Source organism: Schistocerca americana, chromosome 8 (genome assembly GCF_021461395.2).
Source record: "Schistocerca americana isolate TAMUIC-IGC-003095 chromosome 8, iqSchAmer2.1, whole genome shotgun sequence".
Taxonomy (NCBI): domain Eukaryota; kingdom Metazoa; phylum Arthropoda; class Insecta; order Orthoptera; family Acrididae; genus Schistocerca; species Schistocerca americana.
The window spans coordinates 420,630,292-420,774,470 of record NC_060126.1 but is presented as its reverse complement, the minus strand read 5'-3'; the positions used below and the strand labels follow the sequence as shown (position 1 = coordinate 420,774,470).

Below are 144,179 nucleotides of genomic sequence, written 5' to 3'. Positions count from 1 at the left end.
ACTGGTTCACAGTTCAGGGGCATTGTGTATCATGACCCTTGCAGCATTGACATTGTATAATGGCCAACAGTAAATGTAAGAAGGTAGGAAAAGCCAGTAAAATACGAGCGCTGCAGATCAACTATTGGGCTGTTTCAATGGCCCGTTCCTATCACTCCCAGTAGGATAATAAGTCACAAAACATTCCAACATTTATATAATATTTCACTAAGGTACAGACCCAAATATTTAGTGCAGGGACTACTTTCTGAAGGATCCTGTGCAGGCTATAGAAGCAATGATGAGTCAAATATGCCTTAGCAGCTGATATGATATTTGCAGGTCATTTATTGACTTAATTTCTGGGGGAAGCTTATTATTAATAATTTTCCCAGTGAATACTTCCAGTTTGTGTATTCAGCTTCCATCAAAATGTTAAACTGATGTCATGCATTTTTCAATAAGATTACAAATTTTTAGTGGGTTTTAGTTGGGATGTAGATCTTCAGGTAATCATTGAATTTAAGCAGTGGATTCAAAACGATTATGCAGCAGCTGCCACATGAAGATTTTGTTGACAAATTGCCAGAATGAACTGTAGATCTTTCATTTCCCTGTTTGGTGTCAAAGCACCAAACTCAGTGTATAAAACATTCTTGATTCACCTTGTCAAATCAAAAATTGGTATAATTTCTAGCTTTCAATGGAATCTCCTGTCTTTCTCAGGAACAACTGACTGTAATAGATTCTGCAGGGGTGACTATTTATAGCCCACAAAGAGCTAGTCATTTATTAGTGTTCATAATGCCGTGTCTGCACTAGTTGTGCCAGTACTCTTGTAGGAATATAAACAGTTCAGCGCATTTCACTCTCTCTCTTGAATGTTGAGAGCTTGATTCCATGCACAACTAAGATTGTAGCACTGTTCTAATTGATACTGTTCTTACACATTCTAGTTTACACAGTTTCTTTAATAAGAGAATCCCAGTATTTACATACTGGGACAAGATTGTATGATATCACAGATTATTCTCTGTTTATTAGTCAGACTGTGTTCAGCAGTTGCTGATTTCTCAGCTTCTAAATTTTTTATGTGCCTTTTGTGCTCTGCACAACAGTCTCATATCGCTTAACTCAGTACCTAAAAATGATGAAAGAAAACCTGAAACCCAGTGAATTGATGGCATTGATGAATTTTGCTGAAAACTATTAATTTGTCATTCAGGATGCAGTTTGGGGTTCTCACTGGGCAAATAAACAGGCAACTTTTCCTCCTGTAGTGATGCAGTTTGTTGAAAAGAATCATTGGGTTACAAAAGCTTATGATTTCTTTTTAGAGCTAGGTATGGCACATCCATTTGTGTACAAATTTTGTAATGATGATTTGAGGAATATCATATTTCTGTGTGTTGAAAAATTAGATGGTTCAGATGGCTCTAAGCACTATGGGACTTAACATCTAAGGTCAATAGTCCCCTAGACTTAGAACTACTTGAACCTAACTAATCTAAGGACTTCACACACATCCATGCCCAAGGCAGGATTTGAACCTGCAACCGTAGCAGCAGCACGGTTCCGGACTGAAGCGCCTAGAACCAGAAAAATTAGAAAATGAATGTGCTGAACCTGCTAAAGAAGAATGGTTTGCACTCATTTCCACTATTCCAGGAACAAAAGAAAAACCATAAGTCCATTTCTGTTGATTTGCATAGGATTCAACTTAGCAGAGTTTCAGGTGACTCATTCCTAGTGCCGCTTTCTGATACCAGTGTTAAGCTTGCACAGAATTAATCTGTGAATCTACAGCCAGACAGGATGTTGCTTGCATGTACACTGACAAATGGAAAAGTGGATGAATTTTATGCATCCTTGTGGACCACAAGTTCTTTCCACTGGACACTGGGTGAAGATCAATGCTGGATTCCTGAGCAACATATTTTGACAACTCTGCCTGCACATGCTATTGTCTCACCAGGATGCCAGTACTGTTTTTAAGATGATAAGATGCTGTTGTTCAAAATGTTGGGAGTTTAATCTGTTATAATAATTAGTTCTTGTTGTGTAGTAGTCAGACAGGTTAGAGGAGCCACTGAGGTACCCACCAGAGGTATCTGATACTCAGTTCAACACATCCTACTGTATGTTTGGGAACATGAGCAAAATGTCCCAGTCAGGACTGGATTTTCTACAAGTTGGGCTTGGCCCCTTGGCAGTTGGGATGCTAAGTTTCAAAACCTGATTGAAGCCACCCAGGACCAGCACAGAATTATGTTCCACCCCCACACTGAGCTAAATTTTGATTGTTGAAAAGCGTTTCGGTAGGCATTACTCTGGGTTATTCTTTGAAAAATATTCCCAAGGGATTCCCATTAACCATAATACATATCCCTGCATAACAATGAGCTCTTTCAATTGTCAGGTAAAAACAAAAAAAGTGAAGATGCCTCTTTTAAGGTACAAGACCTCAAAAATGCATACATTTAGTGCAGAATTTTTGGAACTCTCTATACCTTAAAATATGTATGAAACTGAGTAATGGTAATGTGTAAGATACGGTAACTTTACTAACCATAAGTACTCTACATCTTACAAAAGCAGGCCTTTCTACAGCTTTTTGTTCAGGGGAAGAGTGTAACCAAATTTTGAATAATATTTGACCTGATGAATGTGTTTTCATCTTTGTGTGCCATAGTAATAGACTATTCAGCCTTAAATGTTGCAGTTTGTATTTTGTTATTACATGGGATGTTAAAAAAAAGTCTCTCCACAATGCCATATGGTTGTTAGCCACGTGTGTCATACGCCGCAGTGAATATACCGAAATGAAACTCAGTGAAATACAAGTTATTAATTTATTGATTATTCATTTTCACTTACAAATTTTTTCATTAAATGTTGAAGGTGCCCCCCCCCACCCCCCTCTGGTCATTGAATACACAATCCAATTTGTCTAATCATGTTTCAAAACACAAGCTGTAACATTTCTTCTGTAACAGAAACAGTGAAAGTGGATATTGCAGTTTTCAATTCATCGATGAATTTTGGACGGTTTGTATAGACAGTTGCTTTCGCTGCACCCCAGAAGAAAAAGTCAGATGGTGTTAGGTCAGGCAATAGTGGAGGCCAAAGTTCCTGTGAAATTATGTGATCACCAAAAACATCAGCAAGCAGTGACATTTAAAAGTGAGCTGTATGTGCAGTTGCACCATCTTGTTGAAAATAACCGTTCAGTATTTCACTTAACACAGGTTCTCCTATGAATGGGTACAGAATATCATTGCAGTATCATTGTGCATTTATTGTTTCATTGAAAAATATGGGACTCATGATCCGACTTCTAGAAATTACAATCCAAACTGCTATTTTCACAGAATGAAGTGGTTCCTCATAAATACACAATGGATTTTCAGAACTCCACATACAAGAATTTTGTGAGTTCATGTACCCAGATAAATGAAACCATGCCTCATCAGCAAAAAACGTTTCATTAAGAATATCCCTTCCATTTTGTTGAATGAAGTTTTTGAATCATTGACAATAATGCAGTCTCTTGCCAGGATCAGTATTTTTCAGTTCTTGCATGACTGTCACTTGGTATGGGAAAAGTTCTAATTTTTTCCTTACAGGTGTGAGGGCCATTCTGACACTAACATTGATTTCCTGGGCGAGTTTTCTTACTAACTTGTTCAGACTCATGGACATTTTATCAGAAATACTGAGTTGCTTATCCTCAGACAACACGCTAGGATGACCACTTCTTGGTGCATCTGTCACTGAATAAAAATGAAACAAACAAACAAAGGAACTAAACTTAAATGTTCACATCAACATGTAACGGCACACACTAATGATACTACTGATGCTGGCTGAGATAAACAAAACAGTGGAATGTTGGGAGAGTCCACTTTGAAGGGAAGTAGCCCGGGTGAACATTCATACAGCATGCGCGGCTTACAATCATACAGCACTCCTAACAATCATACAGCACTGCAGAGAGACTTTTTGAACACTCCTAAAATTATTGTTAACCACAGCGTTATCTTTTGTTTGGCCTAACAATGTGCTCAGTAAGCAGGCACATGGTGACATTGATGCCTGTGTGGGCCAGGTCCTGAGTGGTGTTAAAGACTGTGCATCGTAGGGCAGAATGAGCTACGGTATGTGGGACGCCAGTAGAAGTGTCACATGACACCAGAGTAGACAATCCATGGAGGAGTCAGGATTCCCCTATAAGGGACATAGATGAGTCTTGTAACAAGTTTTGTACATTTTGATCTTGTTGCTGCTAGTGAGCCAGCTTATCCAGGTCAAGGGGCAGAGTAATGGAGTTCACTCTTGACATGTTGCCTGTGACAATATTGTCAGCACCTCTTGTGTAATGGGCATGTGTAGTATATTAAGATGAGGACCATATGTCAAAAACAATGAAGGGGGAGGTCAGCAGCAGGGTTATGTAATGCATCTGTGAGGGAGCAGTGGTCTGTAAAGATGTTAACCTCGCAACCTTCAGTGTCTTCTCAAAAGTATTTCACTGCCTCGTAAATAGCATATAACTCTCTGTTGAAAGCAGACCATTTGAGATGGGAGGAGGACAGTTTCTTGGAGAAAAAGCAAAGAGGCTGTGAGACGTCACATATGGGAGTGGTCTGTAAAGATGGTAACCTCGCAACCTTCAGTGTCTTCTCAAAAATATTTCACTTCCTCGTAAATAGTGTATAACTCTCTGTTGAAAGCAGACCATTTGAGATGGGAGGAGGACAGTTCCTTGGAGAAAAAGCAAAGAGGCTGTGAGATGTCTCCTATGTATTGCTAAAGAGTCACTAGCATTTGTGGAAATAGAGATCTGCACAGTGACTATGGGGTGTGCGAGTGTGATCGCATTGGAGAACATGACCTTGAGATTTTTGAAAGCTTGTAACACAACATCAGATCAGTTCACTCTATGCAATCTGGGTTCTTCCTTGCTAAAGCCTCCATGAGAGGGCTCAAGTCAGTTGCCTGGAAAAGTTTACCATACCTTGAAACCTGTGAAGATCACAGTAGGTTTCAGGTACCAGTAGGTCGGAGATGAAGATGACACAATTGGAAGTCAGGCGAATGCCCTCAGTGGTAACTTCATGACCAAGAAAGGTGGTGCTAGGGTGGCAAAGTTGAGTTTTATCATGAATAATTTTGACACCATTGGAGCATGTTGTTTGCGTGAAGAGTATTGACGTCATGATGTTGGAGTAAGAGCTCGATGAGGGAGTTATTGAACTGAGTACTGTCAGAAGCAAACACTCGAATAATGGATGGACAAGCATGTCATAGTGAGATGTGGGGCAGAGAAGCAAAGGAACCGAGTATGCATGTGCCAGAAGTATGATACAACAGCGCAGCACACTAGGCGTCTGGTGAGAGGTCAAAGTGCTTGAGTAAGACAATTCCAAGGGCAAGTTCTTTTATGTCCACCATGTGGAAAGTCCATGGGAACTGAAAATCAGGGGTGAGCTGAATCTATAGCATGGCTGTGCTGTGGAGTTTGATGTCTGAACTACTAGCTGCATGAAGTGTACCAGATAGGGGTAGGATGCTCAATAAAGTGAGAGCTGGCGGGATTATGCTTGCATCTCCACCGTTGTCAATCAGGTAGTGTGTTGGTTAAACTATTGAGCATGTGAGGTGTCCAGATGCAAAGTGTTTGTTGGATGATGACATGATTTTTATGGTGGTGCTCTGGAGGAGCAGCACTGTGGCCTGCACGGAAAGTTTTTCATCACACACAGGAGGCAGCCGTTTTGATTGGTGTCCCCAAAGTTCACATGGAATCAACAAAACAGTTAGGTGGGGTAGGGAGCAGGACATGAAGTTCCGACATCCACCACCATGCTGCAGTGGGAGCCATCAAGAGTAAAACATTCTGAAGAGTGGGATGGGGTGGGGGGGGGGGGGGGAGGGGGAGTGGGGGGGGGCTGGTAATGCAGCCAGCTGCTAGGCGGTTGCACTGCTCCAATGTGTGATGCACCAGATCTCGTGTGACCTTCTCCACATGGGTGATAAGGAGGGGGTAACTGTATGTGAAGCACGACTGCCTGTGTAGGAAGCCAAACCCAATCTTACAGGATAGATGTGCTGGTGGTGGCCAGTGGTTCTGTAGACAAAGGTAAGCACTGTAGCTGGATGTTGTATGGAAGCTTGATGATCCAAAAGGCAATGCCTGACAGGATGTTAGGATCAACAAGGGTATGTAGGTATTTAAGAATTGTGAGGGTGTCCCATCGCTGATTTGTTCCACATGAGTTACACGATGAAACACCTCCTCTGATGAATGAGAAAGATGCTCAACAATGATCTCCCTCTCATTAACGTATCTGGGGAAAGAGGCAGGGTCAGGATGATATTGCTGATAAGTTCCACCAACAATATTGCTGATAAATTCCAGGTGGCATGTAAATGTCCAGTGAGGCATACAAAGGATGCATCATCACTGATGATACTAGTAACATCCAGAATAGAGTCCACCAGGGCAAACAAAGTTAGGGGGCTATCTTTGGTTGAGAAGAGGCAGCATAGAGAAGCAGCTAGGAGGGGTGGCCTGAGCCAGCTCCAGAACACAAAACCATATATTAGACAAGGACAGTATGCCAGATGGAATGATGGCAGCATGTGACAATGGTATAGAGCCCAACATCTAGTCTGTAGTGGGGGGGGGGGGGGCGGGGGGTCACACCAGGACTTCACACATCACATCAGATGCAGTAGGTGTAGATGACATGAATGGGAAAGTGAATGACATGCCTGGCAAAGTAGGAATGGCCATGGACATTATGTCATGGGAAAGTCTGGAACACTCAAACCAAGTGGGGGGGGGGGGGGGGGGGGCAGCAGTTCCAAGAGGCTGAAAATATGGGAGAGGTACATGCTTGTGTGCTGCAGTTTGATGCAGGGACAAGATGCCTGTCTCCTATGTGATTGCCACTTGCTCAAGCTGGGCATTCATTGTGCTATATTTTGAAGTGTCCAAGATGATTGCCAATGATGTGGGAATTGCCAGCAGAACCCAACAAGGGGACATGAAGGATATACAGAAAGTGGTGTTTGACATACTTGCAGAGGACTCTGTGCTGCACTCCAGTGTAGAGGTTGGTGTCTGATGTACAATGTGTGATACAATGAGAAGGCACTCTTCATGGGAAATACTGTTCACAACAAATGGCAATAATCATTGAGGAACGTCAACATGATGCAGAAATGCACAATAATTGGCTCACCACAGTGGGTATTCCAATACTACGTTGTGGTAGGAAGTACTAGACACAAACTTCTGAATATATACACTTTATTAATGATGTCTTTACACAAAGCTCACAACAAGAATGACATAAAAAACAGGGCTGACAAGCACAGTCAATGAAAAACAAGTCAAAGAAGTTTATCCTCCTAGAGGCAGTGATCGACTCAAACTGAATTGACTGCCTCCACATGTTGCAGCATTGTGCACCCCTTTTTGAGGTAAAGGCAACCTTAATGTGGAGTAATGAATAACATTTTTCCTTCTGATATTGTAATTATGTAAATCATTGCTCCTTTTGAATTGTAGTGGAGTACTTACAACAAACTTCTTGAAGGAATAAATATACTATGAAGCAGTAGTCAGAAAGTCCAACTCCTTAAACAGACGACTTCAAGGTGATCATGGTTGAGGTTGACATATTATTTTTACAGTATGCTTTTGAGCGATGAAGACTTTCTTTTTAAAAATGAGTTACCCTAGAACATTATTCCATATGACATTATTGAATGCAACAAGAAACTCCTGCAGGATACCACCCAGACATTATCACTTCTCAGGTTTCGGAAGGCAGAATCATTACTTAATTATTGAAAAGGCTGCTCTGCAAAACCCTATTAAGTCCATTTTCTCATACTAATTTGCAACTATCATACAAATGCTTGCAGTATTAGTAAACTGCCAAATTTACTATTTTCTTTGGTATGTACTTCAAATATGTCAAAACATAAATCTCTGTAAACATAAAAAAATTTAATGTAATTAATTATAAAGTCTGGAGATTATGATATTAACATTACATTGTTAGACAAGCAAGATTTTAAATGTACCAGACTTTTACTGATCAAACAGTGGAAACTCCAGGTAGGAATATCAATAATGTAGGAAAAGATAGATTGCTATTTACCATAAAGAAGACATGCCAAGTTGCAGACAGGTATGATTAAAAGATGCTCACATATGGCTTTTGGCCACAGACTTCATCAGTAAAGACACACACACACACACACACACACACACACACACACACACACACACACACACACACACACACAAAAGAAAAAAAAGAAAAGAAATGAAAAGAAAAAGCAAGCACACCTCGTGCGCACATGACTGCCAACTCCAGCATCTCCGGCCCAAGATACTGCAGTTGTCAGTCGAGTGTGCATGAGGTGTGCTTGTGTGTGTGTGTGTGTGTGTGTGTGTGTGTGTGTGTGTGTGTGTGTTTGCTGACGTCAACTGTGGCCAAAAGCTATATGTGAGTGGCTTTCAGACTTGTACTTATCGCTTTCAGATATTACTTTGCTACTCTAAGTTTTTTAGTCTGTCTGTACACTAACATATGAGGGCACTGTCTTTTTTCTTTCTCTTCTTTTTTTCATTTACAACCACATACGCGTATCTGTCTATTATATATATGGCAGTTTCAGATTCACTTGAGAATGGTTAAACCATTCTCAACTGTTGGTGGATGCAATAAAGTTCCACAGAGCAATTGGGCCTGCCTTTTAATTAATTAAACAGTTGCAGAGCACATGGAGAAACTAGCAATAGAACACTCACTGTCACAGGTGCTAAGAAACTATCAGAACTTCAGCACTTGTAAATGGATCAGGATACATGTGCATCCATGATGTCACTGTCACCATCACCTGCACCTCTTAACCCTCCTGCAGCTTAACTCCAGTGCTGATCAACAACCTGATATGGATGAACAGACAATCACATTGACTGACCTCACATAATTCATCTCTACTGACCAGCAGCAATCATGCTTTACCCCATCCAATCAAAACACCAAGAAATGGTCCAGTTATGCCCTGCTTTGGCAGCCAGCCACAACATGGCTGGTCATGCACATCTCTGTGAATAGGTGGTCAACAACAGCATCATCTGTCATTACATTACATTTATCCTTCTTCCATTAATCATGAATATGACCCCTGCCGCCGTTGGATAAGCAGCTGCAGCAGCAAGTCGTATACTCCTAGCTCACTCATTTGTTACATAGTTTAATTCTTAATTTCTTTGCGTGTTTTTGGTACTTGCATTGTTTAATTCATAAATTTCGGGCGTGTTATAGTATTTGAGAGTTGTAGCATCGCGTTTTAGTACCTGAATAGTGTAAATTCGCATAGTCGTTTGTCTTCTGTTTTTGTTTTGAACGGCCAGTGTCGGTTGGTCACAGTCAGTGTGCTCCCTGCCGCCGTTGGATAAGCATCTGCAGCAGCAAGTCGTATACTCCTAGCTCACTCTTTTGTTACATAGTTTAATTCTTAATTTCTTTGCGTGTTTTTGGTACTTGCATTGTTTAATTCATAAATTTTGGGCGTATCATAGTATTTGAGAGTGTAGCGTCGCGATTTAGTACCTGAATAGTGTAAATTCGCGTAGTCTCCTTCCGCCGCCGAGCAGTGTCAGCAATGCACAAGTAGCAGCATTACTGCATTTACTAGGCAATCTTGTATTTCAATAACCGTTTAAATTTTGTCGATTTGTTTGCGCTCTCTGTAGATTAGTTCAGACGTTCTTTGCTAAACAGTTTTTACCATGGATAGGGACTGCAACTGCTGTGTTCGGATGCAGGCTGAGTTGGCATCCCTTCGCTCCCAGCTTCAGGCAGTGTTGGCTTCGGTCACACAGCTTGAGGCTGTTGCCAATGGGCATCACTGTGGGGGTCCGGATGGGGGTTTGTCGGGGACGGCCAGCTCGTCCCACGCATCCCCTGATCGGACTACGACTGTGGTTGCCCGGGATACTGCCCGCATTGAGGCTGATCCCTCACCTGTGGTAGAGTGGGAGGTCGTCTCAAGGTGTGGCAGGGGGCGAAAGACATTCCGGAGGGCTGAACGGAAAGCCTCTCCAGTTTGTCTGACGAACCGGTTTCAGGCTGATACTGATCTTCGGCCTGACATGGCTGCTTGTCCTGTTCCAGAGGTTGCCCCTCAGTCTGCAAGATCCGGGCAGGCGCAGAGGGTGGGCTTACTGGTAGTTGGGAGCTCCAACATCAGGCACGTAATGGGGCCCCTTAGGGAAATGGCAGCAAGAGAGGGGAAGAAAACCAATGTGCACTCCGTGTGCATACCGGGGGGAGTCATTCCAGATGTGGAAAGGGTCCTTCTGGATGCCATGAAGGGTACAGGGTGCACCCATCTGCAGGTGGTCGCTCATGTCGGCACCAATGATGTGTGTCGCTATGGATCGGAGGAAATCCTCTCTGGCTTCCGGCGGCTATCTGATTTGGTGAAGACTGCCAGTCTCGCTAGCAGGATGAAAGCAGAGCTCACCACCTGCAGCATCGTCGACAGGACTGACTGCGGACCTTTGGTACAGAGCCGAGTGGAGGGTCTGAATCAGAGGCTGAGACGGTTCTGCGACCGTGTGGGCTGCAGATTCCTCGACTTGCGCCATAGGGTGGTGGGGATTCGGGTTCTGCTGGATAGGTCAGGAGTCCACTACACGCAACAAGTGGCTACACGGGTAGCAGGGGTTGTGTGGCGTGGGCTGGGCAGTTTTTTAGGTTAGGTGGCCTTGGGCAAGTACAGAAAGGGCAACAGCCTCAACGGGTGTGGGGCAAAGTCAGGACATGCGGGGACCAAGGAGCAATCGGTATTGTAATTGTCAACTGTCGAAGCTGCGTTGGTAAAGTACCAGAACTTCAAGCGCTGATAGAATGCACCGAAGCTGAAATCGTTATAGGTACAGAAAGCTGGCTTAAGCCAGAGATAAATTCTGCCGAAATTTTTACAAAGGTACAGACGGTGTTTAGAAAGGATAGATTGCATGCAACCGGTGGTGGCGTGTTCGTCGCTGTTAGTAGTAGTTTATCCTGTAGTGAAGTAGAAGTGGATAGTTCCTGTGAATTATTATGAGTGGAGGTTACACTCAACAACCGAACTAGGTTAATAATTGGCTCCTTTTACCGACCTCCCGACTCAGCAGCATTAGTGGCAGAACAACTGAGAGAAAATTTGGAATACATTTCACATAAATTTTCTCAGCAGGTTATAGTCTTAGGTGGAGATTTCAATTTACCAGATATAGACTGGGACACTCAGATGTTTAGCGGGTGGTAGGGACAGAGCATCGAGTGACATTATACTGAGTGCACTATCCGAAAATTACCTCGAGCAATTAAACAGAGAACCGACTCGTGGAGATAACATCTTGGACCTACTGATAACAAACAGACCCAAACTTTTCGACTCTGTATGTACAGAACAGGGAATCAGTGATCATAAGGTCGTTGCAGCATCCCTGAATATGGAAGTTAATAGGAATATAAAAAAAGGGAGGAAGCTTTATCTGTTTAGCAAGAGTAATAGAAGGCAGATTTCAGACTACCTAACAGATCAAAACGAAAATTTCTGCTCCGACACTGACAATGTTGAGTGTTTATGGAAAAAGTTCAAGGCAATCGTAAAATGTGTTTTAGACAGGTACGTGCCGAGTAAAACTGTGAGGGACGGGAAAAACCCACCGTGGTACAACAACAAAGTTAGGAAACTACTGCGAAAGCAAAGAGAGCTCCACTCCAAGTTTAAACACAGCCAAAACCTCTCAGACAAACAGAAGCTAAACGTTGTCAAAGTTAGCGTAAGGAGGGCTTTGCGTGAAGCGTTCAGTGAATTCGAAAGTAAAATTCTATGTACCAACTTGACAGAAAATCCTAGGAAGTTCTGGTCTTACGTTAAATCAGTAAGTGGCTCGAAACAGCATATCCAGACACTCCGGGATGATGATGGCATTGAAACAGAGGATGACACGCGTAAAGCTGAAATACTAAACACCTTTTTCCAAAGCTGTTTCACAGAGGAAGACCGCACTGCAGTTCCTTCTCTAAATCCTCGCACAAACGAAAAAATGGCTGACATCGAAATAAGTGTCCAAGGAATAGAAAAGCAACTGGAATCACTCAATTGAGGAAAGTCCACTGGACCTGACGGGATACCAGTTCGATTCTACACAGAGTACGCGAAAGAACTTGCCCCCCTTCTAACAGCCGTGTACCGCAAGTCTCTAGAGGAACGGAGGGTTCCAAATGATTGGAAAAGAGCACAGATAGTCCCAGTCTTCAAGAAGGGTCATCGAGCAGATGCGCAAAACTATAGACCTATATCTCTGACGTCGATCTGTTGTAGAATTTTAGAACATGTTTTTTGCTCGAGTATCATGTCGTTTTTGGAAACCCAGAATCTACTATGTAGGAATCAACATGGATTCCGGAAACAGCGATCGTGTGAGACCCAACTCGCTTTATTTGTTCATGAGACCCAGAAAATATTACATACAGGCTCCCAGGTAGATGCTATTTTTCTTGACTTCCGGAAGGCATTCAATACAGTTCCGCACTGTCGCCTGATAAACAAAGTAAGAGCCTATGGAATATCAGACCAGCTGTGTGGCTGGATTGAAGAGTTCTTAGCAAACAGAACACAGCATGTTGTTATCAATGGAGAAACGTCTACAGACGTTAAAGTAACCTCTGGCGTGCCACAGAGGAGTGTTATGGGACCATTGCTTTTCACAATATATATAAATGACCTAGTAGATAGTGTCGGAAGTTCCATGCGGCTTTTCGCGGATGATGCTGTAGTATACAGAGAAGTTGCAGCATTAGAAAATTGTAGCGAAATGCAGGAAGATCTGCAGCGGATAGGCACTTGGTGCAGGGAATGGCAACTGACCCTTAACATAGACAAATGTAATGTATTGCGAATACATAGAAAGAAGGATCCTTTATTGTATGATTATATGATAGCGGAACAAACACTGGTACCAGTTACTTCTGTAAAATATCTGGGAGTATGCGTGCGGAACGATTTGAAGTGGAATGATCACATAAAATTAATTGTTGGTAAGGCGGGTACCAGGTTGAGATTCATTGGGAGAGTGCTTAGAAAATGTAGTCCATCAACAAAGGAGGTGGCTTACAAAACACTCGTTCGACCTATACTTGAGTATTGCTCATCAGTGTGGGATCCGTACCAGATCGGTTTGACGGAGGAGATAGAGAAGATCCAAAGAAGAGCGGCGCGTTTCGTCACAGGGTTATTTGGTAACCGTGATAGCGTTACGGAGATGTTTAATAAACTCAAGTGGCAGACTCTGCAAGAGAGGCGCTCTGCATCGCGGTGTAGCTTGCTCGCCAGGTTTCGAGAGGGTGCGTTTCTGGATGAGGTATCGAATATATTGCTTCCCCCTACTTATACCTCCTGAGGAGATCACGAATGTAAAATTAGAGAGATTAGAGCGCGCACGGAGGCTTTCAGACAGTCGTTCTTCCCGCGAACCATACGCGACTGGAACAGGAAAGGGAGGTAATGACAGTGGCACGGAAAGTGCCCTCCGCCATACACCGTTGGGTGGCTTGCGGAGTATAAATGTAGATGTAGATGTAGATATGACATTTCGTAATGACGTGGAACATGTCACTTTAACATAAGTTTTCTATATAAAAACAAAGATGAGGTGACTTACCGAACGAAAGCGCTGGCAGGTCGATAGACACACTTTCCTGATGAGGCAACAGTTTGTTGCAAAAGCTTGAATTTTGTGTGTATGTTGTGTTTGTTTGTGTGTCTATCAACCTGCCAGCGCTTTCGTTCGGTAAGTCACCTCATCTTTGTTTTTATATATAATTTTTCCCACGTGGAATGTTTCCTTCTATTATATTGATAACATAAGTTTTCTTTACACAAATTAGTTAATTAATTGATTTATTTTTGTTTTTTATTTTTTTACAGTTACTACTTCATATCTAAGAATTCATCTATTGAGTAAAAGGAGTTGTCATTCAGAAATTCTTTTAATTCTATTTGGCAAATGACCAAAGATTTTTGTGGCAGCATAATTCACCCCTTTATGTGCCAAAGTGAGATTTAATCCAGAATAGTGAACTCCCCAACCACAGTGATCTGCATTTCTGGGGGGGGGGGGGGGGGGGGGAGGGGGGAGGTAAGTGCTCTGTGGTGTGACACATCATCACCAATTAGTTCAACTAATATAGAAAAATTCTTTAGTCAGCAGCATGGCTGCCTACTGCAGGACTATCTTTGCCTCCAGTCTGGTCAGAGCTTTTGTTGTATCTGCCCACATCTTTTCGTTTATTGCTACCACACAAAGTGTATATACTTCACATTTACTGCCTCAGTCATTTGGTCATGGGTGTCCTCATCTGGATGCTCTCCACAACGTTGTAACAGATAAAAAACATTTATATGAGATACAATGATAGAATTTCAGAAGAAATTCAGCAAATGTTCAAGTTGAATGTAAAATTTACATTCAGAATATTTGAAAACACTAAAATGGGACTAATTGACCATCATAACTGCTAAGAAGAAATTTTCTACGTTGCTGTTGTTCTTGTGGTCTTCAGCCTGAAGACTGGTTTGATGCAGCTCTCCATACTACTCTATCCTGTGCAAGCCTCTTCATCTCCGAGTTACCTCTGTAATATTTTATGCAAGAGGATACCATCATCATTTAACCATACAGTAAAGTTGCATGCCCTCAGGAAAAATTACGGCTGTAGGTTCCCCTTGCTTTCAGCTGTTTGCAGTATCACTGCAACAAGGCCGTTTTGGTTAATGTTACAAGGCTAGATCAGTCAATCATCCAGACTGGTACCACTGCAACTACCAAAAAGGATGCTGCCTCTCAACAGATACTCCATTGAGGTTGCACCTACGATATGGCTGTCTCTATCGCTGAGGCACGCAAGCCTCCCCACCATTGGCAGGGTCCATGGTTCATGGGGGGTTTCCTACCTTAGGTCTTTATAAAGTGCATTTGGAGATTATGATAAACCATTGATATGATGGCCATTAGCATAAATTTGGACTCTAAAAACACAAAATGATGAGTATTGATGAAAATAAGGGAGTTTATTTGCACGTTTTGAGACCACTCAAAATACATGCTACAAATAGGGAAGGATGTGATAGGCTTCTTGGTGAACAGAATGAATTTTATAAGCAATCTCATACAGAAAGTCACTTTGAAGTACATTAACCAACCATTCAGTTCAGTAATCGAAATCTTATCTAGCTAACAGTATACTATGCCTTCCACATTGCTGGCAATGGGTTCTACACAATGCTGGTGACTACTTTGAAGGACAGCAACAGGTGCAAACATGTAACTCTTTTTTATCGGTTGTGAATAAATAGTTGCCATTATCTAAGTTCCAACCCTCATAGAAACCTTTACCTCATTATTCCCTTCCTTCAATTTTATTGCGGTAAATTTACAGGAATTTTTTACTGTGATACACATGGTGAGTAAAACATAAAGAAATGCAACCAATAGTTTTCACATCATAATAGGCTTTGACATCACATAAATTACAATTATCAAGTGTAATAATTAGCATATGAATTATTAATGTTTTTTGTGAAATTTTTATTTTTGCATATTCATACAACATGGCCAAGAAATATATGTCCATTGTTGACAGCGATAGCAAAAATGCAATCATTCAAGATGGCATAGAATTGCACTATCGAACAATTGGCATTCGGGCACCATGTATGCCAACTGCAGAAAGTTTAAGTAGATCAGAGATGAGTTTCGCAGTTGTGACAAATGATAGTGATGATCTACAGCTGAATAATCTTGACAACATAATGTTTACAATTGATGAGACAATGTCACACATCTCCCAGAGCAACATATCGCTCATGAATGAAACATTGAAGAGCGATTCTAATGTGAGACTTGACAACATATTACAAACACCAGTTGGTCACAACACAAACATTAACTTGGAAAGTACAGCAGACAGCAATCACAGTAGTACAAGTGATGCAATGGTATGGCAGTTATTATCTAACATAAACACGAAATTAGGTAGTCTCAACACAAATTTCACTGATATGAAACAAGGTATGAATACCAAAATTGATAATTTGACACAAGATATGAACATGGTAAAACAGCAACAAGACACTGTTACATAAGATCTAAATACAATGAAACAAGAAGAAAAACGAGTATTCAAGGATTTGCAAGACATGGTCTCACAGAGGTTCAATGAGTTAAACAAAAATTTTTGCACTAAAATCAACGAAAAATTGAATGATATGAAAAAACAAGTAAATCATGAAGTACTTTCTGAAGTTAACTGTAACATTACGGATTTAAAACAGAAGGTAGATTCTTTCAGTGACCATCATGATGAAGTAGAGCAACAGATAAAGAAAATCACAGACGTGAACACAAACACTGAAGCCACACAGAACCAGTTGTGTTCGACACTAAAAAAGGCAACCACTGTCATTAACAAACTAAATAAAGACTATGAAGGTGTACCCCTAACTATAGAAGAGCTTACTTTAAGGGTAGCAACATTAGAAGTTGACTCAGCATATACTAAGAAGGGGAGAGAGAAGATCAATGAAAATCTGAGTGATATCATCAGTCAAGCTGAAACAGGGACATTAGGTAAGGGTAATACCATTGCAGAGAAGATAAGGGTAATACCATTGCAGAGAAGTTAGTAACAGATTGTAAGCTATACACAGATGTAGTAAAAAAGGCTATTCAGAAAAAAGAAAATGAAGTAGTGAACAAGGTAAACATTAAATTACAAGCGGCAGAAAATAGGATCCTCGATCTTTTAGAAGAAAGTATTACCGGATCTCAAAATATGCATGTAAATAATACACAGGCTACAGTGAACAAACTACAACCTGTCGGTATTGATCCGCAAATTGTCACGAGTCCCACAGCAGTACCAGTGATAGTTGTAGAGTGCAAAATGTAAGCATACCCACAACTCCAATACCTGAGCAATTACCAACCAGAATTACAGGTAACTACAATAACTACATAAATATGACTGAAAATGCCACATGTCTATCAACTATTTTTGCAGAGGAAGATTTTTGGAGACATCGACAGGTTCCTACATTCACTACCGAAGGTAAAAGAATAAATCCAGTAGTATTTATGAGTGCTTTTCATCATTTATTTCCATGCAACTGGATGGAAGCACAGAAAAGCAGATTTGTTAGGGGGTATATGCATAGTGACATTCTTTTATGGGCAACTAAAGTGGTTGAACATTGCACACTTATATCCAATTTCAACGAGCTTTCCTCAACAAATACTGGTCTGAGGCAGTGCAAGAAAGACTCAGATGCGAGGTTTTCAACCCTGCATCATTCAATGGCAAATACAATAGTCTACATGGATACTGTGAAAAATATCTGAAAAGGCATACTACTGGATGAACCCAACATCACAGGTAGACGTTTTAAAAATCTGGAAAAGTCATTTACCATCGCACTTTAGAGAAAAATTAGTCACAATGCCAGAGCACAAGACTGAATATTTTCTGTCAGTGCTTGATTGTATCAACTTTTGAGGAAAGACGTGCACCCAATAGAGCAACAGAAAATCAGGCACAACAACAACATAGTTATGTAAATCAGTCAGTAGAACTTGATCTGAACACACAGCAAGGATGGTAAACACAACAGCAAAATTACATACCCAGAGGTAACAAGTATGGTAACAGAAACAGAAAGAACAAATGATTTAAAAGAAATTTTCAAAACAACAGAAGTAATTTCAATGCATGAGCGAATTACAATCTGACATCACAAGGCCCTATGCCAAACATAAACAGAAACAGTCAGCCGCAGCAGTGACTGGTGCATGGTAACAATGCCATGCCTTACGCTGTACTGCAGCTAATGTTTGGGCAGCAAAATAATGGCACAGCAGCCAATGGCACAAATTGGCGAAGTACCCACACAGTGCAACTAATTGGAATTACTCCAGGTAATGAATTAAGCCACACTACGCCGTTGGAAAACACCAACTGGTTGTAGTTAAGCCCCAGGCTATTGATCTCTCTGGGAGTGGGGGCAAAGCAAAACTACAAACATGTTTCATAAGGTTTGACAAACAAAGTAACATCAAAGATGATCTGCATCAGTGTTAGTTAGATACAACAAATAATATCTAAGAAGGACAAGTACAAGCAATCATTAAGGTGAAAATATTTAATATTGACATAGTTAATTTTAGATACATGTTCAGCTACGAACCTAATATCAAATACATTTTTGTGTGAATTGAAGAAGAGAGGCAAATTCCCAACATTTCCTGCCCAAAACTTCAAGGTGCAAACTGCTACAGGCAATAAGATGAAATTCGTTAAAAATCAGGCACTTATTCCATTACAGACTGGACATTTTTATAGTGAAGTGCAATTTTCTTATAATTGACAAACTTATAGTTAATTGTCCTACTGGCATGGACATGTTTAGAACATACAAAACACAGATTGACATAAGTAATGGTAAATGCCACTTTTATGTAAAGGATCAGATTTTTTTCTATTTATTTCACAAACAAATTTGATACTGAACAAGAAGCAAACACTGAGGTTAGTTACGATTTGGTAGAGCAGAAACTAATTGAATCACAGATACTAAATGATATGCAATGACAAGAACTTTCTAACTTGTTATTTAAGTATGCAAATGTTTTCAGTAAGGAGTCAGGAGTAATCAAAGACTATGAATATAAATTTGAAGTCTGTCCACATGAAACATTTTGTGTAATGTCATATCCTATTCCATGGCAAAACAAGAGGCAGTAAGGGAAGAGATTAATCATATGATTAAATGGGGAATTATACGAGCTTCATTTTCACCCATACCAGTGCATATAAGACCAGACATCTTGGATGAACAGCTTCTAAAGCTTTACAGTACAAGATATTTCAGTATTCTATAATATCAAGGAATCCTACTGGCAAATAAAGCTCCATGAAGAAAGTCAAAAATATATAGCATTTGTTTGTGGTTGCAGAAGTTATGAATTCAGTGTTCTACCTTTTGGACTCAACGTTAGTGCAGGCGTGTTTATATCAGGACTGGACAAGGTTGTAGGACCAGAATTGCTTAGCAAAGCCACTGTTTATGTAGACGACATGCTAATACCCACACCCACTTGGTGAGAACATATCAGGCTGATTGAACAGGCACTTCAACGATTTGCAGATTATGGAGTAACAGCTAATTTTTTAAAAAAAGTCTAGTTTTGGTAGGGAGCAAGTCAAATTCTTAGGACATGTTGTGTCAGAACAAGGTATATTACCTGATCTGAAAAAACTTAATGCCATACACAATTGTCCAGTTCCAAGGAATAAAAAACAACTAAAATCCATTTTAGGACTAACATCCTATTTTACTAAATTCGTACCACAACAACTGATGAATAGTGATGCATTACTCAACTTGTTATGAAAACATAGGCCTTGGTTATGAGGTATAAGTGTCAGGAGGACATTAATAACAATAAGTAGGCATTAGTCAATGCAAACATTCTTAATCACACTGACATGTTCAAGGATTTTTGTCTATTCATAGATGCCTCATCTCAGGGGTTGGTGGCATGCTTGTTTAAGGTGCAAGAAGAAGAAGGTAAAGAAGTACCCAAGGTCATCAGTTTTGCTGGTTACACATTATCAGAACCATAAAGATCTTATTTTGGATGAGAATTGTAAAGTTTAGCTGTAATATGGGCATTTAAAAAGTTTAAATATTTTTTTATGGGATAAGAAAACCAAAGTTTACTGTGACCATCAGTCACTGTCATTTCTTCTAACATGTAAACTATTGCACTGTAAAAACTTCCTGGCAGATTAAAACTGTGTGCCGGACCAAGACTCGAACTCGGGACCTTTGCCTTTCGCGGGCAAGTACTCTACCAACTGAGCTACCCAAGCACGACTCATGCCCCATCCTCACAGCTTCACTTCTGCCAGTACCTCGTCTCCTACCTTTCAAACTTTACAGAAGCTCTCCTGCAAACCTTGCAGAACTAGCACTCCTGAAAGAAAGGATATTTTGGAGACATGGCTTAGCCACAGCCTGGGGGATGTTTCCAGAATGAGATTTTCACTGTAGTTTAGCCAGGTGGTGTCTATATTTACAAGAATTCAATTTTGAGGTCATTTATATTAAAGGAAGTCAGAAAATTATTGAAGACGCCTTGTCTAGGTTACCACAAGGTTTAGAGGAATTTAGTGAATTAACAGAGCAAGATGCGGAAATCAAAACGTTATTAATGCAAGGTACAACACAACAATGTGATTACCATAAGTTTTGTAAGCAAATGAAAATTATACAGCAGCGAGATCACAGATGGAGTAAAATCATTCAAAACCTTAAGCAAGATGAAGGTGGAAAGGTAAGTAAATGGTATCAGGAGTACAAGGGCGTTTTGTTTCATAGAAAACATGAAAAATCTGATCAGTGGTATATGTATTCCTGAAGATTATGTCAGCAAATTATCCTGCCGCCATGCGCTGTTGCCATTTTTCGGGGTGCACTCAGACTTGTAATGCCAATTGAGGAGCTACTCGACTGAATAGTAGCAGCTTCGGTCAAGAATACCATCATAACAACTGGGAGAGCGGTGTGCTGACCCCACACCCCTCCTATCCGCATCCTCCTCTGAGGATGACACGGCGGTCGGATGGTCCCGGTGGGCCACTCGCGGCCTGAAGACGGAGTGCTTAGTGCTTATGTCAACAAATTTGTAAGACATACACATGAAGTATAAGGACATTATGGAGTAGGCAAATACACTGAGAAAATTGCAACACTTCTTTATTTTCCAAATTTGAGAAGGCGAGTCCTAAAGGTATTAAGAAAGTGTGCAATGTGTCAAAAATCAAAACAGTCCAGTGTGTCAAAATGTACTGAGTGACATCCAGTACTCACCAAAAGTCCTGTACATATAGTATCCCTGGACATAGCTGGTCCGTATCCAAGAAGTAAAGGAGGAATAAGATACGCAGTAGCACTATACGATATTTTCTCCAAACATATCAAAATGTATTCCATTAAAAATGCATGCTATGTGAATGATTAGTCAATATACATTATTTCTGTGAAGTAAGAATTCCTTAGCAACTAGTCCATGAATGTACAAGTAACATTTCCTTATAAATCCTTAAACCAGTAGATCAGTATTTCCTTTCTCCTCTTCCAAACAAAGGAGGCAGCATCAAGTGTAGTTAGGCCAGCAATGCGTAATGTTTAGTCCTATTTCAAATGTTTTTCTACCTCCTCTACCTAAGGAAGAAATGAGCACCCATAAGTGATAAAAGCCTATCTATAAAATGAAGCATAAATGTATCATATGCTTCTAATGTACCATAACAGTGTGTTATGTAATTAATTTGTATGTGTGATGTGAACAAAGATAAGTTAAAACTAACAAACTGCAGTAACAGAACCCAGTTAATGAAAAATTTATGACGTTTTAAAACATCAGAAATTTATATTCGTAGTATAAGCAATGGATAAAATGTCAGCCATAGGTACAAGCTATCATTTTATGTATATTGTTGTAACTCAATATTTATTTGAATTTTCATTGGAAACTAAACTGTATGTGAGGGAATGAACTTTAAAGACAAGCAATTTATACAATGTATATGATGGCTATATGTGTCTTTCAACAAAGTTGACAGTGAAGTGTGGTGACATTAACATACGTATGCAATGAAATAATTTCTGAGTATTGTGGCTCACAATGCTTGATACATTAATAAGTGAACTATAGTTGTTTGAGCCAGTTCTTACCTTGTTGACAGATGCTGTTGGCCAGGGTTCTCTCCACTGAAAATGCAAATATGACGGGTAATAATGACGCCTTGGCCATAAAAATGGAAATATTCTACCACAGCATTGAATTTTGAACAATAAACACCCACCCACTGCACCCAGAGTGAAGACAAACACCACGGCAATTCAATATGTGGTACTCAGTTGAAAGTGTAACACTCAATGTGAAATCAGTACTAAGAAAACGAGTGCACACACGTGCAACAGTAGCAGCTAACGTGTTGACCATCAGCAACTAGGGTTTAGCCACCAAATTTGTGAGTGCACAAGCACGAATCCTGGCAACGAGGCTGAAGCAAACTGAACATTATTGTCAGCACACTAAATTCAGATATGTAATGGATGATCATATTAGATATATTATCTTTCAATTTCTTGTAGAACTTTAACATACACAGAATAATCTGGCATATCCATTCCATTAAATATTTATTTATTTATTGCATGTGATCTGATGGTACACAGTGTGTTACAGATGTTGGAAAATATCAGTTAACATTGTTAACATATATTAATATATAGAGTCCTAATGTATTATATTGTAAAGATTGGTTAAGTTTACTTCACTCCATTGCTCAGTTTTTTCAATTTAATGTAAATAGCAAGATTACTGTTCTAGGTATTCATTTATAGAGTAAAAACAGTGACACAACAAGTATGACTTCACTGTTTTGCTAAATTTTATGTTGTCTTCGATGGACTTAATACTAGTGGGAAGATTGTTGAACAGTTGGCGGCCCATGTGGAAAGCTCCCTTTTTACACAGTTGAGTGTTTGTATGTAAAACATGCAGATTTGAGTTTTTTCTGGTGTCGTGTTTATGTACTTCATTATTTTTTATGACTCTGGAGTCAGTTGGCATTATGTGGTTTATGAAAAATTTTAGAGTCTAGAGAATGTATGGGCAAGGCAGTGTAAGGATTTCCAACTTTCTGAAGATGGGTTTGCAGGAGTCTCTGGGTTTGCTCCCAGTAATAATCCTCATTGCTCTCTTCTGGATTTTGAATGTGCTCAGGGCAGTTGTAGAATTTCCCCAAAATATCACACCATATTTTAGGTGGGCTTGTATGTAAGCATAGTAAACACTGGTTAATGTTTTCAGGCTAGCACATGATTTCAGTACACTCAAAGCATAACAACCAGTACTAATTCTGGCATTTACCTTTCCTGTATGTGTATTCCATTTCATGTTATCTTGAACCCACAGACCCAGGAATTTAAAAACAGTGTCAGTATCTATTAGCTGGTTATTTGCAGTGACAAGTAGCTGAGAGGAATTTGCATTTTGTGTTGTGTGAAAGTTCATGGAAGCTGTCTTTTTGGTGTTGATAGTTAATCTGTTGATTTTAGCCCAGTTGCTGAATTGTTTGGTGACCAAGTTCACAGATTTTTGCACAGCCTCTGTATTCTCCCCTTTGAGGAGTACAGTTGTGTCATCAGCAAACATTACTGTTTTGTGTGCATCTACATTCAGGCCCAAGTCATTAATATACAGGAGGAAAATTAGAGATCCCAATACTGAGCCTTGTGGTACACCTTCCTTGACAGTTTTATTACTTGATAGGATTTTGGTTATTGAGTTGCTTTGTCTATTAGTGTATTTCATGCTGCCTCTCTGCATCTCATTGGTTAGGAATGAAGCAATCTAATTGTTTGCAATTCCTCTGATACCATAAAGTTGTATTTTTTCCAGCAATATTTGTGGTCAACAGCGTCAAAAGCCTTTGACAGATCCAGAAGTATGTCTGTTATGGGTTGTTTTTTATCTGACAGATCTAATAGCATATTTATGCAATCATATACTGCAGTTTCAGTAGATTTGTTGCTTCTGAACCCATGTTGAGCTAAACTTAGTAAATCTTTTTTTTTTTTTCAATTGAGTCCATCAGTTTTTTGCAAATTATTTTTTTCAAATACTTTAGAGAAGCAGGATGAGATTGAGATAGGCTTGTAGTTAGTCATATCTTTATTATCACCTTTTTTGAAGACAGGAATTACTTTAGAAAGCTTCAGAGCTGCAAGGAAAGTACCTGCCTGGAAAGGACAGTCACAGAGGTGAGTTAATGGTTCAGCAAATAAAAGAGAAGCTGGCAAATAAAGGGCATCGACCCCTGTTGGCGAATGTAAAAAACACTGTTCGTCTCCATACCATGTCAACAAACAGTGTGGGGGCAATTGTGTAGGTGCATGGTGAAAGACCTCCAGGATATCGTAAAGTTAAAATTTATTAAAAACAAAAAAATTAAATACCGATCAACCATAACCATTGGTAAAGAAATTAATTATGAATGCATGGTAAGGTGCAGACAAATGAAATGAAAAAAAAAATGAAAAAAAAAACATTCACTTTTTTTCTCTGTACATGATTTTGTTTTTCACACCCTCTCGTATGTAGGAGATGAAGATGTATGGCTTTAAGTGTGAAACATTATGAGTGTTATGTATCATATGTGTGCCTGAATAATAGTATATTTAATAACAGTATTAAGTATTTTTTATTGAAGTGAAATGGAACCTAGCAAGGAGGATTTTATTCACTTATTTGACATGCACTGGTGTCCCTGAAGTCAGCTGCCTGTATCTACATTTGAAATGCAAGAGAGGCAGTCCAAATAACCTAAATTCATACAGGCAGAATATTTCTAATAATGCATTGTACTACACTTTAAATTTTTTTCCATTCATCTGTATTTTTTCTACTATTATTATAGCACCACCTGTACTGATTATTCTCTGGTGTTTCATCGTGTGTACTGCTTGAGTTTTTTAATGCGACACTCTGCATTGTTGTAATTAGAAAAGATAAAAACCATTTACCAACAATATCTCTGAAATGATGGTATTTGAGCTTCTCTAGCAGAGACTGGATGGGAAGATATGGGGGAATATTGGCCACATTTTCTGTACCGCAAGACACAACTAGCTGAGATAGTGTCAGTTCTCCGTCTCTCGCAGCATATAGTGGCCATGTGGGCAAGAGGTGTGCTTGTTTGAGTGAATGTCCTTGTGTGTTTCTTCCTTTTCTGAAGAAGGCTGGCTGCAATTCAGTGTGTCATCTTTAATCAAAATCAAAAAATTAACAGTAATTTGCACCACAGTATGAGAAAATAACAGAAGAAGAAATCAAAAAGTTGACAGTTAATTTGCCTTCAGTGGAAAGAACAAATGGCAGGGAAGCAGCACAGAAGACAATATCACCATGTAAAAAGACTGAGGAGGAAACTGTACCAGAGTGGACAGAAGTTAAAAACAACAGATCATGATGAAACACCAGGCAGAAGTTAGCATCTAAACAACACATGAATGATTTTTTATGGCTCAGTCCACTGCAGAAGAAAACAACCAAGAAAAAAAAATTCCAGGACTCTCAGGAGGTGAAAATCAAGATAGAAATGAAAAGAAGACTAGAGTCTACTCTTCAAAGAATTAACCAGGCAAGAAATATACCTCTCATAGAACTGAACAGTTCTTTAACTCTCCTATATCATAATGTACAGGGCTTAACCAGTAAGCTATGTGAGCTAGAGGTCGTTTTGAATGGTACACTGAAGGAGATTTCCATCTTGTGTGCAACTGAACACTGGCTGCAAGAAATACAAAAATGTGCAGCTGCGATTTCAGACTTCCAGGTGATCAGCAGCTTTTGCAGGGAAACACACAGAGGGGGTGGAACATGTATATATGTAAGAACTGGTACTAATTAAAAGGAAATTAGGTTTAAAAATGTCTGCCGTATTGAAAAAGATTTTGGGTATTGTTTATGTAACTAATAGATAGTAAAATTATAATTTCATGAATATATAGGTCCCCATCTGGCAATTCTGAATTGTTCTCTGAAAGTTTGGAAAATCGTCTGAACTATTTAAATAGTCAGTCAAAATACATCATTGTGCTTGGGGATTTCAATGTTAATTTTTAGGACAACTGTAAAAAAAAGTGCAGAAACTGGTTAATCTGATAAAAATATACAATATGGACATGTGTGTGGAAGGTACCACCAGATACAGGAGCAAAAGTGAAAGTACTATAGACCAAATATTCATGTGACTTTAAATCTTTGATACTGGATACAGGTTTCTCTATCATCAAGCAATTAAATTGACTTCAGAGAAATCTCACGAGAAAAGTGACAATAGGAGATATATTGAGAGAAGATTAATTAATGATGATAGCATTAGAGTCTTTAACCTCACGTTAGAAAATGTAAACTGGAATATGGAAACCAATAGTTCTGTAGACGTAAAATTCAACAAGTTCTTGTCAAATTATAAATACTGCTACGATATTTCATTCCCTCTGAAGAGAATGAAAATAAACAAAAAATCAAATACATGGATAACAAGTGAAATCAAATAGTCATCAGAAAGTCTTATAATGCTATATAAGTGTGCAAAGCAAAATACTACCTTGAAACCATACGTAAAGTGTTATAGGAAAGAGAACATGGAAGCTATAGTTGCTGCAATAAGGAAGCACAATGATTCATATATCAGAAATGGTAATCACAAAGTGAAATTTAGGTGGAATGTTGTTAATAATCATACAGGCAAGCATGAAAATGCAAGTAATAAAATCACCATACAACACAGAAATGAAATTGTTGATGATCCACTTCTAATAGCTAATATATTTAATGACCGTTACATTAATGTAGCCCAAAACCTGATCACCACTAAATATAATCCAAAGAAAAAGGTAATTACTCCATTAAATGAAAGGACAATGTACCTACATCCTGCAACACCCTAAGAAGTATAAACGGCTATCAGCAAACTAAAAAGTAAAATGACCTGTGGATTTGATGGTATCCCTGACAAAATTATTAAATATAGTACCGACAATGTTGTCTCTCAACTTGTGGACATAATCAGTGACTTCTTTGAAACTTGCGTGTTACCAAGTAAACTTAAGCAATCAACAGTAATACCAGTTTATAAAAGTGGTGACAAGTTTAACATTAAAACGGTCAGACCACTATTATTGTTATCCATATTTTCGAAAATAATTGAAAGAATAATTTATGACATATTGCTAGACTTCCTAAACAAAAATAAAATTCTAGCAAATGCACAGAATGGTTTCAGAAAAGGAAAAGCTACACAAACAGCTATTCAATTTCCTAAAACTTGTTTACAAAGCTATTGATGACAAAGAACTGATCTTTGGGTTGTTTTTGGACCTTTCCAAAGCGTTTGATCTTATAAATCATAATCTACTGCTGTTCATCATCACCATCATCATCATCATCATCAACAGCAGCAGCAGCCAATTCAACCATTAAATGATGTGGCCTCTTCGAGTCGTGGATTCAGGTAGGCTCTCAGCAGTCCTCTCCAAGTGGAACGGTCTTGGGCAGTTCTCTACCAGGTGCTACCAGCGATCTTCTTGATATCCTTGTCCCATCTGTCCAGTGGTCTTCCTCTAGGCCTCCGATGGTCTCTCAGACTCCTCTCCAGTACTAGCTTCATCCATCTTCCACCTTTTCTTCTCATGATGTGTCCAGCCCACTGCCATTTCCAGGAAGCTACTGTCTCTAAGATATCCTTAACCTTCGTCACAGACTGGATGTCATCTGCCCTTTTCCTATCCTTTCTTGTATAGCCCAGCACTGATATTTTCATGGCTCTCTGTGTTGTCCTAAGTTTCCCTTTTGTAAATGAGTTCAGTGTCCATTTCTCACAACCATACATCAGCACTGGAAGAATGCATTGATCAAATACTGATTTCTTTGGATTTACTGGCATTTTTTATCTGAATACTGTTGAATTCCTCCCAAACGCTTGCCAGCCAAGCTTGATGAACCGATAGATTTCTTCATATTTATAATCGCGCCAAGGTAAATATATTCAGTGTCCTCTTCTAATGGACTGTCCTTGACTTTCACATCTCCAGCTGGGATCCATTTGTTGGACATTACTTTTGTTTTGGAAAGGTTCATGTTCAAACCAACCAGCTGACATTCCAATGCAAGATCTGTAACTAAATTTTGGAACTTAGCAAAGTCGTTGATCAGTAAGGCAATATCATCAACAAATCTGAAGTTGGTAAGCCTCCTTCCATTAATTCTAATTCCTTTATCTTCCCAGCTATGCTGTTACATAGCCATTTCCAGTACAGCTGAGAACAATTTTGGAGAGATGGGGTCGCCCTGCTTGATGCAGAATTCTTGAGTTGATTCGCTGATGTTAACGTAAGCTGAAGAAGTTTCGTAGATATTGCTGAGCACTTCAGTGTACGCTGCTCCCACTCCTTTCTCACTGAAAGCTATGAGGACAGCTATATGGCTAATGGAGTCAAATGCCCTTTCAAAATCAACAAAGGCAATGCAGAGAGGCAATTGGTATTCATATTCTCTGCTAATCACTTCGCTAATGGTCAGAATGTGGTCAATAGCGCTAAAATTGCTTAAGAATCCTGCTTGTTCTATAGGTTTGGCTGAGTCTAGGGTGGAACTATTTCGATTTAACAGGATCTTTGTGAAAATTTTGTACAAAATTGAGAGCAAGCTGATAGGATGATAGTTTTTGATATTGTGAATACTTCCTTTCTTGTGTATCAATATAATCTTTGCCTTGTTCCATGATAGTGGGACTGAAGCATAGTGCAGGCAGGAAGTAAATACTTTTGCCAAGTGATTTACTGTTACCTCTCCTGCCAGTTTCAGAATGTCGACACTGAGCTCATCATTACCTGGCACTATCGAGAGCACACTTGACTTCCAATGGGAGTATATCTGGAACACTAGGTACATCATTCAATTTAGATACACTCAATTTTTCCCTTGGTTTGCTATACAAATTGCTATAAAAGTCTCTGATGATCTTCAAAACCTCCTGTATTAACACGATTCACGTTGTCCATCGCACTTCACATAATGTAGACCAGGAACTGTCTGCTAGGCATGCCCGATGTAAAACTGACTGGGCACGGCCTGTGCTGCCTGAGTTGTTGTTCTGCCGGCAGAGGGCGCGGCTGAATTCTCGCGTGCCCTCTGGTGGGCAGGACTTTACTTGCAGCAACTACTGTCCGTGACACGCCGTGCCAATGTGCACCTGCCACGATCTTTCTGGTGGCTACTGCACTCCTCCTCCTTTGGGGGGGGGGGGGTGACGCCACTGTGGTCCACTGTGTCGGAAGGTGAAGCGTCATGCAGTAGCGATGACCTCCACATCCATTGGAATGATGGAGTCGGGGGGATCTGCCAACCCTCGAGCCGGAACCTTCAAATACAGTTGGAAGTGACCCACACAAAGAGGCCCCCGTTGTCCCACCTCCGGAACCCAGGATAGAATGGGCAACAAGCTGTTGAACTCCGGATTCCGCTCCACCTCGGGAGGGGCAAGACCCAGTGGCAGGGACAATGGAGAAGGCACGACCACAGGTGAACCAGCCTCCTGAGAAACCGGTCCTGTGAGGGGGGCCGGCTCTCGCTGGGGCATCTCTAATGATGGCGACGCCAATGCTGGAGCTACTGGAGGCCGCCAAGGCTGAGAACCATTGCAGTGTGGCAGAGTCACAGGGGGGAGGGGCGGTAGCGTCCCCTGAGAAAACAACATGGGTGCCAGCAATGCGGAAGCTGGCGCCTGAGGGGTCAGAGGATGGGTTCCCAAACATGGACGTAACTGATTTTGGTGATGACACACCACCTGGTCCCCTGCCTGCAAGGTACAGAGCCAGCGGCCATTGCGGCACAGGACCACCTGTGGTATCCAGCGTGGATTGCAACCAAGCCCACGTGCCCAGACCGACATACCTGGTGGAAAGCCGGGTACCCCATTTTGCGAAGACTGATGGGGACCAGGCTGGAGGAGGTGCAGCAGAGTCCTAGGTTGGCGCCCGTGGAGGAGCTCTGTGGGGCTGCGTTCCCCCATCGGCGTGGGCCGGTATGCCATCAGGAAAAACGTCAACACCTCCTCCGCAGGAAATTCATGCACATACTTTTTCATCTGCGTCTTAAATGTGCGCACTATGCACTCGGCTTCCCCATTCAATTGTGGATGAAAGGGGGGAGAGCAAATGTGCCGAATACTGAAGCACCTACAAAAATCCTGGAAGGTCTGTGAAATAAACTGAGGTCCATTGTCCGATCCCAGGGTGACTGGCAGACCTTCCACAGAAAAGATTTTTGCAAGTGCCTGGATTGCAACTTCTGAAGTGGTTGAGGAGCAGCAAACCACATATGGGAATGAGGAATAAGCATCAATGACAATGAGCCAAAAGCCATTGAGAAATGGGCCCGCAAAATCTATGTGAACACGTTCCCATGCCTGGGTTGCAGGTGCCCAGGAAGAGAACGCTGACCTGGGAGACTCCTGTTGGCTCGCACACTGGGAACAGGCGGCCACCAAGTGCTCATTTTCCCTGTCAATACCGGGCCAGTACACATGTCTGCAAGCCAAGGTTTTAGTACGGGAAACACCCCAGTGCCCCTCATGTAATAATGTGAGGACCATCCTTCGCAAACTTGCAGGAACAACCACGTGAGGAGCTGTATCATCGGTAGCCAGAAGGAGAACTCCTTCCAAGATTTAGAGGCGGTCTCATAGAACAAAATAATTACGAAGAGAGTTCGAGGCCCGGCCTGGAGGTCGGGACGACCACCCCTGCTGAACGAGGTGAACTACTTGCCAGAGAACCAGGTCAGCTGCCGTTTCCCTGGCAACTCTAGAACTAGTGATCGGGAAGCCATCAACCACTTGGCGGGACGCCACATCCAAAAGAAAACACATGATCTCCTTCCGATCAAACTTAGGATCTGGGCCCACCGGAAGACGGGAAAGAGCGTTGGCGTTGGCATGCTGTCCAGTAGGGAGAAAATGAATGTCATAATGGTACTTAGAGAGGAACAAGGCCCAGCACTGCAGTCTGTGGGCCGCCCTATCCAGAATCTGAGAGGCAGGGCCATATAACAATATTAAGGGCTTATGGTCAGTGCCATACAAGAAAGGGTGAAACTTGGTAACAGCATAGACAACGGCCAAAGCCTTTTTTTCCACCTGGGAGTAATGGGCCTGCGCAGGACTAAGAGTTTTAGACACAAACGCCAGTGGCTGCTCAGAGCCTTCCACGTTGCGATGGGCCAGGACCACCCCCACTCCATACTGCGAAGCATCTGTAGCCAGGACCAGCGGCTTATTGGGGTCAAAAGTAGCCAAACAAGGTGCTGACAAGAGGAGGCCCTTCAATGAGGTGAATGCTCACTCGCATGCAGGCAACCAGTCAAAAGGAACACCCTTGGGCAGAAGGCAGTACAGAGGGTGGCATATGGTAGAAGCCCTGGGAATGGACTGGTGGTAATAGGCAATCTTGCCTAAAAAAGCTTGTAACTCCTTCAGCGAAGCAGGCCGCAGAAGGTCGACAATACCTTGGACCAAGCTTCCTAGCGGCTGGACGCCATGCCAAGAGATGGTGTAGCCCACATACTCAATGGACGGTTGGAAGAAGTTCGACTTACGCAGGTTGCAACGCAGGCCCACGGACCTGAATTTGAGAAAGAGGGTTCGAAGGCTGTGCAAGTGTTTCTTCGTGCTGTGGCCTGTGACAATTATGTCGTCCTGGTAATTAATACAATTAGGGGTTGTCGACGTAACGTGCTCAAGGTAACCCTGAAATATCGCCGGGGCACTGGATATTCCGAAGGCCAATCGCTGGTATTGGTAAAGACCAAATGGGGTGTTGATGACCGCCAGCTGTTTGGAGTCCTCATCAAGTGGTATCTGATGATAAGCCTCCAAAAGAGCGATTTTCAAATAATATTGGCCTCCCACCATGTCGGAGAACAATTTATCAGAACAAGCCAAAGGATAGGTGTCCACCACCAATTGGGAGTTAATGGTGGCCTTGAAATCACCACAAAGACGTAATTTTCCCGAGGGTTTCCTGACAATAACGAGGGGCGAAGCCCACTCACTAGAAGAAATGGGAAGAACGACCCCAAGGGCTGTCAGCCGGTCTAGCTCTGCTTTTACCTGAGAGCGGAGAGCCAAGGGGATCAGCCTCGCGTGTAGAAAACGCGGGTGAGCTGATGCCTTCAATGTTAAGTGAGCTTCAAAGTCTGAAACACGCCCTCCTCAAAGATATCCTTAAAGTCAGAGGTCAAAGATTCCAATGATTGATAGGGAACGTTTTTGGAGACCAACTGTATGGTGTCTGCGATAGAAAAACCGAAACCCTGAAAGGCATCCAATCCAAAAAGGTTAGCGGAGCTCGCATCACTGACAACAATAAAAGTAAGAGGCCGAGTGATGGATTTGTAAGTAACTTCGGCAGTAAATTGACACAGTAAGGGAATGAACTGTTTACCATAACTGCGGAGATGCCAGTAAACTGGTGCCATCTGGGGCAACCCAAGGTCGGAGTAAGTTTGTGCATTCAACAAGGAAACTGCTGCACCCATATCTACTTGCAGTTGTAGTCAGCGCAACCGAACCGACACCTCGATAAAGAGTTTGGGTGCCAATGTGTCGGGAGCCTGGCACAATGAAATTTCCTTAATGTCAACGTCCATGTCCTCTGTACCTGCTTCCTTCGATTCTTTTGAAGCTGAGTGGCAAACTGTAGCAATGTGTCCTTTCTTATTACATTTGCGACAAACGGCCCAATGCTTGGGGCACTCTGACCAATCATGATGTATATAGCATGACACACAGGACAATAACAGGGGCCGGCGGCCGGAAGACTGTTTACGTGCCATGCGGGAGCAGCCGTAAAGGCCAGATTGTACCACTCGTACGTCGTCCACTCTCGACGCAATGGTCACGGCCACGCCGCCCTGAACCGCCACGACGTCACAGCACACTTCCAACTGTTGACCTGCGGTGTGACAGACTTCATACGATTGAGAAATGGACAGGACTTCCTCAAGGGAAGGGTCTTCCAACTGTAGGGCCCGTTGCCGGACCTCCCTATCAGAGGCCAAATGAACAATGACGTCTTGCACCATAATGTGGGCATACGACTCTCGCGACTGCTCCGTAACAAAATGACACTTGCGACTAAGACTGTGCAGCGTAGCGGCCCATGCTCTGTAAGAGTGATGGGACTGTTTCTTGCATTGATAGAACTCGACCCTAGCTGCCACAACATGCATGCGGCGGTGATAATATGAAGACAGCAATGAACACAGTGCATCAAAAGACAAGGACGAGGATTCCTGCAATGGCGCTAGCTGCCGCAAAACTTGATACAGCGAAGGAGATATCCAAGACAAGAAAAGAGCATGACATCCCTCCGCAGTGGTAACATGAAATGCCTAGAAATGCTGCCGAAGGCGATGTTCATAAGCGTCCCAATCCTCCACCATCTCATCATACGGGGGAAAGGGAGGAGGGAACGGCGCTGGAGCAGACTGCATGGAGAGCAACGCTGGAAGTGCTTGTGTCGTGGTTGCCATGAGCTCCTTCTGCTGCTCAACCAAAACCCGCCCTAAATCCTCCATGCCGTGGATAAGCTGCGAAACTGGAACAACAACGCAACACGTGAAAGATCGACCCTACTTGTAACCAATTGCGTATTAACACGAATCACGTTGTGCAACGCACTTCACATAATGTATACCGGGAACTGTCTGCTAGGCATGCCTGATGTAAAACTGACTGGGCACGGCCCGTGCTGTCTGAGTTGTTGTTGTTCTGCCGGCAGAGGGCACTACCAAATTCTTGCGTGCCCTCTGGTGGATGGGACTTTACTTGCGGCAACTACTGTCCATGATGCACTGTGCCGATGTGCGCCTCCCGCGATCTTTCAGTGACTTGACTGTCATTTCCATCAAGTGTGATAATCTGCTTTTTACCGATTGGGAGTTTGCATTTGGCTGACTTTAAACTCTGTAATTATGGTTTCCGCACCATTTCCCATGAGTAGTTCAAGTCGTATTTAACTGATAGGAAACAAAGAGTACAAACTTCTCAGGATGGAAATTTGTACCATTCTGTATATAAAAGAGTTAGTTGTGGGATGCCCTAGTGCCTGGTATTGTTATTCTTGATTTTTATTAATGACTTGCCACAACAGTTTTCAGCAGCTGATACTATATTATTTGCTGAAGGCACCAGCTTCATTATAAAAGCGAAGAATGATTATGAGATGCAGCAAAAAATTGACATAGCAGTAGACATGGCAGAAAAATGCTTTAAAGATAATTGTCTAGTTGTCAATGACAAGAAAACTGTATGGACGAACTTCAACCATATAAGGAACAGAAATACACCCAGTGTAAAATTCACATTATTCAATAGCTAAATTCAGCAAAAGCTCACATAAAACTTTTAGGATTATGGTCAGATGACCATCTAAGATGGGAAAAACTTGTAGAAATGCTTAACAAAAAATTAAGCAATTACTGTTATGTTTTAAGAATGCTTAAAGATTGCTTCAATACCAATACAGTGTTAAGTACTTATTACGCATACATGCATAGTCTACTGAAGTGTGGTATGGTGTTCTGGAGAAATACCTCATTTGCAAACCAGTCTTTCAAGCTCAAAAAGAAAGCTGTGAGATTAATAAGCGATGTTGCTTACAGAGCATCATGTAGAGGTACCTTTAAGGAATTAAACATCATGACCTTACCATCTATATTCATATTTGAAAGTATCTGCGTCATTAAAAACCATCAAGTTTCAGCTTTGAGTAGTGATATCCACAATTATCACACAATGAACAGGGATGACTATAATAGGATGTGCACAGAAAATCAATATATTGGGACGGTGCTGTTTACAAACCAAAAATTCTTTACAGTGCATAGCCAGATAGTATAAAAAATACCAAACATTAATATATTAAAAAAAGAACCAAAAATTCTGCTAATAAACAACAGCTCCTACAGCATTAAGAAATACCTGGAATTTTGCTCAAATCTGTAGGTCTGCTTCATAACTCTCTAACCAAAAATTCATAATTATCAAACCACTCCTAGATAAAACCAAACTTTGTTTATCCATGTATGTATCTAATTCTGCATCTAACTTTTTTGCCATATATTATTATGCATAGTTAACTAAAGTACCGGTATTTAATAGATTTAGAAAAATCAATCAAGGTGTTTAGCTAGCTTTTATTTTATCTGTATGTACTTATATAATTTTATAATCTAATTATGCAGAATATTGAACATGATGTAAATACAAGGTGTACATAAAGCCCGAGAACACTTTCAATTATTTATTGCACAAGAACCAAACATTGTACAGATATCATACATATGTCATTTTAAAGAGAAACCATGAAAGCTTTTTTTCATGTATACCACCACAGCGTAGTTTGGTAATTTGCTGATAGTCACCACTAGTTGCAAACATGGCACATTCAGGTGCGGAGCGAACTTTCTGTGTGTTGGAGCTCGACAAAAACAGGAGTGCTACAGCTATTCAACAGATGTTTAGAACGAAGTATGGTAAGAAACCACCAACAAGGAAGGCCATTTACCACAGGCACAACAAATTCATTATGAGTGGTTGCTTGCGCCTGGCAAAGAGAATCGCACATCCCAGTGTGAATGAAGTTAGTCCAAAGAAATTGGTGCATCATGCATTCCATGAACTTGAAACGGTTCTAATGACAGTGTGCAACATCCTGCGACAGAAACTGTCTACGAACACGGAGCTGCCACATCGATGGCTCGGCCGTGCTTCAGAAGGAGACAGCTGTTTCAAGAAATGGCCTCCTCAATCAACAGATCTCACTCCATGTGACTTTTTTCTGTGGCAACACATTAAAGATCTGGTGAATGTACTGCCTCTATCATATTATGTAGCAGAGCTTCAGAAGAGAATACGGGAAACGACTGCCTCAGTCAATGCCATGCTAGGACGGGTATGGCAAGGATTCGATTACCATATTGACATCTGCCATGTCACTCATGGTTCGTGTATCGAATGTTTGTAAAAAAAACTTTCAGAGTTTCTCTTCAAAATGCAATATGTATGACATCTGCACAGTGTTTAGATCTTGTGCAATAAATAATTGAAAGTGTCCTGGACCTTATGTACACCATGTATGTAATATTTTATACTGTTCTGTACTTTGACAAGTCCAATATCATGAATGTGATAATGTGGGCACTAAATAAATAAATATGGCGAGTACCAATCTATCCTTTCCATAATTGTTGATATTCCAACCTGGACTTTCTATTGTTTGATTTTGTGCTTCCATAACATATACTTATGTTCCTTTATAGCTTTCACTTCTCTAGCAGACAGCTTAGCAGTATGTACTGTTAGGATTGTGGATTTTAGAGTTATTCTTCTTCCCTGCCAGTTGAAAAAGTTCTGATGCCTCATTAGTAAAAAAATAGAGAAAAGTTAACATGGTGGTTTTAATGCTTCTTGTGCTCTGCATAGTCTCCCCACACTAAAGAACAATGCACAAATTATTCATACAAGCACGTAAAACTGTCAGAAAAGTGCTTCTTTGGGGTGTTCAACTTATGTGTCACATTGGCTAGAATGTCAGTTATATCATCAAAGTATTGATACTACATGCAAATTTCTGCACTCTGTTGTTTTACTGTAGGTTTGTACTGATAATACAAAGTCTCATCACCAGTGATGATTTTCTCCAGAAAAGAATTTTCCACACTTCAGTCAAGTCACAGCAGGTGACCACGCATTGTCATTTTTGTTAGAGCAGGACTAACTATGCACACACTTTTCTTTTCTTCAAAACATTCGAGAGAATATCTTGAGCAATTGATTTAGAGGTATTGCTTCACTCTGATTTGTGACATGAAAAAACTGACACACTATGGCCACACATCCACTATTTGAAACACTACCTGCTCACGACTGACTGGTCGAATACACGTATGTTGTTTATAGTTGTTAGTTCAGCCTGTCTACGCAGTTACTGTGCTGACTTCACTTATATATCCATAAATAACATCAGTCTCAGTACTTTTTGGATAATGGTGTACTCCACAACTGATGGATAATATTCTTAGAGTATTTTTGATATCCATTATGGAAACAGGAAAATTTTTCTGTATTATTCGAGGGTTGGAACTTAAATAGTGGCAGCTATTTATTCACAACCAATACAAAAGAGTTACATGTTTGCACCTGTCATTGTCCTTCAGAGTGGTCAGCAGCATTGTGTAAAACCCATTGCCAGTGACGTGGAAGGCGTAGCACACTGTTACAGAACCCGTTCTGTTGATATGCGAATGGAGTAGTCTACTGCCTGTTGAATCTCTGGAACAGTTCTGAAGCGAATGTCACAAAGTGGTTCCTCCATCTTTGGAATCAAATCAAAGTCACAAAGGCTTAAGTTCAGAGATAAGGTGTATGGTACAGTACTTCCCAGTCCCATTGACCAAACAGAGCAGCCACAGCTTCCGCTGTATGCGTCTGCACATTGTTGCGCAAAATGATGGGTGGGTTGTGCAGAATGTGTTGCCGCTTCTTTCACAAAGCTGGTCACTGATGATGCTCCAAAAATAAACAGTAATACTATGAATTGACAGTCTGCTATAGAGGAATGTAATGCATTAGGATAACACCATCACAGTCATACACAAGAATTACCATAACTTTCACCATACTGGGGCTCTGATGCACTTTCGACTTTGAAGTCATTCATTGGATTGGCATTTCAGTTTTGGCTCATACGATGCAGCCCATGTCTCATCCAGTGCTATGATACAGCATAAGAAAGCCTCTCCTTCACACTCATAGCACTCCAAGTGTGTCTGAGCAGCTTCTTAATGCATCCATTTCTGCATTTCTGTCAAGTCATGTGGAACCCATCATGATGCAATTTTTTGCATGCCCAGGCGTTCCTTCAGGATGTGAAGCACAGTTGTATGCACTAATCCGGTTTTGTGGACATGCTTATGAATTGTATGGCATTGATCACTGTCCACTAATGTGGTAACAGCGTGCACTACTTCTTCAGAGACGCTAAGATGACCAGCCCGCTGCATGGTTACTACAGTTTGCCGACCTTCATTGATGGCTTTTACCCAATGTGCCACTGTTCGGTATGCAATGCCAATTCCCCGCATGTCTCTTGAAGATGTTGATGACACTGTTGTGCTGTATGGCCTCTGGCACACTCAATCTTAATCCAACTCCGCTGTTCCTGTTTCGAAAACATAGTGACACTGTTACATTAGACCGCTCACTCACAAGTGACTGTTGTTTTCATCAAACGCCACTGACATGGGATGGGCGAGTCCATTTTCTCGGATGTAAGGTAAATATGTAAACAACTTGTGCTATCAGCGACAGTATTAGATTCCATTGCATAAAGTCTGCCACTATTTAAGTTCCAACCTGTGTACTTTTCAGTAATTTAAATCTGTATGTTATGGGACAATAAAAATTTTGACTCTGATTCTGAGGCTCTTACTAGCAGATGCTTTGTCTGCATTCCAGTGTTTGTAACTGTACCTGTGACAAGCCATTTTAGCATGATAATGCTTGGCATCACTTCCTTAGATAATGAAGATCTGTGTATTGAAGTAAGCTACCCAACAGTGTGTACTTTTTATATGTATTGCCAGGTTAGTATTAGACACATGACCATCACAGTGGCATAAAATATATACTGGTTCCTTAGTACATGACAGAGACATTTTCTGGTAACATTCACATAATTATTTAACAATGTGTTTGTCAGAACATAAATTTAGATAATGTGTAATAGCCAATGATGATTTGCTTCCCATCCAAAGATTATCTTAACAACTTATTCTTCACTATGTACAGCAAAACTGTCTATCATTCTCTCAAAAGTTTCTTTGTTAGTTGTCCTCAGATAGAGGACACCTATCTCAATTTAACTTATGTTCGATGTCTCTTTCTGTTTCAAAATTTTCAAGTGTTACCCATTTGTTTTGATTTCTCATGTGGAAGCTCCACCTCTGCTTTACAATTTCGTATGTTATCTCACGGTCTCTTTTCTCTTGCGTAAGGAACATCTGCTATATTTTTGAGGCTATTTGTTATGTCATTCAGTTCTTCTGCCTTGTTCTGTTAGTAAATATGACCTCATGCTCCGGTTTTCTACACCCCCATTATAATATTTGACATTGTTTCCGACTATTCACATTGTATTTTATCTGTTCCCATTTCTCATTCTTTATTCCAGCACAATTCTAGCACAATGGATCACCAATCACAGCTGTCAATTATAAATTTTCACCAATCACCAGAAATTTGATCTCCACCAAGTTGTATCTCAGTCCTAGGTAATTGCATTGATGAATTAAAGTCACCCAACCTAGTTGACATAATCTGCCTCTCTGAACACCATGTGACCACTAGTATAGGAACTTGGCCTAAGCACAATGAGAAACTCAGACAGGAGAGTACCGGTACTGCAAATGTTAGAGTAAGGAAAGGTTCTCACAAAAGTACAATTAAAAATAATATAAGTATATCTCATAAAAATATTGGGAGTTTAAAGAATAAAATAGATGAGCTTCTGGTTTGTTTAGAAGATTTAGAAAACAAGGATGAAATAGATATACTATGCCTGTCTGAGCATCACATTGTTACTGATATGGATAAGGTAAATATAAGTGGATATAAGCTCTCTGCATATGTAATTAGAGAAAATATGGAAAAAGGAGGAGTTGCCATATATGTCAAAAGTTATCATTGTGCAAAAAGTATAGAAACAAAAAAGTTTTGTGTAGAGAAACATATAGAAGCATGTGCCTGTGAGCTTAAATTAAATAAAGGCACATTCCCCATCGGGAAATTTTCATCTATTTCGGAAAAATTTGGACTCCTTGTTGTGCTATCTGTCAGACAGGGGGAAGCAAATTATTATTTGTGGGGACTTCAATGTATATTCTCTGAAAGAGGGTAATAGGAAAAATGACCTTCAAGTATTACTCGGTTCTTTCAATTTGACACCCGTTATTGATTTTCCTACTTGGGTGGTAAAGGGTAGCAGCTTACTGATAGATAACTTCTTTATAAACCAAGATAAGTTTAACCAGATAAATGCTCAATGTGTTGAGAATGGTCTTTCTGATCATGGTGCACAGCTAGTTACAATATATGACATAGCTCCATTCAGCAGTACTAAACAGTCCTCCAAAGTAGTACGTTCAGTCAACGATTTAACAATTGCAAATTTCTGGGAAAGCCTACAGCAGTTAGACTGGGATGAGGTGTACGGTGAACCTGATGCCAATTTAAAATATAATTTATTTCATGACACTTTTGTAAATGCATTTGAAAACTGCTTCCCCAAGAAAATAGTTAAATATACTCGTAAGAAACCATGTAACAAACCATGGCTTACTAAGGGTTTAAAAATATCTTGTAACTGGAAAAGGGAAATGTATCTAACAGCAAGAAAGAGTAGTGGCCCAGAAACTATCAAACATTATAAAAACTACTGTGCTATATTAAGAAAAGTTATTAAAAAAATCCAGAAATATGTGTATCATGTCTGAAATCAGCAACTCTGATGGTAAAATTAAAACAATTTGGAATATTATTAAAAGAGAAACAGGTCAACCAAGAGCACAGGAAGACAGTGAGGGGTGAGGGAATATGGTATAGTTGTAGGTAAACAACTAGAATTCTCTCATATACAGATTTATTCACACTTAGCGTCTACACAGATACAAGTCCGGAGGCTAACTGCCATTAGCATCCAACATGCTCTCCAAAGCCCTCTCCTCAAAGATAGCACACTTACGCACAGAACAAATATCAATTTTTATGGCGCTCTACGCCACATAGCCCCCCCCCCCCCCCCCCCCCCGCGCAGTATGGAGTACGTCCCTGTGGATGGGGGGGGGGGGGGTGAGAAGTTAGGAAGGTAACGCACAGTTCTTCTGCATCAGGAGGAAGCGGTCGACTGGTAGGAGACCGGGTGGTGAAACCTGGTACATTGACGGTGAAGTCAGCAAGCGACGCCGGCGGCTGAAGATGACATCCCGTCCTGGAGTGGAGGTGTAGCACTTCGTCAGCCGGCAGACGGAGAATCACCTTGCCAGAATGCGCACTTCTGGTCAATTTAAAGCGGCGCACCACATGAGATTCTGCACTTCCTCCCCCAGTATTGTCACACGTGAGTACCACACACACCGTATCGCCATCTACGACAACAGATAATTTATGTATATCATCAGGGTGCACATGTGTTGTGAATTCTTGGATGGCACCTGTACGAGCAATGGTAGGGAGGCAGGGAGGTGTGGGAAAGCCATGGCAGGGGGAAGCATCTGCTAGGAGGGGGGTGGCAGGTGCACTGGACTGCGCAGGAGACAACCTCGGGCGATCACCTGACAGATGAGGGAGCGTGACCGAAGGCAACGAGGAGCCAGTGTGGATTGAACGGCGTGACAGAGAGCTGTCACACGAAGATGGTAACACAATGGTAGAATCCGAGTGGTTGGCAGTTCGACTGCGAGGGCTGTGAGGAGTGAAGCCCCGAAAAGATTGGCCACTCGAATTAGATGAACACGGAGAAGGAGCAGTGCTCAGCAGAGAAGCACGCTGTGGAGAATCAATACCCAAATGCATGGTGTGGGAAGATGGATGGTCGCTCGAAGCAGGAGTGGGAGAAATAGGGGCAGAATCAGGGAGGTTCACCTGAGGCTCAATGAAAGCTGGTTTCACTCGGTTGAGTGAGACCGTGGTTACAGAGTCTTTTATGAGGAGATCCATGTTATTCTCAGAGCGTTTGACGACCTTGTAAGGACCTGTGTAAGGCGACTGAAGCCGGGCTTTGACTGAGTCGTCTCTGAGAAACACGTACTCACAAGAGTCTAGCGTGCGCGGTACGTACGCGCGCGGAGGTGTATGAGCAGCCGGAGGTGGCGGCTGAATTTTGCTGCAGTGCAAGCGCACCCACTCAAGAAGTGAAGGGAGTTCAGAGGGCCGTGGAAGTGGGGGCGGAGTGACTAATTCTCCAGGCAAAACCAGAGGTTGGCCATACACAAACTCGGCTACGGAACCCTTGAGGTCTTCCTTGAAAGTCGCACGAAGGCCAAGAAGCACGAAGGGCAGTGCCTCTGTCCATAGTGAGTCATGGCAACGCAGGGCAGACTTTAAGGTGCAATGCCATCGCTCGACAAGCCCATTGCTTTGGGGGTGGTATGCAGAAGTATGAATTTTGACACTACCACACATTTTACATAAGTCAGAGAAAACTGAAGACTCGAATTGTCACCCCTGGTCAGCGGTGAGGTAAACAGGTGAGCCAAATCTAGAGATCCATGAATCTAAGAATGCTCGACTTACTGTCTCGGAGGTAATGTTCGGAATAGGCACAGCCTCAGCCCACCGAGTCATCCTGTCAATAGCTGTAAACAAGTAACGGAAAGCCTCGGAGGGGGGCAAAGGGCCTACGAGGTCGACATGAACATGGTGAAAGCGGCCTGGTGGTTGGGCAAAACAGCCAAGGGGTGGAGAAATGTGCCTGGAAACTTTGTTCTGTTGACACACCATGCATGCCCTTGCCCAAGACTGACAATCACGGCGCATGTCTCTCCAGACAAACCGTTCAGTTACCAGACGGGTGGAAGCTTTGAATGTAGTTTGTCAAATACCTGGCATTGAAGGGGCTTAGGAATGAATGGCCGCAACGTACCAGTCAATTCATCACACCACACTAAGTCAGATATGCCAGGGAAAGTGGAGCGTATCGGTTGGAGAGAGGAGCTGTGGTCTGAAATTAACTGCATGGTATCGGGGTCTGCCGATTGCAACCGAGGTAGGTCCGTTAAGTCAATTAGGGTTGTGACAGCACCAACACGCGAGAGAAAATCAGCGACCACATTGTCCGCTCCTCGGATGTAGCGAATGTCATTAGTAAATTGCAAGATGTAATCGATGTGACGAAAGCGTCGTGGGGGCGGATCAGCCGCAGGATTTTTTATGGCAGGAACCAACGGCTTGTGGTCAGTGAGCACATAGAAATCTCGTCCCTCAACATCAGTTCTGAAGTGTCTTATGGCCTCGTAAACTGAAAGTAATTCTCTGTCGAATGCTGAGTATTTCTTCTGCGCATTGTTTAGCTTTTTTGAGAAAAACTGCAGGGGGTCGTAACATCGTTGTATGTCTGACTCAGTACTGCGCCGATAGCATTGTCACTAGCGTCAGTAGTGATAAACATTGTGGCGTCCGCCCGTGGGTGAGCAATAGTGACAGCGGAGGCCAACAGCTGTTTGAGTTTATTAAATGCTTTGTCCATGTCTGGTGTCCATGGTACCTGGCAGGTGCCAGAAGTTTGTGGGCCAGTGAGAGCATCTGTGCGAGGAGCCTGCACCGCAGAAGAGGCTGGCAAATGTTTCTGGTAATAATTAACTGTTCCGATGAACCTGCGTAATTCCCTATAGGTCTGAGGGCGTAGCATCTCGAGAACAGGCTTGATCTTGTCCTGTGGTGGTGTCAGACTGTCCGATGACACAACATAACTTAGGAATGTGACGGATGACTGGTGCAATTGAGTCTTTTTATTGTTCAGTTCAATACCAGTGGCTGCTAAAATATCTGTCACGACTTGAACACGCTCCTCACTCTGTTCTAAAGTAGAAGCAAAAACCAATATGTCGTCCATGTATACGAAACAAAAGTCTAGATGGGATAAAGTTTGATTGATGTAACGCTGCCACGTTTGGGGGGCATTTTTCAACCCAAACGGCATAAATTTGTATTGGAACAGCCCAAAGGGAGTGGCTATGGCAGTCTTTTCAATGTCCTCCGGAGCCATAGGAATCTGATGAAATGCGTGCTTACAGTCCAAAACAGAGAAGTACTTTGCACCTGCAAGCGCATGATTGCAGTCTGCGATGTGTGGGACCGGATATTTATCAATAATGGTGCGGGCATTTAAACACCTGTAGTCTCCGACCATACGCCAAGTACCGTCTTTCTTTTGGTCAAACAGGATAGGACTAGCCCAGCAACCGGAAGAAGGTTCAATTATTTCCTTTTGTAACAGATCGTCCAATTGTTCTTTTGCAATTTTCATAAATTCCGGCTTGAGGCGGCATGGACGTTGTGATGTGGGCGGCCCATCGGTTAGACGTAACCGATGAACTGTGCCGTTAGTGACTACTGCAATACGTGGCACGGCACGATAGTCAGATGTCCGTGAAGTGGAGCAGGCAGTGGCGGACGGGCCAAGCTGTGGCGCTGAGGGCACGGAAGTACAGGTGTGCCACCCGCTCGTAGGCTGTGTAAAGGCCGCACACGTGTTAACATGGGCGAGGTTGGTACACTGGTTCTTGGTAGCGGGCCATGCCGCTACGAGCGCTGTAGGCACGAGTGGGCGTGGCCGGACAGCAGTTGGCCGTAGTTCATTGCTATGAGCTTGGCAAGTTAATTGTCCATTCGGAACGCAAGGAGCATGAGCACTCGGGCATATCCTATCATTACAAAAGCGGGTGCTGACACAGTTTACAGAGTTCACAACATTGTCGTTAATGTGCGCGGGCACGGGAACACCAGATTGGCACGGACTGACCTTGTCTGTAGCCGACGAGTCGTCTGCTTGTAGCGCCGCGAGGCGATGTTGTGTGGAGGCCAACTCGTGGTGTATGTCGCGGAGATGCAGCAGCATTTCCATACATTCCATCCGCAACTTAGAAGACTTGGCGCACTCCACTAGCCACTTGTTTGTCCAAGATTGCAGCTCCAAGGATAGGTTTACACACTTCTTAGCACAGCACACATGTTTGGTGTTAGCCGAACTGTCACTCGGCGAAGCGAAAGGAATATGTTCATTAAGGGAGGGGTAAAACACAGTATTTTGCACAAAATCTAGTGACAACTGATAGTGCTTGAGGAAATCAATTCCGAGAATAGGTTCTTCAATTGTTGACACTAGAAACGTCCACTCCAGCTTGCACTCGGGCGAAAGTTTCACTGTATACAAAGTGGAACCCGAACACTGTAGGGTAGACAAGTTCACTGCACGAAGTACTGTTTTATGTGGTTGCACTTTATTGGTTGCTAGGCGAACCGGCAGCAAAGAGTCGTCTGCGCCAGTGTCTACCAGAAAACATACACCTGATCGTAAATCGCGAACATAGACTCGACCACACTTACTGTTATTGTCCGAAACGGAGTGCAACGTGGGATGGTGCCCGTTGTTTACATCGCAGGAGGTGGCACCGTAGCCTACCTGTGGTTGGAGTTTGGGTAAGGACACGGTGACTGGCATTTGCGAGCTTGCTCCCCGAATCTCGCGTGGAAGAAACAGTAAGGTTGGGCGGGCCTGTGCTCCTGTGGGTAGTTGCTAGGTGACGGAGTATGTGCCACCGAGGCCGATGCACTGTCGTTGCGAGGAGTTGAAGGTGCAGGCAGGGTGACTAGTTTAAAAAACTTGTTATCAGCAGCACCAGACAAGGGCGTGGTGTCAGAAAGCGTCTTAGTGCGGTCACGTCCAGAATGCAGGGCACGGAGCTCACGTTGCCTGGCGGAGTATGCTCTGTCGGCGGCACGTAAACGTTCATTTACTGGCCTATCTTCATACGCAGAGATTGCAGTCTGGACAGGCAAAGGCAGCTTTTCAGTCCAGATTTCTGCGAGCGTGTCATCAGGCGTAACTTGCTCATCGACTAGAAGACGGATGCACTGCTACAGCTGGGACAGAGACCTGTTGTTGACCAGATCATAAATTAAATCGACGCGGTCGTGAAGATGGTTCATGAGGCAGGCGAAGCTTGCGTCGTCGTCCGAAGCACAGACATTGAATGTTTGCTCAACCAGGTTAAACCAGAACTCGGGGTGAGCGGGTTTGAAGTCTGGTAATTTCGGCAGATTCGGCACTGCAGTCACTGCAGAGGTGCGCCTATTACTTCGGACAGAAGTAGAGCATGCAGAAGATTGCGAATCCGGATTATTGGCGTCCCGTAATGCGGGAATTGCAAAATTCACTTGACGCCGGGGGGCGGCTGAGAAGCGACGGACACTCAAACGGTGTGAGGATCGTAGTCAAAATGTGCATTCTCATTGACGTGGTAGCTCAGAGAGAAGCCACAAGTGCTTAAGTACGCCGGTGAATGTCCGTTATGCACACAGTATTCACTCGACCGTGAGTGGTGGGGCTGGTTGTAGATGTCGGAGTAATTACTGTCCAGCACAGAATTGTTGACCTGATTAGAAGCAACACAAGGATCCCACATACGTCCACTAGGATGCACACTCGGTGTGATATTTGCTGTTTGGCGAGCATTGAACACCTGTTGACTAGCCGGCGCGGAAGGACACACACGTGGCGGGAACTGATTCGAGTTTCAATTTACTACTGGATTTTCCAAAGTAGCAAAACCTCGCTCGATGCCATGAACTGTATTGAATTGTGTGTTCGACACAGGAGTAGAAATGTTCCGACCAACACTCTGTGGAGAACACGTGGGAAGGTCCCAGCTAACAAAGCCAGAGTCCACGACCGTTTGCGGTTGGAAGAAACTGGCGGCACTCGCTGAATTCCACTGCATGTTCTGGCTGAAGGATTCCGAAGATTCTTGCGGCATGTCCACTACGATGGCAGGAGTGCTGGAGAGATGTTGCTGGAATCCGGGCGGCGGTGAATGCTGAAAGGCCATTGTCTGGAGCTGAACAAAGGCCCTCGTGATCGCGGAGAAACCCGACGCGGTAGGCGCATAAATAACCTTCAGGCGGTAACTCGGACGCGTATTACACAAAAACGGGGTCACCAGTGAGGGAAAATGGTATAGTTGTAGGTAAACAACTAGAATTCTCTCATATACAGATTTATTCACACTTAGCGTCTACACAGATACAAGTCCGGCGGCTAACTGCCGTTAACAGGTTCGTTTGAGCAGTTACCAGAATGCGCCAGACAACAGGCTGTACTCCGCATGCGCAGCTACGATAACGTAGGCAGCCCGTGCTTGGTGCTTGCTCTGCTCATATGCTTTTCGTCGTATTTCTGGTGGGGCATCACGTGACCATGTGTAGCCGTGCCGCCCGTGCGGCGTGTTGTTGAGAGGACATACTGAATTGTACTTAGAGCAATTGTTTTATCATATCCCACGCAGATAAAGAATGCAAATAAGGAAGCAGTTCTTGGCTTTTGAGTTATTTCAAAATTAGACTCCACAGCTCGAAGTACCATAAAATTTTTTACAATTTTTTTTTTTAATTCGTGCTCTCCAATGTTGTTATGTAGCATTTCCAACACGTTTACATCTACACATCACTGCAAAAAGCTACTAGGATGGAATACAAATTACTTGCAACAAAAAAAGAGAGTGTTTCTTGTGTAGCTTAATCCGGAATAAAGGACAATAAATTTCATGACTATTTCAAAATCTGAAAAAATTAACATGGTTGTCTATGAGGCAAAGAAACTGTACAGCTGACATTTTATATTCTACTCTAGGAATAAATATGAAGCCATGTGGGGAGTTAAAACGATAAAACATGGTACGCTGCCAGTCTAAAATTTAGCATAGAACGGCATTCTATAAATTTAAGACGTAAACACAAATTAAGAAATTACTTCAGGCCCAGGGGAAGTACGAGACAAGTGCCTTGTGATCGAAAAACACCTTCACAGAAGGCAGATCTATAAAATTCTGCTACAGCTGTCATTATATTTGAAACAAAATATTTAGTTCAAAACCACTGACCGAATTTGCCTACTTAGCTTCAAGTCAATGTTTACGTATGTTCGTACGTATATAGCACTAAGAGATCTTACAGTGTCATACAAGGAACAGGACATCAGAGACTACTCCAGCAGCATCGGAATTCCATAAACCATACTAAATGCACATTTCTATGTCCAGATGGACTCTGAAGTTCCTGATATTCAGCTTTTCATGTGGTTCTTGGAGGTCCAGTACTGTATTCTCATATTTGGTTCCTTATTATGGTATAACGTCATTCGTCCCAGAAAATGAAAATTTGCACTTTCAATTGAACGAGGTTGAAAGTAGCCAATAGCGCGGAATGAAACACTTCGTTTCGTTTCAAATAAACTAACTGCCTCAGGGGAAAAAAAAGAAAATTGAAGCAAATTTCTCTGTAAAACAGACAGAAATAGCTTCATTAAGACATTAATGGTTGATTACTAATAACCTGGAAATAATATAAAATCAGAAAATTGAAACTACTAACTTATTTTGGTCTTTCATGGTTATGAGAATGTATATTAATTCACTTGGTGGCTCCGGGCCACAGAAATCTGTTTTGTTTTCATTTGATGTGAGAGCTGTAAATGAAGACACGGCCACGGGTCACGTGAGGAAGGACCCCCCACTATAACTCAGCTCGCTCTGCGCATGCGCGAATCTGGCAGCTTGGGCGCGTCAGGAAAATTTTTCCGGGTAGCTTCTGGCTACATGCTGCTACTGCTCGTACACCAAACAGCCACCCTCCAAGTAGCCAGAAGCGGGAGGAAGGCACTGCTCATACGCGAATTCAGCTCTGCGCATGCGCACGAGCCCGCTGGCAACTGCTCATACGAACCTAACATGCTCTCCAAAGCCCTCTCCTCAAAGATAGCACACTTACGCACAGAACAAATATCGATTTTTATGGCGCTCTACGCCACAACAGTATTACCATCAAATTGAATGAAAACTTTATGAACAAAAAGCCAGAAGTTGAAAATATTTTTAATAATCACTTTCTAAGTTGTGGATATAGTAGGATCCAGGTGTTCATTAGAAGATGCTAGGCTGTTAATGGAAGAGGCCATACCTATGCAATTTGATACAATTGATATCTCACCCACTTCTCCCTCTGAAATTAGGAAAATAATAAACTTGCTTAAAAGCAAAAACTCACATGGAATTGATGGCATTTCCAGCAAAATACTAAAAGCTTGTTCTCAACAAATAAGTAAGATTCTCAGCCACCTGTGTAATAGCTCTCTGGAACAGGGCATTTTCCCTGAAAGACTGAAATAGGCTATTGTTATACCTTTGCATAAAAAAGGGGATAGATCTGATGTCAACAATTACCATCCAATCTCTCTTCTAACAGCTTTATCCAAAATTTTTGAGAAAGTAATGTATTCAAGAGTAGCTTCACATATCTGTAAAAATGAAGTACTAACAAAATGTCAGTTTGGTTTCCAGATAGGTTTTTCAACAGAAAATGCCATATATGCTTTCACCAATCAAATTTTAAATGATCTGCATAACTGAACACCACCCATTGAGATGTTTTGTGATCTCTCAAAGGCTTTTGATTGAGTAAATCACGAAATTCTGCTAGAAAAGCTCATGTATTGTGGCATGAGGGGACAGTGCACAAATGGTTTAATTCGTACCTAACTGGAAGAGTGCAGAAAGATGAAATAAGCAGTTCTCATAATATGCAAAGATCAGCACATTGCTCAAACTGGGGAACTATCAAGAATGGGGTTCCACAAGGGTCGGTCTTTGGTCCTTTGTTATTCTTAATATATATTAATGACTTGCCATTCTATATTCATGAAGAGGCAAAGTCCCTCTATTGTTCCTGATCTATATTAACGACATAGGAGACAATCTGAGTAGCCATCTTAGATTGTTTGCAGATGATGCTGTCATTTACTGTCTTGTAAAGTCATCAGATGGTCAAAACGACTTGCAAAATGATTTAGATAAGATATCTGTATGGTGTGAAAAGTGGCAATTGACCCGGAATAAAGAAAAGTGTGAAGTTATTCACATGAGAACTAAAAGAAATCAGCTAAATTCCGATCACGCAATAAGTCACACAAATCTGAGGGCTGTAAATTCAACTAAATACTTATATAATGGAAGGAAACATTCCAATTGGGAAAAATTATATATAAAAACAAAGATGAGGTGACTTACCGAACAAAAGCGCTGGCAGGTCGATAGACACACAAACAAACACAAACATACACACAAAATTCAAGCTTTCGCAACAAACTGTTGCCTCATCAGGAAAGAGGGAAGGAGAGGGGATATGTGCATGTGTGCGAGTGTATACCTGTCCTTTTTTCCCCCTAAGGTAAGTCTTTCCACTCCCGGGATTGGAATGACTCCTTACCCTCTCCCTTAAAACCCACTTCCTTTCGTCTTCTCCTCTCCTTCCCTCTTTCCTGATGAGGCAACAGTTTGTTGCGAAAGCTTGAATTTTGTGTGTATGTTTGTGTTTGTTTGTGTGTCTATCGACCTGCCAGCGCTTTTGTTCGGTAAGTCACCTCATCTTTGTTTTTATATACAACTAAATACTTAGGGATTGCAATTACAAATAACCTAAATTGGAACAATCACATAGATAATATTGTGAGTAGAACAAACCAAAGACTGTGATTCATTGGCAGAACACTTAGAAGGTGCAACAGGTATACCAAAGAGACTGCTTACACTATGCTTGTCCGCCCTGTTCTGGAGTACTGCTGTGCGGTGTGGGATCCGCATCAGTTGGGACTGACAGATGACACCGAAAAAGTACAAAGAAGGGCAGCTCAGTTTATATTATCGAAAAATAGGGGAGATAGTGTCACAGACATGATATGTGAATTGGAGAGGCAATCATTAAAACAAAGGAGTTTTTCATTGCGACGGGATGTTCTCATGAAATTTCAATCACCAGTTTTCTCCTCCAATTTCAAAAACATTCTGTTGGTGCCCACCTACATAGGGAGAAATGATCATCATGATAAAATAAGAGAAATCAGGGCTCGCATGGAAAAATTTAAGTGCTCGTTTTTCCCGCGTGCCGTTCGAGAGTGGAACGGTAGAGAGACAGCATGAAGGTGCTTCATTGAACCCTCTGCCAGGCACTTTATTGTGAATAGCAGAGTAATCACATAGATGTAGATGTAGATGTAGATACAAGAAAGGAAAACAAACAGTTTCCCTTTTGCACTACATTTATTCTTATTCAACTTACTCATGAGCATCTCTTGTCAACGGCTTTCCAATGGTATGTTGGGATGTTTATAAATATCCCGAAACACTACAAATCCTGCCACTCAGACAAGAGTTCTCATACTTAAGTGTCTGGTTATGTACACATTTTATTAACAATCCATTATTATTATCCTACTCTTACTTCTTAAACCTGCCTTTACATAATCTCTGCAACATGACTTTTTATAATCGTTAATGATCACTCGTGACTATGTCCACTTAATTACTTAACTACTTTGTACCTGTTTGGCAGATTCATTCATTTTCTTCATACTTGTAATATTATTTCTCATATCTTATTACTTTCTTTAATACTATGGCTAGCTTTTCTAGATCACCCGAAGTACCTGAGGAACGTGCATAGTAATACAAACATATTACTTGTAATTAATGTTGTTCTTAAGTTCCTTTTGTGATTCTCTTGACCTCATAACCAATTAACCATTTTTGTTTTTCTTTATGACAAATTTAGCATCTATCTACTGGATACTTGTGAGACATTTATTCTGATACGCTTAGACATCATAATATTATTCGTCTTTAAATATTTAGAGCAATATTGACCTTCTTTACATAGAGAGCTCATCTTTTGTTATTATAGTGATTTTAAACTTCGTGAATTTCCATTGTATTGACATCCAAGTCCTCTCTTTTCAGAGAACTTAACTTCTTTAATATCCGACCTTCCAAGAGTATGGACTTGTATTGCGAAGCCTTTGCGCACAAGAATGTGGAGGTGTAAATTGTCACCACCACTGCACTCAAATCTTTTCACCTCTTTATTATGAACCATTTGGAAAAATCTCTTGTTATTTATTACAAATTTAAGAATAATCTATGGATTATCCTTTCAACAAAACTTATTCCACCTTCCACCAAAGACCACTTCTGCATCTTAGTACAGTAAAATATATCTATCTCATTCAGTGTGGTAGTGCCTCATATTAATTCCTATTCTACTATGGTACAGGTCAATCCCCTTCTAGGTGCCCCTGCCTGCACAGTATAGGTCAGTCTTTCTTAGGTTGGCCTATATGCCTTTTATTCATCATTCCTGATTAGAGAGTACACTCCACATTTCAGATATATTTATATCTTCCATTATTATTTTCTACTCTCTCCCATATTGCTTTGAAGTTCCCTTTTGATTTCCATGTCTGCACTCTATTTCGGTTGTTAAGTCTTTTGCTTACTATCTTCTCCATACCTTAACTCATCTATTGACAGCACTATATGTCTAAGTATTCTTAATTGTACTCTATTCTTTCTTTTGTTCTCTCTTTCCCTAAAACCCAAGCTCCAGCTAGATAACCAACTCAAAAACTTACTGTTTCTACCGCCATGTTCTGTTAATCCATTTTCTGTACCTGTACCTTATGTTTCTATTTGTCATTCTATTATATCTAAAAACAAAGATGATGTGACTTACCAAACGAAAGCACTGGCAGGTTGATAGACACACAAACAAACACAAACATACACACAAAATTCAAGCTTTTGCAACCAACGGTTGCTTCATCAGCAAAGAGGGAAGGAGAGGGAAAGATGAAAGGCTGTGGGTTTTAAGGGAGAGGATAAGGAGTCATTCCAATCCCGGGAGTGGAAAGACTTACCTTAGGGGGAAAAAAGGACAGGTATACACTCGCACACACGCACACACATATCCATCCGCACATACACAGACACAAGCAGACATTTGTAAAGGCAAAGAGTTTGGGCAGAGATGTTAGTCGAGGTGGAAATACAGAGGCAAAGATGTTGTTGAATGACAGGTGACGTATGAGTGGCGGCAACTTGAAATTAGTGGAGGTTGAGGCCTGGCGAGTAATGAGAAGAGAGGATATACTAAAGGGCAAGTTCCCATCTCCGGAGTTCTGACAGGTTGGTGTTAGTGGGAAGTATCCAGATAACCCAGACGGTGTAACACTGTGCCAAGATGTGCTGGCCGTGCACCAAGGCATGTTTAGCCTCATCACCAACAAACACTGTCTGCCTGTGTCCATTCATGTGAATGGACAGTTTGTTGCTGGTCATTCCCACATAGAAAGCCTCACAGTGTAGGCAGGTCAGTTGGGAAATCACGTGGGTGCTGTCACACGTGGCTCTGCCTTTGATCGTGTACACCTTCCGGGTTACAGGACTGGAGTAGGTGGTGGTGGGAGGGTGCATGGGACAGGTTTTACACCGGGGGTGGTTACAAGGGTAGGAGCCAGAGGGTAGGGAAGGTGGTTTGGGGATTTCATAGGGATGAACTAAGAGGTTATGAAGGTTAGGTGGACGGTGGAAAGACACTCTTGGTGGAGTGGGGAGGATATCATGAAGGCCTCGGGTTCAAATCCTGGTTGGGGCACACATTTTTCAACTGTCCCCACTGATATTTATCAATGCCTCTAAGCAGCTAAAGGTCTGGATTTTATTATAATTTCATTCTTCGAGAGTTGCAACATCACCAATGGTATCTGTAGAGATACTAGCTTCATATATTAAATGTAGTGTGACAACTGAAGATACACCTGAAAAACCACATATCCTGCTCAGTTACTCTTTGGAGATACAGGTCTATTGTTATAAGCAGGGAAATTGTTATGTATGACTATCAGGTGTGAACATCTGCAGCTTGTGGCTCAACTTGCCACATGTGAGCACAATGTATACAAGTACATGTGACTGAAATTTGAATGTGAGAAGAGATACAAACACAAGGAGATCAATATTTAGATTAAATGTATTTTTTTTTCAATAATTCCATAGTGAGCAGATCCACCAGGATGCAGAACATGTTACAAAAACAATAATATACAAGAAATATTTTTACAAATTGCTAATGTACCTTCCATAAATCCCAAGGAAATGGTTCTCAAGGATGTGGAATAAGTCAAAAATCTTAAATATATTTTTGTTTAAAAGGTAATAGCAAACTTGTCACAAAACATGTAAATGTTGAATACACTGGGGTGTATATGGTAATTCTTAGGCCACTGTAGCCACGCACTGTGAAATACAAAAATCATTATACAACATTTATTTACAATGATCATATTGGTGCACTTATGGTTGGAAAGTTACTGAAAATGTGTTTCTGAGTCATGGACACATTTCTGGACCAAAGTAAGTGACATTAGATAAGACAACCATTCATCTTTAGGTGACTGACATGTGGCTCATAGAAACATGCAATGGAAGATTGTCATACCAGCTTTAGAGCTCTTGCTCTTTCTCTGCCGGCCGCTGTGGCTGATGGGTTCTAGGCGCTTCAGTTCGGAACCGGGCTGCTGCTATGGTCACAGGTATGAATCCTGCCTCAGGCATAGATGTGTGTGATGTCCTTAGGTTACTTAGGTGTAAATAGTTCTAAGTCTAGAGAACTGATGACCTCAGGTGTTAAGTCCCGTAGTGCTTAGAACCATTTGAACAAATTTTTTGTTCTTTCTCTACTAAAAGTGCACACAGTCACATACAGATGCACAAGACATCAAAATGCACATCCCCAGGGTGACGGTGAGATTCAATACGAACACAAAAATTGTTTTATAACACTTACTTACAACGATTGCATTAGTACCATGAATTTGTGGAGAAGTCAGCTGAGTCTTGCCATACCCACAGGCATGTGTGTTTGGGTGTCTATGCAGTTGTGGGTGTGAATGCCTGTATACTTCTACTAGAGGAAGAGCAAGAGCTTGAAAGCTCAGTCTAAATAGTTTTCCATTGCTTATTTCTATGGGCCATACATCAGTCATTACAAGTGAATCCTTGCTTTTCCTTTATTTTATGTAGTATTCCATCTAAAAATTTACATTATTGTTTTTCTTATTCTTAATACTGATTCAGTGGACTGAGATTTTGGTTTTAAAAAGAAATATATATTTTAACAACAAATTTCATTAAGAATAAATTCATTGGGAATCAGTGGCTTATATCCCTCATTCCCTAAACACACCTCTGCAGGCTGTACCTGATATCACACCATAAATAAATTTTTATTACACTACTTTAGACATGGAAAACTTTAGCTTAGCTTGATGAGTTACTCTCAAAAATAATCCTATATAACATTATGGAATGAAAGTAAGCTTAATATACCAGCTTTTTTTTATGTCACCTATGTCTGACAACATTTGCATTCCAAATACTGTCAAATCCTTCTGTCTATAATCATATTTTAGGCACATGCTGGCGGAAATCTGTTATTAGTTCTAAACTGCATATAGTGTTTTTGAGTTTAGTGGCAAAGAATTGGGTAGGAACAATTAATGTCTAAGAATATTTCATTAATCGATCTTTATAAGATTACACTTGATTTTCTGTTTACTGCTACATTTGTATCATCTACAAACAAAACAAATTTGGCATCTACTAATGTTACTGATGATAAGTCATTGATAGACATAAGAAGAAGTAAGAGCTCTAAGATGGAACCTTGTGGGACACCATGTATAATTAGTTCCCAATTGGATGATACCTGATAGCTCAATACACATCTCTATTCCATTGACTCCTTTTGTTTTCTGCTGGAAATATGGGATTTGAACCATTTTGCAGCATTTCCTACTACACAGTATGTAATATTCTAATTTGCTTAAAATGATATTGTGATTTGCAGTCATATGCCTTTTTCAACAGATCACAAAGTATACCAGCAGCCTGTAATTTATAGTCAATGAATTGAGTACATTTTTTCTGTATGTTTAGACAGCCTTCTCAACATCAGAACCCTTTGGAAATGTAAATTGTGACATTAACAATATATTAATTATTTGTTGTTTGAAGGTTGAGAAACCAACTGCATATTACCTTTCCTAAAATTTTCAAGAATCCTCACAAAAGTAAAATTGGATGAAATCTGACAGTATTTCTGTATCTCCTTTCTTAAACAAAAGTTTAGCTTCAGCATATTTTAACCATTCAGTAAATGTTCCACTGATAAATGATTGGTTGCATAAATCAAATTTACTAAACTCAGAAGCAGACTTTTTAATTAACTCTGTTGGTATTTTATAGTAACCACTAGAAATTTTTGATTTTAAAGATTTTGCTGTGGACATTGCTTCTGCTGGTGTAGTGAGTGCCATATTCACAGAGATGAAGTTATTTGTAATGACTGGCCTGAGATATGTCATGGGAGCATGTACTGAACTTGACAACTCCATCTTTTCAGTAACAGTTATAAGGTGGTTGAATGGAGGTAGCATACTGTAGGATGTGCAATCTGGTTAATGATTCACAGTGTTTATACAGTTTACATAATCATCTTTGTAGCATATTCTGAGAGATTGCTTCAATAAGGATAACTCATTTCTTGCTGTTCATAATTTTTGCCACCCCCCCCCATGAACCATGGACCTTGCCGTTGGTGGGGAGGCTTGCGTGCCTCAGCGATACAGATGGCCGTACCGTAGGTGCAACCACAACGGAGAGGTATCTGTTGAGAGGCCAGACAAATGTGTGGTTCCTGAAGAGGAGCAGCAGCCTTTTCAGTAGTTGCAGGGGCAACATTCTGGATGATTGACTGATCTGGCCTTGTCACATTAACCAAAACGGCTTTGCTGCTGGTACTGTGAACGGCTGAAAGCAAGGGGAAACTACGGCCGTAATTTTTCCCGAGGGCATGCAGCTTTACTGTATGATTAAATGATGATGGAGTCCTCTTGGGTGAAATATTCCGGAGGTAAAATAGTCCCCCATTTGGATCTCCGGGCGGGGACTACTCAAGAGGACGTCGTTATCAGGAGACAGAAAACTGGCGTTCTACGGATCGGAGCATGGAATGTCCGATCCCTTAATCGGGTAGGTAGGTTAGAAAATTTAAAAAGGCAAATGGATAGGTTAAAGTTAGATATAGTGGGAATTAGTGAAGTTCGGTGGCAGGAGGAACAAGACTTTTGGTCAGATGATTACAGGGTTATAAATACAAAATCAAATAGGGGTAATGCAGGAGTAGGTTTAATAACGAATAAAAAAATAGGAGTGCGGGTAAACTACTACAAACAGCATAGTGAACGCATTATTGTGGCCAAGATAGACACAAAGCCCATGCCTACGACAGTAGTACAAGTTTATATGCCAACTAGCTCTGCAGATGATGAAGAAATTGATGAAATGTATGACGAGATAAAAGAAATTATTCAGGTAGTGAAGGGAGACGAAAATTTAATAGTCATGGGTGACTGGAATTCGTCAGCAGGAAAAGGGAGAGAAGGAAACATAGTAGGTGAATATGGATTGGGGGGAAGAAATGAAAGAGGAAGCCGCCTTGTAGAATTTTGCACAGAGCATAACTTAATCATAGCTAACACTTGGTTCAAGAATCATAAAAGAAGGTTGTATACCTGGAAGAATCCTGGAGATACTAAAAGGTATCAGATAGATTATATAATGGTAAGACAGAGATTTAGGAACCAGGTTTTAAATTGTAAGACATTTCCAGGGGCAGATGTGGTTTCTGACCACAATCTATTGGTTATGAACTGCAGATTGAAACTGAAGAAACTGCAAAAAAGTGGGAATTTAAGGAGATGGGACCTGGATAAACTGACTAAACCAGAGGTTGTACAGAGTTTGAGGGAGAGCATAAGGGAACAGTTGACAGGAATGGGGGAAAGAAATACAGTAGAAGAAGAATGGGTAGCTCTGAGGGATGAAGTAGTGAAGGCAGCAGACGATCAAGTAGGTAAAAAGACGAGGGCTAATAGAAATCCTTGGGTAACAGAAGAAATATTGAATTTAATTGATGAAAGGAGAAAATATAAAAATGCAGTAAATGAAGCAGGCAAAAAGGAATACAAACGTCTCAAAAATGTGATCGACAGGAAGTGCAAAATGGCTAAGCAGGGATGGGTAGAGGACAAATGTAAGGATCTAGAGGCTTGTCTCACTAGGGGTAAGATAGATACTGCCTACAGGAAAATTAAAGAGACCTTTGGAGAGAAGAGAACCACTTGTATGAATATCAAGAGCTCAGATGGCAATGCAGTTCTAAGCAAAGAAGGGAAGGCAGAAAGGTGGAAGGAGTATATAGAGGGTTTATACAAGGGTGATGTACTTGAGGACAATATTATGGAAATGGAAGAGGATGTAGATGAAGACGAAATGGGAGATAAGATACTGCGTGAAGAATTTGACAGAGCATTGAAAGTCCTGAGTCGAAACAAGGCCCCAGGAATAGACAACATTCCATTAGAACTACTGATGGCCTTGGGAGAGCCAGTCATGACAAAACTCTACCATCTGGTGAGCAAGATGTATGAGACAGGCGAAATACCCTCAGACATCAAGAAGAATATAATAATTCCAATCCCAAAGAAAGCAGGTGTTGACAGATGTGAAAATTACTGAACTATCAGTTTAATAAGTCACAGCTGCAAAATACTAATGCGAATTCTTTACAGGCGAATGGAAAAACTGGTAGAAGCGGACCTCGGGTAAGATCAGTTTGGATTCCGTAGAAATGTTGGAACACGTGAGGCAATACTAACCTTACGACTTATCTTAGAAGAAAGATTAAGAAAAGGCAAACCTATGTTTCTAGCATTTGTAGACTTAGAGAAAGTTTTTGACAATGTTAACTGGAATACTCTCTTTCAAATTCTGAAGGTGGCAGGGGTAAAATACAGGGATCGAAAGGCTATTTACAATTTGTACAGAAAGCAGATGGCAGTTATAAGAGTCGAGGGGCATGAAAGGGAAGCAGTGGTTGGGAAAGGAGTGAGACAGGGTTGTAGCCTCTCCCCGATGTTATTCAATCTGTATATTGAGCAAGCAGTAAAGGAAACAAAAGAAAAATTCGGAGTAGGTATTAAAATTCATGGAGAAGAAGTAAAAACTTTGAGGTTCGCCGATGACATTGTAATTCTGTCAGAGACAGCAAAGGACTTGGAAGAGCAGTTGAATGGAATGGACAGTGTCTTGAAAGGAGGATATAAGATGAACATCAACAAAAGCAAAACAAGGATAATGGAATGTAGTCAAATTAAATCGGGTGATGCTGAGGGAATTAGATTAGGAAATGAGACACTTAAAGTAGTAAAGGAATTTTGCTATTTGTTGAGTAAAATAACTGATGATGGTCAAAGTAGAGAGGATATAAAATGTAGACTGGCAATGGCAAGGAAATTGTTTCTGAAGAAGAGAACACTATAGACCGGCAGCATACCCGTGGATATTTTGATTATCAAATACGCCGGGAGAAACTCAAGAATCACAAGAGAAATTTGTTAACATCGAGTATAGATTTAAGTGTCAGGAAGTCGTTTCTGAAAATATTTGTATGGAGTGTAGCCATGTATGGAAGTGAAACATGGACGATAAATAGTTTGGACAAGAAGAGAATAGAAGCTTTCGAAATGTAGTGCTACAGAAGAATGCTGAAGATAAGGTGGGTATATCACGTAACTAATGAGGAGGTATTGAATAGGATTGGGGAGAAGAGAAGTTTGTGGCACAACTTGACTGTTTTGAGGCATCAAGGGATCACAAATTTAGCATTGGAGGGCAGCATGGAGGGTAAAAATCGTAGAGGGAGACCAAGAGATGAATACACTAAGCAGATTCAGAAGGATGTAGGTTGCAGTAGGTACTGGGAGATGAAGAAGCTTGCGCAGGATAGAGTAGCATGGAGAGCTGCATCAAACCAGTCTCAGGACTGAAGACCACAACAACAACATAATTTTTGAACCAATGCTTATTCCTTTGATAATGCACTCACTATGCTATACATAACAACCATGCCAGTTGTGTCCCACAGACAACTCTAACACTCCATAGCAAAAAAAGTTCAGTTCTTTACAAAACAGGGAAATGGGACCTATGTAGACTGCAGACTACTCAGCAGTTTCACTTCCCATCACATCAGAAACAAAAGAACCAGGGTTCATTTGTTAAGTTATACAATAATGCACATCTGACACAAGAATTGCATGTACTATGAAAACTTCCCTCACCATATGACTCATTTATTTTAAAGTACTGATTTTCTACATAAGACTAAAACTAGCAAAGTTTAAATATGAGAGTTAAAATATTCCAAAGACCTCAGTAGATGGCACACACACTGAGAGACACTGTGAACATGAGTAGCACCGTCAACAGCGAAAAAACTGTGAAGTCACTGTTTGCACATAGTTTAGTTTAGTTCAGTAATTTTCGTGCTTCATAGATCATATTTGTATTTGATTCTTATGAATAACACGTTTCTTTAGCACATTTCCAGGCGATAGTGCTGACACATCAAACCACACCCCTTCATTTCAAAACTGAAAGACTGAGCATCAGACCTCCTCCCTTAGTCATTAAGAGGATATGAGGAGAGATAAAGATCTCTTCCCCAAGGCACTAATAATTCTGAAAGCTAAGACAGCAAAAATTCACCTTCTGTAGGCAAGTACTGGCCAGATATTCTATCTTGGCACCAGCAAAAATTTTGCATTCTGTAGGGAAGTATTGGCCACTTTTCATACCATTAACCTTCATAAACATTTTAATTAAAAAAAAAATATGATTTTCTTATGGATTACAGTGAATGCATAAGGCAGAGAAGATTTTTCAAGAGAAGATATTTATGAGGAAGGATTGGAAAGCAACATACAACAATTTTACTACCAAAAATTTTAATAGGTAAAAAACAATAAAAATTTAAAAAAACTTACATCTTTTACCTATTTTTCTACATAGTCACCAACATTCTTTTAACACGTTTCTCCAATCGTGGTATGAGTTTCAATATGCCCTGTTCTCAGAAGTTCATTTGGTTGTTCCACTTCTGCACCTCTCATAAAGCACTGGCTGGCCAGGAATTTCTTCATGGGACCAAACAGATAAAAGTCCTACAGTGCACTGTCTGCACTGCACGGTAGATGCTGGACCATCTCACGCTCAAATTTGGCAGTTTTCTCACAAACAGGAGCAGCAACATGGGGGCATTGTCATGAAGAAGTCTGACACCATCAGCATTAATTTATGGTGCTTATCACAAAGGGTACGATGCAACTTAATGCAAGTTTCAATGTAGGCTGCAGCATTCCCAGTGGTCTGGTGTTGAGCAAAGTCCACCAATAATACACCATGCATATCATGTCGCAAGCACTTTCCTAACAGACTGAGTCATCTTGAATTTTTTTCATACTGGGGAACCATGCCTACACTCCATAGCAGTCTGCTTGGTTTCAAGCATATAGTGGTATGCCCACAACTCATCACCAGTGGTGATTCCTTTCAGGAAGTCATGCCTTTCTGCAGTGCAACTCATTAAGTGATCAAAGCTTGTCATCATTTGCTGGCCTTTGTGATTGTCAGGTTCTTAGGCATGCTGTATGAAATTTCAACATTTCATGAACAATATAATACACCACACAGGAAACGATGGACTGCTGCAATAAGATTCTCAGTTGCACATGTAGGTCGTTCAGAATTGCTGCATCAATGGCTCCAACATTCTGTGTGGTTGCAGCTGTTACCGGCCACATGGAGCATGGTGAATCACTAAGGTTCACATGGCCTCTTGGAAGAATCCACACCATCTGGAGACCTTGCTATGGTCCATGCAGTTGTCCCGATACATGCCACACACGTCCCTGTGAATTTAATTTGGTTTATGACCTCTGGCCCACAAATATTGAACTGCTGTCTGCTTCACGTCTGCTGTGCAGCGAGCTACCCTAATTTAAGTATTAACTGTATTTTTCTTACTTGTCACTTCTTCCATGTGTTTTTGCTTTTAGGAAGCTTTAATTGTCGAGTGCTAGTAATAGTGTTCCATAGATTTCGTGTTTGTTTTGAATACAGTCAGAGAGTGTCCCTTTAGTCAGCCATAGTGCCAGTAGTGTCAGTGTCGTCATAACTGCCATCTGCTTCACGTCTGCTGTTCAGCGAGCTGCCTTAATTTAAGTATTAACTGTAATTTTCTTACTTGTCACTTCTTCTTCCGTGTGTTTTTGCTTTTAGGAAGCTTTAATTGTCGAGTGCTAGTTATAGTGTTCCATAGATTTCATGTTTGTTTTGAATACAGTCAGAGAGAGTCCCTTTAGTCAACCATAGTGCCAGTAGTACTAGTGTTTGTTTTCAATACAGTCCAGAGACAGGTAGTGCTATTTTCATTGTTTTCTACAAGAAGTGGCTAGCAATCACAGTTTAGTCAACAATCAGCCGCCTTTAGTGAATTAGCAGTCTAGTTAAAAGTTGATTAACTCTCTATAGTAAATTGATTCCTTAGAATGGATAGGATGTGTGACTGCTGTGTACAGATGCAGGAGGAGCTGGCCACTGTTCGTGAACAGCTGAGCGTGTTGATGGCCACGGTCAGCCGTCTTCAGGCTGCTCCCTCGGAGTGTAGCGGCAGTGGGGAGTCTGGTGCATCGCATGGTACACCCCACGTGTTACATGCTTCACCCACTGTCCCTGCTGTCGAGACCTCTTCACAGGTACCGGGCGCAGTTGGGCCACCCTCTCGCCAAGGTGAGTGGCGGGTTCAGCGGCGTTCAGGGTGCACGAGGTGGAGGGTAAACGTGGAGGCTGGCCGTGTGGCATCGCCCGCTCTGCCTGTGAGTGGACATGTGGCCGCTCCTTCAGGAAGGTCCGAGCAGGCACACAGGGGGAGAGGTTTATTAGTTATTGGGAGCTCCAACGTTAGGTGGGTGATGGAGCCCCTTAGGGAAATAGCGGAAAGGTCGGGGAAGAATGCCAGTGTTCACTCTGTCTGCTTGCTGGGGGGTCTCATACGAGATGTGGAGGAGGCCCTGCCGGCGGTGATAGAGAGCACTGGGTGCACCCGACTGCAGATTGTTGCTCATGTTGACACCAATGACTCCTGCCGTCTGGGTTCAGAGGTCATCCTCAGCTCGTACAGGCGGTTGGCGGAATTGGTGAAGGCGGAAAGCCTCGCTCATGGGGTGGAATCAGAGCTAACTTTTGTAGTATCGTTCCCAGAACCGATCGCGGTCCTCTGGTTTGGAGCCGAGTGGAAGGCTTAAACCAGAGGCTCAGACGATTCTGCGGAGATCTGGGGTGCAAATTTCTCTACCTCTGCTATCAGGTGGAGAAATGTAGGGTCCCCCTGAATAGGTCAGGCATGCACTACACGCCGGAAGTGGCCACAAGGGTAGCGGAGTACGTGTGGAGTGCACATGGGGGTTTTTTAGGTTAGAGAATTGCCTCCCTAGGCCCGACAAGACGCCTCCTGAGATGCGGCAAGGTAGGAATAGGCAAAATGCAACAGGGAATAACAATATTAATGTGCTAATAGTAAACTGCAGGAGCGTCTTTAGAAAGGTCCCAGAACTGCTCTCATTAATAAACGGTCACAATGCCCAAATAGTACTAGGGACAGAAAGTTGGCTGAAACCAGACGTAAACAGTAATGAAATCCTAAACTCAGATTGGAATGTATACTGCAGAGACAGGCTGGACAGTGAAGGGGGAGGCGTGTTTATAGCGATAAGAAGTGCAATAATATCGAAGGAAATTGAAGGAGATCCGAAATGAGAAATGATTTGGGTGAAGGTCACGGTTAAAGCAGGCTCAGACATGGTAACTGGAGGTCTCTATAGGCCCCCTGGCTCAGCAGCTGTTGTGGCTGAGCACCTGAAGGATAGTTTGGAAAATATTTCAAGTAGATTTCCCCACCATGTTATAGTTCTGGGTGGAGATTTTAATTTGCCGGATATAGACTGGGAGATTCAAACGTTCATAACAGGTGGCAGGGACAAAGAATCCAGTGAAATTTTTTTAAGTGCTTTATCTGAAAACTACCTTGAGCAGTTAAACAGAGAACCGACTCGTGGCGATAACATATTAGATCTTCTGGTGACAAACAGACCGAACTATTTGAAACAGTTAACACAGAACAGGGTATCAGTGATCATAAAGCGGTTACGGCATCGATGATTTCAGCCGTAAATAGAAATATTAAAAAAGGCAGGAAGATTTTTCTGTTTAGCAAAAGTGACAGAAAGCAGATTACAGAGTACCTGACGGCTCAACACAAAAGTTTTGTCTCAAGTACAGATAGTGTTGAGGATCAGTGGAAAAAGTTCAAAACCATCATACAATATGCGTTAGATGAGTATGTGACAAGAGAGATCGTAAGAGATGGAAAAGAGCCACCATGGTACAGCAACCAAGTTAGAAAACTGCTGCGGAAGCAAAGGGAACTTCACAGCAAACATAAACATAGTCAAAGCCTTGCAGACAAACCAAAATTACGTGAAGCGAAATGTAGTGTGAGGAGAGCTATGCGAGAGGCGTTCAATGAATTTGACAGTAAAGTTCTATGTACTGACTTGGCAGAAAATCCTAAGAAATTTTGGTCTTATGTCAAAGCGGTAGGTGGACCAAAACAAAATGTCCAGACACTCTGTGACCAAAATGGTACTGAAACAGAGGATGACAGACTAAAGGCCGAAATACTAAATGTGTTTTTCCAAAGCTGTTTCACAGAGGAAGATTGCACTGTAGTTTCTTCTCTAGATTGTCACACAGATGACAAAATGGTAGATATCGAAATAGATGACAGAGGGATAGAGAAACAATTAAAATCGCTCAAAAAAGGAAAGGCCGTTGGACCTGATGGGATACCAGTTCGATTTTACACAGAGTATGCAAAGGAACTTGCCCCCCTTCTTGCAGCGGTGTACCGTAGGTCTCTAGAAGAGCGTAGCATTCCAAAGGATTGGAAAAGGGCACAGGTCATCCCCGTTTTCAAGAAGGGACGTCGAACAGATGTGCAGAACTATAGACCTGTATCTCTAACGTCGATCAGTTGTAGAATTTTGGAACACGTATTATGTTCGAGTATAATGACTTTTCTGGAGACTAGAAATCTACTCTGTAGGAATCAGCATGGGTTTCAAAAAAGACGGTCATGTGAAACCCAGCTCGCACTATTCGTCCACGAGACTCAGAGGGCCATAGACACGGGTTCACAGGTAGATGTCGTGTTTCTTGACTTCTGCAAGGCGTTCGATACAGTTCCCCACAGTCATTTAATGAGCAAAGTAAGAGCATATGGACTATCAGAACAATTGTGTGATTGGATTGAAGAGTTCCTAGATAACAGAATGCAGCATGTCATTCTCAATGGAGAGAAGTCTTCCGAAGTAAGAGTGATTTCAGGTGTGCCACAGGGGAGTGTCATTCACAATATACATAAATGACCTTGTGGATGACATCGGAAGTTCACTGAGGCTTTTTGCAGATGATGCTGTGGTGCATTGAGAGGTTGTAACAATGGAAAATTGTAATGAAATGCAGGAGGATCTGCAGCGAATTGACGCATGGTGCAGGGAATGGCAATTGAATCTCAATGTAGACAAGTGTAATGTGCTGCGAATACATAGAAAGATAGAGCCCTTATCATTTAGCTACAAAATAGCAGGTCAGCAATTGGAAGCAGTTAATTTCATAAATTATCTGGGAGTACACATTAGGAGTGATTTAAAATGGAATGATCATATAAAGTTGATCGTCGGTAAAGCAGATGCCAGACTGAGATTCATTGGAAGTATCCTAAGGAAATGCAATCCTAAAACAAAGGAAGTAGGTTACAGTGCGCTTGTTCACCCACTGCTTGAATACTGCTCAGCAGTGTGGGATCCGTACCAGATAGGATTGATAGAAGACATAGAGAAGATCCAACGGAGAGCAGCACGCTTCATTACAGGATCATTTAGTAATCGCAAAAGCATTACGGAGATGATAGATAAACTCCAGTGGAAGACTCTGCAGGAGAGACGCTCAGTAGCTCGGTACGGGCTTTTGTTAAAGCTTCGAGAACATACCTTCACCGAAGAGTCAAGCAGTATATTGCTCCCTCATACGTATATCTCGCGAAGAGACCATGAGGATAAAATCAGACATTAGAGCCCACACAGAAGCATACCGACAATCCTTCTTTCCATGAACAATACGAGACTGGAATAGAACGGGGAACCGATAGAGGTACTCAGGGTACCCTCCGTCACACACCGTCAGATGGCTTGTGGAGTATGGATGTAGATGTAGATGTACACTTCACTGCTCTTCACAAGCTAATGACAGTAACATGCATGCTATGCTTGTTTTGTACTTCAGGCTCTTCTGTCTAGAGCTGCACGTGGAAATAAAATATCCTCTTCAGTGCAAACTTTAAACTATATCACCATTAAATTTAAACACTCTAGCTGTAATACCAAGGGAGAAAAATATTATTGTGCATTACTTTATGATCCTCCCTCATAACTTACTAATGCATGTGAAACTGTTTTATTATGCCTGCCTGAACCACACACATTGTGGAGAAAGTGCAAATCATTCTCCTCTGGAATACTATTGCATTCTTATATTTTGGGGACCTATAATGGTTAGAGCTCTTAAGAATGAGCACAGACACATATCTATTCCTGTACACAAAATCATTGAATGTTTTATCACCAATCAGTTCGTACATCCCTTTGCCACTAAAAGAGACAGAGGATCCAGCAGTTCTCAAATTAACCAGCTGTGCAGACTATGAGGTAGTTGCAAAGCAGTTCAGTTTTCTTAATTTGGCAGTTGTATCAGAATTTATGTATCTCTTTCGACCAATAAAGATAAAATATACTACTCTTCAATTCTATAAAGCTAGTAAATAACTTAATGGCCAGTCCAATACTACTACTTTTTCCACACTCCACACACCCTCACTTCATCCATGTTAACCAACATTTTAAAAAAGCGATTAGCAGCATAACAAGCCAATCAGTAGCCAAATGTGGTACAGCATTTACACAGAGTGAATATTTATTGTGAAAGCTGAAATACAGCAACTGTAGCCATACTTCAGACTCGATACTGGACTGGTTGCATGACCAACCAGAACTGACACTAGGAAATCAGTGTAAAGAAAACTGGAATTGGAAAACCATGTAAAAACAGTGAACATGAGACAAGAAATATAATTTATAAATATTTAGTAATTGTTTCCTGATAGGTATATTTTGTATAATATAAAACAAAAAAAATACACTCTCAAGTATAAACACACTCACAAAATTTTAAAAAGTTGCACAAGCATTACTTTGCTCATAAAATTATGACGGCATTTTCCACAAAATTCAATTGTTCAACCAAAACAAACGGTGGACAGTACCAAATAAAAATCAGTCCAAAAAAAGAGCCGATCATACCCTGCGGAAACTGACTTTGTAATTTTGATTTCTTGTATACAATTATCAGTATTCACTGTTGGAGGAGTAGGGTTCTGTGTCTACAGCTATTTCTTCATAATCCTTCTCCAGGGCACCCAGATCTTCACGAGCTTCACTGAACTCCATCTCCTCCATACCCTCTCCAGTATACCAATGGACAAAGGCACGCTTCTCAAACATTAGGTCAAATTTACGGTCCAGCTTCTCCCACGCTTCTTGGATAGCTGTGGTGTTGCTTAGCATAGACACAGCACGATTTACCTTAGCCAGATCTCCACCTGGTACCTCAGATGGGGGCTGGCAGTTTATTCCAACCTGCAAGAGATGCAGGAAGACATTCAAATGTTATCACACTGTAATCATACAAAATTCTTGGATCAGATCAGGTACTGCAACAATAAAATTCATCAATCAGATCTTGCCTTGTCCAAACTTACACAGCTAGCAGTAATGACAAAGAAAATAAAATTAATTATGATTTATGCTGTTAGATTGAAAAGGCATGAAAGAGTGGTCATTAGTGCCTGAGCTAAGTTGTTATTGTGGCATAGTAAAATATATAAATGCATATTTTCATGATGATATATACTGATAAAATTTTCTTGGGCTTCCAGCAACGTCCAGTGGTTTTATCAGGGCATAGTAAAAGTGTTACCACTACCACACACTCTGCCAGTGGTCAGACTGTTATTGTATCCTCTGAAGATAGAAAACAGTCTATCTGCAATATAACATAGGCAAAACCCAAATAACTTTGCATCCAGGCACAGAAAACTACATGGTTACTCTAAACTGGATGACACCCCTCCTTTCCATTAACAAACAAGTCACAAGTGATGCAATAGCACAGTTACCTAATGCTGTAAATATGTGCAAACACAAAAGAAATAGCTATGAAATCACACATGAAGGTCAACTGACATGAGGCCAAAAAAAAAGGTTCTAACATTCTCAACAAGCATTTTCTCCCACCAATTAGCACCAGCTTGCAAACAACAAGACCACTTAGCAGCTCAATGCACTGCTTCATGACGTGGACTTTGAATCTGAAAGGCTAAATGAGAAAGACATAAGCAATATATTTCTACAGCTGTAAAACAAACATTCAAGTGGCTGGGGTGGCTTTAAAGCATAATAATTAAAATGCACAATAAATTACATATATCTCATCAACTGTAGCATTCAATAATGTGCATTTCCCAGTACACTGAGAAAAGGAGCACAGATAAAGAAGGGTTAGAGGAGTAAGCATCAAAATATAGATCAATATGTCTGAGTCCCACATTTAGTAAGATTCTTGAATCAGTGATGTTAGTGCAACTTAGTACCTTTTACATTAGAAACAATTTACTCACAGAAACCCAACAAGGATTTCAAAAAGACTGCAGCACCACAACAGCTGTCATAAAATGTGTACCACAAAGTCTGTAGCTTTCTAGATGGAGAGAAGAATGCTGTGGGTGTGTTTTTAGATCTCACAAAGGCATTTAATACAGTCAACCATGCACTGCTATCACAGAAACTGACTGTTTACAGTATCAGACACACATATATTGACCTCCTGTCTACTAACCTAAAAAAAATAAAGTGCACAAATGTAAATGAGACAAACTGAGACAAGCGTACTCCCAGATTGCACCCCATGGACTTTGTGGCTGTTAAAACTGCCAGAGAGCATTCAAACAGGGATGCTCACATACAAGGACACTCAACTACGTTTCAAACTATGCCTCACTGACAGAATGCTAGTGTTCAGACAGCACCACTCATTGATTAATTCTCATTATAACCATGCTACAGCTGACAGCATCGCAACCTGTGCTCTCAGCCTCTACAGCACACCTCCTACTGCGTAGACACCGGTCACCCAAAGTCTACCAGGACTCGCTGAACCTTAACTAGCTGGCACCCATTATTGCTCCATGCAGTGTCCCAGGTGATGAGCATAAACAGATGCCTACAGTGCAGATTACCACCAGCACTCCTTCACCTGGTTACTGAGCTATGCCTGCCTGTCAAAACAATGTGAGTCAGCCAGGCCCTTACGCCTGCCTGCACGTACCACCTCTGCTGGTTCCACACTTGCTTCAGCTCCAACACACTGCATAGCAGGCAGCCTTGCTTATATCCAAACCGATATCATGGACTGATACCAATGTACCAAGTCACTCGTCCTCTTTCAAGTTGCTGCAGATCATCACTTCACAACAGTGCCTTCAGGTTTCACATATGAGCAGGTGGCTCTCGCCACTTCATTTACAATGCACAACTGAATTCTTACCCTCTACCTGATGCCGGAGATGACTTCAGCATGATTCCACCTTTTCTCACTCCCACTACACTTTCATTTTTGCCAATGCAATTACACACAGCTAACGACTTTGCGATGCTGATGGTTGGCATACCTCCATCACTCTTGATCTCAGCAGCCATGAAGCTATGCCCTGGATGTTCTTGGTGGCTGAAATGGTGGAACTCATCTTAGGAGTCAACTTCCTCATACACTACTGTCTAATGCCAGATCTGAATTGCACTCTGCCCCTGCGTCATGATGGCTAATGGTCAGTCAATGGCAAGATCAGTGACTCTCTTCCTGCCAATGATACACTGCCATCTCCTATTTGCAGTCAGAAATGCCTCTCAGTCTTATCTTGAAATGTCAAACACTTCTGGATGAGCTCTGCATGAGATCTGTTGAATGCTCCAGACTCTGGCATTCCAACTCGGATATGCGAGCAACAAACAACATTCTCTCCTCATGTTTTGCTGGGACACCTAGTGAGCTTTATATGGCTCAACAGCAACTCACTGTTCTGAAACATCTACAGGCACTGCTTGATGACAAAGATATTACTTTGGTCTCAAAATAGGTCAGTCAAGTGCCATTACCTAATTGTGCTCACCCAACCATACCCAGTGTTATCGACACTGCCTCTGTGAGTGGGTTGTCCATGGACGATCGTGTTACGATAATACCTGTTGCTATGTCCTCAGCCCCCACTTCACATCTGCCCATCCAGCCGCATAATATTTGCGCCATCTGTGATGGGACAGTTCATCGCATCAACACCACAGCTGAACCCACTGGTCTGCCATCACCTAGCTCCCCACAAACTCAAAGCAGCAAAAGCTACCATGTACTAGCTCTTGCACACTGGTATTGTATGGTCATCTGACAGTGCCTGGGCTTCTCCTATCAAGCTCATCCTCAAAAAGGATAATACTTGGTAAATCTATGGCAATTATCAGTACCCCAATGCCCAGACTGTAATAGACAGCTACCCCATACCAAACTAACAATACTTCACACACAAATTTGCTGGTGCCACTATATTTAGTGTTAGTGAATGTAACAGGGCTTGTTTCAGATATCTATGGCTGACAAATATCTAACAAAAACTACAATAATCACACCATTCATTCTGTTTGAGTTTTTATTTATGCTGTAACATTTTAAAAAATGCAGCATAGACCTGGCAGAGGTTTATTGACGGCCTCCTGCTTATCACATCCTTCTGCTAAGCTTACCTAGATGATGTGATAATTTTCTCACAGTCTCCTGATGAACTTGAGATTCATTTATGCACATTGTTGGACAAGTTAGTACCATACATAATTAATAATGATAAATGCCAACTATGGCAATCATGTGTCGTCATTGTTGGACGTTTGGTTGATGCTTCAGGAATATGCTCCATGCCAGAAAAAAGGGAACAAATCTGCCTCCTCCCTACCCTCTCGGACTATCAAGAACTACAATGTTTCCCTGCAGTCATCAGTTTTTACAGGTGTCATCTCCCATACACTGATGAAACACTCTTGCCTCTGACTGATCCACTGCTCAGCAAGAACACCACCAGCAAACAATGCCTGACATGGATGCCTGGAATGCAAACTGCCCTCGACAAGACAAAATTCGACCTCACACAGGCTATCACCCTCATCCTTCTGCACTGGATGCAAACTTTGTGATCACCACAGACGCCAGTGACCACATAATTGGCACAGTACTGCAACAAGATATGGCCAGCATAATACAGCCACTGTGTTTCTTCTCTTGAAAGTTAACCGATACTCAGAAGAAGTGGTCAAATTTTGATAGAGAGCTTGTGGCCATCTATTAGGTGGTCTCCTTTTTGCAGGATGACATTAAAGGATCCCTCTAACCATTTACACTGACCACAATCCTCTTGCAGATGCAATCAAAAACCCTTCTGTTAACATCAAGCCAAGTGCTTTTGCCACCTTGACCTGTCTTGCAATTTACCACAGACATCAGATATGTTGGAGGTGCAGAAAATATAGTTGCAGACTACCTGTCCTGCTTGGTGGTCACATCTACTCAGCTGGATTTAGATCTTCTTGCTGGCACACTAACTACAGACCCCGACTTATAACAACTACTCACTGGACAAGACACTGGCCTACAACTACGGCAATGCATACTGCCATGGACCACCAAACCTGTTTCATGTGATGTGTCACATGAGAGAATATAACCAGTCATCTCACAATCATACAACTGTTTTTATTTTGGCTGCTGCAAGAATCTGAGAATGGATGTATAGTATTGGTGCCACCATTCAGTTGTTTTTTATCTATGTCAGAATGAAAGTCCAACAAAGCTGAAGCAACTTGATTGCATACTCTAGAGGATTCCATCTCCAACCAGGTGTAGAAAACAGTACTTTTATCCTTTTTTCCTGAATATGGATCATGCTGCACAGATTGTGTAACCATACTAGTCTCATGGGTCACTCCTATTCGGTCGAGGAGTTCCTTGAAAAATTAAACTGATTCTTATTGTATTGTTGATTGCGTTTACTTAAACTTATGGACTGACTTTTTCGGGTTCATAAACATTTATTTTTATCTGTTATTACTTTTATGTTATAATTTCATGTACTGACACGTTCCATGACCTTGAAGATTTGCTCCTCAATTTGGTCCTACGGAACTTGATGTGTAAATAAATAAATAAATGCTTACTGTAAGACTAAATCGCAGGTGACGTGTGTGTGCAAACAGCAAGAACTGTTCAACATGTGTGCGCATCACGTTGGGGCAGTGACGGGGCGAGGGACTTTGGTATGTTGAACTGACAGCCATAATACTGCCCGTCAACCGACGAAAGGCAACAGGCAGTCCCACGGCCAATCGGAGTGGGTGGCGCTAAGTTTCCGTAGTTTAAAAATGGTGCGAGTTCGAACTACACAACATTAGTAATTTTGTTTTCTACTGGCATCAGCTATCCAGGGTTAAAATGTCGTGACAACTTTTCTCCACCCTGTATATTGACCATCACTAGGGTACGTGCATATGAACACGTTTGTACGGGCATGACTGGTAGGCTCAGCGAAACCGACTGAGATTTGATATAAGAAGTACATTGGTTAAAAGTTTAGCAAAGTGACAAGTACAAAAACTCAGGGCTTTCGATGCTTTAGCGTTGTGTCTAAATTTCATTTTTGCTAGAGCATCAAAACAGCAAGTGAGCAGTGAGGCCAATGACACAGAATAAGTTTATTTACACAAGGATTCAGATTAGATGGACCAGTACATAGGCATAACGACTAACAATTCCTGTAATATTGTTCATCAGTTAAAGTATGCTCATTTCTGATTTATTTTTTATTCACACAGCTGAACATAGTACGAACAGAAACTTTAGGGCAGCAAAAGTACTGGCTGGAGGGACTACGTATCCTCTCCACCTGTTCCTCTCGCTCCCTCCACCTTCGTCACTTGCAGTAGTCCTCAGCTTTCGGCAGGGCACCATATTTGCTTCAGCAACTGCACGTCGACCTTTGAGATACTACAAAAACTTAGCATGCATTCTTGAACACGAGCGAGCCTTGCAGGCGTAAGATGTGTGAACCGAGTGCACTGTTACCACACAAGCCATCTTAGAAACAGACGTCTCTTCGGTACTATAGCGGCCTTCACGAAAATAGACACCTCGAAGTCATGTCGTCGTCCTATAGCATTGCCAGTTAGTGGTACTTTCAAATGCCAGTAAATTCTGAAAGAAATATTAGATACCTTTATTTTTAGTGTAGAATATGAAGGGGTATTTTTCAAAAGATAATTCTTGCCAGGTGCTGAAAAGATTAGACAAGGGTAGGAGGACTTTTTAAAGAAAAATATTATTTTCACTTCGACCTGTCGAAAAAACAGAACTGAAAATAAAATATGAACATGCTCATTGTTAACAGCTGCATGTGAATCATTTTTATCGTGAGAACATAACAGTATTCAGAGATAAAAAATAAAGTACCGTCAGAGGTGTGAAACTGTTCCGCGTGTGAAACGAAAAGTGTAGTCGCTATTGAATTTGCGTTTTGTTGGACGTTATAGAAACTTCCAGCGATAAAGTTGTTAAGAAAACTAAAGTGCGTTTAAAATTAGTTGTGAGTTTTGGCGTTTAGCTCACCAGAGGGGCATGACGCCGTTGCCCAGGTAACGCAAATGGTTAGCCGCCTTTCCCTACCACGCCACCAGCAATTCGGTCGGTAAAGCGCCCCTGTTGACACTCCGTGGATAAACAGTACTGCGTGGTGTTGCGCGTTAGAGGCACCTACGTTCATTAGCTCTCATAGTAAAGTGATATTTTTCGGCGTTGAAGTGTTCTACAGTCGTCAGGTATTGTGAGCAAGTGTTTCGTGTTGGTGTTGCATTAATAATAACAGTGTGGCACGTCTGAACACGAGATTCGCAATAAAAGTGGTCGTCCAAGAACACGTTCACCAGCTGTGAAGATAATGTTCTACAGCAAAATATTCCCCCAAATCAGACAATAGTAATGGAAAATGTGCAATATCACTCGGTTGTGATTGATGCAGCTCCAACAATGCAGCGGAGGAAAGCGGCTGTTTTTCTGTGGCTACAGAGAAATGTTCTGTTGGATAGCTTGTGTGAGGGGAAGCCAGAAACTCCACGCTACCAGGTCTACCAACTGGCTAAGGCTAAAGGGCATACTTTAATCAGGCTTCCTCCATATTATGCTCATTTAAATCCGACTCAGAATATATGGGCCTAGGTGAAAAGTAATGTGGTAAAAAACAACAAGAAATTTACGCTTAATGACGTTGAAATGCTGACAGAAGAAGTCATTACAAGTGTTACATTACAGGACTGGTATCAAGTCGTCAGCGATACCAAGAATGTAGTTGAGGAGACATGGATTTATGAACTGTGTCGAGTTTTGATTAATATGTTACTTCTTTTGTTGCTCTGTTAATATCTGCTTCTTTTGCCTAAACACAGCCGAGTTTACAGATACACATTTCACTAACATTCCAATGCAGTTGAAATTTTGACAGAATCCTAAAACAGCGTATTATTAAACTAGCAGCTGAGGGCGAGATATATCAGTAGTTATGAGAAAGCCCTTTCTCAGCATAAAAATCGGGTTGGGGATTTTCGCTGCCCGGGGACTGGGTGTTTGTGTTGTCCTCATCATCTCATCATTATTCGTGACAGTGGCTAGATTGGACTTTGAAAAAAAATTGGACTGCGTAAAAATTTGGACTTTGTACGGGCGCTGATGACTGCGTAGCTGAGCACCCCACAAACCAAACGTCATCATCATCAGTATAAAAATAAAAGTGCAGTTTCTTCACTTACATTGTTGCAAAACTCACAGCAGTTCTCGTTTCACAGGCTATTGATGCTCCTTGAAAATTACATTATTTCATTTTTTTTTTTTTTAAATCTGTGGTTGCTTGAATATTGCGGTAGATAGGGAACTCGCAACTAATTTTAAACGCTCTATATAAAATTAATTTTGGTAACATCTCACTCATCATTACTGTATCATGCCACGTATGAACGCATTTTATTTACGAGACACTTCGTGAGCGACAACGAACGACTACTAATATGCCGCCGCCATGGTTATAGTTATGACAGCTCGCTCGCATTAATACGACCGAGAATATTCCCCGAAAATGCTTTATTTGCTGCTGTTACAGACCCTTCGTCAGTGCACCCGTCACCCAGATCACAGATACACATTATAAAAAAGTAACTGTAGGTACTTAGAGCCAGCCCGGCTAGCCGCGCTGTCTAATGCGGTGCTTCCCGAGTGGGAAGGCGTGCCGGTCCGATGCACGAATCCACCCGCAGATTAGTGTCGAGATATGGAGTGTCGACCAGTCTGTGGATGGTTTTTAAGCGGTTTTCCATCTGCCTTGGCAAATGCTGGCTGGTTCCCCTTATAGTGCCTCAGTTGCACTATGTCAGCGATTGCTGTGCAAACACCATTTCCACGTACGTGTTCACCATAATTACTCTATCATGCAAACATTTCGGGTTACACTTGTCTAATATATGAGACGTTCCCCGGATGGGGTTGGGGGGGGAGTCCACCGGGGGCCGAACCGCACAATAACCCTGGGTTCGGTGTGGGACAGTGGTGTGGGGTGGGTGGGTGGACTGCTGTGGCCTGTTGGGGGGTTGTGAACGACAGAGGGCTACAGCGGTATGAAGCATCTCCGTCATTTCTAGGTCCCCAGTTCAAATACACAATACACAATAGGCACTTTGAAACCCATATTTCCGTTGAAGTCGAGCAAAATACATTTCTTCATATGCTTTTGTGTACCTCAAGTTTTATTGTACTACAAGATTATTGTCCTCAGCACACAGCAGGTGCATATACACAAAACTTCCTTCTTGCAGCTGTACTTTCTCCACATTCTATTAAAATTTTTTGTCCATTATCATACTTTCTGAATCAAACACCAAGAGAGCAGAGAAGGCAAAGAACGGAGATCTGTGACTCAAAATAATTATTGTTTTCAAAGAGATGACACTGAATTATTCTAGCCATTGCATACTCTCCTCTGTTGTAGTATCAAAGTACAGTACTACGCACTAACCTTTAGTCAAAATCGTCAAATTACGTAATTTCCGTTTTCATTTATATCCATTCCATAGAGAATAAAGACATCTCCATCACCAATGTAAGTGCATTGTTGATACAGAGTAAAGTCGATTTGGAAATACCACAAGGTTTTATTGTCATATTATGAAAATGCGCAAGATTTATATTACTTCTTGCTTCTTAACAGTTGGCCAGATCAGAAAAAACGTTCAATACGTTTCATACGACAGTTTTCGGTTGTCCTCGAGTGTGCTTTCACCTTTTACGCACACAACCAGAGCAGCACTACACGTAGGCCTTTGCTCCTGCATTCTGCTCACTACCAAACATATGTCAATGTGCAGTTCCACGGAAGACTAAATCCGCACACGAACACACGATATCGTAAGGAAACAGAGAACATTCAGCTAGCGCTGACCTACTGCACTGTCCACTGGGCACATGCGGCAACAAAGCTATGGGGTGGGAGAATCACAGTGCTCAGCACCTGCGGACTGCAGGAAGTCGGTGTGATGTTGAGGTGTCTGGTTTCCTGACAGCCACTCTGCTCGTTTCTGTATGGAGCTGATCGAACGAAATGACACTGCGCAAATGACTGTGATAATAGTCGGCATTTGCAGTCGCAGGCTTTCCTATTAGTCTTCTTTTTGTAGGCAGACGATAGGAACACAAGGAATAAGAAAATTCACATACATATCTCAGTTATTTTTTAAACTGTCTCGCTCTTTCCTTCTCTTTTTTGCCCCCATCGCCCTGCCTGCTCCCTGCCCTGCGGAGGCCTATCTCACCACACTCTAAGCACGGCCCTGAAAAGACTAAAATAACATGAAACCAAAACATCAAAAAGAATATAGTACAAATTGTCAATAAGAAGGAAAGTTGCTAGCCACCATATAGCGGAGATACTGAGTCGCAGATAGGCACAACAAAAGACTCTCACAATTAAAGCTTTTGGTGATTAAGGCCTTCGTCAACAATAGATAAACACACACACACACACACACACACACACACACACAGAAATGCAACTCATACACACAAATGCAACCTCAGGTGTGAGACTGCACCCGTGTGTGTGAGTTGCATTTGTGTGTGTGTGTCTATTGTTGACAAAGGCCTTAATGACTGAAAGCTTTAATTGTGGGAGTAATTTTTTTTGTGCCTATCTGTGACTCGGCATCTTCTCATAATAGTATTATATTCCATTCTGGATTTTCCATTCTTAAATTAACAATGAGGTCATAGAAGCAGGCTATGAGTTTTTATAAGTGCCTGACAAAAAAGTGGAACACCCAGAAGACATTGTCGAATGTTTGTTAACTTCGTCCACATACACACCATCGAGTATGTAAATGATTAGAGTTGAAATTCTCTGTAGCAGGTAGAACGGCCACAACAGTGCATTAGTGTTGTTCGTGTTTTGTGTTGTTACCAGTCCTCGTAGGATGTATGAAGGGCGAGAACAGCGTCAGGTGTGAATGGCTCGGGGATGTCATGTGCTCGTATGAGGTGGCGTTATCAGCGCCTGACTGTTGAAAAGGGGCCTCACCATGGGCCTCAATTTGACCAGCCGGTGGAATTGTGCAGTACCCATTTTTTCAGACATTCGGTTGTGACAGTGGTACTCTGTGGGAATGTGATGGCAGGCATACCCGTCATACAGGCCTCAGTTGACCACATCTGACCACAAGGGAGCATGCCGTACCTCGCACCGAGCACATTGCCAGCACTTCCCATGTGCAGTTGCCATACGAGAATAAGTAATGGGCTCCCTGCAACATTCTCTGTCATCCCGTATCGTTGGTGGGAGACTAGAAGCAGCCACACTAAGCAGTTACCATCCCACACATATGTGGGACATGTGACTAGGGGAAGGGGTGCCAGATGGATAAAGGAAGTTGTGTATTTTATGAGTTCCAAGAGATAGGAATGGAATGTGGGTGAACATGTAGCAACAGGATGTATGCGTACAGATGAAGACAATAATTCGTACAGATGTCTGGAAGAGGTTTTATTTAGGAGTAGATGCCGATTCGACGTCTGTTTGCAGTAACGTAACAAAAAGTAAAATGTAAATTCAAAACCAGTTACCTAGAACGAAAAATAGGCGTCTGGCTTTAGTACCTTTGGTTGTGTATGTGTACCACTATAAAGCAAAGAAATCATAGCTGATGACAATCTTTTAGCGAACAAGACAGTCTTTCTGCCAGTCGGTTGTAATTTTCTAGTCTTCTGGCTCTGATACACCTATTCATGCAGTTCTGTGCATCATGCAGCGACCAAATAGTATACAGGGTGTTACAAAAAGGTACGGCCAAACTTTCAGGAAACATTCCTCACACACAAATAAAGAAAATATGTTATGGGGACATGTGTCCGGAAACGCTTAATTTCCATGTTAGAGCTCATTTCAGTTTCGTCAGTATGTACTGTACTTCCTCGATTCACCGCCAGTTGGCCCAATTGAAGGAAGGTAATGTTGACTTCGGTGCTTGTGTTGACATGCGACTCATTGCTCTACAGTACTAGCATCAAGCACATCAGTACGTAGCATCAACAGGATAGTTAGTGTTCATCACGAACGTGGTTTTGCAGTCAGTGCAATGTTTACAAATGCGGAGTTGGCAGATGCCCATTTGATGTATGGATTAGCGCGGGGCAGTAGCCGTGGCGTGGTACGTTTCTATCGAGACAGATTTCCAGAACGAAGGTGTCCCGACAGGAAGACGTTGGAAGCAATTGGTCGGCGTCTTAGGGAACACGGAACATTCCAGCCTATGACTCACGACTGGGGAAGACCTAGAACGACGAGGACACCTGCAATGGACGAGGCAATTCTTCGTGCAGTTGACGATAACCCTAATGTCAGCGTCAGAGAAGTTGCTGCTGTACAAGGTAACGTTGACCACGTCACTGTATGGAGAGTGCTACGGGAGAACCAGCTGTTTCCGTACCATGTACAGCGTGTGCAGGCACTATCAGCAGCTGATTGGCCTCCACGGGTTCATCCAACAACGTGTCAATCCTCATTTCAGTGCAAATGTTCTCTTTACGGGTGAGGCTTCATTCCAACGTGATCAAATTGTAAATTTTCACAATCAACATGTGTGGGCTGGCGAGAATCCGCACGCAATTGTGCAATCACGACATCAACACAGATTTTCTGTGAACGTTTGGGCAGGCATTGTTGGTGATGTCTTGATTGGGCCCCATGTTCTTCCACCTACGCTCAATGAAGCACGTTATCATGATTTCATACGGGATACTCTACCTGTGCTGCTAGAACATGTGCCTTTACAATTACGACACAACATGTGGTTCATGCACGATGGAGCTCCTGCACATTTCAGTCGAAGTGTTCGTACGCATTTCAACAACAGATTCGGTGACCGATGGACTGGTAGAGGCGGACCAGTTCCATAGCCTCCACGCTCACCTGACCTCAACCCTCTTGACTTTCATTTACGGGGGCATTTGAAAGCTCTTGTCTACGCAACCCCGGTACCAAATGTAGAGACTCTTCGTGCTCGTATTGTGGACGGCTGTGATACAATACGTCATTCTCCAGGGCTGCATCAGCGCATCAGGGATTCCATGCGACGGAGGGTGGATGCATGTATCCTCGCTAACGGAGGACATTCTGAAAATTTCCTGTAACAAACTGTTTGAAGTCACGCTGGTCCGTTCTGTTGCTGTGCGTTTCCATTCCATGATTAATGTGATTTGAAGAGAAGTAATAAAATGAGCTCTAACATGGAAAGTAAGCGTTTCCGGACACATGCCCACATAACGTATTTTCTTTCTTTGTGTGTGAGGAATGTTTCCTGAAAGTTTGGCCGTACCTTTTTGTAAGACCCTTGTAAAAGTTTTTAACTGTAGGTACCGGTCACACAAATAGATATTTCACATACGTTACACAGTAACTCGTCAGTGTACGAATGAAGAAACTACAAAAGGAACCCCCACTGTTTACCTGTAACACACATTCCACTTGTTGTCCTCGATTTCATCAATCATTTTACAAGTACAATAAGATCTCTCTCATTTTGTTACACAGGAATTATGCGTAAAGAATGAAAAGAGTCGAACGCTAATCAGAAAAAGATGCGATATTTCTTTAATAGTTGGCTATTTCTAAAGTGTTTGCATATGCAACAATTCGATAAGTGACATCGTTGCGAACGAAAAGTAGTACAAATAGTCATGTCGGTTACAGGTATTTCTTATCTGAAGTTCGCGTTTTCGCGCAATAAGAAGACAATCTTCTGACCTTCACTGTGAACGGGCGCTGATATAAAACTTATTTTTCTCAAACGTTCCAGAGTTTTTTCAAACTTTGTCAATAGTATTTTGTCTGGGTGGGTGTGGATAGGTTTATAAATTTCCATTTTCAATGTTAGTGAGGCTCAATTTTTAAGTAACGGAGTGCAGACCCATATGTATGGGGTTCTGTCCCCGTATAGTTCTAGAATTTTTGTGTCACTTACTGCATCTTTAGCTTTCGGAATAAGTGTGAAAAATGACGAGATGCACGGTGAATCTGAGTCTCTCTATAATTAGCTGCATAAGCCAATTCAGAGGTATGAGGAAAGGAAAGGAAAGGACACTTCGCTTTCAATAGGACCCTGCGTAGTAAAGCACCGTGGTGTTCAAACCAGTCGTTGAGTTGATGACTGCTTGAGGTTTACGCATCTCTCTGTACACCTCCGAGAACCACAAATGAAGTTCATGCATATATTTAAGGCGTGTACGTAACTAATGAGGAGGTACTGAATAGACTTGGGGCGAAGGGGAATTTGTGTCACAACTTAACTAGACGAAGGTATCGGCTGGTAGGACATGTCCTGAGGCATCAAGAGACCACCAATTTAGTACTGGAAGGCAGCGAGGAGGGTAAAAATCGTAGAGGGAGACCAAGAGATGAATACACTAAGCAGATTCAGAATGATGTAGATTGCACTAGGTACTCAGAATGAGATTTTCACTCTGCAGTGGAGTGTGCGCTTATATGAAACTTCCTGGCAGATATAACCCACGAACACTCGACTGACGCGAATCCCGGCAGCCTGGGGGATGTTTCCAGAATGAGATTTTCACTCTGCAGCGGAGTGTGCGCTGATATGAAACTTCCTGGCAGATTAAAACTGTGTGTCGGACCGAGACTCGAACTCGGGACCTTTGCCTTTCGCGGGCAAGTGCTCTACCAACTGAGCTACCCAAGCACGACTCACGCCCGGTCCTCACGGCTTTACTTCTGCCAGTATCTCGTCTCCTACTTTCCAGACTTTACAGAAGCTCTCCTGCGAACCTTGGAGAACTAGCACTCCTGAAAGAAAGGATACTGCGGAGACATGGCTTGGTAGAGCACTTCCCCGCGAAAGGCAAAGGTCCCGAGTTCGTGTCTCGGTCCGACACACAGTTTTAATCTGCCAGGAAGTTTCATATCAGCGCACACTCCGCTGCAGAGTGAAAATCTCATTCTGGAAACATCCCCCAGGCTGTGGCCAAGCCATGTCTCCGCAATATCGTTTCTTTCAGGAGTGCTAGTTCTGCAAGGTTCGCAGGAGAGCTTCTGTAAAGTTTGGAAGGTAGGAGACGAGATACTGGCAGAAGTAAAGGCGTGAGGACGGGGCGTGATTCGTGCTTGCGTAGCTCAGTTGGTAGAGCACTTGCCCGCGAAAGGCAAAGGTCCTGAGTTCGAGTCTCGGTCCGGCACACAGTTTTAATCTGCCAGGAAGTTTCATATCAGCGCACACTCCGCTGCAGAGTGAAAATCTCATTCTGGAAACATCCCCCAGGCTGTGGCCAAGCCATGTCTCCGCAATATCCTTCCTTTCAGGAGTGCTAGTTCTGCATGGTTCGCAGGAGAGCTTCTGTAAAGTTTGGAAGGTAGGAGACGAGATACTGGCAGAAATAAAGCCGTGAGGACGCGGCATGAGTCTTGCTTTGGTAGCTCAGTTGGTAGAGCACTTGCCCGCGAAAGGCAAAGGTCCCGAGTTCGAGTCTCGGTCCGGCACACAGTTTTAATCTGCCAGGAAGTTGCACTAGGTACTTGTAGATGAAGAAGATTGCAAAGGATGTAGTAGCATGAACAGCTGCACCAAACCAGTCTTTGGACTGAAGACCACAACAACACGTTTCGAGAAGTAAAACAAGTATGTTGTATGTGCGGTAGATGTAGCCAGTAAATGCCATTGGAGAGCGTTGCGGTCGCAGAGCACGTCGGTGAACGTCCCCCGCCATCTCGTGAGAAAGACTCGACTGCGAGAAGATGGAGCCGTCACTCACCTTGAATCCCGTGGGGCACCAGTCGACGAAGCGGATGCCGCGCTTGTTCTTGATGGCGGCGATGGCGGCGTTCACGTCCTTGGGCACCACGTCGCCCCGGTACAGCAGGCAGCAGGCCATGTACTTGCCCGCGCGCGGGTCGCACTTCACCATCTGGTTGCAGGGCTCGAAGCAGGCGGTCGTGATCTCGGCCACGGACATGCCCTCGTGGTAGGCCTTCTCGGCCGACACGACGGGCGCGTAGGCCGCCAGCGGGAAGTGTATGCGCGGGAAGGGCACCAGGTTGGTCTGGAACTCGGTCAGGTCGACGTTGAGCGCGCCGTCGAAGCGCAGCGACGCCGTGATGGACGACACCACCTGGCTCACCAGGCGGTTGAGCGTCGAGTAGCGCGGCTGCTCGACGCCCAGGCACCGCCGGCAGATGTCGTAGATGGCCTCGTTGTCCACCATGAACACGCAGTCCGAGAAGTCCATGGACGCGTGCGTCGTCAGCACCGCGTTGTACGGCTCCACCACAGCCGTCGACACCTGCGGCAGTGCAGTTTAACAGAACACTTCAGCTCGACCACACTTGTACTACACTACTGGCCATTAAAATTGCTACACCACGAAGATGACGTGCTACAGACGCGAAATTTAACCGACAGGAAGAAGATGCTGTGATATGTAAATTATTATCTTTTCAGAGCATTCACACAAGGTTGGCGCCAGTGGCGACGCCTACAACGTGCTGACATTAGGAAAGTTTCCAACCGATTTCTCATATTGGTAACACAATATGAGTTTAAGGATGTACTTACTGGAATATGAATAGACGTCCATGAAAGGCACAGATCTGAAACAGCTAGCCCAGAAATTTTGGCTGGCTGATCACTTACGTAATAACTGGTTGGACCAACCAACTTCTGCACACACTAACAGTGGCAATGGCTGTCTGTGAACTTCACAGGTCGCAAAAATCATGTTATTTCACGATGCGTTTTAACAAACTCTTAATGAATATTGAAACTTACGTAGTAATCTTGGGGTTATTTACACTAATGGGTCCAGGCAACCACTGGCAGTACCCGCTCGAATATTTTCCCTGACAGTCTTGTGAGGTTTCGTTTGCTAGAAACAAAAATCAAAGAGTACCGGGACTGTAGGAGTTGAGGAAGATCGTAGCACGGATACGACTCATCTTCTCCAGTACCGTCATCATGCATGCTACTGAGTACCACGCGCTGTGATTATTAGGACGTTACCTGAAAAAACCACTCAGCAGCCAACTCTATAGCGTTAGGAAGTATGTTTGTTTAACTAAAGTGTTTTATATTTAATGTGAACTAACCGAAGATGGCGTCGTTATAATTACATTCGATTGGAAGATTTATTCAAGTACGAATAAGATACTGAAGTAATGGGACAAAGAAGCGTGAATTAGTTTAATAACAGAACAGTGTTGTCAACATACGACCAAAAAGTTTTGTAGCAAGAGGAAACTGAACGTCAGATAAGTAGAAATATGAGGATTGCAACTTAAATAGTGGCAACTATTTATTCACAATATATACAAAAGAGTTACATGTTTGCACCTGTTACTGTCCTTCAAAGTAGTCACCAGCGTTGTGTGGAACCCGTTGCCAGCGACGTGGAAGGCGTAGTACACCGTTAGCATAGCCTGTTGTGTTCTTGGTGCGAATGGAGCGGTCTACTGCCTGTCGAATCTCTGGAACAGTTCTGAAGCGAATGACACGAAGTGGTTCCTTCATCTTTAAAATCAAATCAAAGTCACAAGGAATCGAGTCCGTAGAGTATGGTGGATGGTACAGTACTTCCTAGTCCTATCGAACGAACAGAGCAGCCACAGCTTGCGCTGTATGCGCCCACGCATTGTCGTGCAAAATGATGGGTGGGTTGTTCAGAATGCGTCGCCGTTTCTCTCGCAAAGCTGGTCACAGCTGATGCTCCAAAAACTTACAGTAATACTGTGCGCTGACGGTCTACCGTGGAGGAACGTAATGCGTTGGGATAACACCATCACAGTCACACACGAGAATCACCGTAACTTTAGACACCTCCAATCGCACCATCAACACAACGGGCTCTCTTAACAGTATACTACGCCTTCCACATTGCTGGCAACAGGTTCTACACAACGCTGGTGACTACTTCGAAGAATAGTAACAGGTGAAAACGTGTAACTATTTTATATTGATTGTGAATAAATAGTTGCCACTATTTAAGTTGCAACCCTCGTATTATTCCAGAATGAGATTTTCACTCTGCAGCGGAGTGTGCGCTGATATGAAACTTCCTGGCAGATTAAAACTGTGTGCCCGACCGAGACTCGAACTCGGGACCCTTGCCTTTCGCGGGCAAGTGTTCTACCATCTGAGCTACCGAAGCACGACTCACGCCCGGTACTCACAGCTTTACTTCTGCCAGTACCTCGTCTCCTACCTTCCAAACTTTACAGAAGCTCTCCTGCGAACCTTGCAGAACTAGCACTCCTGAAAGAAAGGATATTGCGGAGACATGGCTTAGCCACAGCCTGGGGGATGTTCCAGAATGAGATTTTCACTCTGCAGCGGAGTGTGCGCTGATATGAAACTTCCTGGCAGATTAAAACTGTGTGCCCGACCGAGACTCGAACTCGGGACCTTTGCCTTTCACGGGCAAGTGCTCTTGCGGAGACATGGCTTAGCCACAGCCTGGGGGATGTTTCCAGAATGAGATTTTCACTCTGCAGCGGAGTGTGCGCTGATATGAAACTTCCTGGCATATTAAAACTGTGTGCCCGACCGAGACTCGAACTCGGGACCTTTGCCTTTCGCGCGCAAGTGCTCTACCATCTTTTTTTTTTTTTTTTTTTTTTTTTTTTTTTTTTTTTTTTTTTTTTTTTTTAATTGAACTAAAAAATACAAGTGCCACCGCCACTTTTCATCCTATAAAAAAAAAAAAAATAAAAAAAAAAAATAAAAATAAAATAATCTAGGCCACTTCAGGCGTTGGCTCCTGACTAAACCTACCCCAGAGAGCTGCCTATATACCAGGGGAAATATGGGAAATCAAGGTTAGGGCTATCCTAAAAAACAAAACATAATCCTTTTTCTGAATTTTATTTTGATTTTTTTTTGTTTTATATTTATTTATTTTTCTTTTTTTTATTTATTTTTATTTTTTTTTGTGTAATTGATCAGAGGCCTTCTGCGCCCCGCTGGTAATATGTTGAGTCACGTCTTCTCGAAATTGATGTGTTCCGTTCAATTGTTCTGAAATGTTCATTGGTTCAAACAGGAAACCTTCTTCTCTCTTGGCTTAACACATTCCAGCTGCGAGGCGGCTCGTGGAAAGCACTCCCAAGGAAGTTCGAGAAAAATTGCCTGTATTTTGGGTGACGGACAACGACATAATGACGGTCATTGAGGTATGTCCAAAAATCGAGTGCAGAGTCTACAGTTTGTCCAAATAAATACCGAATGGCATGTCCGCGAATCCAATTCACAGCATTGGTCTTTGTCCGAGGAAAATAGTCACGTTCCGGAAATAATAATGAAAGGGGAGTAATCCGATCCGGAATGTCCCGCGTTAGAAAAGCCACAATACGTCGAACCAAGTGCCAAACCTCCGCCGCCGGTCCGCAAACAAACCGATGTTCATCATTGTCTGGCACTCCACACGTGGAGCATAGAGGTGATTGGGCGAGGTGGATACGATGAAGGCGAAATTGGTTGATTTGCTTACCATTGACAGTTATGTACCAGACAGATTGAACATTCGTGTCAAGGTAACAGGCGAACACCGCGCGCCATACATGACGCCAGTCAACCTGGGGGAACTTTTGTTCAATCGGGTTAGGTGGACGACCTAATTGGAGGACATTGTATACTGCCTTTGTCTTGAGCAAAAGCTGTCTTGGTAAGGTGAGGCGTAGATAACTGAGTTCCAGAAAGAAGTACCGCATATAATGGAACTGGGCCGGAACATCCGAGATGATCACTGGGGCTGACAGTGAGACCGGCGAGTATGCCGACAGGAGGAGACCAGTGAGGCTCGTTGGGCAACGTGTCCATACCGCCATCTGGGAGCTGACAAATAGGGCGCGAGCTCTATCCGGCACGTGAAACAGACCTATCCCACCTCGTTCACGGGGAAGAGTAAGGGTCGCATAGCTAATTTTGAACAACATCCCAGAGCTGACGAAAGATGCCATCGCTGCCAACATGCGACGTGCCACAGTAAGCGGGAAAGGTAGAACTTGCGCTACATGGGGAACTCGGGATGCGATATATGTATTGACATATCGAGCTCGTTGGAGAATATCTAGGGATCGAAGGCGATGGTCCATAAGACCTGCTCTGATCATTAAAAGGAGGCGTCGGCAGTTGATGGTGGCTGAACGCCGGAGATCAGATGAAAAATCTATTCCCAAACAACGAATGGTATCAACGGTAGTGAGAGGTGTAACGCACTCCACGGGAAATCCCGTGCCAATGAACATAACTTGTGACTTACGTACGTTTAAAGAGCTACCCGACGCCTCACCATAAGTCGTTACCCACGTCAAAACAGCTCGAACTTCGTCGGCATTACGTAAACAGATGACGACATCGTCAGCATAGGCCGTGCAACAGAATCGGTAGCGATCGATGGACAACCCTACCAAACGTTGTCTTAGTCCACATAGCAAGGATTCCAAGGAAAAGGCGTACAAAATTGCTGATAGAGGGCAACCTTGACGTACGGATCGACCTATGATTATCGGTGGAGTGAGTCTGCCATTGTACAGAATCCTGGATGAGGCACCCCGCAGAAGGCGCATCACTACCGTGATAACGGCGACCGGGAAACCCATATGATGGAGAACGGCCGTAAGGAACGAATGGTCAACCCTATCAAAAGCTTGACTGAAGTCCAAAGACGCAAGTGCCCCGGAGAGGCGTTGTGCCTGGGTAACGGCGATCATATCCCTGTAGCGGCATAAAGCCGTGCGAATATTGTTGTCGCCTCCCAAAGATGCTTGGTCTGGCGACACAACATAGCGGGCAACGTTTTTAAGTCGTGCTGCCAAAAGGCGAGTGAAGATTTTCATATCACTGTTAAGGAGGGTGAGGGGCCGATAATCACTGATATTGTTGCCACCGTGCGGTTTATGTACAGGAATAATAATTCCTTCCATGAAAGCGTCCGGCACAGGTACTTCCGGAGACATCAGTTCCCGACAGATGGAGGTGAAGGTGGACTCTAACAAATCACGGAAGGTGCGATAAAATTCGAGGGGAAGACCGTCGGGGCCCGGGGAGCGATTGATGGTTCCTGCTCGGATCGCATCGCGGACTTCCTCATCAGTCACCTCCGACATCAAGTCAATCGCCGCATCTCCTGGGATACCACCGAAGTTGAGCTGTGAGACTTCCTCGATCAACTCTGGGGAATGTGGAACTGCGGCGTAGAGCTGCCGGTAGTGGGCGTGAAGCACATTCCCTATGGCAGATTGGGTTACGTAGCGACGCCCTTCTTGATCCGTTAGGACGTGAATCAATTTTCGGCGTCGATTTTGTCGTTCTTGGATGATATGGTACATCGACGGATGTTCATGAGGCATGCGATCAGCAGTATGAGATCGTACTATCGCCCCTTCCAAATGCCGTCGCATGAGATTGGAGATTTGGGCCTTAGCTTGGTTCATCCTTGTATGGCGCTCAGGGGAGGCTGGCATCGTGGAGCATTCTCGTAGGATCCTGTAGTAAAAGTCCATAGTGCTCTTCCTCCAGGCGACAACATCTTTGCCATACCGGATTAAAGTTTTTCGAAGAGCAGGTTTTGCACACTGGATCCACCAGGATATGGTAGACGGATACGTGGGTCGGCGTCTATTACATGTGATCCAAGTGTCTTCTATTAGAAGTCGACAGTCAGGTGAATTAAGAAGTGCCGTGTTCAGTTTCCATAAACCACGTCCGTGCCATACTGCCTGTCTTGTGAGAACAACATCACAGAAGTAAGCCTCATGGTCTGAGAAAGCAACAGGCCAGATTTCAGCCTGTCGAGTGTGTTGAATTAGGGATCGCGAGATGTAGATGCGATCCAGTCGGCTAGAGGAGTGCGCAGTGTGGTACGTAAAGCCCAAAAGATCACCGTGAACATGTCTCCACGTATCGACAAATCGTAGCCGCGTGACGACTGTTTCCAGAGCTGCGCATGGTGAGTGACGCGGCAATTGATCCTGAGGTCGCTGGGTGCAGTTGAAGTCTCCACCCATGATCCAGTCATCGTGTGGTCCCATAAAAAGGGGTGTGACTTCATTCGCGAAGAAGGCATTGCGTTCACGACGGTAGCTGGAGCCCGACGGCGCATAAATATTGATGATGCGTACACCAAAGAGAGTAAGGGCCATACCTCTGCCGCTGGGGAGGTATAGGACATCTTCGGCAGGAAGACCTTCGCGTAAGATGATGGCAACACCACTACCGGTGTCCGAAGCGGGAGAAAGATGCACCGTGAAGCCATGTGGTGGTGAAAAATCGGCGACATGCACTTCCTGAAAAAGCGCAATATCTATGTCCGCATCATAAATCATATCGCGGAGCAGCGCTAGTTTGTGGGGCGCACGAATGGTCGCGAGGTTAATCGTTGCGACACGATAATGCTGGTGTTGGAGTCCCACAGGCACAGGCGGGACTTCTTCTTCAGGAGCGAGACGTCGTCGATCTTGCCGGTCCGCTGAAGAGGCTGCTATTGTGGAGAGTTTGCGGGCGCGGGCGCAACCGATGGGGGTGCCCCATCATCAGCAGCATCCGCCCCAGTCCCTTCGATCTCCACGTCGTCCGCCCAGGAGACTGATGCTGCGGTAGGGTATCGGCTGTGCACGTCATCCACGTGGAGAGGAGACGTAGTTTTCGTCTCATCGGATAGGCTCTCTTCAACGTCGACCTGTGTGGGCGACGGCGTCAGTAAGGAGGGGTGTTCGTTGCCAGTGGTCGCCTGTGGCGGGTCTTTCGCATCAGCCTTTCGGTCATCAAAGATCGGTTTGTCGTCCATCTTCGGGTCTGCATCCCCGGTATCCATCCGTAGAATGGATTCATCAGGGGGTGTACGGCTACGTTTCTTCCTCTTTCGTGTCGACCCTTGTTTTCGAACAAGTCGTTCAGAGTCCGATTGCGGGTGGCTTTCGTCTGACTCCGGACCAGTCTGGAGGAAAGCAGAAGTAGGTACCACTCCCGGATCAACGTCCATCTCTGTAGCATTTTCAGTCACAGTGCTGCGATGATTCGGCAGGTTAGGATCTGGCGTCTGGGGCACCTCAGAAGGAATCTCAGGAGCGGTTGCATCTACCTGATCAGACGACGTCAACGGAGCAGGAAGACTCTGTGTAGACGTGCTACCTTCCTGGGCAACCTTGGCGTATGTGACAGGGATCTGAGTCATCACCGCTGGGGACGCTTCCTCGCCGACCGGCGTCTGGATCAGGCGGCGTCGCATGCAGGCGGATCTGACGTGGCCTTCTTGTCCACAACCCGCACATGTTCGGGGTTGGCCGTCGTACATGACAATGGCTCGCACCCCGCCAATGGTCAGGTATGATGGAATATGTTTTTTCAGTTCAATTTTGACCTGACGCACACCATTAAGGACATGGTAGGTCGTGAAGGTTTGCCATTTTTCCTCTACGTAACCGATGACGTTACCGTATGGTTGTAACGCAGAGACAACTTCGTCCTTCGGCACTTCAAAAGGTAGCTCAAACACCCTAATCGTGCGTTGACCGTACTCTGCGAGTTCAAGTGTTACGGCTCCGACGTGACCATCAGAGTATTTGAACTTAAGTCCATTGGCATGGCGGCGAATAACATCTTCACACACCTCGGTGTTTGTCATTTTAATATGAACGACACTACTCGTGATCGAAAAATGGATTCCGATAACGTGGTTAGGATCTAAACGAACTTCTTCACGTATGAACGTTTCAACTTCATGTGCACGAGGTCGCGCATGTTCAGCTGGGAAGGAAACTTTAAGGGTCGCACGGCGGTAAGCGCTCGACATGTTGTTCACGGTGGACGGACGCAAGCCTGAAAGCTACGACGCGGATGTAAACAACGCCTGCAGCGGAGCACTGGCCGGCGCGCGGGGCCCTCCGCACGCTGCCACGGCTGAGAGCCGACTGCGCCATCTGAGCTACCGAAGCACTTGCCCGCGAAAGGCAAAGGTCCCGAGTTCGAGTCTCGGTCGGGCACACAGTTTTAATCTGCCAGGAAGTTTCTTTTCCTCGTATTATTACTTATTTCGATAAAAAGTTGAGATCTACTTCTGCGGCCGTCTGTTAATCAAGCCGAAAATCCGTTGCCTTAGTGGACAGTCGGGTCTTGTAACAATGCATCTACTGACCACGCGAAAGTCTAAACCCTTACCAGACCAAGAGATTCTTTAGTGTCGCCCACGAGTCCACTACACGCAGGAGGCGGCTGCACCGATAGCAGGGGCTGGGTGGCATGGACTGGGCGGTTTTTCAGATGAGAGGGTCTCGGGAAAACACAAGAAGGGCTTCAGTCACAAAGGGTGCAGGCCGAACTCAGGAAAAATGTAGATACATAACTACCGGTATGAAAGTTGTCAACTGTCGTAGCTGTGTTGGGCAAGTACCATGGCTCCAAGCGCTACTAGAAAGCACTGACACTCAAATCGTTATAGGCACTGAAAGCTGGCTAAAGCCACAGATAAGTTCAGCCGAAATTTTTGGGAAGCAGCTAACGGTGTTCCGAAGTACAGGCTAAACACAGTTGACGGTGGAGTGTTTGTTGCTGTTAGAAGCAGTTTATCTTGTCGCGAAATTTGTCCCTGTGATCCAGTAAGGGCAGAGGCCATTCTTGGCAACCGGAATAAAATAACATTTGGATCCTTTTACCGATATCCCAACTCATGATACAGTTGCTGAACGGTTCAAAGAAAACTTGAGTTTGATTTCAAACACGTACCCGACTATACAGTTATGGTTGGTGGTGACACTTAATTTACCCACGTTATGTTGGCGAAATTACATGTTTAATTCCGGTGATACGCATAGAACATCATCCGAAATTGTCCTAAACGCATTCTCTGAAAATTATTTCGAGGAGTTAGTTCAAGAGCCCACGCGAATAGTAAACGGTTGTGAAAACACACTTGACCTCTTAGCAACAAATAATCCTGAGGTAATAACGAGCATCAAAACGGATACAGGGAATAGTGAAAACAGGGTTGTCTTAGCGAGATTGAATATTGTAACCCCTAAACCGTCCAAAAACAAACGAAAAATATACCTATTCAAAAAAGCGGATAAAAATTCACTTGACGCCTTCCTGAGAGACAATCTCCACTCTTTCCAAATCAATAATATAAGTGTAGACCAGATGTGGCATGAATACAAAGAAATAGTATCGGCAGCAATTGAGAGATTTATACCAAATAAATTAACAAAGGACGGATCTGATCCTCCTTAGTACACAAAACGGGCTAGAACACTATTGCAGAAACAGCGAAACAAGCACGCCAAATTTAAACAGACGCGAAATCCCGAAGATTGGCGATCTTTTACAGAAGCTTGAAATATAGCGCGAACTTCAATGCGAGATGCTTATAATAGTTTCCACAACGAAACTTTCTCGAAACCTGGCAGAAAATTCAAAGAGATTCTGGACGTATGTGAAGAATGTTAGCGGCAAGAAACAATCAATGCCTTCTCTGCGTGATAGCAATGGAGATGCTATCGAAGACAGTGCTGCCAAAGCAGAGTTCCTAAACACAGCCTTCCGAAATGCCTCCACAGAAGAAGACGAAGTAAATATTCCAGAATTCGAATCAAGAACAGCTGCCAACATGAGTAACGTAGAAGTAGATATCCTCGGAGTAGGGAAGCAACTTAAATCACTTAATAAAAGCAAGTCTTCTGGTCCAGACCGTATACCAATTAGATTCCTTTCAGAGTATGCTAATGCAATAGCTCCATACTTAACAATCATAGACAACCGTTCGCTCGACGTAAGATCTGTACCCAAAGACTGTGTGTGTGAATTCCTAATGGACCAAACTGCTCAGGTCATCGGTCGCTAGACTTACACACTACTTAAATTAACTTATGCTAAGAACAACACACACACACCCATGCCCGAGGGAGGACTCGAACTTCCGGCGGGAGGGGCCGCGCAATCCGTGACATGGCGCCTAAAACCGCACGGCTACTCAACGCGGCCACAAAGACTGGAAAGTTGCACAGGTCACACCAATATTCAAGAAGGGTAGTAGGAGTAACCCACTAAATTATATGCCCATACCATTAACGTCGATATGCAGCAGGAATTTGGAACAGATATTGTGTTCTAACGTTATGAATTATCTCGAAGAAAAAGGTCTATTGACAGACAGTCGCCGCGCGAAGTGGCCGCGAGGTTAGAGGCGCCATGTCACTGACTGCGCGGCCCCTCCCGCCGGAGGTTCGAGTCCTCCCTCGGGCATGGGTCTGTGTGTTGTTCTTAGCATAGGTTAGTTTAAGTAGTGTGTAAGTCTAGGGACCAATGACCTCTGCAGTTTGGTCCCTTAACAACTCACACACACATTTGACAGACAGTCAACACGAATTTAGAAAACATCGTTCTTGGGGGACGCAAGTAGATCTTAGTCGCTGAAGTGTTGAGTGCTATTGGCAAGGGATTTCAGATCGATTCCGTATTTCTGGGTTTCCGGATACTGTACCACGCAAGCGGCTTGTAGTGAAATTGTTTGCTTATAGAATATCGTCTGAGGTATGTGACGGGGTTCGTGATTTCCTGTCAGAGAGGTCACAACTCTTAGTAACTTAAAGTCATGGAGGAAAACATAAGTGATTTCTGACGTTCCCTAAGGTAGTGTTACAGGCTCTTTGCTGTTCCTTATCTATATAAACGATTTGGGAGACAATCTGAGCAGCCGTCTTAGGTTGCTTGCAGATGACGCTGTCGTTTATCGACTAATAAAGTCATCAGAAGATAAAAAAAGCTGCAAAACGATTTAGAAAAAATATCTGTATAGTGAAAAAATTGGTAATTGACCCTAAATAACTGAATTGTGAGGTCATCCATATGAGTGCTAAACGTAATCCGTTAAACTTCGATTACGCGATAAGTCAAACAAATCTAATGGCCGAAAATTCAACTAAATACCTAAGAATTACAATTACGAACAACTTAAATTGGAAGGAACACACAGAAAATGTTGTGGGGAAGGCTAACCAATATAGGCAGGACACTTAGAAAATGTAACAGATCTACTATAGAGATTGCCTACACTACTACACTTGTCCGTCCTCTTTTGGAATACTGCTGGGCAGTGTGGGATTCTTAGCACACAGGATTGACGGAGTACATCGAGAAAGTTCAAAGAAGGGCAGCACGTTTTGTATTATCGCGAAATAGGGGAGAGAGTGCCATTGAAATGATACAGGATTTGGGATGGACATCACTAAAACAAAGACGTTTCTCGTTGCTGGGGAATCTTCTCACGAAATTACAATCACCAGCCTCCTCCTCTGAATGCAAAAATACTTTGTTGATGCCGATTTACATAGGGCGAAACATTACGATGATAAAATAAGGGAAATCAGAGCTCGCACGGAAAGTTACAGGTGTTCGGTCTTTCCGTGTTCTATAGTAGATTGGAATAATACGGAACTGTGAAGGTGGGTCGATAAACCCTCTGCCAGGCACTTAAATGTGATTTGCAGAGTATCCATGCAGGTGTAGATGCTACAGCATCCAGTAATCGTTAAGCTTGTTCAAACGTACGGGCGAATAAAAACTGCAAAACTCAAAGTACATCACAGAGGATTCTAGTTGTTGTAGTTACACAGAGATGAAAACGTCTCTGCACAATATGAAAGGTCCCAGGGCAGTATCAAACGCGCAGGAAGAGTACTGTCTCATTTTTATAAATGAAAAGCGTAAAACAATGGATGTTCTACAGTATTAATTTATTTCTTTAACCGGTTAATTGCTTGAAAGGCCATCATGAGACTATTGGAGGATGCAGTATGTTCAAATGTGTGTGAATCTCTAAGGGACCAAACTGTGGAGGTCATCGGTCCCTAGACTCACACACTACTTAAACTAACTTATGCTAAGAACAACACACACACCCATGCCCGGGGGAGGACTCGAACCTCCGACGGGAGGATGCAGTACCGGAGAACAAAATTGAGAAAGATGTTATCCACGTACCGTGCAAACGAAACACAAATGTCATCTGTGACAAGGCAATAGTACGAGGGTAATCCCAAAAGTAAAGTCTCCCATTATTTTTTAAGTACATAGACCTGTTTATTTCTACAATGGTTTACATCAGTTTACAGCTTCAACATTTAGCTATTTTTCGACATAATCACCATTTCATTCGATGCATTTTTGTAGATGCTGTGGCAGTTTTTGTATGGCCATGTCATACCAGCTCGCCGCCATGCTGTTCAGAAAGTTATGAACCTCTTCTTTCACCTCGTCGTCGGAGCTGAATTGCTGGGACCACGATTAACGCTGACAGATACTGTGAGACTGAAAAAACTCAAACGGGCAATTCAGAACCGCAGGAGAGGAATGTTGAGCAAGGTCGTACACATTCTCCATGACAACGCTCGCCCACACATCGCTCGGCAAACCGTTGCTCTCCTGCAACAGTTTCAATGGAACATAATCATCCACCCACCCTATGGTCCTGACTTGGCGCTCAGTGACTATCACCTGTTCCCCGGCTGGGTTAAAAGAACATTTGGCCGGAAAGCGATTCAGCTCCGACGCCGAGGTGAAAGAAGAGGTTCATAACTTTCTGAACAGTATGGCGGCGAGCTGGTATGACATGGGCATACAAAACCTGCCAAGGCGTCTACAAAAATGCATCGACAGAAATGGTGATTATGCCGAAAAATAGCTAAATGTTCAAACAGTAAACTGATGTAAACCATTGTAGAAATAAACAGGTCTATGTACTTATTAAAAAAATAGTAGACCTTACTTTTGCGATTACCCTCGTAGCATAACTGAAAGTGTTTAGCGAAACAGTAAATAAGTGTGAAGGGAACAAACCAGAAAACATTATGACTGAAACAATAAAGAGGATGAAGCAGAAGGGGAGGAGGACAACATGAGCACAGAATTGCACTCAACTGAAGAGAAGATGTACATCTGATAAAACTACCTAACGTCCTATTCAGCGATTTGAATTAAACTGACAACCGCAATAAAATGAAACAGAACAAGAGATCTGAAGAATTTTTTGAAAATGTTTTACATTTGGAAGGTGATACAGTAAAAGAGTGAAAGATATATTACCCAAGAGCAGCAGAAGTCCCTCTCCTTAGTTGAGTGGTCAGCGCGTCTGACTGCCATGCAGTGGGCCTGGGTTCGATTCCCTGCCGGGTCGGAGTTTTTCTCCGCTCGTGGACTTGGTGCTGTATTCACCTCATTATCATGTCATATTCATTTACACGCAAGTCGCATAATGTGGTGTCACCTGAAAGATTTGCTATTCGGCGGGGCACTCAGGCCATCAATGTCATACGATCATCATCACAATAAATACAGAAGCTGAGTTATAATCAGTGCTACGAACAATTACTGTCACTGTAAGAAAGATGTACTGTAACAAAGAACCAGACTATATGGAATACGCACAACGTCACAATAAAATGAACACGAGTAACTGTAGGGAAAAGTGGAGGAATAGAATGGAACCGACAGTTTGAGAAGACTTAGGGAAATGTGAAACTTAAGTGAGGTTTAGGAAAGGGAAAGTATTAAGGCGTGGGTAATCACTTAACGTCGCCAACGGCCTTGCCGCAGTAGTAACACCGGTTCCCGTCAGATCACCGAAGTGCTGTCAGGCTGGGCTAGCACTTGGATGGGTGACCATCCGGTCTGATGTAAACTGTTGACAAATGTGTTGCACACAGCCCCTGTGACGCAAACTGAGGAGCTACTTAATTGAGAAGTAGCGGCTCCGGGCTTGTAAACCGAAATACGGCCGGGAGAGTGGTGTGCTGACCACATGTCCTTCCATATCCGTATCCGGTGACGCCTGTGAGCTGAGGATGACTCGGCCGCCGGTCGGTACTGTTGGGCCTTCATGGCCTGTCCGGGCGGAGTTTAGTTTTTTTTTCATCACTTAATATCAAGTGAGGACTTTGTGCTTGATGCTTACTAATATGTATAATTTCCAAGAGATTCAGTTTTGTCTCTAGCTGTTCGAGGACATGCGACTGTGTCTGGCAACTGTGACCTACATTTGGTACTTGTTTAGTTGCTGTGGAGTCAGTAGTTTGCAACCTCTTTGATGACGATACTACGAGGGTGGTTTGAAAAGTTCTCTGAATCCCACGAGAGGTCAGCGCTACCGCAGCGAATTGTTCACGTGATATTCATTGGACAGTCGCCTGTAAACACGTGCCACAGCGTTGCCAACCATACGATAAATTATCGCGATATACGATAATTACAACGTGGACCCTCCCCCCATGAACCATGGACCTTGCCGTTGGCGGGGAGGCTTGCGTGCCTCAACGATACAGATAGCCGTACCGTAGGTGCAACCACAACGGAGGGGTATCTGTTGAGAGGCCAGACAAACGTGTGGTTCCTGAAGAGGGGCAGCAGCCTTTTCAGTAGTTGCAGGTGCAACAGTCTGGATGATTGACTGATCTGGCCTTGTAACACTAACCAAAATGGCCTTGCTGTTCTGGTACTGCGAACGGCTGAAAGCAAGGGGAAACTACAGCCGTAATTTTTCCCCTCGGGCATGCAGCTTTACTGTATGATTAAATGATGATGGCGTCCTCTTGGGTAAAATATTCCGGAGGTAAAATAGTCCCCCAATCGGATCTCCGGGCGGGGACTACTCAAGAGGATGTCGTTATCAGGAGACAGAAAACTGGCGTTCTACGGATCGGAGCGTGGAATGTCAGATCCCTTAATCGGGCAGGTAGGTTAGAAAATTTAAAAAGGGAAATGGATAGGCTAAAGTTAGATATAGTGGGAATTAGTGAAGTTCGGTGGCAGGAGGAACAAGACTTTTGGTCAGGTGAATATAGAGTTATAAATACAAAAGCAAATAGGGGTAATGCAGGTGTGGGTTTAATAATGAATAAAAAAATAGGAGTGCGGGTAAGCTACTACAAACAGCATAGTGAACGCATTATTGTGGCCAAGATAGACACAAAGCCCACGTCTACTACAGTAGTCTAAGATTATATGCCAACTAGCTCTGCAGATGATGAAGAAATTGATGAAATGTATGATGAGATAAAAGAAATTATTCAGGTAGTGAAGGGAGACGAAAATTTAATAGTCATGGGTGACTGGAATTCGGTAGTAGGAAAAGGGAGAGAAGGAAACATAGTAGGTGAATATGGATTGGGGCTAAGAAATGAAAGAGGAAGCCGTCTGGTAGAATTTTGCGCAGAGCATAACTTAATCACAGTAATACTTGGTTCAAGAATCATGAAAGAAGGTTGTATGCATGGAAGAACCCTGGAGATACTAAACGGTATCAGATAGATTATACAATGGTAAGACACAGATTTAGGAATCAGGTTTTAAATTGTAAGACATTTCCAGGGGCAAATGTGGACTCCGACCACAATCTATTGGTTACGAACTGTAGATTAAAACTGAAGAAACTGCAAAAAGGTGGGAATTTAAGGAGATGGGACCTGGATAAACTGACTAAACTAGAGGTTGTACAGAGTTTCAGGGAGACCATAAGGGAACAATTGACAGGAATGGGGGAAAGAAATACAGTAGAAGAAGAATGGGTAGCATTGAGGGATGAAATAGTGAAGGCAGCAGAGGATCAAATAGGTAGAAAGACGAGGGCTAGTAGACACCCTTGGGTAACAGAAGAAATATTGAATTTAATTGATGAAAGGAGAAAATATAAAAATGCAGTAAATGAAGCAGGCAAAAAGGAATACAAACGTCTCAAAAATGAGATCGACAGGAAGTGCAAAATGGCTAAGCAGGCATGGCTAAAGGACAAATGTAAGGATGTAGAGGCTTATCTCACTAGGGGTAAAATAGATACTGCTTACAGGAAAATTAAAGAGACCTTTGGAGAAAGGAGAACCACTTGCATGAATATCAAGAGCTTTGACGGAAACCCAGTTCTAAGCAAAGAAGGGAAAGCAGAAAGGTGGAAGGAGTATATAGAGGGTCTATACAAGGGCGACGTACTTGAGGACAATATTATGGAAGTGGAAGAGGATGTAGATGAAGATGAAATGGGAGATATGATACTGCGTAAAGAGTTTGACAGAGCACTGAAAGACCTGAGTCGAAACAAGGCCCAGGGAGTAGACAACATTCCATTAGAACTACTGACAGCCTTGCGAGAGCCGGTCCTGACAAAACTCTACCATCTGGTGAGCAAGATGTATGAGACCGGCGAAATACCCTCAGACTTCAAGAAGAATATAATAATTCCAATCCCAAAGAAAGCAGGTGTTGACAGATGTGAAAATTACCGAACTATCAGTTTAATAAGTCACAGCTGCAAAATACTAACGCGAATTCTTTACAGACGAATGGAAAAACTGGTAGAAGCGGACCTCGGGTAAGATCAGTTTGGATTCCGTAGAAATGTTGGAACACGTGAGGCAATACTGACCCTACGACTTATCTTAGATGATAGATTAAGGAAAGTCAAACCTACGTTTCTAGCATTTGTAGACTTAGAGAAAGCTTTTGACAATGTTGATTGGAATTCTCTCTTTCAAATTCTAAAGGTGGCAGGGGTAAAATACAGGGATCGAAAGGCTATTTACAATTTGTACAGAAAGCAGATGGCAGTTATAAGGGTCGAGGGGCATGAAGGGGAAGCAGTGGTTCGGAAGGGAGTGAGACAGGGCTGTAGCCTATCCCCAATGTTATTCAATCTGTATATTGAGCAAGCAGTAAAGGCAACAAAAGGAAAGTTCGGAGTAGGTATTAAAATCCATGGAGAAGAAATAAAAACTTTGAGGTTCGCCGATGACATTGCAATTCTGTCAGAGACAGCAAAGGACTTGGTAGAGCAGCTGAACGGAATGGACAGTGTCTTGAAAGGAGGGTATAAGATGAACATCAACAAAAGCAAAACGAGGATAATGGAATGTAGTGAATTAAGTCGGGTGATGCTGAGGGAATTAGATTAGGAAATGAGACACTTAAAGTAGTAAAGGAGTTTTGCTGTTTGGGGAGCAAAATAACTGACGATGGTCGAAGTAGAGAGGATATAAAATGTAGACTGGCAATGGCACGGAAAGCGTTTCTGAAGAAGAAAAATTTGTTAACATCGTGTATAGATTTAAATGTCAGGAAGTTGTTTCTGAAAGTATTTGTATGGAGTGTAGCCATGTATGGAAGTGAAACGTGGACGATAAATACTTTAGACAAGAAGAGAATGGAAGCTTTCGAAATGTGGTGCTACAGAAGAATGCTGAAGATTAGATGGATAGATCACATAACTAATGAGGAGGTGTTGAATAGAATTGGGGAGGAGCTTGTGGCACAACTTGACTAGAAGAAGGGATCGGTTGGTAGGACATGTTCTTAGACATCGAGGGATCACCAATTTAGTATTGGAGGGCAGCGTGGAGGGTAAAAATCGTAGAGGGAGACCAAGAGATGAATACACTAAGCAGATTCAGAAGGATGTAGGCTGCAGTAGGTACTGGGAGACGAAGAAGCTTGCACAGGATAGAGTAGCATAGAGAGCTGCATCAAACCAGTCTCAGGACTGAAGACCACAAAAACAACAACAACAACAACGTGAACACGATATAGGATAGTACATTGCTGATAATTGCGGAATCTACGATAATTTTTGTGAAGATTTAAAATGAAAATAAATTGATACTTGTAGTAGTTTCATACGTTAATAATCTGTTTTCATATATTTAAGTCCTTACTCCATTCAATTTAAGCAATTTCCTCTTTCTCTCGTCCACTCTCCGCAACAGTCCAACGACTCTTAACACTGTATATTCGCTTCCGGGGACTACCCTTACCGCCTAACAAATATTGTTTCACAACAATATGGGCTATTACGGCTAGGCCATCGTCATCAGTTGAGGTGAAATTGGGATTTGAATGCACGGGTAGTTGTCTTTGTGCTCTTAAAAGAATATTAATTTTTTTCTTAAGGGAAATTAAAGTGTGGTGTTCTTTAAATAAATACTGTAGTAGTGTATTCAAATATAAATAATGGAAAGTGACAACAGTGATGTAGATTCTCCGCTGACCCCACAGAAGAAATTGAGGCTGCGTGGTGAGTTGAAATTAAAACGTTTGAAACAAAAGTTCAGAAAGGAATGGTTGACTGATTTATCTTTCAAGGATTGGCTACAACTTGTTAGTGATGATGCATATAAAGCTCGGTGTAAAGTTTGTAGATGTGAATTCAGTGCTGAGTTGACTGTAGTAAAAAATCACGCTAAAGGGAAAAAACACTTACGTGCCGTAAAATGTGTCGGGCCTCTACAAAAGAAACTTGACTTTTCATCACAATCAAAATCGTCTGATACATTTGATAAGCAGGGCAAGAGGGCTGAAACATTGCTATGTGGATTTTTGGCAAAACATAACATCTCTATTAATACAGCCAATCACTTACCAGATGTAATTAAAAGTGCCTTTCCCGATTCTAAAATAGTTGAGAACTTCCAGCTGGGTAGAACAAAAGCAACAGGGGTGATAAAGAATGTCATAAGTAAATGTCATTTGGATGAACTGAATGAAGTTTTATGGAGACAAAAGTTCAGTTTCATAATTTAAGAGTCTGCCGACATTTCCGCTACGAAAAATTTGTGTATTTGTGTGCGGTATTTTGATGAAGATAGCTGCAAAATATATACTGAATTTTGGCAGTTGTTACAGCTGTTTGACGAGAAAAATGCAGAGGCCGCTCATGAAGGTGGCACTGCTAATCGTTTGTACGATCTCGTACGTAAAGCCTTGTCAGTACATAATATTCCTCCTGAAAATTTAGTAGTATTTGCTTCAGATGGGTGGAACACAATGATGAAGAAAGATAATTCTGTTGCTAGTCGAATAATTAGAGATTTTCCTGGTATTTTTATACAGAAATGTATATGTCATTCATTGCACCTATGTGCAAGTGAGGCTTGCAAACAATTACCAAGACTACGTGAAGACACAGCAAGGGATACATATTCATTCTTTAAGCATAGTTCAAAAAGAATAGCCCAGTTCGTGGAATTCCAACAGTTTTGTAATGTCGAACCTCACAAGATACTGAATCCGTCTCAAACAAGATGGTTATCTTTGTTAACTGTTGTTTCACGTATTCTAGAACAATGGAATGTGTTGCAATTATTTTTCACTTGCAAGTGGGAAGAAGAAAGACTGTATCCAGCTGAACAGTTAGCAAAGGCATTCAGGGACAACTTTGTACGTGTATTTTTTATTTTTCTCCAATGGACTCTACCGAAATTTGTATCTCTGAATCAATATTTTCAAAGCGAGAAATTAGTAATTTGCTCTTTGCATGATAGAATGTGCAAAACGTACAAAGAAATCCTTCTCTGCTATATGTCTCCTGATTATATCAATAAGACTGATTTCACAGAAATAGATCCAGCAAACCCAGACCAACTTGTGCCTTATACGCAAATGAATTTAGGTGTAGGTGTGATGGATTTCATGAGCCAATCTGAAAACATCTCACAAAAGTCTAAAGTGACTGATTTCTACTACAGAGTGCAACAGTTTCTTATAGTATCTTGTTGTGAAATAAAAAAGCGGTATGATTTCAACAATTCTGTTCTAAAAATGTTGAGTTGGTTGACACCAGAAATAGCATTGTCAAAAAGTGCTGCAAGGCCGTCAACGCTTGTTCCACTTATAAAGTCGGTTCAGAGGATTTCTCCAAAAGACAAAAGGCTTATGTAAATGATTGATGATCAGTGGAGAGCATTGCCACATGCAGAATTTCCCGAAAATCTACGGTCTAAAGAGGTGGACGAATTTTGGGTGTTCATAAAGAACGCTAGGGACCTTCATGGTAATCAAGAGTTCCTCCAAACAGGAATCTTTGTGCTAGATATATTAGTTTTACCACATTCTAGTGCTGACCGTGAGCGGGTCTTTTCAAAAATGAATCTAGTGAAGACACCATTGAGAAATAAGTTACATTCGGGTACAGTCAGCGCAGTAATGCTCACTTCCCAGCATGTCAAGAATTGTGTACAGTTCGAACCAACCAGTGGAATGACTGCATCAATGAACACGTCTAACATTTATGCTAAGAAGAAGGAATCTCATCGGGATAGTGACGCCGATTTCGTCGATGTGGAGTTCGACAACGATGCTTATTAGGGTGAGTTTAATTATATTATTATTTTTAATTATATTACGTACACAGTGCTGCTTTTCGATTGGGGTTAGCGAATTTTCCTTGCATAAAATCTGTGATGCTTTGAACACTTCGAGTTTATCTTGTTCTGAACATATTTTTAGTACTTAGCATCGCGATTAGAGACGTTTTGGTTCGTAATTAGGAGGTATTATGGATAAAAATTTTAAAAGATGAGAAGACTTTGCCATTCGCGATTGCAAACAAATATTGTGTACGTCATATTATCAGCATTTTTGTTTTTGTTTTTTTTTTAAGATTATCAGTATACGATAATTTTAGATAAAAAACGATAATTTTAAATTCAAAATGCCATAATTTTATCTTCTGGGGTTGGCAACGCTGACGTGCCACGACATTGCTCTTTGAAGAGGGCTGTGGCGGTGACGTGATTCTGTTGTTGTTGCCGCGTAGTGAATTGCGAAGACTGAAAAAATCGAGATTTGATCAGTGATTAAGTGATTCGCAAAGAAAGGTATGAAAGGAAAGGACATTCATGCCGATTTCCAGAATACACTGGGAGACTCTGCTCCTTCATATTCAACTGTTGCCAAGTGGCCAAATGAATTTAAATTTGGTCGGAAGAGCTTAGATGATGATCCGCGCAGTGGTCGGCCAAGATGTGTCACTGCTCCAGAAACCATTGCAAAAGTGCACAAAATGGTCATGGAGGATCGCCGATTGAAAGTACTTGAAATTGCTCACGCTTGCCAGATATCATCTGAAAGGGTATATGTATCACATTTTACCTGAAGAATTAGAAATGAAAAAATTATCTGCAAGATGGGTGCCGCGACTCTTGACGCTGGATCAAAATCGCATGAGATTGGATATGTCGGAACAATTTTTGGCTCGTTTTAGGAGAAACGAACAAGATTTTTGCACCTGTTTGTGACCACAGATGAAACTAGAGACAAACAACAGTCAAAGCAGTGGAAACTTGCTGATTCTCCGCCACCATAGGAAGCAAAGACAGTTAAGGTCACAGCATCAGTGTTCTGGGATGCGAAGAGGATTCTGTTCGTAGATTATCTTCCCACTGGACAAACAATTACTGGAGAACACTATGCTAACCTCCTGAACAAAAAATGGTTCAAATGGCGCTGAGCACTATGGGACTTAACTTCTGAGGTCATCAGTCCCCTAGAACTTAGAACTACTTAAACCTAACTAACCGAAGAACATCACACACATCCATGCCCGAGGCAGGATTCGAACCTGCGACCGTAGCGGTCGCGCGGTTCCAGACCGTAGCGCCTAGAACAGCTCGGCCACCCCGGCCGAGCCTCCTGGACAAATTGCAACAAAAGATACGCGAAAAAGGATAGGTTTAGCAAGGAAGAACGTCATCTTCCATCAAGAAAATGCGCGCCCGCTCACATGTGCCGTCGCCATGGCAAAATTACACGAACCAAGGTATGAATTAACTCTTCAGGCTTTCCCGGCGAGATCTTGACATGTGGAATAATCGGGTCTACTGCCGGATGTTTGTGTCGTGGCCGACATATTGTGCCAGAGCGACACAAATATCCGGTAGTAGACCCGATTATTCCACATGTCAAGGTATGAATTGTTTCCACACCCGCCTTGTTCACCTGATATGGCTCCGTCAGACTTCCGTCTCTGCCCAAAACTGAAAATTTTTCTTGATGGACGGAGATTCAATTCAAACTAAGAACTGATAGCCGGAGTTGACAACTATTTTGCAGGCCTGGAGGAAACTCATTTTCGAGATGGGATCAAGGCACTGGAACATCGTTGGACATAGTGCATTAATTTACAAGGAGACAACATTGAAAAATAATTTCAGTGATGTAAGTACATTTTTTCTATTGCGTTCCGATAACTCTTCAAACCACCCTCGTAGTGTGGTAATGTCCCCCCCCCCCCCCCCCCCCCCACTTTGGCCGTGCGGTCTAACGCCCGGCTTTCCGGGCGGGAAGGAGCGCCGGGCCCCGGCACGAATCCACCCGGCGGATTTGTGTTGAGGTCCGGTGAGCCGGCCTGTCTGTGGATGTTTTCCATCTGCCTCGGCGAATGCGAGCTGGTTCCCCTTGTTCTGCCTCAGTTACACTATGTCGGCGATTACTGCGCAAACAAGTTCTCCATGTACGCGTACACCACCATTACTCTACCATGCAAACATAGGGGTTACACTCGACTGGTCTGAGACGTTCCCTGGGGGTCCACCTGGGACCGAACTGCACAATAACCCTGGGTTTGGTGTTGGGCGGCGGAGGGGTGGAGTAGACTGCGGTAGTCGTCGTGGGGTTGTGGGCCACTGCGGCTGCGGCCTGGACGGAACCTCTCCGTCGTTTCTAGGTTTCTAGCTAACATAACATAACATAACATAACATGGTAAGGTGTACCGTAGGTCTCTAGAAGAGCGTAGCGTTCCAAAGGATTGGAAGAGGGCACAGGTCATCCCCGTTTTCAAGAAGGGACGTCAAACAGATGTGCAGAACTGTAGACCTATATCTCTAACGTCTATCAGTTGTAGAATTTTGGAACACGTATGATGTTCGAGTATAGTGACTTTTCTGGAGACTAGAAATCTACTCTGTAGGAATCAGCATGGGTTTCGAAAAAGACGATCGTGTGAAACTCAGCTAGCGCTATTCGTCCACGAGACTCAGAGGGCCATAGACACGGGTTCCCAGGTAGATGCCGTGTTTCTTGACTTCCGCAAGGCGTTCGATACAGTTCCCTACAGTCGCTTAATGAACAGAGTAAGAGCATATGGACTATCAGACCAATTGTGTGACTGGATTGAAGAGTTCCTAGATAACAGAATGGAGCATGTCATTCTCAGTGAAGAGAAGTCTTCCGAAGTAAAAGTGATTTCAGGTGTGCCGCGGGGGAGTGTCGTAGAACCGTTGCTATTCACAATATACATAAATGATCTTGTGGTTGATGATGCTGTGGTATATCGAGAGGTTGTAACAATGGAAAATTGTACTGAAATGCAGGAGGATCTGCAGCGAATTGACGCATGGTGCAGGCAATGGCAATTGAATCTCAATGTAGACAAGTGTAATGTGCTGCGAATACAAAGAAAGAAAGATCCCTTATCATTTAGCTACCATATAGCAGGTCAGCAACTGGAAGCAGTTAATTCCACAAATTATCTGGGAGTACGCATTAGGAGTGATTTAAAATGGAATGATCATATAAAGTTGATCATCGGTAAAGCAGATGCCAGACTGAGATTCATTGGAAGAATCCTAAGGAAACGCAATCCGAAAACAAAGGAAGTAGGTTACAGTACGCTTGTTCGCCCACTGCTTGAATACTGCTCAGCAGTGTGGGATCCGTACCAGATAGGGTTGATAGAAGAGATAGAGAAGATCCAACGGAGAGCAGCGCGCTTCGTTACAGGATCATTTAGTAATCGTGAAAGCGTTACGGAGATGATAGATAAACTCCGGTGGAAGACTCTGCAGGAGAGACGCTCAGTAGCTCGCTACGGGCTTTTGTTGAAGTTTCGTGAACATACCTTCACCGAGGAGTCAAGCAGTATATTGCTCCCTCCTACGTATATCTCGCGAAGAGACCATGAGGATAAAATCAGAGAGATTAGAGCCCACACAGAGGCATACCGACAATCCTTCTTTCCACGAACAATACGAGACGAATAGAAAGGAGGACCGATAGAGGTACTCAAGGTACCCTCCACCACACACCGTCAGGTGGCTTGCGGAGTATGGATGTAGATGTAGATGTAGATGTAGAAGGTGCTCGCAAGCCGCAGCCTGGATAACGAAATGATTTAATGCTGTGGAACACAACGATGAGGTAAGTAGTTGCGCCCACCTGGGGGGCCGGATAGACGGCGAACTCGAGCAAGCTCTTCTTGGAGTACTCCTGGCAGAGGCGGTCCATGATGAGCGAGGTGAAGCCGGAGCCGGTGCCGCCGCCGAACGAGTGGAAGACGAGGAAGCCCTGCAGGCTCTCGCACAGGTCCACCATCTTGCGGACGCGGTCGAGCAGCGTGCCGATCATCTCGCGGCCCACCGAGTAGTGGCCGCGCGCGTAGTTGTTGGCCGCGTCTTCCTTGCCCGCCACCAGCGACTGCGGGTGGTACAGGTCGCGGTGCGTGCCCTGGCGCACCTCGTCTGCAAGCGCCGAAATCTTCCTCATTCACAACTAAATCAAATTCACTGTAACACTATTTCCTAACAAGAGAACCTCCCCATCGCACCCCCTTCAGATTTAGTTATAAGTTGGCACAGTGGATAGGCCTTGAAAAACTGAACACAGATCAATCGAGAAAACAGGAAGAAGCTGTGTGGAACTATGAAAAAAATAAGCAAAATATATAACTGAGTAGTCCATGCGCAAGATAGGCAACATCAAGGAGAGTGTGAACTCAGGAATGCCGTGGTCCCGTGGTTAGCGTGAGCAGCTGAGGAACGAGAGGTCCTGGGTTCAAGTCTCCACTCGAGTGAAAATTTTACTTTCTTGATTTTCGCAAAGTTATGATCTGCCCGTTCGTTATTGACGTCTCTGTTCACTGCTGGCACGGTAGCTCAGCGTGTTCGGTCAGTGGGTTAGCTCACTCTGTAATAAAAAAACAGAGTTAATCGATCAACAACGAACTTAAACGGATGTCTTACGACGTCCACCCTGAGCAGATGCAACGAACAAAGTCGAACAAAATGAGATTTCAAAAAAAACTGTAATAAGTGTAATGTCTGTGTTTTGCGACCGCACCGCAAAACCGTGCGATTAGTAGACGAAAGGACGTGCCTCTCCAATGGGAACCGAAAACATTTGATCGCAAGGTCATAAGTCAACCGATTCCTCCACAGGAAAACACGTCTGATATATTCTATACGACACTGGTGACGGCATGTGCGTCACATGACAGGAATATGTTGTCGACCCACCTAACTTGTACACTTGGCGAATGGGTAAAAAGATTCTTCTACCTTGCCCGATTTAGGTTTTCTTGTGGATGTGATAGTCACTCCCAAAAAAGTGATGAAAACATAAGAGTTTGTCACATAAACCGCAACAAATGAATGCAACAGTTTCACAGTCGCACAGTTTTCCCTGTGCTCTGTTTTTAACGTTTTCAAATTTTTCCATGCGTAGGCCGTCAAATCCTGCATATGTCCAAGCAAATCTGAACATGTCCTGGAATTTTGGAAAGCGAAGTTGATTATATGTGAGTGCCTGAACTTTGATAATTGTCTGGAAATAAAAAATTAAACTTTTCACTCGAGGGAAGACTTGAATCAAGCACCTCTCATTCCGCAGTTGCTCACGCTAACCATGGGACCACGGCGCTCCTGAGCTCACACTTTCAATGATGTTGCCTATGTTTCACATGGACTACTCAGTTTGTATATTTTGCTTATTTTTTTCATAGTTCCACACAACTTCTTCCTGTTTTCTCGATTGATCTGTGTTCAGTTTTTCAAGGCCTATCCACTGTGCCAACTTATAACTAAATCTGAGAGGGGTGCAATCGGGAGGTTCCCCTGTAAGTAATAGCTCAGTTTATTTACAGACAAACATTTTTGGAAGCTGACTATCAATAGCCGTCAAGTAATGTATAAAATGCATGTTTGACCATCAGTTACTTTTATTTTAAACCCAAATATCGACCGATTTCACTCGTGGACCATATTCAGGAATAAGGGTTAAAATGGTTTAAACCACAACATTAACATTTGTCATTACTTAAATAATGTGTGGAGGAAGTCATGAACGTCAATATACGACACAGGACTTTTAGAAGCAAACATACTAATACCAGACGTAAAGACCCGCCAGGGTAGCCGAGAGCACTAATGCGCTGCTTCCTGGGCTCGTGTAGGCGCGCCGGTCCTGGATCGAATCCGCCCAGCGGATTAACGACGAGGGCCGGTATGCCGGCCAGTCTGGATGTGGTTTTTAGTCGGTTTTCCACATCCCGCTAGGTGAATACCGGGCTGGTCCCCAAGTTCCGCCTCAGTTACACGACTCACAGACATTTGAAAATGTTCGCACTATTTCATGACTTACACTAGACGCAGACAGCTGGGGTACATTACTTCCATCCCGGGGGGTTCGGGGTGGCGTCAGGAGGGGCATTCAGCCACCCTCTGCGACTAACACTGCCAAATCCGTAATAACAAAGCCGACCCCGCGGCCGGCCGGAGTGGCCGAGCGGTTCTAGGCGCTACCGTCTGGAACCGCGCGACCGCTACTGTCGCAGGTTCGAATCCTGCCTCGGGCATGGATGTGTGTGATGTCCTTAGGTTAGTTAGGTTTAAGTAGTTCTAAGTTCTAGGGGACTGATGACCTCAGAAGTTAAGTCCCATAGTGCTCAGAGCCATTTCATTTGAACCGACCCCGCGTTGGAGCGAGACAAAGGCCCCGAGAAAGAAAGAAAGAAATACTAATAACAGACGTAAATAAAGCAGTACTGTTCTTCGTACACTTGGTATTAGTATGTTTGCTTCTAAAAGTCATGTGACGTATACTGATACTCATGACATGCTCTGCACATTATTTAAGTAATGACTGGGCTGGCTGGCTGGGCTGTTTTGAGGAAAGAGACCAAACTGCGATGTCATCGGTCTCATAGGTTTAGGGAAGGACGGGGAAGGAAGTCGGCCGTGCCCTTTCAAAGGAACCATCCCGGCATTTGCCTGGAGCGATTTTAGGGAAATCACGGAAAACCTAAATCAGGATGGCCGGACGCGGGATTGAACCGTCGTCCTCCCGAATGCGAGTCCAGTGTGCTAACCACTGCGCCACCTCGCTCGGTTTAAGTAATGACAAATGTACTGTTGTGGCTTAAACCATTTTAACCCTTATTCCTGAAGATGGTCTACGACTGAAACCGGTCCTCAACTCGTGGTCTAGTGGCTAGCGTTGCTGCCTCTGGATCACGGGGTCAATGGTTCGATTCCCGGCCAGCTTGGGGATTTTCTCTGACTAGGGACTGGGTGTTTGTATTGTTCTCATCATTTCATCATCATTCGTGACAGTAGCTAGATTGGACTTTGAAAAAAGTTGGACTGCGTAAAACTTTGGACTTTGTACGGGCTCTGATACCCGCGCAGTTGAGCGCCCCACAAACCAAACATCATCATGACTGAAACCAATCGATATTTGGGTTTAAAATAAAAGGGGCTGATGGTCAAACATACATTCTCTGTATCTTCAAACTGCTGCAATCGGCCAACTAATTTCTTAGTGGTATTTTCAAAGCAGATATGAGGACGTGACTAAACGCAATTTCACACGAATTGATGCTGCAATATAATTCTGTTGAACTAGCTGCTATTTTCATAAACCTGACATCGATTGCGACCAATCGATCAACTCCAATCGATTGCTCCAGATGAAAACTTTTTTGTAAACTATAAGCTAAAATTCTGCTTAATAAAAGCTGGTTCTGGTTTGAGGTTACAGACACTTTCCACTACTACAAAAAATTTCTGAAAGATTTACGCCCCTTCCAAATCGTCGATTTTACTTGCATTCTTCGTGTGGTTCAAGTTTTCGTATTTGGCTTCGCGTTCAGAGATTATCCTCAGCTTAACTAACACATATTGGAAGTCAGAACAATCCATTATTCGCAGAGGCGTAATAGGTTTTCTGGCAGCTAGGTTCCATCATCTATTCCTGGAACGTCTGATCAGAGAATACTGATTATCTTAGTGTTGGAATTTTCTCAGAAAAACCTTTTGAAGGAACTTGTATGTTAATAGAAGAAGGAGTTCCAAATACCTCTACTAGGACAGCTTCCTTTAAAAAGCGATACTTCAGTTACTACTCGTATTAAAACATCGATAAAAATACGTGGGCAATTCTAGTTACACTTAGAAAAATTCAGTTTCATTTTCGTAAACCTCTGACCAAACAGGATCGTCTGATATGCATCACACTAACATTGTGTAATTTTTATTTTGGTATTTTTCTAGTGATTTTCGTTTTTGTTTGTTTTCAGCTCTTCCATCCCCTTTCAGATTGTTTCACTCAATTTATTATACACACAATCTGCATGCAATCTGAATCCAAAAATTGTGAGTGACTCGCGATGTCAGTAAATGCATTGAATGTTCATCATAGCTTAAAATTACACCAAGCTTAAATTCAGTTGATAGGACATATAGCAATTCTGACGTAGGACTTGTCCGTCGCCATGGGAATGACGTCACAAGCCAACAGAATAAAAACAGCAGCTTCAGCTGAAGGGGGTCACTTGGGCTGCAGTAGAGCAGTATTTGTACGGGCAGTCTTCGCACTCTTGTCTAGTTTTCGAGAGGGAGCTGTATTTTTTTCGCCTAGCATCAAAGTGGTAACACCGAAACACCGAGACAGTTGCGTACGCTTCACCAGCGTTATTATTATTTTGGATGCAAATAAAAGACCATTGTCTGAAACTGTTGTTTGTTAGTTATAGTGTTAAGATGTGAATGCAGCTCTAGTCGGTCGTGAAGCACGCACCATCGTGAGTTACCTTGAGCGCCCAGACATCTACAAGCCACATGGTGACAAATCTGAGGTGTAGACCTGATATTAAAGGAATAACAGCCAACGTCTCCTTCTTCACTCCCGCGGACACACACACGCAGTCTTGAGTGCTATGGCTCTTTGAGTAGTGGGCAGCTCCAAAGCGACGAGTGAGGTGGCAGTAGCAGGCTGCAACAACGGTCCGACGTTCCTGCGGGAATCCGGCAGGGCAGAACGCCTTTATAATCAATCCCACAAGAGCGCAATGCTGACGCCACTGGGCGACAACTGTGCCCTGTCATTCACCTGTGTCTCCTCGTCACTCCACAATGGTCGGCTATCTTCAATTTGGAGATGTCATGGTGAGTCATATGCAACTATGCAGAAATAAGATATCCTATTCCGTACTTACATTGAGGTGACAAAAGTCATGGGATACCCCCTGTTATCCTGATGGATGATGGAGAGGGTTGTATGGGCGCACGACGGCAAGGTCTTCAGCGCCCGCTCAGTAACAGATTGAGACAGGTGTCAAGAAAATACTCAGAACAATAAGTTAAAACAGAACGTAAAACACAGATAACAAGGTTGGAAATACACCGAAACGTGGGACGAAGCATGCCGTCAGCAGTAAAACATGGACAACACAAGAAGAAAGTTGTAGAGGGAGCTAAAACAATATAGCAGATGGAAGTTGCTGGCTGACCGCAAGGAAAAAAGGGAGGTGTCAGCCACTTTGCAATACACTAAAACCTCCAGCCTAAAAATTTAGGCCAGAGTCCAGACACATCACAAAACTTTAAAACCCTAGACACACACGTCTCATCATTAGCTAAAACACAGGGCAGATCTCCATCAACTTGTGCTTCTGCCCTTGCATCACGGTATAAAATGCAGTCTGTTAAAATGTGCCGGACAGAGATGTGCACACCACAAGCATCACAAAACGGGGGATCCTCCCGCCGTAATAGAAAGCTATGTGTGAGAGGCCAGTGCCCAGTCCGAAAACGCCTGAGGGTCACTACCTCCCGCCTGAGCAACCAGCAGGAGGAACGCCACGGCCCAGTTGTTGACTTCACCAACCGCAATTTATTGGCCGTCACCGCCAGCCATTCTTCCTCCCACAACTCCAGGCACTTCTTGTGGAGTGCAGAAATGACACACTGTAAGGGAATAGGACACTGGACCACATCCTGCCCTCTGCACACCGTCTTGGCAGCCCGATCGGCCTGTCCATTGCCCCATATTCCTACATGACCAGGCACCCCGCAGAAGGACACCTCCTTACCGCACCGTTGGAGCCAGTACAGTTGGTCATATATCAGCTGGAGCGTCGCCTCAGTTGGGTACAGATTCTGCGATGATTGTAAGGCACTAAGAGAATTGGAGCAGAGGAGAAATCGATTGCCCCGAACACGATTCATCTGCTCCAGTGCCTCCAGGATCGCGTGGAGCTCCGCTGCGAAAACGGTATATTCATCAGGGAGGCGAATCCGGGTAACATGATCAGGGAACACTACAGAACAGCCAAGGAAATTCTCTTGTTTGGAGCCATCAGTGTAAACGACGGTAAAACCGTGATGCACATCTAAAATGTTAAAAAACAGAGATTGGAACGTAAAATCTGGTGTACTATCTTTTTTAAAATTAGTCAAATCCTGTCGGACCTCCTTTTGCCCGGCGTAGTTCAGCAGCTCGACATGGTGTGGACTCAACAGGTCGTTAGAAGTCCAGCGAAGGAATATTGAGCCATGATGCCTCTATAGCCGCCCATAATTGCTAACGTGTTTCCAGTGCAGGATTTTGAGCACGAACTGACCTGTCGATTGCGTCCCACAAACGTTCGATGGGGTTCATGTCCGACAATCTATGTGGCCGAACCATTAGTTCGATTTGTCCAGAATGTTCTTGAAACTAAACCATTAGTGAACAAATGTGGCCCTGTGACATGGTGCACTGCCATCGATAAAAACTACATCGTTGTTTGGGAACATGAAGCCCGTGAATGGCTGCAAACGGTCTCCAAGCAAATGACCATAACCAATTTCAGTCAATGGTCAGTTCAGTTGGACCAGAGGACCCAGTCCATTCCATGTAAACACAGTCCACACCGTTATGGACACAGTACCAGCTTGTACAGAGGGATGGGTTGGGTTGGTTTGGGGAAGGAGACCAGACAGCGAGGTCATCGGTCTCATCGGATTAGGGAAGGAAGTCGGCCGCGCCCTTTCAAAGGAACCATCCCGGCTTTTGCCTGGAGCGATTTAGGGAAATCACGGAAAACCTAAATCAGGATTGCCGAAAGCGGGATTGAACCGTCGTCCTCCCGAATGTGAGTCCAGTGACTAATCACTGCGCCACTTCGCTCGGTTGGACGGATGGCTTCTCGGTACCCGCGCCACTCGAACCCTCCCATCAGCCCTTACTAACTAAAATCGGGACTCATCTGACCATTCCACGGTTTTTCAGTCCTCTAGGGTCCAACCGATATAGCCACGAGCGCAGCAGAGACGCTGCAGGCAATGTCGTGCTGTTAGCAAAGGCACTCACGTCGGTCGTCTGTTGCTATAGTCCAGCCGCGCGGGATTAGCCGAGCGGTCTGTGGCGCTGGAGTCATGGACTGTGCGGCTGGTCCCGGCGGAGGTTCGAGTCCTCCCTCGGGCATGGGTGTGTGTATCTTTGTCCTTAGGATAATTTAGGTTAAGTAATGTGTAAGCTTAGGGAATGATGACCTTAGCAGTTAAGTACCATAAGATTTCACACACATTTGAAACATTTGCTATAGTCCATTAAAGCCAAATTTCGCCGTACTATCCTAACACAAACGTTCATCGCACGCCCGACAGATTTCTGCGGCTATTTCACGCATAATTGCTTGTCTGTCAGCACTGACAACTCTACGCAAATTCCGCTGCTCTCGGTCGTTAAGTGAAGGCCGTCGTATTCTCGGCACAGTCTTGACGCTGTGGATCGCGGAATATTGAATTCTCTAACGATTTAGAAATGGAATGTCCCATGCTTCTAGATCCAACTACCATTTCGCGTTCAGCTTCTGTTAATACCCGTCGTGCGGCCGTAATTACGGCCCCGGACACCTCTACACATGACTCACCTGAGTACAAATGACAGCTTCGTCAATGCATTGTCTTTTTATACCTTGTGTACGTGGTACTAACGCCGTCTGTATATTTGCATATCGCTATCCCACGACTGTTTGTCACTTCAGTGCAATACAAAAATGAAATTGCTGTTGGTTCCTGCCATGTGCTGTAGAGCTGTACTGAGTACACCACAGTTCTCTCAAAGAGTCAGTTCAACCAAGAATTTATTTATTCTTGCACCAGAAGGGGAAACTAAAGACAGATAATCAAGTTTGTTGTGAAAATAACAATTACTGTGGATTTATGAAATGTTTTAGTTTATAATTTGTCTAATACATTATTACACTACTGACCATTAAAATTGCTACACCACGAAGATGACGTGCTACAGACGCGAAATTTAACCGACAGGAAGAAGATGCTGTGATATGCAAATGATTAGCTTTTCAGAGCTTTCACACAAGGTTGGCGCCGGTGGCGATACCTACAACGAGCTGACATGAGGAAAGTTTCCATGGGCGCTGATGACCACGCTGTTTAGCGCCCGTAAACCTCAAACACACACACACACACGAAAGTTTCCAACCGATTTCTCGTACACAAACAGCACTCGACCGGCGTTGCCTGGTGAAACTTTGTTGTGATGCCTCGTGTAAGGAGGAGAAATGTGTACCATCGCGTTTCCGACTTTGATAAAGGTCGGATTGTAGCCTATCGCGATTGCGGTTTATCGTATCGCGACACTGCTGCTCGCGTTGGTCGAGATCCAATGACTGTTAGCAGAATATGGAATCGGTGGATTCAGGAGGGTAATACGGAACGCCGTGCTGGATCCCAACGGCCTCGTATCACTAGCAGTCGAGATGACAGGCATCTTATCCGTATGGCTGTAACGGATCGGGCAACCACGTCTCGATCCCTGAGTCAACAGATTGGGACGTTTGCAAGACAACAACCATCTGCACCAACAGTTCGACGACGCTTGCACCAGCATGGACTATCAGCACGGAGACCATGGCTGTGATTACCCTTGACGCTGCATCACAGACAGGAGCGCCTACGATGGTGTACTCAACGACGGACCTGGATGCACGAATGGTAAAACATCGTTTTTTCGGATGAAACCAGGTTCTGTTTACGACATCATGATGGTCGCATCCGTGTTTGGCGACATCGCGGTGAACGCACATTGGAAGCGTGTATTCCTCATCGCCATACTGGCGTATCACCCGGCGTGATGGTATGGCGTGCCATTGATTACACGTCTTGGTCACCTCTTGTTCGCATTGACGGCACTTTGAACAGTGGACGTTACATTTCAGTTGTGTTACGACCCGTGGCTCTACCCTTCATTCGATCCCTGCGAAACCCTACATTTCAGTAGGATAATGCACGACCGCATGTTGCAGGTCCTGTACGGGCCTTTCTGGATACAGAATATGTTAGACTGCTGCCCTGGCCAGCACATTCCCCAGACCTCTCACCGACTGAAAACGTCTGGTCAATGGTGGGCGAGCAACTGGCTCGTCACAATACGCCAGTCACTACTCTTGATTAACTGTGGTATCGTGTTGAAGCTGCATGGGCAACTGTACCTGTACACGCCATCCAAGATCTGTTTGACTCAATGCCCAGGCGTATCAAGGGCGTTATTACGGCCAGAGGTGGTTGTTCTGGGTACTGATTTCTCAGGATCTATGCACCCAAAATGCGTGAAAATGTAATCACATGTCAGTTATAGTATAATGTATTTGTCCAATGAATACCCGTTTATCATCTGCATTTCTTCTTGGTGCAGCAATTTTAATGGCCTCTAGTGCACTTCTAAAATCACTTCAGAGGAAATTCACCTGGCGAGTTTTTGGAGAGATACGAGAGCTACAAGCGGGCGGCTAGTTGAGGACAATAACAAAGGCATCAGGTACTGACCGATGGTGGTGGGCTCGAGGTCGACCATGACGGTGCGGGGCACGATCTTGCCCGCCTCGGTCTGTGAGAAGAAGGTGGTGTAGCACTCGGTGTCGACGGCCACCTTGTCCGAGGGAATGCGGCCGTTGGGCTGTATGCCGTGCTCCAGGCAGTACAGCTCCCAGCAGGCGCTGCCGATCTGCACGCCCGCCTGCCCGATGTGCAGCGACACGCACTCCCTCTGAAACATGCGCGTATGTGTATGCGCGAATCGAAACACGACGAAAAAGATCTCGATCGAACAGTACACGGGTGTACTGACGATCCACAGTGTGCAACTATGGGCTGTCAGTATACCCGTGGACTGTTCGATCAACAAATACACCGGGATAAACTGAAGAATCGCAAAAAGAACTTGAATGTTGGTGCGAAGAAACTTCCCCCAGGCACTGCACAGCTACTTGCTGTGTATGTACAAGGTGAAATAGAATAACGGGAATGTTTGAAATGAGTAGTGGCAGCCATGAGCAGATGGCAGCACAGCGGGTTCGTGACGGGTAGCGAGTAAACAGTCCGCCATTTCAGTAACCATGGATCAGTGGAACGGACAACAGCGTACGTTAGCCATGAAAATGTTTTATAAAAACAATGATATGAAACTTCCTGGCAGATTAAAACTGTGTGCCCGACCGAGACTCGATCTCGGGACCTTTGCCTTTCGCGGGCAAGTGCTCTACCATCCTCTTTTTTTTTTTGGTTTTGTTCGTTGTTGATCGTTGTGTTTGGTCGTTGCGGATGTCACATGACATCCCCTGAAGTTCGTTGTTGATCCTTTCACTCAGTTTTTTTATTACAGAGGCCAACCAGCTCTCTGACCGAACACACTGAGCTACCGTGCCGGCACCATCTGAGCTACCGAAGCACTACTCACACCCGGTCCTCACAGCTTTACTTCTGCCAGTATCTCGTCTCCTACCTTCCAAACTTTACAGAAGCTCTCCTGCGAATCTTGCAGAACTGTTCTGCAAATTCCGGCACGGTAGCTCAGCGTGTTCGGTCAGAGGGCTAGCTGCCCTCTGTAATAAAAAAAAACTGAGTTAATGGCAACGACTAACTGAAACGGGAGTCTTTCGACGTCCGCCCAGAGCAGATACAACGAACGAAAACGAACAAAATAAGATTAAAAAAAAAAATATGGTAGAGCACTTGCCCGCTAAACGCAAAGGTCCCGAGTTCGAGTCTCGGTCGGGCACACAGTTTTAATCTGCCAGGAAGTTTCATATCAGCGCACACTCCGCTGCAGAGTGAATATCTCATTCTAAAAACAATGATAGTTTGGAAGTGGCGCAGAGGGAGTTGCGCCTTTTTTATAATTTAGAACGTCATGATGCCGTTCCGTCGAAACACGCTTCAAAATTTTGGATTAATAACTTTGAAGAGACTGGATCTGCCCTCAAGAAGAAACCAACAGGACGACCAAGAAGTGTGCATTCTTCAGCGAACACTGATGTTGTACGGGATTCTGTCTTACGGAGCCCACGGCGTTCAATTCGTAAGCAAGCAGCAGTGGTTGGTATGTCCTGGGAGAGTGTTCGCAGAATTCTTCATCTTGATTTAAAATTTCATTCTTAAAAAATACAGATGGTGCAACGATTGAAGAACAACTATTACCGGTTATGATTAGGATTCTGTCAACAAATGATAATAAAAATAAACAATGACGATGAATTTCTAAACAAGTTGTTGATGTCAGAGGAGACAAATTTTCATCTTACAGGTCATGTAAATAAACAAAACTACCGTTAATGGGCAAACAAAAATCCTAATGACGTTCATGAACCCTTTACACGCTCGTAAAGTGACAGTATGGTGTGGTATTTCATCACATGGGATTATTGGTCCGTATTTTTTCGCAAATGAACAGGAAAACACAATAACTGTCAATGCCGATCTTTACGTGGAGATGTTACGAACTTCCGTTACTCCTGCATTGAACAACTTTCCAAGCGTTCAAGAAGTCTGGTTTCAATAGGACAGAGTGACATCACACACTGCACGCCAATCAATGGCATATGTGCGAGAATTTTTTGGCAACCGTGTGATCTCACGATTCGGTAACATTCCCTGGCCCCCTAGATCGCCAGATTTATCCGTTTGTGATTTTTTCTTGTGGGGCTACCTCAAGAGAAAAGTCTACACAACTCGACCAAGAACTCTGGATGAGTTAAAACAGAGAATTCGGGATGCAATTCACAGTATCCCAGCAGAGATGTTGCAGTGGTCAATGAGGAATCTCAACAGCAGATTTCACGGATGTATTCGTACAGGAGGGCGGTATCTAAAGGACGTAATTTTTAAAAATGATAAATACCATCAATGTTTCGCAAATGGCAAAGTTGTAAGTTTTCATTTACTATGAATGCAATTTCTTTCCTTCATCACTTCTAGTTTTATTGTATTGTGGAAATGTTCCCGTTTTTCTGTGTCACCCTTGGCAAGTAGATCCTAAAATTAAAACGAGGCTGTAAATATTTTGCTTCAGCAGGAAGAGGTCAGAGAAGTCATAACAGGCTACTGACCGACAAACATGCTCTCCGTAATTTATAAGACGTTCACTTGAGTTACCACCGGCTATATTGATTAAAGCGTTAGCTCCTGATCTGGCAAAGGAATGAGCAGAGTTTAGAAGTAGAAAAAGCGCAATGGGCCATTTCTATGGCGTGAAGGGAAGATGAGTAGGCCTACCTACTCGTCTTACCACATTATCGGTCATTGCTACTATTAGAAATGGTTTGTACATGGGGTGCGTCGTAATTAGTAATGAAAACTGACACGCGTGGAAGTCCATGACAATAGAAAGAAAACTTTCTAGTCAACAAAGCCTCACAAACTAACCGTTTCCCAGATTACTGCCGATGTGTCGTTACGAGTTTCCTAGCTGGTATAACAGCAAAACCCCGATTGCTTGAAGAATCGAACTTCCACGTACAAAACAGCTTCAAACGTTTGACTACCTTACAAATGAGTTAATATGTTGAATATTTGAATTTAAGCATGTAAGCGAGAAAAGAAGTTTAAGAAAGTTTAGAAAAAAATTGTCCTTAAAGTCTGTTGGAAGTCGCTAATCCTTTCATTATGAAATACTGGGTAATTTGCTCTCTTCTTTAAGCAAAAGCTTGTTTTTACGCATCTCAGTGCCTACGACGTCATATCTCCTGAAATGTGTGTTCTATAATGATTTAACTCCACAGGTACATTTCGTGATGTATGTGGCTACTACTTGCGTAGTGTGTTGCGAATAAAATGGTTCAAATGGCTCTGAATACTATGGGGCTTAACATCTATGGTCATCAGTCCCCTAGAACTTAGAACTACTTAAACCTAACTAACCTAAGGACAGCACACAACACCCAGCCATCACGAGGCAGAGAAAATCCCTGACCCCGCCGGGAATCGAACCCGGGAACCCGGGCGTGGGAAGCGAGAACGCTACCGCACGACCACGAGATGCGGGCTGTTGCGAATAGAATCGGTAGTAAAGAAGTAATAAATTAGAATGACTTGCCTGATTCTAAAGTTTTACTGCATGAACAGCGAAAATTTATCAAGCGATACAAATTTTCCGTTTCAAAATTTTGTGAGGGGTGTCAGAGAGAAAATGTTTCGTCACGGTATGAAAGTACGTCCAAAATTTGTTGGAATGCACCAAGTTCTCTCATTGCCAACTACTAGATGAGTAGATATCGGGCATTTGCGTGACGTCAGATACAAAGATAATCTTAATACTTGTCTTCTAGAATGAGATTTTCACTCGGCAGCGGAGTGCGCGCTGATATGAAACTTCCTGACAGATTAAAACTGTGTGCCGGACCGAGACTCGAACTCGGGAACTTTGCCTGTCGCGGGCAAGTGCTCCACCAACTGAGCTACCCAAGTACGACTCACGAGCCGTCCTCACAGCTTCAATTCTGCCAGTACCTCGTCTCCTACCTCCCAAACTTCACAGAAGCTCTCATGCGCACCTTGCAGAACTAGCACTCCTGAAGAAAGGATATGCAGAGACATGGCTTAGCCACAGCCTAGGTTAGCAGAAGAGCTTCTGTGAAGTTTGGAAGGTAGGAGAATTGAAGCTGTGAGGACGAGTCGTGTGTTGTGCTTGGGTAGTTCAGTTGGTAGAGCACTTGCCCGCGAAAGGCAAAGGTCATGAGTTCGAGTCACGGTCCGGCACATAGTTTTAATCCGTCAGGAAGTTTCTTAGTACTTGTCTTATTGTGATAAATCTTTAAAGCAAGATTATACCGCTTAATGAGTACATTTTAATTTTTGTGATTTGGCCAAAAATGGAGCGGATTATTAAAATTCATATTTTTGTTATCCCTGGAAGCTGTTACACAGGCAGCCAGCAAATGGAACTGAGTTCGAGGATGGAGGTTTAGTGTCTCCTAAGAGTCGTCAGACGCATTTTCTCTGGTGTTATGAGACATATCTGCAATTTTCAATTCCACCCTTCACGTCTTTCATGTGACGTCAACCATCGATGGAAACGGTCGGTTTGTTTGCCGTCACAGACAAAATTATTTTTAAAGCGGAATTTTACTTCCCATTCAGTATAGCGGTCCCAGATCAGTCTAGTACGACATTCGTTTTATCGATATGTATTAACAGGGACATTAAAACACAAGGAATAACAAGTAGCTCAGCAGCGACTGAGCAGCGCTGCATGCTTGGCCGGTAGAAGTCAGGAGGTGCTGTGGCTGTTGGGGTACTGGTTATTATTAGAGTTTTACTGTCCTTGATGATACATAACGATGAAACGAATATCTCACTAGACTGATCTGGAATCGCTCTACTGAATGGGAAGTAAAATTACTCTTTGGAAATAATTTTGCTTGTAACAGCAAACAAACGGTTTCCGTCCACGCTGGTTGCCCCATGAAAGACTTGATGAGTACAGTTTGTTTGGAATGATACCAGCTACGCAATGCAAAAACGAAACTTGCAGATATCTACGGAAACACCAGAGAAAATGGGCCCGATGACTCTTAGGAGGCATACTCCGTGTATGCAGAATTTTAAGTTCTGGACTATGTTCCCATCAAACTTGGCTCAAATTGCACTCAAGACCTACATTAACATGAAATATAAAACGTTACGTGCCACATTTTACTACCTACTCGTATAGAGCCATTCAATGTGGCGTCCTCACATTTGGAAGCAACACTTGTGAGTTAACGAACATTGCGCTCTCATTTAAATATATGGCCGAAAGGAATTGTGAAACGAACCCTGTCGTCCAGGACCGTGTGCCACAAAGGGCGCATATTCGCCACGAGATGGGGAAACTCACAAGCGTCTATTGTGCTGTAGTATGCGAGTGAGACAGACGAGAACCTACGTCATAGGGAAACCCTGCAGAAGCCTTTTGTGACCAGGCGGAACTAAGATCGTCCATAAAGGTTAACATTTATGAAACCTATTTAATTCCGTAGTAATGCAGGGAATGAAGCCACAGTAATTTTTATCTCCCATGCTCCATAAAATTTCATGGTGATCCCAATAAAACTTGAATATAGATCAAATATATAATAGTTTAGGATTTACTGTTAAAGTGAAATTAACAAGTTTTGTAACAAAGACCTGAATGCTAAAATCTGAATGCTTTGATCGATCTTAACGATCGATATTTCATATACACTCCTGGAAATGGAAAAAAGAACACATTGACACCGGTGTGTCAGACCCACCATACTTGCTCCGGACACTGCGAGAGGGCTGTACAAGCAATGATCACACGCACGGCACAGCGGACACACCAGGAACCGCGGTGTTGCCGGCGAATGGCGCTAGCTGCGCAGCATTTGTGCACCGCCGCCGTCAGTGTCAGCCAGTTTGCCGTGGCATACGGAGCTCAATCGCAGTCTTTAACACTGGTAGCATGCCGCGACAGCGTGGACGTGAACCGTATGTGCAGTTGACGGACTTTGAGCGAGGGCGTATAGTGGGCATGCGGGAGGCGGGTGGACGTACCGCCGAATTGCTCAACACGTGGGGCGTGAGGTCTCCACAGTACATCGATGTTGTCGCCAGTGGTCGGCGGAAGGTGCACGTGCCCGTCGACCTGGGACCGCACTGCAGCGACGCACGGATGCACGCCAAGACCGTAGGATCCTACGCAGTGCCGTAGGGGACCGCACCGCCACTTCCCACCAAATTAGGGACACTGTTGCTCCTGGGGTATCGGCGAGGACCATTCGCAACCGTCTCCACGAAGCTGGGCTACGGTCCCGCACACCGTTAGGCCGTCTTCCGCTCACGCCCCAACATCGTGCAGCCCGCCTCCAGTGGTGTCGCGATAGGCGTGAATGGAGGGACGAATGGAGACGTGTCGTCTTCAGCGATGAGAGTCGCTTCTGCCTTGGTGCCAATGATGGTCGTATGCGTGTTTGGCGCCGTGCAGGTGAGCGCCACAATCAGGACTGCATACGACCGAGGCACACAGGGCCAACACCCGGCATCATGGTGTGGGGAGCGATCTCCTACACTGGCCGTACACCACTGGTGATCGTCGAGGGGACACTGAATAGTGCTCGGTACATCCAAACCGTCATCGAACCCATCGTTCTACCATTCCTAGGCCGGCAAGGGAACTTGCTGTTCCAACAGGACAATGCACGTCCGCATGTATCCCGTGCCACCCAACGTGCTCTAGAAGGTGTAAGTCAACTACCCTCGCCAGCAAGACCTCCGGATCTGTCCCCCATTGAGCATGTTTGGGACTGGATGAAGCGTCGTCTCACGCGGTCTGCACGTCCAGCACGAACGCTGGTCCAACTGAGGCGCCAGGTGGAAATGGCATGGCAAGCCGTTCCACAGGACTACATCCAGCATCTCTACGATCGTCTCCATGGGAGAATAGCAGCCTGCATTGCTGCGAAAGGTGGATATACACTGTACTAGTGCCGACATTGTGCGTGATCTGTTGCCTGTGTCTATGTGCCTGTGGTTCTGTCAGTGTGATCATGTGATGTATCTGACCCCAGGAATGTGTCAATAAAGTTTCCCCTTCCTGGGACAATGAATTCACGGTGTTCTTATTTCAATTTCCAGGAGTGTAGAAGCGCATCATTAAAATGCCAAACGTTGTAAATATCAACTCTGTAACTTTATTTGCGTAAAGGATATGGTGAATTTAAGTTGTCACTATTTTCGGTTAAGCATCAGATCATCATTTGCTCCACACAAAACACGTTGAACGATGACAGCATGACACCTTACTGAATCATCGGGTAACAGAATTTTTTATGTAAAGTTTAGTGCGTAATAGTTACTTTTCTTCTTTATTTATTTATCAGAAAGCACATTGGTGCAAGGCTACTGGCCGTGACATTCAAAGTTAAGAAGGACATTGTATTGATTTTACGTAAAAGAATTTAATGTTTATTATGCAATGGGTATTATTGTTACATTATCTACAACGTGAAAATGGTCTAGCTTTGATTATTTAAATATGTTAAAAAGTAAAATAATGTAGAATAAGCTGTAGCCAATCAGATGGGCGGCTTCAGGAAAGGGAACTGTCCTAGTCAGTTGAGCGAGGAGTATGTTTGCCGGTCGGAATGGCCGAGTGGTTCTACAGTCTGGAATCGCGCGACCGCTACGGTCGCAGGTTCGAATCCTGCCTCGGGCATGGGTGTGTGTGATGTCCTTAGGTTAGTTAGGTTTAAGTAGTTCTAAGTTATAGGGGACTGATGATCTCAGAAGCTAAGTCCCATAGTGCTCAGAGCCATTTGAACCATTTTGAGGAGTATGTTTCGGCCAGGGACGGGCAGAGGGACAGTGCTGATGCAGACGCGAAAGCGGACAGTTCGGCTGGAGACACCAAACTGGACAGTTCGGATTGAGACGCGAAAGCGAACAATCGGTCTTTAGGCAGCTAGGAAGTGAAACGACTTAGAAAATTTCGCATTGCGTGGTATCGCGAAACTTAGTCTCTGAGCGGTGAGCAACCGCCCGCCTGGTGCTAACTCTAACTTTTCGTGTAAATAAGGAGGTGGAGTACTGAACTTGTGTTTCACAATGAGATTGTGAATGATCGAACTGTGTCAAATGGATATGAGCTCGAGTGTAACAATAATTCTAAATACGACCACTTTCGCTATTCGTTTGCTTTCTGAATAAACATTATTCTAACTAAATCGCAACTGTGTGGCCTACATCATTTATGGATCTGGTCATTAATTTAGTTCCTGATATTATTATTACTGTTATTATAAGTTATTTTAACTTTGTATCTCGCAAACTTGCCATCAGGCAGACAATTTAACCAAAGGGTCACAAGTGTCTAATATATGTCGTGTAATGCGACACGTGCGGTTCAACTGCTAGACGAGTTTGAGCCAAGACATTTCGACGAAGAGGAGCCGCATGTGAACGCGAACATCTTTGGGATGTTAGCTCGCACACTGCACTCTTCTGTCTAGTGAGTTAACGAGTTTTTTCCAAACACCCTCACATTATATCATAAATCTTACAAGACTATACTACTGGCTGTACCAGTTCTTAAACCGCATCAACGAAAATGCTGAACAGTTCATTTGAGAGGTTGCTGCAGACAAAAATCCAGCGGGTTGGGGTGAGATTATAACAGTGTTAATCACTTACCTAAAGTCATAAAAAAAGTTTTTGCATTTAAAATTTGTCACTACATAACTTGTGATACGCAAGGATTGTATAAAAAATGTGATATACCTGATGTTAGAGTGCTTTGCTGGTGTATGTTTGTAACTGATGTAAAGAAATATGTGAAATGTATAATTTACTAAATAATATTTTGTCATGGATTAATGAAATAGAAATGTTCATGTATGTAATTTTATATACTTGTGCACGTTGTCATTTGTATAAAATGGTGCACGCTTAGGGACAATATGTAGGATATGTATTGTGTAAAACATTGAGTCCTTTTGTACTGTATGGAAACTCCTGTGGGAATCGTAAAAGATGGCTTGGGTTTTTGGCGCGCTAGCTGCAGAGGTCTTTGGTACAAGTTGTGGGGCTATGTAATGGACAGTAAAACGACGCCAAGAAGAATTAATTAGCCCATTCTTCAAGAAACCTGTTCGCCATACCATAAGAAATATAGCTGCCGTTACTATCCGCCACACCCGACGCCTATAGGCAACAGGATACGAACAGTATAATTAGAATTGTACATGCGAGAACCATTAATTAAAAATTAACTTTTTTGCTTAACTATTGCGTTAAAACATAAAATTTGGTCTATCCTGTTTTTTTATTCCTAATTAGTCACCTATATGGGATCCTTATTCCGAGTAAACTCGTTTTAAAAATATTTGAAGTGCTTTATTCAGTATCTACAAGCACTAATTTTCACCTTCAAATAAATGTCTGAAGATAATTGTTGTGAACTAATTTTTAAATGATAATGAGTAAATATGTTTTGAGTAAAATATAGATAAAACTCTGTCAGTTGTAAATGAAAGTCAGTAAAGTACAAAGAGTTATGAAAAGAAAATTGCTTATGTGAATCAATAACACATAAGCAGGGTTGCATAAAAATACTGAATGACAATACAGAGTGACCACACCGTCCCTTCCTTTGGCTTTTGACAGATAATTTGTCAAGTGAGAGATGTAAACAAATTGTCTTAATAAATTTAAATGTGTGTATTATGCTATTAGAGTATATAAGTATTTAATGTGTCAGTTATACAAAATGCAAACATAGAAGTCCGCCCTGGATAAAACTTTTTTAGCGCATTGTAATGATTAGAAATTCGTGGCCTTTCTATATCAATACCACATAGGTATGTATGTGGGTGTAGTAGCTAAAAGATTCTTGTGTCTTTCACAGGTCCATATCCACAAAGTTATATTTCTTTGTGAAGGTATATTAGGGAACAGAAGAAAAGTAGGTCAAATTTACTTCTGCTTTTCTGAAACTTAACCACTTCTTTGTTGCCTAGATAGATCGGCGGCCGTAAATCCATTAGACAAACCGCTTAATGAACTTCCCAGATTCAGTATTATTCCATTTTTACTGCGTTTCTTTCTAAAAGCTAGAAAACTCTTAGGAGAAGGAACTAATAGTTTCATTTCCATGACCTTCAGTCATGCATCACGGTCAAATCTTGTGAAAGGAATAACATTAAGCTGGCTTTTCCATTAACAGGACTACTTGTTCTGTTGAAGTATAGTGTTATAAGGTGACCTTGGAGTCCAAGATAAGGGCTGTGCTCACCTCACCACCACGGATCGATATTCGTGCATTTGATGGCGTCCTACATCACATCAATTTATGCCTGTCCCCTCATCATCCATTTAACATATTTTTCAACGTTGCGGAAGTGCGGAAGTTACTGTAGGTCATGGATAAAATTTGACCCTTAGAATGTGACTTAACGGAAAAGCTTACATTTCAAATACATTTGTACTACTAATACTAATTTCGTGTGGCTTAATGGCTTGGTGAAACTCTTTCAACTGGGCGCTGTTTCGGAGACTAGCGTATCCCTAACATACTGCAGTTATTTGGAAGACTTGCTTAAGACGAAGATTGGAAAACCCGTTGTTCGACTGAGATTCGATCCCGAGATCTCTCGGTTTGCAGAAACGTGCACCACCGCTCCTTTTTAGTCTCAAAATAAAAATATGAAAATCAAATTTATCCCTACTTGGCACCGCCAGTTTTACACTAACATAAAAAAAAGAACTCTCTCTCCATGAGGCGTTGCCCCTAACTGTTCTCAAAAATTCTCCCAAGGCGATGGGGTCCACGGGTCTATAATTTGTTTTTTATATTCGTTTTTTTATTAGTTTCTTTATTAAATGAATATAATTAGTAAATGTGTACAATGAAAACTCAATAAAACAAGATGCTATAAAAATATGATTCAAAGGATAAACTATAATAACTTTATATATTACTTGTGCTGTGTTCAAATGTGTGTGAGTTCCTAACGGACCAAACTACTGGTGTCATCGGTGCCTAAACTTACACACTACTTAAACTAACGTATTCTAAGAACAGCACACACGCACACACACACACACACACACACACAATGCTCGAGGGAGGACTCAAACTTCCAGCGGGAGGGGCCGTGCAATCCGTGACATGGCGCCTCAAACCGCACGGCTTACTTGTACTACTTCAGCTAAAATTATCTTTCTTCAAGAAATGGTGCAAATGAAGTTCTTGTGTCCAATGCTGCTGGCGTTTTCTTTCTCCATCAATGCCGCCTGAATTATCTACAAACAGATAAATGCTGCATTGCTAATGCCTTAATGAATGTGTTTTTACCATGAATCAGCCAGTCTCACTGCTTACACTTCAGGTAATTCTGTCTTGGATGTGGTGCTGCGCGAAGGTCACACTGAGCCTGGTACTCACCAACTAGAGAGTTCACGAAAACACTGCATAAATAAATTACAAAGAGCGTACGGTGCCTCGATATGGGTTCAAGAGCGTTGTAAGCGTTCTGCATGTACCACCAATACTCAAGCTTCACTATCTGCACTTCGTAGGAGACCGCTGGACCACGAGGCCAGACATTTTTACTAATTGTACTAATTAGCAGCTGCGCGAGATTAGCCGAGCGGTCTGAGGCACTGGAGTCATGGACTGTGCGGCTGGTCCCGGCGGAGGTTCGAGTCCTCCCTCGGCCATGGGTGTGTCTGTTTGTCCTTAGGATAATTTAGGTTAAGTAGTGTGTAAGCTTAGGGAATGATGACCTTAGCAGTTACGTCCTATTAGATTTCACACACATTTGAACATTTTTTGAACTAATTAGCACAACATTTCATACTGAAATCAGTTGTGAATTGTAGCCATACATTCCCAATTATCTCGCAAACGCCTCATTTGCGAGGACATGTTGACTGAACGTTTTTGCTTCGGTTATCGTCTACTTTCACACGTGTCAGTTTTCGCAGTTAATTATAATCCAAAATATTTATCACTGTGGTTACAAATAAATAATTTAAAAATCTCGTGTGGCTCACAGCTTGGTGCAAATATTTTATCAGACGGGATGTCAGTAACGAGCGTGTCAGTTTAAATTGATGCTGCCAACAGTAATGGCTGCTCTTCCGATACACTGGTGGATTTCAACGTATATGACACGACTAAACTGCTTCTGATTGGATATCATTAGCCCTCAGGACATTTTGTCTAATGAAATGCACAGAACCGCGCTTCTTGTCCAGCTACGTCTATTCCCTCTTCTCCTTCCCCACTCGACACCCAACCATGGCGGAAAGTTCTTCTTTGGTTTTCGAGAATACTTTTGTACCATATAGGCAGGTTGTTCTGTGGACGCTCGACCAGCCCTTTAACGAACTGACGAAAACATACACAAAAGAAAAGAAAATTATCTGAAGCATGTTATGAAAAGTATCAGGAAAAAGAAAGGAAGGGAAATGAAAAACAAGCTAGGGCCATGAAAGTTAAGTGTCGCCTTCTACAAGCAGTAAAAAATCTTGTAGTTGTCTTTTCACCAGAATGTCGTGAATTTCTGTGATGATCTTGCTACATCTACAACCGTCTCTTCTAAGAGTTGAACCGTTGATGGTTCAGATAGCAGCTTATTTTTTCACTTGTTGCCAAACTTAGTTTCACGCTTCTAGAAAATTACGAATATTCCTTATTGAATTTCATTAGTGTAGTTGTTTATTATTACTATCAGCAAACAGCTTTGTAATTAAGTAAGTAATATGATCTTTAAGAAATGACAGTACAGCAATCTCGACTATCTGGCTCACGACTAACCAACCCTCCATACTATACAGTCTTCACAAAAACCCAGACTTGTTAAACCATTACAGGAGGGCATCTACCACGATTCACTGTGTGCTAATTTCAGTTTCAGCATGAAAACTGACGATTTCATTAAGTAGGATAATGCATCTTTTCGCGTTTCCTTACACATTGTAACAATTGTCTTAAAATAGTCTTACCAAGATCGCAAAGAAAGGCAAGAAATATCTGAGAGAGTGAAGGAGGGCGCCAATTGATATATCGCTTGTGTGGAAAAATGTTCTCGAATCGGCTCTAGTCAAACCAATAATATTTCGTAGTACGTATTTTTCCAGAACAGTTAGGATTTGCAGCGTACAATTTTATGTTGCTAACGAACAAAAAAAAAACATTATTTTACTTCAAATAGTCATCATTTTGTAGTCTTATTGTTAACAGTATACAGATTGTTTAAGTCGTTCCTCATGACAATGCTGCCCATGGATAACTATAAAAAAATGAGTTGCGACTTTTGACAGTTCAGTGTGGAACATATGGAGAGAAGTGTAGTTACAATAAAATGAATACCCCTAGCTGCATACAGGCGTTGATATAAATCAACGGGGACAGTTGAAAATGAGTGCCCCAACTGGGACTCGAAGCTGGGGTCTCCTGCTTACATGGCAGACGCTCTATCCATCTGAGCCACCGAGAACACAGAGGATAGTGTGACTGCAGGGACTTACCTCTGGCACGCCTTCCGTGAGACCCACATTCCCAACTTATTATCCCGCACTATATTCATAGTGGCCCTGCCCATTGTATTCATTACTCGCGGCTTGTTGCCGGAGATGTCCGAAAGAACAGATACCATCCTCATAAATATGTATAGTTAAGGTTCACCTGCCATTTGACCATCTTCTTCTGTGCGGATGCACAAACAGTGCCCGAACTCTTACGGGAATCGGCAAAAAGCCGTGAGTAATGAGTATAATGGGCAGAGGCATTATAAATATAGTGCGGGACAATAAGTTGGGAATGTGGGTTTCACGGAAGGCGTGCTAGTGATAACTTCCTCTGTCACACTATCCTCTGTGTCCACGGTGGCTCAGATGAATAGAGCGTCTGCCATATGCAAGCGGGAGAGCCGGGTTCGAATCCCGGTTGGGGCAAGCATTTTCAACTGTCCCCGTTGACTTATATCAACCCGTGTATGCAGCTAAGGGTATTCATTTCATTGTAATTTCATTCTAACGAGCTGCATGGTGACCGATGGTAACTGTTCTTTCGGATATGTCACCTTTATCTATCCTCATCGCTAGTTACCCACAACTCGCAACGGCTTCGAGAAAAGGGTACCTTCACAGTCAGCAGGTATGACTATGGTGCTCCAAGGAGGCACCGAACATCCAACTGGAAGAAATCGTAGTGCTTCACGTTAAAGAGAACCCGTCAACGAGTACACGAGGAATTCCGCATACGATGGATGTTGTTGTCATTTGGTATGTTCTGCATGAAAATACTTGAAAAAGTGATCCGTTACCACCATGTTTTCAAATGGATGTAACACTAAAAGTGTACGTTTTCAGACATGGGTTTCATTCAAAATATTATCTATTCACTCCCCTCTAAAAATCCTAGAAGTTTGTAACGGGAATTTCCAAACACTTTGCACAGCATCTCCCAGGATAAATGGTCAATTTTCACGCATATTGCAGAAATGATCATTCCAAGTGTTCGAGGCAAAGAAGGCTATAAGAAGTATGAGCACTTCATCTACGACACTGTGAAATAAATCTCTACTTTTGCAAGCTCTTTGCTTTCAATATTTCAAGAGGTGGTAGTATGGACCAAAACAAGAAAAAAATGTCCAGTAAACGTGACCGCTAAAATGCATACCTTAAGAGCTATGAGTACTTGTTCACTAGAAGAGAGGTATTTCACAGTAGTGAAGAAGAACAAGTGTTATTTATATGTATATATTTATTTTATTACACATATATATATAATTTTTATTATATATTTATATGTATATGCATGACATTTTTTGCTTGTTTTGAACCATACTATCACCTTAAAAACATGGAAACTAAAGAGCCTATGGTGGAAGAGATTTGTTGCACATTATCCCACATGAAAAGTGCTTAAGTTCTTAAGGGGATAGGACGTCAAATGGGCCAACTTAGAGCAAGAGAGGCACCACAGGACATGTTCATTTCCACTGTCTGTACTTTTACAAATAAATTCATAAAACTTTGTCGGCATGACTAGAAATGATTCAGAATTCACACTCACAGCCATGGAAGTTCAAAAACATAATAAAATAAATTTTTTTACATGTGAAATTTCATCATTTTTTCGTTTACTATTAGTTGCATTTGTTGCTAAGGGTACACTTTTCTTCAAAAGTAAGAGAGATTCTTCAATATAAGGGGGTTGTCTGTGTTGTTGCCCCAGATGATAATGAGACGAAATATTTGTTAGGATTTGTAAGTGGCGGGTCCTTGAGGTACGGCAATACGCGAACATGAGAAGTAAGTTTAAACAGTTTTATTAACAATGGCTGATTATAAAACACGCATACTATGCGCACCCATCATCACTGTCTGACATCCGAATTGCGGTCGTATCGAAACGCTCCATGGTGAGCTAAGAAAAGAGACCTATTCGCGCTCGAGGCCACACTTGTTAATACGGCGCGATGCGGACGGCGGCCAGTGGCTTACTGCCTGCGTTGCACTGCGGCCGACACACGTGTACTGACCAAGCAAATTGTCAGCATTCCAGACAGGTCGGCTGGCGAGCGCGTGGTACATACCGTACGGCTGCGTGCAACCCGTAGACTCTTACATCGATGAATTTTGCACCGCATACAAACCATACATGCATATGAAACTCTAGAATTTATTTAATTTATGAAAAAATGAATGAGCTGTTACATTTTAAACTTCATGTTTAGAAAAAAATCAAATTTTATAGTTAATTATCTCAATTTTTACCAAAGTTTTTAAAAGATTTAGAAAATTCTACAGTTCCATACACCTGTAAGTATGGTTTGTATGCTGTGCAAAATTCATTGTAGAATCTATCTTACTTATGAAGAAAAGTGTACCTATAGCAACAAATGCAGCCAATAGTAAGTGAAAAAATGATGAAATTTCATACTAACAAAAATTAATTTTGTTATGTCTTTTTTAACTTCAACTGCTGTGAATGCGAATCCTGAATCCTTCCTGCTCATGCTGACAATGTTGTATGAATTTATTTCTAAAAGTATAGACAGCGGAAATTAAAATGTCCTGTGGTGCCTCTCCTTATCTAAGTCGGCCCGTTTGACGTCCTAACCCCCCCCCCCCCCCTCCTTTAGGTATGCAGTTTAAGAGTCCATGTTTACTAGACCTGTAGACCTGCTGAATGATCGTTCTTGTCATATTCCTCAATATTGGCCATTCCTCCTGGGGCACCCTGTATTAAATAGTATCAAAATGAAGCACTTACAACACATTGCTCACACTTCGAGAGGTAAACGCCAATGTAAAAATAAACGTAAAGTCTGTGGTGCCTAGCCCGGTCTGCGGATGTAGTGCCGTCTTTCTTCGCCTCGGTACTAGAAGGGGCCCGTCGCCCCTACCGCTGTAATACCCCAGCAAAAATTACCTGTGCTTATTTGAAACCTGAATGGACCTGGGGCCGTCCTAGTGAAAATGGAACGAAAAAAATCGCCACCACTGTCCGGGACTGAACCCGCAACGTCCAGAGCCGGAGTCTAGTGCTCTAAACGCTCGGTAGACCACGTCAAGCACAAACGCCACTGGGTTCCAGCTAAAAGAAACATTTCAGAGGCAGCTGAACAAGCAATTAGGGAGTCACTCGTATGTATCGACTGTGGTTACCTTGGGCCACATATGAGATATAATATAACGTTATTAATAGGAAAGTAATATCTCGATCAGCTGACAGGAGCAGGACTGTTTCAAGTGGCTAAATAGTAATTATTTATTTGTTGCTGTGTTTTCAGTCACAGCTGTTTTATTATAACTGTGAAGTCTTGTACAGCTAACATATTTTTCCAATGCAAGGCACTGGACTGTAGTCAAAGCTAAGGAGTGATATCGGTACAGAGCAGATGCGCATTGCCTTTTGTTCTTTATGATGTGCTCACGGAAATTTTCTGGTGTTATTTGCAATAAATAAAGAATCTCCTTTTAACTTTTAAGCGTATCGACAGAAAAACGTAACTTCATTGACACCAAAGATTATGCAAAACCAATACATACATATACTCTGTACTTTCACAACAGTGTGAGCGCATACAGTGAGTTCCAGTCTAATATCTAACATTTATTTGTATATAAACGTTTCAAATTTACTAATAAAGGTCATTATATAGTTGTCTCTAAAAGTACGTGCTGAAATTCGCTAAATATTAACTAGGCCTACATGTTTCTTCCCTTTTTGTCCCTGACGCGAAGTTTTTTTACATAACCATAAATCCAGTCATCAGTCCCGAAATCAGTTTTCCCGCTGATGAAGTATGAAGGACCGCTTGGATTCTCACCTTGAGAACCAAAGTTTTTTAAGACACACCACCACTCTGAAGTATGAAGTAAACATTTTTTGCCTGTCGGTTTTGACACTGGGCTTTGCGGTTAGAAGAAAATGAAAGAGAGCTACTGTGCCATCAGTTCTTAATTTTCCTCTGCATTTGGCATATAAGTGAAGAAAGAATAAGCTGTCACTTTAGCGAAATATATAATAAGTGTACCTCCATGTGACAGTGTAGTGTAATGCATTTTATTTCCGCTGTTACAGAGATGACTGTCAAGTTAACTGACCAACATTAAAAGATAAAATAACATTATCTTGCTAATTGCAAAAGATTCATAATAATCAATGTTTTCAATATATTCTGTATCTTGTCTTAATTTCGTCCCAGTATCTGTATAGGATTTAGTAAAACTCAGAAACGTAAATGGTAATTTTGTGTAACATTGGACATGATAAATGAACGCAGATGTCACGAGATTTTCCAGTCCTTTGTGAACGGTACACAAAGTGATGAACAGTGCAGCAAAAACGCTGAATTAACTGAAAAAGGTAATTCTGGCTCTTGGAAAAACAGAACAAAAATGTGCATATAACGTTTCAAACGTTCACTGATACGCCTTTACTTGACAATGAAAAATATCCATAGTAAAATATAAAAAAAATCGTAAATATTGGTCGGTAGGTCGCTCAGTTCTGAAATTCAGTGGTTTATTTCAGCTATAAATGAAAAAGAAAACAGTTTCATTCCACCCGTCACGCGACTGTTGGTTTGATAGCTCTGTATTATAAACATTGGGGCTTGTGCGATCTGCATGAAGTTCTAGTTTAAATTTGTCATTTATACAAATAAATACTGTTTATGTCCTCGCTAAAAATGTTTAAACAGATGATTGCTGCTGGTTGTGTCAATTTAACTTTACACTGTTTAAAAAGTTGTTCTAAATACCATTAACATCCTCATAGTTATTAATCGGCTTTTAGAAAACCGAGATAAAGGAGTAACTCGCAATATTGGTTTCCATGTTCAACTGCCTGAAACGGGAACTGGCAGAGCTAAGCTGTTGTATTGCATGGAAAACGCATGAAAATGCGTAGCACGTGATTCACTCCACTACGTGTTTAGTGTAATTTTGTGAAAGAAAGTTAATGTACATAGCTGTATCTCTGTGTTATTTACCAGTTATTGACATTATATGATTACAGCTGTCTCACGTGCACTGGCCGAGACATATACACCAATCGGCGGAAATGTGGAAACTAATTCACAGTAAATATTCGCGTGTACATTTCAATATGCCTTAGGCATATCAGAGCTGTGATGAGATTATCTATAGCCTTGGGTGTTTATTAACTAATGCACTTATCTGCGTCACTGGAGCGTTATCTGCCGAATCTATTGCCAGAAATCCAAAACGAATATATTTAACCCGAACATTTATTTGTTTGGCAAGCTTCGGTTTAGTGCTACAAATAAATAAATTTATCTGATGGTAGATCGCGTTGATGGCGTGTGCATATACATAGGAAGACGAAAATTGATTTTATTGGTAGAGCTTAACGTTAAACGGCTTAAATAGATTGAATAAAAATCGTAATTCCTTACCATACTGGAGAAATTTTGAGTTCCGGGTGTGTAAAATTTGGAAAACCGGGAAAAATTTTGAGCCGAATGGTGGAACGGTGTAACCAAAATTTGAAGGTACTGAACTGACTTTGTTTTGTTTTGCTTACATGTCTATGAGTAAACCGGATTGTTGTTCAGTCAGAGAGTAGCAAATCTAAAGAAACATACCAATTAATGTTGGTCACAGAGAGGAGGAACGGTTTAAAAGAAACTTCCTTTCTTTTTCGTGATTTTTAGTCGTTTTTACGTATTTGTACTTACTTGAAATTCTCAGTACAAATACACATTAAACTGCTTCAAGTGAAGTTTTAGCCATACCCACAAATATATTACGCCGCATTATGTTAAGATGTCACTATATCAAGATAACAGGTATTGCTGTGGATTTAAAATAACATGAGATTTTGAGTGAAATGATTTTACGATTACGCCTATGTGATCTAGAATCACAGGACTGTATAATGCGTATAAAAACTGTTTTTGAATAGCCTGTTGTTACCTAATCACTTCTAGCAGCGTAGAAGAACCATTATACTTCGAAATTAGTTACTTTTTGGATCTTTTCTTTCGTGTAAGTCGTCTGTTGTATTTTACACGAGAAATGAAATCAGAAGAAATGTTACAGTCTGCTGAATTCCATTCAAATCAAGATGTTTCAGACAGTCGTGGAGCTGTGTTTTGTGGCAATAGGATTTGTGAGAACTTACTTCATACAGAAAATATCGGTATCTTATTGCAAACGATCCAAACATTTAAGTGTATCACTACTGGAAAATGCATTAATGCACAACGAAATTAACTCGATTTCAATCCTATCTAGAAACATTTGCGGTGCTCTTTTGTCATTTCGTCTGAACACTGTAATAGTATCATAAAAGCTTATTGTTCCGAATTTTATAATTGTTGCCCTCTGACGAACATATATGCTAAAACAGATTTTTGTTTGTTACACGAAAGATGGGTATGATTAAATGGTAAAGGCGTTCCAGAACAAGACACTACTGTACTTTTTTTTTGCCTCCTCCCTCCCCACTTCCCGTTCACCAATATGTGCTATCTCGGGCCGGCTTCGTCGCCTTTAACATAAAGCGTTTTCCATAGAAAAAATAAAAAATTACAACTTCTGCATGAAATGTATGCCATTTCTTCTGCAATTGCGTGTTCGTTTTATCACAAAAGACTGGAACTGAGTTGTTGTTGCATGAAATTGGTGGCTAGTGTATGGAGGGGGACTGACAACGTAATGTATAGCTATTGTCGCAGCAAAATAAGGAGTGAAGTGTATGGGTAAGGAAACCATAAAATATAATCGAATCGTAGAATCCATACCATCTGTTAGGTCTGTTGATATTTTTAAAAATGTTTGGAATTCAATATATATCTATATTTAGAAATGCTACTGTCGGGCATCGATATATCAAAACGATATCGATATATCGCCAGAAAAAATATTTACGTGCTGCCTGTAAAAATATCAGGTGCACACTGTAAATATACTGCCAGCTTTAGAGCTGTACATTTAATTATTGATTTATTATTATATATTCTGTACTTGAACAAGCTAGCAGCCTGCCTGCTCCCTTAGAGCAAGAATTGCAAGATAAACGATGCACGTTCACGCTTGGCGATAACCACTTTGTTAGCAATTGTAACTGCAGGCAAATGGCACAATAAAAGGTGTTTGATGGGTCCGTCGTTCGGTTTCGTCACATTCGTCCGGAATACTTCGTGTCAACTTTCCTATTTTTTCATTTCTGCCAAAACCAGTGACCTAGCAGTTGCAGTGTTAAAATTGCACGGTGAGACTAAACGTTGCAGTTTGTAGCGCCGAGTATCAATTACGTCAACATTTCCCCTCACACGTCTCCGCCCACTGCAAAGACCCATCTTGTCATTTAGATTTTTGCTCCTCAGTTTCAGAAACTGCTTTTGAAGAATGCCGATGAGAAGAAACATCACACTAGCTGCGTTAAAATTTGTTTTTTTAACGCCTCCGGTGTGCTACTTCTGCATATCCGTGATCTTGTTATTCCATATTTATCCCCTCCCCAGTATAATCGAATTTCATCTTTCGTGCCACACATACTTGCTTAATACAGTCAAAGTGAAAGATTGGACGTGATGAATGCTCAAAAAATAGTAAGACAACTTCAATTATTTATCGAAAGTTGTGGAAAAAATGTAATATAAATTAAAAATATCGGCACTCCATATCGCCATTTTGACATAGATATATCGGGGGAGGAATATATCGACGATATTAATCAATACTTTTGGAAAGAATATCGATATATCGCATTGTGCGCTGGACTGGAGCCGACTGAGTCACCCAAGCACTGTGTCTCCTACCTTCCAAAAACGCGTAAGTCCTGAGCTAATCTGCCAGGATGTTTCCTACCAGCGCACACTCCCCAGTAAAGGGAAAATTTCATGGTAAGAAAGAACTTCTCTCAGACTCTGTCGCACCTGTAGCCAGTTTCTCGGACTTTTAATGATTTCTAGGGTTATAGGTTCATCTCCTCGAATCATCAACTGTTTGCTGTCAGATTCGCTTCCTAGAGATTCAAGGCTTTTCGAATAGAAAATGAGACTCATACATATAGGAGATCTTGAAACAATAAAACAAAATGTACAGAAACGGTATCTGAGAAAAAAAAATTAGACTGAGGGAGGAAACCACGACAAGAGATCGAAAACAGAAAGGACTCAGCACATCTTCCTTAACAGAATGAAATTGTCACATGTCAAAGCAACCTCATGAGTAACTGTCGACGTGTTCTATTGGATAGGATGGGGAGACGTTCGCTAACGATGCTGTTGTCTACAGCAGTGGTCTGTAAAGGGAGACCCAACATCATTTCCTCGTAGTGCAGCGTAGGAACATGTTTTATCTAACATTCACAATGAACGACTATAAGAATTAACCAGGCTCTCACATGTTTCTGCGATTGTCATCCCACACATGGGGTTCGCGGTGAAGGAACCTACAAAAAACGTTTCCACGATTGGTGTTGTCTTCACGCCAATTGCTTTGCAGCTGTCGAATACTAGGTGAGTTTTAATCATCGCTGCATCAAACTCGTCTTTGGGCTGAAAACAACAACAACAAACAAACAATATTATAATATCTGAACGTTGAAATGAGTAGATGAGTTGAGATACCTGAAGCTGAAATATTCGTTTCAAGCTGTGCAAAATAACATCTCCGCCAAAGACTTCTACTAAAGCGGTGAACAGAAGGCGATTTTTTTTATTACTTCTTTAGTCAGAATTTCTGTTCAACAAAATGAGATGGAGAGGGTCTCTGAGATGTACGTTTCGTTCTTGCTAAAATAAAACCAATTCGTAAATGAAGGCAGCCGAAGAAGGAATAAGACAAATCATTTCACTGTATCAAAATTCTTTAATCATCCCTTTTTTTTCAAAACACTGAGAAAAGTGCGCAGGAAATAGAAACGAAAAAACAGTAGTTATTGTGTGATTTTTGAATACACAAGAAGTTTTAAACGTTCACAGTGATAGAAACAAGTGGCTGTTGCCTTCTTCAGAAACGTGCATCTTCTCTCAGTCAGTCGTGTTACCCTCACACACGTTTCTGCATATTAAAGTACCGGGTTCGAACCATCACGACATGAATAACACGTGTATCTTGTCATTTGGGATTTCGTTTCCTTCCGACAATGCCTACATCTCTTCCCCACGTTTGTAGAACATAATTTGGTTTTTATTTGTGTCGATTGTCCTCCTTTCCTCATTAATGCCTAGGACTGTACAAAGTCTAATGACAGAGGAAAAGAGAAAGCAGGTTTTGAAATTCTAAATTAGTGGCATGAAATATTTTGAAATCAACTGAAGTTAATATTTTTCTGTAGCCAGACAAAAAATTAATCACGTCCAAGAGGCATGATGCCAATACCGTGTAACACAGTATCTAGCGAGGAAGTGAGATGTAAAGCTGCTTCAGATGTGCAATATCCAGCTAGAGCAACTCATCAGTGATTAATTCTGTACAGCTACGAAATTGCGAGAATGTTGTTTGCTGCGTTTCACACGCTGCTGCAAATTGTCTATGGAATAAGCGGGCCAGTCGAGGTGTAATAGGATTATCCGTCCAACTAGGGACGTATGTGTGGAACCCTGTCCACACAGTTGTTGGGATCTTGTCAGACGGGCTATTGATAATCATCCTGACTCAAGTTCTGTGTAACCTGAACGACTGGGCCGAAGTGGTGGTGCGGAAAACACCCTCAAAACATCACAGGACCACCTCCAAGCAGAACTACACCCTCCACACACAGAAGGTTAAACGCCTCACTTGGCCGACGACTTGCATTATTTCAAAAGAGACAAAAACGTACTTATCCGATCACATTGCACGCCTACATCAGCTGATGTCCATTTTCTGTCAATTTAGCCCAGTGTAGACATGCAGCTTTATGTGCTGCAGCAAAAAGTTCCCCCGACTCAAATGTCGATTGCATGCAGTTCCTGTTAGAATGTTCTCTTATAAACTGGCTGAGATATCATTGTCAGTAATAACTGAGGTGTCACACTCATCTATGTTCCCTGTCAGGACTCTTCTACGACCACTGCTCATACAATGTGTTACATAACTGTGAGTGGTTCACTATCCGTTGTAGACAAGTCGGGCAGTCTGCACTGATACACCAACAAATTGGTCAACTTCATCATTGTGTGGTTATGGGCATGTCCAAACACGATAGCACCGTTCTTCCGTTATGTCACGTCACCATGTCGACCCACGTTACTACACTAATTCCACACAACTGACTGGTACATACGCACCATCTCACTACCACGTCTTGTCAGTAGTGGAGGGTAACATGACCACCTGGCAGTGGTGGACGGCGATCACGTGTCAATGTGCTACAGCACACTGTAAATATCGCACGAAAATAGTGTCATTTCTCTCTGAACGCGAGCCGGAAATCGTATTAAAATTACACCATTTGTCTTCGAACGCATGCTGGTATGCAAACAAATTGGACGAAAACATGTTTCATAATGCTCTCTCCGCGATAACCAGAAACCACGGCGTCGAGCACTGAAATGAATTCAGCTGCGTTCCGATCCACTCAGATAACAGAAGCAGCGGGGCAGCTGTCTGTATTGACCTACGCATGCTGCTGCGATGTATTGGCCCGCAACGAACTTGTGACGTCACACTACTCGGCTTGTCCGCCACACTTCGTGAACGCTTGGCTCCTTGCGGAAAATCAATATGTAATTTAAAACGTACCCACTGAAGATCTTAAATTTCTCGCTCCGCTTTTATAGCTTCACCACTATTAAAATGAAGTACGCTAGGGTGTTTTCTAAATTTTGTTTCAAATGGCTCTAAGCACTATGGGACTTAACATCTGACGTCATCAGTCCCTTAGACTTATAACTACTTAAACCTAACTAACCTAAGGACATCACACACATCCATACTCGAGGCAGGATTCGAGTCTGCGACCGTAGCAGCAGCGCGGTTCCGGACTGAAGCGCCTAGAACGCTCTGTCATAGCGGCCGCCTTAAGTTTTGGAACAGATGAAAATCGGACAGGGCCAAGTCGGAACGGTATCGAAGATGATCGACGACAGTGGACCCCAAGGCGTCGAATTGTTGTGGATGTCGCGGCGCTCGTGCGTGGAGCATTGTCTTGCTGAAGGAGAAGGTGCTCCACCTGTGGACAAACTCTGAATTTGAAACGTACGGACATAGTTACGTTACACACAGTTATGTTACACGCTACAATTCGGAGCCCTGTAGCGGCAAAGGGCTGTAAATATGCAGACATGAAGAGTAAAGGTGTAGAATACTAATAACCTTTTGTTTTATTTAAAAAAGCTTTTAGAGTTTTCGTGTAAGAAATTCGGTGGCATTACTTTTCAGCATGAGTTCGTAAAATGAAAAGTCTGTTGTATACAAACAAAAACAACCAGCAAAAAGACCTGGATGTACGCCGGTTCCAATTCTGGTGGTGGAGAAAATTTCTATTGCCAGTATTTGGTCGGCAAGGGGAGGAGTGTTGGTGGCGTGAAGTTCCTGATCACCAGGGTTTCCGCCAACGTCCTGGTTTAAATACCAAATCTCTCCGCAGTGTCTCGTGAAGTAAGGGCACGTGAGACTTTGATGGTGACCCGTCCCTCGAACGGGGATGTTAAGCTTGGAGAGGGAGTAGGCTATCTGCCGGCTCCGGGTTTCACCCTCTCCCTTCTCTATCATCATCATCATCATCATCGTACAGCACAAACATTACACTACACTCTACACACACACAAACACACATACAATACATACACGTAATATCACAAATATTACAATGCAGCATGTTGCAAATAAATAAACAAAAAATCAAAAAACTCCGTTGATCAACAATACTATTTCATAGTCCAGGAAACATGGCATAAACTTAAGAAATGCTTAGTCAGCGTTGATATCTGCAACAATTTGTTTATGCACAAAACTTTCATCACTAAACAGAGGTATTACATTATTTTCGCGTCTTTTACTGTTACGTATTTTAGTGTTTGTCTGACTAATCTAAGCTGAAAAAAAAGACGTTTTGAAGGCTAAACTTTTTCAGTTAGTTGTGGAAAGCTTAAACTAGACTTTGCATTGGGCTAGATTTGTGTAAACGTTGCTCACACTAGCCTTAGCACCGAACCAATGTGGTCGTCATCTCACCTGTTTGGCACTACTACTGGATTGTTGAATTTTTAAATCTATGACTGCATGTTATTTTCGAAATAATACAGTTGAGTTCACAGTTTAAGTACAGATGAACACACAAACAGTGTAGAAAGTTTTACGACTTAAGGTGAGCACACTGATGAAAAGTTAAACTGGAAGAGATCATAAGAGTATTAGTCCTGTTAAAAGGTTTAGGTTTAGTTGCTTTTATGATAAGAGTAACTGACAACTTTCGGGGTATAGAAGTTTAAAAGGTAACATGTTTTGCGTATTTTCTTAGGGGGTAACTCCTCACTTAGGCAAAAAGTATCTTTTGCACAAACGAAAACGGATGTACCTGTAGGGAACACACAGGCACATTATGCATGAATTTTAACCACGGTCTCTAAGTACTTTTTTCACATATGAAGTTTGTTATCGACAATACATCTGAGTCTGAGAATAAGAGATATTCACAAGTATATCCGAAGAAGGAAAATGTTCTGCATTATCCGTTAATGAATCTAACTTTCGCACACATGAATAAAATATGCAACGATAAAATACGTTGACAGTAGATCCGTGAAAATAAAATATCTGACGGACAGCAAAGCCCTTAGTGTTTTAAAATGTATATCAAACATGTTTCTCCCTAACAACTCTTTCTACCACAGAGGAACCCTTGAATGGAAATAATTAATCATTTTCTTCAGAAGAAACCTGCAAATGGCCACATTTACAAACTTTGGGATCAGGTTCCTTAGACCAAAACAAGAAAAAAATGAACAGTCAGTATGGGCTGTAAAATGCACATCTAAGAGTTATGTGACTTGTTCATCTTCGTAACTATGAAACACAACTCTCTCGTATTGAGCAAGTTCTCATAGCTCATAAGGTATTCATTTTAAAGCCCATGTTTGCTAGACATTTTTGTCTTGTTTTGCTGTAAACAATGTGTCCCCAAAGTTTGTAAAAGTGTTTTTGAGATATATATACCTGGGCTGGGGGAAGTGTGTAGTGTTTAAATGTTAACCCTGTAAAAATGAATGTAGATAGTCTCAGCAAGCAGACACAGATCTTGTTTATGGACGGAGAAATGGTAAACTACTGGTGTGATCAAATTGTGCAGCAGTGAGATGGGTAGGGGACTGCGTTCCACAGTCATTTTTATGTTGTGCTGGTGTGGGAGAAGAGGGGTGGTGGCCTGTTCCTTTTACTACATCTCTGTGGGCGAGAGTTCGAGGAAGTGAAGAGAAATGGCTGGGGATTATTTTGGTACTGTTTCGTAACGGTTCACATCAGCCCTGATCACAAAACAGCGGAGAAAGCCCAGTTCACACCAAAGAACCAGTGAGGTGTCCAGTAACCAGCATGACAACCAAACAAATCCCGAATACAATATTTCCAGCCACACTTGACAATACTAAACCTACTATTACGTAGAATCGCAGACAATCGACTTCTAGATATGCGTGAGAATTCTGCAGTGGATAACAAGTTCAGGTGGGGGATCTCAATTAAACCAGCCGGTGTTGACTCTCTTGTTCGACAGAAATTTGCCTCTAAAGTGTTAACGTTTTGATTTATTCTTTGAAGGATTTCATGATGCCTTCAGCTGCCATTCTCTTTATTTCATGTGCGATTGTACAATTTCGGCCTTGGGCCATTTTCAAGTATTTTATGGATGTTTTTTAGTAGTAAATTATGCCTTGTATGATTTATGTAAAGCGGCTCATAGACGATCAATATTATATTTTCCGATTGTGCGATAATACTGAACTTACGTAGTTTATATTCATCTTTTGACTCTGCAGCTCTTGTCCTTTCTTTCCGCATTTGCAGATAAACTGTAGGATATGGGTTCCGCCTTTTTTCCAAACACGTTGTTTTTTTCTTTTTACCCAAAAGTGTTTCAGCATCTCTGAGCCATCATCAGTGGGTTTCTGTTTATTGAAAACTGTAAAAAGTGAAAGTATTTTAGGCTATAACTGATCTAACAATGTGAGGCCTAAAGAAAGGTTTTGTTCGTTTTGCTTCTTACCGTGATTTTATGTTATATGGTGTTGCAGGAGCAAGTATATGGTGTCCTGCACTGATAGCTTGTCATCTGAAATCAAACTATGTAAATGTAAATTTCATCGGGGAGGTAACACATTTTCAAAAGGACAGATAAAACGAACGACACAAAAAACCTAAAGGCGCCCACTTTAAAATCCCTACCAAAGGTGTGCAGAGAAAATACCTCTTTAAGGCCAGTCATCGACTTCAGGAATGCTCCATCATACCACCTAGCGTATCATACAGACACATTACTAAAGAACATATACACTTTTGGAAACAACAGAAACCTGGAGAACCTAATGCAACCAGTAGAGAGAATCAAGAATATAGACATACCAGACACAGCAAGCCTCATGTAATTTGATGTCACATCAATGTACACTTGTATTCCAATAAATGGAACAATCAACATCACCACAAAAAGACTAAATCAACAAATGACCACACCAGTCTCACAAATTAATGAAATAGCAACCATACTCGAGACCATAACAGCACAAAATTACTTTACGTTCAACAAAGAACTTTATTCCCAACGTGAAGGACTGCCAGTGGGATCACCAATTAGTGGCGTCTTAGCCAACGTATTCATGAACAACCTA

The 144,179-nt window shown here is 42.5% G+C and overlaps 1 protein-coding gene across 1 annotated transcript; it reads right to left on the bottom strand.

Moving 5' to 3' along the window:
- Positions 1–66,909: 66,909 nt before the first annotated feature.
- On the bottom strand, positions 66,910–120,704 carry LOC124544964 (tubulin alpha chain-like; the record flags this gene model as incomplete). The annotated part of the gene is made up of 5 exons (XM_047123711.1): positions 66,910–67,200; positions 82,061–82,588; positions 106,259–106,560; positions 115,930–116,149; positions 120,696–120,704. Coding segments are annotated over 5 exons (1,350 nt in total), but the record flags the coding sequence as incomplete, so codon positions are not given.
- Between the last annotated feature and the right edge of the window lie 23,475 nt (positions 120,705–144,179).